The sequence below is a fragment of the Mirounga angustirostris genome, unplaced genomic scaffold, assembly GCF_029215605.1.
Source record: "Mirounga angustirostris isolate CCGP_5_RB_7025 unplaced genomic scaffold, mMirAng1.0.hap1 SCAF_3, whole genome shotgun sequence".
Taxonomy (NCBI): domain Eukaryota; kingdom Metazoa; phylum Chordata; class Mammalia; order Carnivora; family Phocidae; genus Mirounga; species Mirounga angustirostris.
The window spans coordinates 153,030,495-153,174,673 of record NW_026991711.1 but is presented as its reverse complement, the minus strand read 5'-3'; the positions used below and the strand labels follow the sequence as shown (position 1 = coordinate 153,174,673).

Genomic DNA, 144,179 nt, shown 5'->3' with positions numbered 1-144,179 from the left:
AGATGTAATATAGATTGTCAGCAACAAACTGTTCCTCATGGCATGTGTAATTTTGGTTTGTGGTCAATTTTTTTCTCAAGTGATCTTAGTATTTTTGTTGGAACCATCTGGCAACACTATTTCCAAACATGCAATGGAAGTTCCAGTATGGGACTTTGCATGGAGCTATGCAAATAAGGTCAAGGATAGTTAGAGCTATAAACTATAATTGACGAAGATTTTAGTTGAACAGAAGGTCCTCTATTTGCCAAGCACTGTGCTAGATGCTTGAAACAGAAAACTCAGTCAAGTGTGGATTTAAAAAAGCTCAGAGTCTGAGAAGCTTTTAAGCATAGAAGGCATTGATACAAGAGAAAATCAATTCAAAAAGGATGGGAAGAGGACAATAATGAAAATCACAGGCCACAAAGAACTAAGGTGATTACAGAAGACAAAGGCTGGCCAAGAGTTATAAGATTTCTACTGAAGAGATATTGGAGGTTCAGTTAACACCATCACAATGTCTATTCGTTGTAGATTTTCTCTAAAATATTATATTAAATGTTGAGTTGGGGAAGGCCCTCAAAAAAGACATGATGACGGGTCGCCTGTGAGCTGGACCCCAGCACTCAGAGGCTCTCCCCCTGTTCCTGAACTGTGGGTCCCACCAATCTTTCCCGCTCCCAGAGTCTGCTCCAAACACACAGCCTTGAGATAATGATGTGACGCTGAAAACATCTGCACAGTATACATGACTGAACCCAGTTTAGGCTACTTTTTAAATTTCTAAGATTTGGTGGGCCAGTGCGAGGATCCATTTGTCTCGCTGCTGCCCAATACAAGCCTCGTATGTAAGTCCCCTTTGCATATTAAAACTGCCAACTGCCATCCTGGAGTGGCCCGCCACTGTCTTGGGTCTCTCCCTGCCCTCCCTGAACGGGGCAATTTCAGATTATACCAGGAAGCTCCAGACGGGGGGTGAGAGCTGACAAGCAAACGTAACTCTCAATTAACTCTCATTCTGTGGGGTGGGTTCTATTATTCTTGATATTTTTGATAACCACATAAGTCGTACTTGGAAAAGATTTACACAGAAATATCTATGTCACAGTACATTTGAGTTTTTAAAACTTTAAGTTAAAAAGATACTAAAGAACAGTTTAGTAGGTGTGCATATCCTAAACCCAGTAATTCCCCTTCTAAGGAGACATCTTTAAAACCTTACATATATGGGCAAGAATAAATGTAGAGAATACTCTTTGCAGTTGTTTATAATATAAGGCAATATTGGGTAACTAGTGGGAAAAGTAAAGTATGGTTCTTTCATTGCCTTTCATTTTAGGGTTTACCTAGTTGTTCTTGCTTGTTTATTTTTCAAATTATCTTTATATTCAATGTGTCTAGCTCTAGGGGAAATGTTCTTTAGTATTTTTGTTGGTCTTGCCTTAAATTTATATATTAACAAGAGAATTGACATTTCTATGAGGTTAAGCCATTCTATCCAGGAATAAAGAATATCTTTCCACTTGTTTTTCTGTTTTTTTTCTCTCATCTAGTTCACAGAGACATCTCTATCTCACTCTCAGATTACTGATGTTGGTGAGGGAGAGCCTAATCTGACTGAGGGGAAAGAGTGGGCACGTGGCCCCGGTTCTATCCATCAGAGTAAGTGTTAAGTTCAGGAACAGATATATGACCTGACCTGGACCAATGAAACCACTTCAGAATTCTTTCTGGACCTATTAGGAATAAGAGACACTCTGCTGGTATTACTAAGTCAGTACAATGTAAGCCTATGAACAAAATCCAACACCAAGAAAAAGACAATTCAAGTGATGGAGTGAGTCAGGTGCCTGACAACAATCCTTGCACACCAGCATCCAGCCTTGCCTGATTGTGCATGCTGGAGTAAGTACATTTATTTTCTTTAAGGCAATTCAAATTGAATTTTTATTTCTTGCAACTGAAAGAGACAACATGCTGATATAATACTTTATTATTTTGGAATTCCATGTAGAACACGACTCTATTGTTATCAGACCATTTCTGTCTTCTACTTTGGTCACTCATATCTCACTTCATCTGGATCAAAGTCTTGAGATAGGGAAAGGACATTGTGGGAAATTTCTAAACCCCTTTCTCCCCAGAGAGAGCTCAGATCAGCAGCCACACACATCACTTTCTCTGCAAATTCTTTTGTCTCTATAGCTGGACAAGAGGATTTTTACTTAGGGTCATGTAATTAAACTTGTAAACATGTAATTAAACATGTAAAGATTCAGCTCAGGAAGACTGTGCCTCTCTGGACCTGTTCCTTTCCAGCCACTAGGCAGTTTTATGTGCATAATACTCTTGATAACAGTGAGTCTGATATGTCCTTTATTTCTGAACAGAAAGATCAGCCTCCCAGTTACTGCTTTACAAAGCAGAGATATGCTGTGCTACTGATTAAAGACATATCAAGGACAGAAGGTATGAACCTGGAGCAGTTTAAATATGTGCAACCAAAAGCTATGAGATATCTGTAATACACCTGTCCTCTTTTCCCATATTCTGCTGCTGATGTCTTGCACCACAAAACACAAAGAGCCCAGCAATACAAGAAACCCAGCAAATGTGCAGACAGCACTTCCCAGCAGGGGCCTCAGCCTCTCACAGCGCAGGGCTCTGCCTCTCAGGGATGTGAAAAACCAGTCACAGGCTGACTTGCCAGCTGAGGCTGCAGCCTTCTTACATTCTGGATAAGCAATTTCTACACTGTTACTTTCTCACATGAATTTCACAAATGGTTCATATGAATTTGGCACAACCCAGCCATCCAGAATTTCTGAAGAAATGACATTTCTATCCCTGGAAATGAAGAGTAAATTTGTAAATGTATTTGGGGATTTTGCTTTAAATATTGTTACATATTCCCGTTACATTGTATCTATTGGCAATTATAACCTTATTTCTCCTTATCTATTCTCTCTTATAGAACATATACTCTCTAAAGAATGTGTCAGAATCTCTAGAAAACTGTAAGTCATTACTTGCTCCTATCCATTCCTCCTACCTTAAATTAAGGATTTATTACAGGCTTTCTTCATCTTCTTTCCTTTTTCATTCCTTACCTCTTGTCCTTCCCTTTATTGTGCAAGGTCCTTTGCTGGGCTCTGGATTAATGTTCTGTACATATGCATATGTGTATTTTGGTGATAGAGTTAAATTAATCTTTATAGGTACATCAACTTGACCCTAAGCTTTGCTTACTGGAGGATTTAGAATGTATTCATATATCTTGATGAATGGTGGAGCAGGCAAGCCAGGAGTCCATTTGCAGCAGAAAAAAAGAAAAGAGAAAAGCAATTACTGAGAAAGAACTCATTCTAAGAGAAGAGAGAGTCAAGATGCACATTTTAGTCATAGGAGTGAGGGTGGTAAGTCCTAAACAGAAGGGCTATAATAAAAGAGTAAGGAAGCCAGGTGATGTCATCATCATGGTTCAGTAGGAGACCCCAGCCTCTGTGTCTCCCAAAAGATCAACAATTACACAGCCATCCATAAACAAATGTAGCTCTGGAAGAGCTTAGGAGTTCACTTAAAAAAGTTTAGTGACACAGTTGAACAAAAGTTTTCTGAGAATAACAAGCCTGAAAAGGAAGGAAGAATAACTTCATTTTCCCTGCATCATCTCATCCTCCAGGCTGATGTTACACAACAAGAGGGAACATCCTAACTCAAAAGAGTCCCCTTACCAGGAAGGGGTGAACAGGGTGAGCGACTAACTTCTCCAGCCTTTCATGGCACATCACAAAGGACCCGCTTCGGTCTCGTCTTATCCAGAGACCAACAAAAGAGAGACATCTAGAGATGTCTAGGAACAAGGAAGAAGGGCGGGGGCCACGAGTAGCAGCCATACAGTGGGAGTGACAGCAGCTCCCAGGGACCCCAGCAGCTTTCACTGCTGAAGACACCAAGGGCCAGCCCAACTGCCACAGGCCTCTTACAGATCCCACCACTGGTGTTTACACACACACACACACACACACACAGATTTTCCCATTTGTAAACACCAGCTCCCTCTCTGTTTCCTCCCCAACCCTTCCCTCCTTGTACCCCCACCAGAACTTGGATTTACCCTGGGGGCCAGCCCTAGCTCTGTTGTGGTGTAAGTGCGAGATACTGGCCTAAACCCCAGCACCTGACTTCCACCACACGTGCATTCAAGACTAGCCCTCTAGCTGTGCACCTGCAAGACCCACACTCACCTCTGCTTCCACTGCCATGCACATGTCCATGGGGAGACCGTGCAGCCAAAGAGTACATGCTGACAGCCAGGACCTCCAAAGCTGATTGTGGCTACAGATCCAGCCTAGTATCCTATCACTGGCCTGAACTGCTGGTTCACCTGCAGCTAGCCCTTCCAGCTGTGCACCTGCATGCCCCTGACCCAATTCCTGTCACTGACCTTCACTGCCATGTGCACACCCATGGGGAGACCCTGCAGCCATAGTGGTGCACACCAGCAGCCATGGCCCCCACAGCTGCTAATATGGCCATAGTTGGCCCCAACACTTGCTGCTGGCCCTGACCCCCACCACTATATGTGTGTCTGCATTCAGCCCCTGCCACTATACAAACACCTAGAGCCAGCCCCCATAGCCAAGCATATGCACACCACGAGCACTAGCCAGAACTGCTGCCTTGCTTCGTACCTAGAGGTGTGGCTGAGGACCCCAAAAACCCTTGTAACCACTACAGCATCCTCACAGTATTCACTAAGGACCATCCAGTTGTCAATGTCATGGACCCCAGCAGCTTAAACCAACAAGACATCATGCTCAATCCCCAGACCTGGAAATAAGCCCCATATTTGGTGCCCTAAATCCCAGGCAGCACTCAACATGTGTCCACCCTAAGGTGAAGGTCTTTCCATACCAAAGTCAGTCCATAAAATCTGAAAAAGGTTATTGCTTTTTCAAATGTGCAGATACCTACACAAGTCTACAGGAATCATGAATAATTAGGTAAACATGACACCACCAAAGGAATACAGTAAAGTTCTAGTAACTGATTCCAAAGAAATGGAGATATATGAATTGCCTGACAAAGAATTCAAAATAATTGTTTGAAAGATGCTCAGAGAGCTACAAGGGAACAGAAATAAACAGTTTAATGATATCAGGAAAAACAATACAAGATCAAAATGTAAAGTTTAACAATTAGATAGAAAACATAAAAAAGAACCAAACAGAAATTTTGGAGCTGAAGAATACAATGACTAAACTGAAGAATTCAATTTAGAGCTTCAACAACTAACTAGATGAAACAAAAGAAAAGAATCAGTGAATTCAAGGACAGGTCATTTGAAAATATCCAGTCAGAGGGGCAAAAAGGAAAAATAATGAAAAAGAATGAAGAAAGCCTATAGGAACAAAGAGACATAATAAAATAAACAACCTATGGATTACTGGAGTTCAGAAGGAGAAAAGTGGAGGTTGTGGTGCCTGGCTGGCTCAGTTGGTTAAGCATCTGCCTTGGCTCAGGTCATGATCCCAGGGTCCTGGGATGGAGCCCTGCATCAGGCTCCCTGCTCAACGGGGAGTCTGCTTTTCCCTCTCCCTTTGTGCTCTCTTGTGCTCTCTCTCTCTCACGTAAATAAATAGTCTTAAAAAATGAAGAAGAAGAAGGAGAAAAGAGAGAAATGAGCAAAAAGTTTATTTAAAGAAATAATGACTGATAACTTCTTAGAAGCACAAAGGGCAGAGACGTGCCCCGACCTGGAGGCAGGACTGGGAGCGCTGCAGAGGGGCGCACAACCCAGGACGCTGCAGTTTATAGCAGCACAGACAGAAACGGAGACGGTGTGGCCTGGAGAGCTCACTGAAGGACAGACTGCGATCTCTCTGCTCCGAGGCAGAGGGTTGGAAACGGTCTCTTCTGCTCTGACTCGCGGAAGAGACCCGGAAAGCCACCAGGGAAAGCCGCCAGAGAACAAAAGCCCCAAAAACTGATTCCCGCTGAGCCCATCCCCCACCACAGGGGGGTAGGGCAACTCCGCCCAAACAGGGTTGCCTGAGTAACAGCGTGGCAGGCCCCTCCTCCAGAAGACAGGCTGGGAAAACAAGAGGCCAGCAACCTTAAGGTCCCAAGAAAACAGGTGCATCTTGCTTGGGTTCTGGTCAATAATTTGGACTCTATACGTTCCCTCAAACACCCATCAACAGAATGACTAGGAGGAGGAGCCCCCAAAATAGAAAAGACTCAGAGATTATGACTTATGCTGCAGATTTACAAATGGATGCAGATATAACCAAGATGTCAGAGATGGAATTCAGGGTAGCAATTGTGAAGACAATGGCTAGAATGGAGAAATCAATTAATGGCAACATAGAGTCTCTAAGGGCAGAAATGAAACCTGAATTGGCAGAACTTAAAAATGCTATCAATGAGATCCAATCCAATCTAGATAATCTAACAGCTAGGGTAACTGAGGCAGAAGAGCAAATAAGCAACCTGGAAGACAATATAATAGATAAAAAGGGAAAAGAGGAGGCCAGGGAAAAACAATTCAGAATCCATGAAAATAGAATCAGAGAAATAAGTGACACCATGAAGCGTTCCAATGTCAGAATAATTGGAATCCCGGAGGGAGTGGGGAGAGAGAGAGGACTAGAAGATGTATTTGAGCAAATCATAGCTGAGAACTTCCCTAATCTGGGGAATGAAACAAACATTCACATCCTAGAGGCAGAGAGGACCCCTCCCAAGATCAAGGAAAACAGGCCAACACCCCGGCATGTAATAGTAAAACTTGCAAATCCTAAAACCAAGGAAACCATCTTAAGGGCAGTTAGGGGGAAGAGATTCCTTACGTACAGAGGGAGGAACATCAGAATAACGTCAGAACTATCCACAGAGACCTGGCAAGCCAGAAAGGCCTGGCAAGACATATTCAGGGTACTAAATGAGAAGAACATGCAGACAAGAATCCTTTATCAGGCAAGGTTTTCATTTAGAATGGATGGAGAGATGCAGAGTTTCCACGACTGGCAGAAACTGAAAGAATATGTGACCACTAAGCCGGCCCTTCAAGATTTATTAAGGGGGGTTCTATAAAAAGAGAAAGACCCCAAAAGTGATATACAACAGAAATTTATAGGGACAATCTATAAAAACAATGTTTTCACAGGCAACGTGATGACAATTAATTCATATCTTTCAATAATCACTCTCAACGTGAATGGCCTAAACGCTCCCATAAAACGACACAGATTGGATAAACAGACAGGACCCATCCATATGCTGCCTACAAGAGACTCATTTTGAACCTAAAGATACATCCAGACTGAAAGTGAAGGGATGGAGATCCATCTTCCGTGCCAGCGGACCTCAAAAGAAAGCTGGGTAGCAATTCTTATATCAGACAAATTAGATTTTAAACTAAGGTCTGTAGTTAGAGACACAGAAGGACACTATATCATTCTTAAAGGGCCTATCCAACAAGAAGATCTAACAATTGTAAGTATCTATGTCCCCAAAATGGGAGCAGCCATCTACATAAGCCAGCTGTTAACCAAAATAAAGAGTCATATTGATAACAATATGTTAATTGTAGGAGACCTCAACACTCCACTCTCAGCAATGGACAGATCATCTAAGCAGAAAATCAACAAGGAAACAAGAGCTTTGAATGATACATTGGACCAGATGGACCTCATAGATATTTACAGAACATTCCACCCTAAAACTCATTCTTCTCGAGCTCACATGGAACTTTCTCCAGAATAGACCACATACTGGGTCACAAATCAGGTCTCAACCGATACCAAAAGATTGAGATTATTTCCTGCATATTCTCAGACCACAATGCTCTAAAACTGGAACTCAATCACAAGAAAAAATTTGGCAGAAATTCAAACACTTGGAAGCTAAAGCCCACTCTGCTCAAGAATGTTTGGGTCAACCAGGAAATCAAAGAAGAACTTAAACAATTCATGAAAATCAATGAGAATTAAAACACACTGGTCCAAAACCTATGGGATACTGCAAAGGTGGTCCTAAGGGGGAAATACATAGCCATCCAAGCCTCACTCAAAAAAATAGAAAAATCCCGAATTCACCAACTAACTCTACACCTTAAAGAACTAGAGAAAAAACAACAAATGACCCCTAAGCTACGCATTAGAAGAGAAATAATTAAAATTAGAGCAGAAATCAATGAATTAGAAACCAGAAACACAGTAGATCAGATCAACGGAACTAGAAGTTGGTTCTTTGAAAGAATTAATAAGATCGATAAACCACTGGCCAGACTTATCCAAAAGAAAAGAGAAAGGACCCAAATTAATAAAATTATGAATGAAAGGGGAGAGATCACGACTAACACCAAGGAAATAGAAACAATTATTAGAAATTATTATCAACAACTATATGCCAATAAACTGAGCAATCTGGATGAAATGGAGGCCTTCCTTGAAACTATAAGCTGCCAAGACTGAAACAGGAAGAAATTGACAACCTGAATAGGCCAATAACCAGTAATGAGATTGAAGCAGTGATCAAAAACCTCCCAAAAAACAAGAGTCCAGGGCCTGACGGATTCCCTGGGGAATTCTACCAAACATTCAAAGAAGACATAATACCTATTCTACTGAATCTGTTTCAAAAAATAGAAACAGAAGGAAAGCTTCCAAACTCATTCTATGAGGCCAGCATTACCTTAATCCCCAAACCAGGCAAAGACTCCATCAAAAAGCAGAATTTCAGACCAATATCCCTGATGAATATGGATTCCAAAATCCTCAACAAAATCCTAGCTAATAGGATCCAACAATACATTTAAAGGATCATCCACCACGACCAAGTGGGATTTATCCCTGGGATGCAAGGGTGGTTCAACATTCGCAAATCAATCCATGTGATAGAACACATTAATAAGAGGAGGGAGAAGAGCCATATGGTCCTCTCAATTGATGCAGAAAGAGCATTTGACAAAATACAACATCCTTTCCTGATTAAAACTCTCCAGAGTATAGGGATAGAGGGAACATTCCTTAAGTTCATAAAATCTATTTATGAAAAACCCACAGTGAGTATCATCCTCAATGGGGAAGAGCTGAGAGCCTTTCCCTTAAGATCAGGAACACGTCAAGGATGCCCACTCTCGCCACTATTGTACAACATAGTATTAGAAGATATTTCCATATTTCTCCAAAGAAGACATACAAATGGCTAACAGACACATGAAAAAATGTTCATCATCATTAGCCATCAGGGAAATCCAAATCAAAACCACATTGAGATACCACCTTACACCAGTTAGAATAGCAAAAATGGACAGGGAAAGAAACAACAAATGTTGGAGAGGTTGTGGAGAAAGGGGAACCCTCTTACACTGTTGGTGGGAATGCAAGTTGGTACAGCTACTTTGGAAAACAGTGTGGATTTTCCTCAAAAATTTAAAAATAGAGCTACCCTATGACCCAGCAGTTGCACTCCTGGGTATTTACCCCAAAGACACAGATGTAGTGAAAAGAAGGGCCATATGCACCCCAATGCTCATAGCAGCAATGTCCGCAATAGCCAAACTGTGGAAAGAGCCGAGATGCCCTTCAATAGATGAATGGATAAAGAAGACGTGGTCCATATATACAGTGGAATATTACTCAGCCATCAGAAAGGATGAATACCCAACTTTTACATCAACATGGATGGGCCTGGAGGAGATTATGCTAAGTGAAATAAGTCAAGCAGAGAAAGTCAATTATCATATGGTTTCACTTATTTGTGGAACATAAGGAATAGCATGGAGGACATTAGGAGAAGGGAGGGAAAAATGGGGTGGGGGGAATTGGAGGGAGAGATGAACCATGAGAGACTATGGACTCTGAGAAACAAACAGGGTTTTAGAGGGGAGGGGCGAGGGGGGATTGGTTAGCCCGGTGATGGGTATTAAGGAGGGCACGTACTGCATGGAGCACTGGGTGTTATAGGAAAACAATGGATCGTGGTCACCACATCAAAAACCAATGATGTATTGTATGGTGACTAACATAACATAATAAAATTAAAAAAAAAAAACAACACTGAAAAAAAAGGCATAGAGTGGCTAAATGTATAAAAAATAAGACTATGTGCTGCCTACAAGAGACTCACTCATCTTTAAGGATACACATAAACTCAAAGTGAAGGGATGGAAAAGATATTTTATGCAAATAAAAATCAAAAGAGCAAGACTAGCTATACCTATATCACATAAAACAGACTTTCAATTAAAAACTTTAACAAGAGAAAAACAGTCATTATATAATGATAGAAAGGTTAATTTATAATGATTGGGAGTTAATTTATAAAAAATGTATAATAATAAATTGTATAAATATATATGCAACCAACATTGGATAACCTAAATATATTAAGCAAATACTAAAAGATCTTAAGGGAGTAATAGAAAACAATACAATAATAGTAGAGACTTCAATATCTCATGTTCAACAATGGATACATTATCTAGACAGAAAATCAATTAAAAAAATCAGACCTGAGCTATACTTTAAGCCAAATGGGCCTAACAGACATATATAGAACATTCTATCCAACAGCAGCAGAATACACATTCTTCTCAAATGCATACTGAACATTCTCCATCATAGAGAAAATGTTAGGTCACAAACCAAGTCTTCACAAACTTAAAAAGACTGAAATCATACCAAGTACATTTTTTGACCATAATGGTATGAAACTAGAAATCAATAACAAGAGGAAAACTGGAAATTTCACAAACGTGGAAATTACACAACACACTCCTGAAGAACCAATGAGTCAAAGAAGTAATCAAAAGGGAAATAAAAATATATCTTAAACAAAAATGGAAACACAACATACCAAAATTTATAGGATATAGCAAAAGCAGTTCTAGGTGGGAAGTTTATAGCAGTAAGTGCTTATATTTAAAAAAAGAAAGGAAGGAAGGAAGGAAGGAAGGAAGGAAGGAAGGAAGGAAGGAAGGAAGGAAGGAAGAAAGAGAAAGAAAGAAAGAAAGAAAGAAAGAAAGAAAGAAAGAAAGATCTGAAATAAATGACCTAACTTTAAATCTCAAAGAACTAGAAAAAGAAGAGCAAGCTAAGCCCAAAATTATCAGAAGGAAGGAGATAATAAAGATCAGAGCAGAAATAAATAAAATAGAGAATAAAAATAATAGAAAAAATCAACAAAACTAAGAGTTGGTTTTTTGAAAAGATAAATAAAATTGACAAACCTTTAGTTAGACTAACCAAGAAAAAAAGAGAGAGCACTCAAATAAAGTTATAAATGAAAGAAGAGACATTAAAACTGATAGCACTGATAGAAATACACTAAAACTGATAGAAATACAAATGATTGTGAGTGTAGAATGAATAATTATATAACAAAAATTGGACAAACTAAGAGAAACAGATAAATTTCTAGAAACATACAATCTACTAAGACTGAATCATGAAGAAATAGAAAATCTGGACAGACCAATAAGGAGTAAGGAGATTGAATCAGAAATCAAAAATCTTCCAACAAAGAAAAGCCCAGGACCAGATGGCTTCACAGGTGAATTCTACCAAACATTTTTAAAAAAACTAATACCAATTCTTCTCAAAATTCTTCTCAAAAATTGAAGATAAGGAAACACTTTCAAAATCACTTTATACGGCCAGCATTTCTCTGATACCAGTGCCAGATAAGAATACTACAAGAAAAATATAGGCCAATTTCCCTGATGAAAATAGATGCCAAAATTCTCAACAAAATATTAGCAAACCAAATTCAACAGCATATTAAAAAGTTCATACAACATAACCAAGTGGGATTCATCCCTGGGAGGCAAAGACGGTTCTACATACCCAAATTAATAAATGTGATGATGTATCACATTAATAGAATGAAAGATAAAAATTATGATCATCTCAATAGATACAAAAAAGTATTTGACAAAATTCAACATCCTTTAATGATAAAAACTCCCAACAAAGTGATTATAAAAGGAACATACTTCACAATATAAAAGCCGTATATGACAAGCCCACAGCTGACATCATACTCAACAGTGAAAGTTTGAAAGTTTATCCTCTAAGATCAGGAACAAGACTATTATTCCCACTATCACCACTCCTATTCAACAGAATGCTGGAAATCTTAGCCAGAGCAATTAGGAAAGAAAAAAATAAAAGGATCCAAAACTGTAATGAAAAAGTAAAATTGTCTCTGTCTGCTGGTGACATATCTTTGTATATAGAAAATCCTAAAGACTGCGCCTAAAAACTGTTAGAACTAATAAATTCAATAAAGTTTCAGGTTACAAAATCAACATACAAAAATCAGTTGTGTTTCTATACACTAATAATGAACTATCTGAAAGAGAAATAAAGAAAACAATCCCATTCACAATAGCATCAAAAAGAATAAAATACTTAGAAATAAATTTAACCAAGGAAGTGAAAGATCTATACATCAAAAACTATGACATTGAGGAAAAAAATTGAAAAAAAATAAGTAAAATAGAAAGATATCCATATTCATGGATTGGAAGAGTCAATTTTGTTAAAATGTCTATGCTATCCAAAGCGATCTACAAATTCAAAGCAATCCTATTAGAATTCCAATTTTTTTTACAGAAATAGAAAAAATAATCTTTTGCACAGCAAAAGAAACAATCAACATAAGGGCGCCTGGGTGGCTCAGTTGGCTAAATGTCTGCCTTCAGGTCAGGTTATGATCCCAGGGTCATGGGATGGAGTCCAAGCATCAAGCTCCCCACTCAGCGGGGAGCCTGCTTCTCCCTCTCCCCTTGTTCCTCCCCCCCCCCACTCATGCTCTCTCTCTCTCAAATAACTAAAATCTTAAAGAAAAAAAAAAGAAACAATCAACATAATGAAAAGGCAACCTATGGAAGGGGAGAAAATATTTACAAAACATATATCTAATAAAGGGTTAATATGCAAAATATATATGAAACTCATACAATAGCAAAAAATAATAATAATAATAATAATAAATAATCCAATTTGGAAATTGGCAAAGGAATGAATAAACATTTTTTAAAAAATCCAAATGCCGGGCGCCTGGGTGGCTCAGTTGGTTAAGTGACTGCCTTCGGCTCAGGTCATGATCCTGGAGTCCCTGGATCAAGTCCCACATCGGGCTCCCTGCTCAATGGGGAGTCTGCTTCACCCTCTGACCGTCTCCCCTCTCATGCTCTTTCTCACCCTCTCTCTCTAAAATAAATAAGTAAAATCTTAAAAAAAAAAAAATCCAAATGCTAACAGATACACGAAAAGATATTCAACATCGCTCATCACCAGAGAAATGCAAATCAAAACCACAGTGAGGTACCACCTCACACCTGTTAGAATGGCTATTATCAAAAACAAAATAAACAAACAAAAAGCAAGAGATAACGAGTGTTGGTGAGGACTTAGCCAAAAGAGAACACTTGTGCACTACTGGTGGAAATGTAAATTGTATAGCCACTATGGAAAACAGTATGGAAGTCCTTCAGAAAATTAAAAGTAGATCTACCATATGATCCAGCAATCCCATTTCCAGATATATATCGAGGAAATGAAATCACTATCTCAAAGAGTTAACTTCATTCCCATGTCCATTACGGCATTATTTGCAATAGCCAAAACATGGAAACAAACAAAATGTCCATCAATGGAAGAATGGATAAAGAAAATGTGATATATACACGAAAGAGTATTATTCAGCCATAAAAAAAAGGAAATCCTACCATTTGCAACAATATGGATGAATCTTAAGAAAATAACGCTAAGTAAAATATGTCAGACAAAGACAAATACTATATGAGCTCATTTGCATGTGTAATCTTAAGAAGCTGAAATAGAGAGTACAACAGTAGTTTCCAGGGATGGGTGGGGGATGAGAGAAATGAAGAGATGTTGGTCAAAGGGTGCAAACTTCCAGTTATAAGAGGACTTCATTCTGGAGCTCTAATGTACAGTGTGGTAACTATAGTTAACAATGTATTTCAAGTATTGTATACTTGAAAATGGCGACAAGAGTAGATTTGAAATGTTCTCACAATAACAACAACAACAAAATGGTAGTTATATGAGATGAAGGATGTGTTAACTAACATTACTGAGGTAAACATTCCACAACATATATGTCTATCAATCATCACATTAGACACCTTAAACTTACACAATGTTATATGTCAGTTATATCGCAGTAAAGCCGGGTGGTGGAAAGAATGAGAAATGCTAAAACAGACAGAGGTTTAGAAGAGTAGAGTGGTTGACATTGAAGCCATCAGCCTTGGCAGCAGCAGAAGACGGCACTCGCAGTACATATTATGCATTCTTTCTCAGCCCTAGCTGCCCTGAGCCCAGATTTAGGGACAGACTCTCAGCTGCCTCACTACCATATCTGGTAGTCTCTAGTACTGGGCCGTACTCGGCACTAAGGCAGTGGGGCCAGCAACAAGAAAGTACTAGGGCAGTGAAGTCATCAACTAGTAAAACTGACCATCATTGATGGGTATCAGTTGACATGACCAGAGGCATTGGTGTTTCACACTCCAGCAGCAACAGGAAATGTCATCACACCCAGGGTCTAGAGGGAACTATCTCCCAGGACTCATCCTCAGAAGCTGAGATGGGCAAAACTGTGCCTGAATTTCTAATCATTATTATGCCAGCGTCTAACACAGTACCTGATAGTAGATGTACATTGAATATTTATGGTATGAATGAGTGAATAATGGATGAATGAATGAATGCATGAATGAATGAACTAGAAAATATCTACATCACTGGATACATGTTTTCATATATAGGAATAAACTCCAAAGGTTGTCTTTAAAAATGTATGAAGGGAATGTTTGTGAACACTTAAAATTCCAATCAAGGCAACTGAGAACAGTCTTAAGGAGGCAGAATTGGCATTTGATTGTAAGTAGAATCCTAATCAAGTATATTGAACTCACGTTTGAAAGAAAAACCACATGAGATGATCAGCCACATAAGTAGGGGAAGAAGGAGGATCCCAGAGGACGAAAATGTTTACAAATAACTGTGCAAGTGTTATCTACAGAAAAAGAAATTCTGACTGAACACTAACATTTTGAATTTCTTGGCAACATTATCCCTAGAGTACCTCAATCTGTCCCAGCTGGGGGACACTTCTTGAATCAAATCACTCCTAATATTTGGATTCCTTGCTCACCAATCTTCTACCAATCCAGGCACTTTCATCTCTTGACGGTTATAATGCTCTCTAAAATTTGACAAATTTGTCCATAGGAGACAAGTCTTTGAGAGCCTGGTTAATGTTAGGCCCCCTGAAGAGGTGGTTTGATCTCAGTATGCTGGCAAAATAAGATTTCTGAGCCCCAGGGCTGAAGACTAGCCTGTCCTGATGGTGGTAGAACTCCCAGGGTGAATGCTAAGAGGGACTGGCCAGTCTCTTAGTCTTCTCTCCATTGCCCTGTGCCTTTGCCAACATAACCTGTCTCCCAGAGAGCCAGAAGAGGAGAAGACACCACTCGTTAACTAGTGGTTTCTAATCAAACCAAGAAACATCCTGGAATCCTCCAGAAGTATATAAGGAATTTTTAAATCTCTGAATTTTTCTACAGAGAAAATAGAAGCAGAACCAGAGAAAGTCCATTCTGTGTCTGTCACTATGACTCTGTACTTTGTTGGGCCAGTGTCCGCGGTAAACTTTGTTTACCATTTATCCCAAATCTAATAAAATTCAAAGTCACTTACTATTTGTTTCTGGGCATCTCATCAAATCACCAATTACCCCCTAAATTACCAAGTTCATAGTTCACTGATTATCTTGGTGTCTCTGAAACATTTGACATTGTACATCACCAGGTCTTCATGTAAATTTCTTTCTCATTAGACACAGTGATACGAGAGCCTGTTGCCTCTCTCCCTTTCTCTTCAGCGGCTCCTTCACTATTTCTAATTTCTCTTCCTCATGCTAACTGGAGTTTTGGTCTTCCAACCTCTACTCTCTGTCCTTTCTCCTAGGGAGTCCTGACCCATTTTGACTACTCCAAAAACACTCAACCACTATTTATTTATTGAGGACCTCCTGTGTGATATACTACCATCTGCTTACTTGTGGCTCAAGCCCAGCCCTGACTGGTGTCCTGAACTTTAGATCCATGCCCATAACAAGACTTGTGGACATTTATAGGTTGATGGCCTAATTTTACCTCCAACAAAGCACAAGAAAAACATTATTTATATATTGTATCACAAGTAAGAGGATACATAAATCAAAGTGGCCTAAACATACATGAAAATTATTGACTTAAGCCCAGGTATAAAATAAATTTCAGGATTCTGGCTTCTCTCTCTCTCTCTCTCTCTCAGGCTCTTGGCCTTCACAACATCTTAGAAACCTCCTCACCATGACAGCCAAGTGGAGGAAAAAGCAAATGCACAGACTGGAGCACAAAAGAAGAAAGACGAGGTGGAGATCTAAATAAACCACTAGTTTTTTTCCCATAGAGTTCATGTAATCAAAAAATGGAAAGGTGGAGGCCAAAGACACTGGTACAAGTTGTTGATTGCATGCTACCCTCTAGAACTTGTTTCAGTGGCTCTAGAATGTCCATCATTATCGAGTCACCACGATCACCACTAAAAAATCCACCGTGCTTATACCAAATAAGTCCCTTTTGATATTTTGCCCTGGATCTGTAACATTCTGGACTAGTTGTGCTCTCAGTTGTGGCCAAGTATAACACATATAAAATAAATCATCTCTTCTGCCTTAAAAAAAAAAAAAAAATCCTCAGATGAGCTTCTTTATGGTAACAAAATGGCTGCAGCAGTTCCAGGATTCAAACACACATCTCAGATTATGGAAAAAGAGAGCCTACCTTCCATAGCCATTGTACAGAAGTTTAAGGGCTATATTCTGACTAATTAATTGGGGTCAGCACCTACCTCTGTATGGTCCCTGTGGCCAGAAAAATGCTTTGAGCCATTAATTTAAGCCACAGCTCCAGGCTTATTCCTGAATCAGTTACTGGGACAGGGGGATGTGATCATCATGATTAGCTTAGGCTGTGCAGAGCCCTTCTCTGAAGCAAGAGGTGAGGCCAGTCCCACCAAGAACATGGCTGCTACATAATGGGACAGGATGGAATGGATGCCAGAAAGGCAACCAATAGTTTTAGCTATGTCTTGTCTAGGTATTTGGAACCCAGGGAAAAGGAAGAATTCTATTATAGTTAAGTTTGTAAATAGTTAAGGGTTCACTTCACTCCATATGTGTATTAACCAGTTTAAATGATATAGTTCAAAAGTGGATTCCTGATATCTCCAACTTTTAGCAGAAGTATACCAAACATAATTGAAGCATTTAATGATGATTTGAGGTCATCGTGATGCAAATTTATTATGGTACCAATTATAATACAGTAACTGACCCCAGTAGTTACCAAGCTGTGCATGGCCGTGGCCCATTAAATGGCTCCAGAGTGCTATGCACTTTAACAAATTTTATCTACTTTTTATGACTTTTCTTTCTCAGCCCTTTCTCTAAATTGCTATTTCTAATCTACGGTGGAATTAGGAACCACATAATGAAGCTTTCAAAATTGAGTATAAATTAAAAGTAAAAATTAAAGGAGGAAATATGCCAAAATGCAAACTGGTTGCCTTTGAGGAGGGGCATTAATTTGTTTTTATTTATGTCTGGCTTCTCATTATTTTTTTTCTATAATGATTAAGAAACTTTTATGATCTCTCTGACACACACACCAACACACATGGAAAACTAACAAAGTAAATTGGATTTGGATGGTGACTTCACATTCCCCAAGTGGAAAACTACCCCAGTTATTACTTCTTACAGTCTCTGACAGTTCCTCTAGCAGATTCCTCTAGTCTTGTTGATTGCCTATGCCTGATGTGTCCTGAGTCAGGAAGAATACACACTTGAGGAGAAGAGATCATGGAAAGACAGAAACTACCAGGGGGAAGGTCCGCTGCCTACCTACCATGAGGCCTTGACCTGGTAGGTCACAACCAGAGACTGGCTTTCAGCCTTACAGATGAGGAAACCCAGTTTTGCCTGTGCCTTGGGGTTGGACAGATCATGAGGATGGTGACTCAACACTGTGGAAACTCGTAAGTGACATGTGTGCTTCTTACCCAGAATACCAATTTAATGACAGATAATGAAAAGAGATATGCTACTCACAAGGAATTTTTCTTCCAGCATAGAAGCCATATGGGGAGTCAAATTATAATTAGAAGATTGATTTGGTAAGCATAAAATTAGAATAAACTACAAAGCGGAAAGAAGTTAAAATAGCCTGGTTCCTCCACTCATCATCACACTGGGTCATACCTGCCAACCACACCAGCTGTGTAGGAAGGCCCTAGGCCACTCCAAACACTATGTTTTGGGCACTTTCCAACTTTGTTTCCGTGACTCACCATTTTGTTTAGTTCATTACCAACAACACCCTTACTAATGAGCCATCTTTTATTTAAATAACTTCATACATTCACAGGTTATGGAAAAAGATTATTGCTCTTACAATTACTTTACATACTTGTCTTTATAAGTAGAGCTCTGGGAGAGCCATTTTCAAGTTCTAGGGCCACCTCATGGCTAGCTCCCACTCTACATACTACATTCAACTTCTAAAAGAGACTAAATCCAAACAAAAAAGTGTTCAAATAAGTATAAAACCAAAATCTCTTCTCCTCCCTGAAGCTCTTCCACCAAGCCAACTAGTTCCCCAAATTAACATTTTTTTGAAAAATTAATAATATGCTCACCCTACACTCTTCTCCCTCTGCTGCCCCTTATTCTTGGGGTGACCAACTCTTGTTTGCTCCTCCTTCTCAATGCCTTTCTCATCCACTCTTTTCTTTCCACTCCCATTGCCCCACTTTTTTTTTTTATATCAACCTGAGCCACTGCAATAGTCCAGTCATTTCTTCCCTTGCCTCCTGTCTCTTCCTTTCTACTCATCTGCATATTATTACCCTATTAATCTTCTAGAAACTTTCTCATTCAGGATATTTAAGGGCTCCTTATTACACAAAGAATGAAGGGCAAAGTCTTGGACCAGTGCTCAGAGCCCTCCCTAATTTGGCTTTTCTGTTCTCTTTTGTCTTTACTTTCTGTGACTTCTCAACATGAGCCTTCGGTTTCAGGCTTTGTATACTGGCTGTGGATAAAGGAAAAAGTAAAATACAAACAATGCTTATGTTTTGTAATGCAAATCTATAGAGAAGTCTTAGAGATTAACACCAGCAGATACAGTTTGCAAATTTTCATTTTAACAGCTCGTTCAGCTTTTCTTTTCTAATTCCCTGTATTTACCTTCACAGACACATACATACACTCATAGAACCATGGCTACTTATAGGTAATCAAAAGGTATCCATGGTTTCAATCATGCTTTAGAAGGAGACCTAAACCTATTTAAACTGTGTCGTAAACCCATGACACAGACACTGCATAACTCATATTGACTTGTAATATGCCATCATTCAGAAATACCCTGAAACAAAAATATTCTTGACATTTAATGTGATGGAGATTCTACTTATTTCTTATGTAGGATATGACTTTGAGGAATATAATATGAACCATCAATTTGGTCAGCTTTCAATAAGAGCCCAACACAAAGTGATTTGAGCAATAAAGGGAATATATTGACTCGTGGAACTCCAAAGTCCAGACATGGCTACTGCAAGTGTTCAAACATGATCACTGGGACACATCTCCATATCTCAACTCTGCATTTCTCCATGTAGCTTCTTTCTACATAGGAGAAAAGATCATCACCCAGAGCTTCAGGCTTGGTGAGCCCAGCAAAAAGATGGTATCATTTTCCTGATAATTATCAATAAACATCCTAGAGTGGGTTCTTACTGGCCCAGCTCAAGTCATGTGCCCATTACTGAAACAATCACCGTGGCAGAGGAATAAGTTGTTGACTACCCAGGATTATCCCTGCTCCTCACTGAGGCCAGAGGATGCAGTCAACTCCGTTGAACTACATGAATGGAGAAAATGTGATTTTTCTAAAGGAAAATCAGGATGCTGTCATCAGAAGAAAGGAGAACAACTAGGAAAAAACCTGGTGACTGCTAGGACAGGTTCTTACACTTACAAACATGCCTATTTTCACTTATTTCAATATGCTCAATAATGAGTCCCACAACTTTATAATCAAAATTTAAGATGAAGTTGGCAGTTTGTACCAATTTTTTTAAATACACATATCCTTAACCCAGCAATTCCATTTCTAGGAATAATAGCTATGCTAGTAAGTGCTTCTTGTGTGCCCATCACTGGCCTAAGCACATTGCATGTAACCGCACTCTAGGATGAAGTGGTATTGTATCCATTTTTGCCCTCTTGAAGTTGAGCTTTGAAAGGTCAAGTGATTTAAACAAGGTTGCACAGCTAATAAGAAGGAAAGCCAGAATTCAGCCTTCAAAGTCTTCAAAACTATTAGTTACTTCCCTCTTAAGTCTCTGGGGCATATAGTCTCATGAATTTATTCTAAGAAAAAATATGACAGGTGAGAAAAGATGTATGGCCCAGGATGGTATTTATATGTATTTGTCCACAGAACTCAAGTGTGAAATAAAGAATCAATAAATTATGTCAACCTGCATATGTCCCTTCATTATCAGTAAATATATACTAAGTTCCTATTTATAAAATGATAAAAGATTAATGGTTTGTTTTGTTTTGTTTTGTTGGTAAGGCTGTGAAATTACAAGTTTGTTTAAACCAGCTGCCTGAGCTACGAAAGCATCCACAGTCAAGGTTAATCAAACACAATAAGGCCTTGTGCATTGTTTTATATCTATCACTATGTCAGTTTATCATTTAGGAAAAAATTGAGTACTTAATCTGTACAACCACTCAGAATATATCTTTATATGTTGTAGCTATCTGCTGTCCGGCCAAGGGGAGCTTTAGGCTAAATTATTTAACACTGATGATGCTCAGCACTGGAACATTCCATCAGATGGGGAAGTGAGTGGCCTGGGAGCCCACAAGCTGCTGGGTTTAACCACTGAACCCCAGACTGAGAAGCTTCCTTTAACAGTTAGAAAACTTCACTCTGCCCCAGTCCCCAAATCAGGGCAAAAGATGGGTCAGGACAGCAATAGCCCTGAAGCTATTAAAGAGTTTAGACTACTAGTGAGGAAGGCTGGAAGAGTAGATATGCTGGTCTAGGTTTCTGTCATGCTGCCCGGCTGGGTGGAAGCAGGGGGAGCTCAAAGGATGTATGTCACGAATGCACTCTTGCTATTTATTTATTTATTTATTTATTTGAGAAAGAGAGAGAGTGGCGGGGGGTGGGGTGGAGGGACAAGCTGTCACTGTGCTGAGCGTGGAGCCCCACACAGGGCTGGATCCCAGGACCCTGAGATCATGATCTGAGCTGCAACCACGAGTCTGATGCTTAACCGACTGAGCCACCCAGGCGCCCCTGTTGTTACTTTTATATTTTTTATTTATTTTGTTTTTTTTTTTAAGATTTTATCTATTTTTATGAGAGAGAGAGAAAACACATGAGCAGAGGGAGAGGGAGAAGCAAACTCCCTGCTGAGCCCAGAGCTTTGCCCAAGGCTCCATTCCAGGACCCTGAGATCATGACTTGAGCTGAAGTCAGATGCTTAACCAACTGAGTCAAGGTTTATGGACCTCAGATTCTGCTATTTTTTTTTTTAACCTCTTGTAATACCTAGAGAGATCAATTAGTTTATAATCAGTCTCTTTTTCACCATGCCTCTGTTCTCATTATCCCCAAGACTGTATCCTCAGCAAATATAACCCTAAAACACTCCTGAAAAGCACATGAAGGAGAAACTCATTTGCAGGAGAGTAATGATTTAGTCCTGTGAACTTTTAATTTGCATAATCCCCTTGCCTTTCCCCACTTTCTTAAAGTCTTTGATATTTTTTTTCTCCAAATGACGCGGGTTGGGAGAAAGAATTAAGTAAGCATCAAAGTTCTAGCTCTTGTGTTCTCAGCTATTACATTAATCTTTAAGATTTTCTCTCCCATTTATTAAAAATCAGTGACTCGCCCAACTTTACACAGAAATCCACATCAAAGTTAATTAGAATCTTGGGAGTCTAGTGTTTGTCTCTTCCTTTATTAATTCCTAGAAGCTTGAAGCAAGCCTCTGTGTGTGATTGTGGAATAAAGAAAAAGAGAAGCTAGTAGACATGACCGGCCAGTGGCAGGATTCAGAACTGGACTGAAGCTCGCTTAGCGCAAAGAAGGACCAGCCCTCTAGACAGCCCACTTGCTGGTCTGGGTCAACCTCCTGTGGAACTGAGGCGAGCCCTGACCCCAGTCTGAAAGATGGAGGATGGAGGTAAGAATTAAGCAATGGAGAATAGAGCCTTGCTTGCTAATTTCTTTTTCTCTCCCTCCTCTATAATCAGGAAAAGCAGCCAATTATTCTTATGAATTAACTTTCTCTCCTTCCTTCCTGTAAAGTTTAAAAAACCAAAAATACTGTGCAGCTTTGCAAAACTTCTACTGGAAGCGGGGGTTGGGGGTGGGGCAGAGAGCAGGAGACAAGATAGGAGCAAGAGGGAAATGATCGCTCAGCAAGACATTTTTACATTTGGTTTCCTGAAGTGTACCTGGACACAAAATGCAGGGAAAGGACATGAGTAGAACAGGGGATTCGATCTCATACACTTATTAGTGAGTAACTCACAGCAACGGCTGCAGGACCTCACTGCATAATGATTTTGCTTTAGGAGGTTTGTGCGGAAATCACATAAAACAAACTGAGAAAACTAGTTTTCTTCCCAAACTGCTCTTGACAAGTGTAGAGGAACCTTTCAATGTATTTTCTTATTTTAAAAAACTCGTTGCATTAACATTCTAAAGTCTAAAGAAAATACAACAGGAAAGCCAAGAAACTCACGCTCAGGGCTTAGGCCCTACAAGAGGCTTGAATCACCCACAGATGAGACCAGGTATAGTTTTAAAGCATAATTAATGTATTTCATATTAGGACTTTTTATAAAGTCATATACTTCCATGCTATATGTAAGAAGAGAATTCGAAATTGACCAAAAAGTCAATATTGAGTGTAACCTAAGTGCTGACTTGCCTGTGCGGTTGAAAATCCACATATAACTTGATTCCCCAAAACTTAACTACTAATATCCTGTGGTTGACCAGAAGCCTTGCCAACAACATAAGCAGTCAATTAACACACATTTTGTATGCTGTATGTATTATATACTATATTCTTATAATAAAGTAAGCAAGAGAAAAGGAAATAATAGGGAAAAGAAAATGCATTTACAGTATCATACTGTTTTTATTGAAAAAAATCCACAAAAGTGGACCCAAAGTTCAAATCTGTATTGTTCAGGGGTCAACTGTGTATCACTTACAAATGATTCCACTTATTTTTAATTCCACAAGAAAAGAGAGTGAGAAGTTGGTATTCTTCACTGAGTTCTAGATGAGGTCGTGGGTTTGCTTTTAGAGTGTGTGTTCCATTAAAACAAACAAACAAAAAACCAAAACCTGTGTCTTTAAGAGCTAGAATCCCACAAAGCAGCACTCCGAGAATCACACAAGAACTGAGACAAATCCAGGGGAGCACCAGTTGTTGGTGTTATGGTGGATGCACCCTGACAATGAATATTTGTGTCTTTCTCTCACTTCTATCTTGTTTTTATTGTTTTGTAGGCTGTGTGTTTGCTAAGCCAAGCACTTTTAGTTGAATTCTCATAAATTAAATGTGTATGAAATGCAACTCCACTATAAAAGGAAAAAATGGATATCAGGTTGATTATCCAGCAATGCTTGCTTATTTATCTATTTAGCCTACATTGGAAGTCCGACTCCTTTTTGCCAGGGGATTGAATCCTCCTGTTGCCACTGCTGCACACAAACAGATGTGCATACACACATGCACACACACAAACACACCACCAAAGGGACGGTCAATAGTAGGAAGTGCTTACCCATTAATACATACATATATGCATATGCATTTATAGGTTTATCTCATATATAAACATATATATCTCATAAACCTCTCATGTATAAACACATAGCTCTCTCATATATCTCTATTTATATATATATATTTATATATATATATAAACATATACATGACATATGTATATATGAATTAAACATATATAAAAATAAAAGAGTATAATGAACCCTTATATAACTAGTCCTATCCAACAGTTATCAACATGTGAATAATTTTGTTTCATCTAGACCCCAACCCACAGAATATTTTGAAGCAAATCACAGACATCCTATTATTTCACCCATAAATACTTCAGTATGTGTGCCAGTTATCAGTTTAATACTCTTCAGCTCCGAATCCACATTCTTTGCTCCAACGTGTGATACCGGAGCTGGACCCCATGAACATTTCTCTTTCGCCCACAGACAAGCTGTTAAGCCTGGTCTGTAGAGGGCACCAGAGGGACATTGGAAGAGAAGGGGCCCTCTCTTCCAGGTTCCACTGTCCCTGCTTGGCCTGTCCTTGAAAGCAGCTGCAGCTCCTGGGAGGCACAGTGGACAGTGACGCTCAGTGAGTTCTGCTGGCATTGTAGCCAGCTTCCCAGGGGGTCTCACGGTGTCCAGCTGGCATCTTCCCATGGAGTTGGGTGGCCATCCCTAGCCTGAGGCCCCCCAGTGAACTGTTCTGCTATCAGAAGTCCATGAACTCAACCTCTTCAAGGAGATCTGGATCTTATCGCTGGAGTGGGTATGAGAGAGGGAGCCTGGTTCCTCCCTTAGATGTTCGGTCTCTTCTCTGGAAGTAGAGGCTGCTCCTTAGATCTCTTCTTGCTCTATTCTTTAGTGTTTTCTTTACCCCTTTGCAGTTCATCTCCTGTCACCAATATTTCTTTATATTAAACTCTCTCCATTCAAACTACTGTGTGGTTTCCATCTGACTACATCAACTAATACAGAATGTAACTCCAAAAAATAAGGACTCCTATAACACACCCACAAAACCATGTCACACTTAACATCTAATTACTGTTCAGATTTCCCCAACTGTCTAATAAATATTTTTTATTTGGTTGTTTCTTTTCCAATCAGAATTCAAATAATTCATTTGATTGATATTTCTCTTAAGTGCCTTTTCCACAACCACCTGCCCTCCCACCTTGTTTTCCTTATAATTGGTTTGTTGAAGAATCAGGGCTGTTGGTCTTGGAATTTCCCATTGTTCAACTCCATCCTCTGTACCCTGTACATCCTATAAACTAGTAATTAGATCTAGAGACTTGAATAGAGTCAGGGTCAGTTTTTTTTTAAAGAATACTGGTGGTAGTACTTCTTATTGCTTCAAACGAGGATGTACATGATGTCTGGCTGTCTATTTCTTTGTGATTGATCAGGGAGGTCCTGAATTGTCAACTAGATCCATCAAGAAATTTCTCATCATATCAGGGGGCAGAGCAAGATGGCGGAGGAGTAGGAGACCTGGATTTCGCCTGGTCGCAGGAATTCAGCTGGATAGGGATCAAGCCATTCTGAACACCTACTAACTCAAAAGGAGATCGAAGAAAAGAATAGCAACAACTCTCTGAACAGAAAAGTGACCACTTTCTGGAAGGGCATGGTGTCGTTTTCTTTTGAGGAGAACTTTCCAAAAGATGAATAATGCACAGACAGCAGACTACAAGGACCTCAGGCTGAAGTCAATCCAAGGCAAATACATGGGGAGCCCTTATGAGAAGAGATTAAGACATGGATACACAAAATGAAAGTTGATGAAAACACCCAGTAAGAAGACGGGCACATACGAGCCGAAGAGAGAGGCCTCAACCCTGCAGACAGCTTCATCTCAGATTTCTACCTTTCAGATTTGTGAGAAAATAAACACCTGTGGTTTAAAAATAACTAAATAAATAAGTAAATTAAAAAAAAATTCTCACCAATTATTCCAAAACTATTTTAGAAGATGTTGCTTGTTTTAAGGAAATGCCTTTGACTTCATAGCATTATTTCCCATTCAAATTTGTAATTATGTTTAGAATTTATAATTTCACTTAGCATCTTTGATTTTAAATATCTTTTCATGATTCCTGACACCATTAACAAAATTGTGTATTTCATTTATCTTGAATATATATACACATATATATAATAAATTTGAGTAACAATATCACTAAGAATATTTCTTCCTAATTCATTTTTAATTTAGGATATATCCACTAAGTGCATAGACAAAGGACTGTCTTTTTACAATACTTGAAATAATTCTTCTCTGTTGTGGTTATATATAAATGAATAAATGTCATTGATTTCATTTTGCTTTTGCTTTAGATGTGCATTTTATTGTGATTTTATAATATGGGTGTGTTTTATGCATCCATATGCAATCCATTTCCATGATTCTCAAGTTATATCTACAAAACAAGAAGTATTTAGTGAAGTTCAGTTTCCATCCATGTCCCCTTCCTCTTAATAATTTTTATTTGCCAGTTCTTTCATTTTTAAAATTTAAAGCGAAAATAGTCATTCCCTTTTTTTAAAAAAGGTAACACACTCTCTGCACTGTTTTATACCTGCTTTTTTCACTTAATGTATTCTAAAAATCACTTCATGAAAGTACGGAGAGAGGTTTCTATTGCAGCTGCTTAGTATTCCACTGAGTGAATACACGGTAATGTATTCAGCCATTCCTGAATTGGTGGACATGAGTCGTTTCCACTCTTTTGCTATTATAGGCAATGCTTCAATAAATATGTCTTTTTACATTTTTGTCAATGTGTCTTTAGTATGGTATCAGTTAGCTTTTGCTACATACAGCACACCACCTCAAAACTTAGTGGCATAGAGCAACATCATTATTAGTTCAAGATTCTGTAGGTCAGCAATTTTGGCAGGGTTCAGCTATGTCCTTCCTTCTGCGGCTCTCACTCATGTGACTGAAGTCAGCGGTCAGCTCTACCAGAGCTGGATAGTCCAAGATAGACACATTCACCTGTCAGAGGTTGGCAGGCAATCAGCCAAGTTGCCTCAGGTGGCCTCCCACCCTCCAGTAGGTGAGCTAGCATTCATTTATGTTCTCGTGGCATGCTTCGGGGTCCCAGCACGTCAGGAGAGAGCAAGCCCCAAAGCTCATGTACTTTTCAATTTTCTCCTTGCATTAAGTTTGCTCCTGTCCTACGGCACCAGACAAGCCCATTGTCACTGGGAAGAGGAGACGACCCAAAGATGTGCAGACAGACAGGGGTATTCCAGCAGCCATTGCAAACAGTTGACCACAGGGATAGATGCCCCCAGAGGCAGGATGGTTGGGTCACAGGGCATAGTCAAATGTAAAATTGCCAAATCCCACCCCGGACCCTAGAGATTAAACATATTTGCATTCCCTCCAACTATAAATGAAAATGTCTGTTTCTCATAGTGTCACCAAGAGTAGGTTTTCAAACTCTTATATTTTTGCCAATAGAAAAAATAAAATTTTAATTTGCATCTCTCATTATGAGGTTGAACATTCCATTCCTTTCATATGCTTAGGAGCCATTTGAATGTTGTGTGTGTGTGAACTGCTTATATGTTTTGTCCATTTTTCCAGAGTGAGTGGTTGTCTCTACTTTCACAAGTTTTTTTATACATCAGGAATATTAGCCCTTTTTTCAGGATATAAATTACAAATATTTTTCGGAGTTTGTCTTCATACTTTATTTTTTAACTAGGCAAAGGTAGTCAAATTTACCAATCTTTAGTGTTTCTGGATTTTGAGCCGTTGTTAGAAAACTTTTTTCTATTACCAAATATTGGGGGAATTCACCCATGGTTTCCAGTATTTGTGGGTATCGGGGGCAGGTATCCAATTATCCCATTTTCCCCTGTAAAGATTGGGCCTACATCGTAGACTAAATTTCTTTAAGTGGGTCTGTATTCAGTTGACTTTTTTTTTTTTTAAGACTTTTATTTATTCATTTGACAGAAGGAGACACAGCGAGAGAGGGAACACAAGCAGGGGGAGTGGGAGAGGGAGAAGCAGGCTTCCTGCAGAGCAGAGAGCCCGATGTGGGACTCGATCCCAGGACCCTGGGATCATGACCTGAGCCGAAGGCAGACGCTTAACGAGTGAGCCACCCAGGCGCCCCTCAGTTGACGTTTAAAGTATGACTAAACCTAGGTAACAATGTGAATTAGTCAAATTCTGTATATCTATTCTCCGTCTTCCCCTTTGCTATAGCATAGCTGAATCCATACTCCCTTCTAAAACCAAAGTAAACTCCATCTCCTGCCCAGCACTGTCCAGTGAGTCAGCAGCAGCCTCCAAGCTTCCACATCGATAAGTAGTTAAAAGTACAGGCTTTGGGGTGTGCAACTCTGTCATTTCCTGGTAGTGTGATACCAGGCAAATTACTCAATCCTTCTAAATCTTAGTCTCTATCTGTAACATGAAGATAGCAAAACCTCCCCCACAGGTTCACTTAATGAGATAATCTAGGTAACTCACTAGCATAGTACTGAAACATAGTAACTACTCAATAAATTACAGGTAGCCAATGAAAGCAGAGGAGAGGACCCTTAAGCACCAAGTGATGAAAAAAGGAAAATATCTAAGATTGGAAAATATGGAACTTAATGCAGAAATAGCTTTGTTGGCAGTGATTAATCTGTGTCATGTATGGGCACCCATGCATGAATACACAAATAAGCTGGGAAAAAAAACCACAGTTGTATGTTTCATTCAGGGATGCTTTTCTGTAGACTGAGTAGTAGGTCTTTGCTTGACAAGGAATTAGTACACTCATGAGTATGCCGACTTTGAATCCCTAACTATGAAAAGGCAAACCCTAAAGAGCAGAAGGCATTTTCGGACAGCTCATACCTTAAGTAAACTAGAGGTTTTAGAATCAAAACCTGAATACCTGAGCACCTGACCTGAAAACACTGACGTTCCAGTGTTTCCCTTCTACTCCTGGCACTCCGTGTACCTTCTACACCTGCTACTTCTTATCATGTCCGGCCAGAGACTCCCCACCTCCACGAGAGCTGCTCAGGACGAAGTGCTGTGCCCCAGGTAGCCAACTCCTTCCAGCCCCAGTCCTAGCGCTGCAAGTCCTCCTGTTCAGCTGGTCTCGTTCCAGCAGTTTCTGCCTCAAGAGTCTAGGACGCTAAGTGTAAATCTTGAGAGGAAAAAAAAAATAGATATTAAGGGCAGAGCTAGAGCTAAATTGAAATGAGACAGGATAAAAAAATACCAAGGTCTTAGGATTACATGTTTGAGATGTGTGAGGCTGGGTTTGGCAGTAGTCTGGCATAGTTGGGAGTTACTTAACTAGAGCTGACGTTGGTGCGTATGAAACTTTCCCCTTTAGTTAAGAATGGTTTTTTAAATATCAGAAGAGTTTACCGCCCCTGGGCCATGCGGAGGGGGGGTTGACTTGGGAAAGGGGGTGAGAAAAGTCTCTGCAGTGATGGCAATGTTCTGTATATCTCAAGAGCGGTTTGAGTTACATAGGCATGGGCATTCATTAAAACTCACAAATGTACACCTAAGATTTGTGCATTTCTTTGTACGTAATTTCTACACTAAAAACTGCAAAATACTGAACTCTAGTGAATAAGCATGCTGAAATATTTATATGTCTATTTACTTGAAATGTATTAAAAACGGATGAATGAATGCGACAGATAGATGTAATGAAACTAGTCAGATGTTAATGATAAAAGCTAAGTGGTGAATGCACAAATGTTTACTCTAAAACTCATTCAACATCACTGTATGTCTGAAATTTTTCATAATAAAATGTTGGGAAGTTATCCAGTGCTATATCAGAAGCAAACACTGAGTGCACAGCAATTCTGAGGACTGTCACTGGGAGTGTGGAATTCCTTCCAGTGCACCCTCTGCCCTCCCCTTGGCCATTGACCTCCCCTCTGGCACAAACCCTGGCCCACATGTCCTCCCTCTTCCTCTGTGTGCCCTCACCCTCTGGGCAAAGGTGAAAGGAAAAACAAAACAGGGTACTCAGCTAACGAGCAGATCTTCGTGAAGACTCAACCTTACAATGCTGTCACGGCAAACTGTCAGGATACGTACTTTTCTGCACCTTGAGCAAAAGCTTGACTGTTTAAACACACACACACCAAAAGAAACCCAACCTAATTGCAATAACTAATATAAGTTGCTTAATATTTCAGATTTAAAATTATAGGAGAGATCGTCTTCTCAAGGCATGAAAAAAAATGATCAGTATTTGCCTCTTATTTCCATTGCTCATGGAGAAAGAGCTTAATATTGATTGAGCCCTCGGTATGGGTTTTGCATACATTGGCTCCAGAGTCCTCACAGCCCCATTATTCTCTATTTATAACAATGCTCATAGTCATGGAGCCAGTAAACAGTAGATCTAGGACTCAAACCAAGATGATCTCAGCTCAAAACTATTTTTCACCAAAGCACACTGTCATGGACATTTAAAATGGGCTATGTTCTGCAATGCCAACATCACTACAAGAACAGCAGTGGTCATTTGGCTAGGATTCTACAAATAAAGGCAGTTTCATGTTCTACTTCAACTGTTTTTACCCAAACACCACCCACCAAAAGGTATTTTTAAGTTTACACCCCCCACCAGTGTTGTTGACAAAAGTAACAAGAACACAAAATTTCGCAAACTTTTCCATAGCTTTGGGGGAAGTTCAGGGTTTTAATAAATCCGCTTAACGGAAGGGAATTTACTTTTGATGTCACAGTGTTGCTAGTTCATAAATTAGAATTAGATGGCTCAATTACTCCCTAATGATCTTCTACATCGTGCTTAGACCATCAGACAAAAATTCTTACCCAACAGAATAATGGAACCTTTCCTCCACGTGTTAAGCCAGATTCCTAAACTACAGAAAACTGTATAGTCATCACCCAGTAGATGGCACTAGTTGTGCTACTGTTTTTATTCCTTTCCAGTCCTGGGACCTAGGTCAGAGGTCTTCATCTCCTACTAGGGTTATAAATATTTGAAACGAAGACTAGTCCCCATAGCAATCAAATAATGCCTTGCATATTACTTGTGGGAAATATTTAGCTGGCTGTGTACGGAACGAGATTGAGATCTGTAAGTGGTGGGCTCTATTAGGCATTCCTAGTAAAGTTTATCATGCCTCCAACCCACTACTACTTTTCATTTGGGCCAGCCTCTCTCCACATAATAAGGTGGGGGACTGAGGAAAGCTCTGGGGTTAAGAGGAAGGTAGAAGATGCTATAAACATGTATTTGCTGAGATAAGCAATAATAAAATCTATTTTCAACAAAGTTTAATAGAAACCTAGGGTGAAAAAGCTTTTTACTTTGATACAGGCCCAAATGAAGTTAGGTCACTCCATTATAGATGATCTGATTTTAATACTGACATAATTTGAATAATTCTATTTGAACCTAATTCAAAACTCAACAGAGCTCACATCCAGAGGCCATACTCGAGATTACCCTGCTTTACTCAATTCTGCCCTTTGGAGGCATATGCTTCCAACTATTTTTCCATGTTTTGCAAACCAGAACTTTGGTATATTCAAGCCTTACAAAGATAAAAGAAACTATATACGCCTTTCCAAACAGTTATTTCTGTGTTGGGAGAGGTATCAAGGGCAGGACACAAAAATCTTCAAGGCCATTATTTCAAGTGTAGCTCTACCAGACCTACACTTATAAATCCTCCTTCTGATAGAGCAGAGAAGCAACTCATACTTCTAACAAGTTCCTGGGGGATATCTCCTATCAGTGGCTTATAAATATACCACTGTGTCAGTTTCACTCAACATACATTCAATATCTGGATAAGAAACTGAACTCTTCATTCAAAATATTTTGATGTAGAAAAATAGAAAATTTGACTTCTGGTTGGAAATATTAAAAAAAAAAAAAAAAGACTTATTTCTGAAAACATGCCAAGTGCTTCAGTGGAGGTTGTAAGAACATGCCATGGTGAGGACTATGGTGTGAAAGTGGCCTCTCAACACTCCTGAGGTCTATTGCACCCTTGGATTGGCATGGTCCTAAAACCTGGGGAGCCACACTAGTTGTGGGTTACCTACCAAGGCCTTTCAAAAGGCTTAAATGTCTACGAGTCAAACTTGTTAAAATGTTCATTCGGCTGCATCACACTAATTATCTTATAGTGGTAAAGAGCCCTTAGGAACATCTTTGGGTCTAATGTTCTAAAATGAGAAAAGTGCTAAGTAGATGGCTTATTAGGGACAGCCTGTGGACTTGATTTTCTCTAGTCTGTTTCTTAGTTTGTGATCTGTGCTTTGAGAAACATCATTAGACCCTTTTAGCCCAGAAACCTGGAGTAATGTGGTTAGAGTATTTGGACACAAAGTCTGGTATATCCCTAATAAAGCAAAGGAATTGGGAGAAAAGTTGAATATGCCTGGAAAGTAATATGTTTTCCTAAGCTTCTTCCTCAGGAGGTCAACATACCATTCACAACAGCGCTATTTTCCAAAGGTCACAACTGGATTTCCTCAGAAGCATACCGTAACTGTTAATCATTACAACGACTTCATGAAATGTGGGAGTGTTGCATTACCCTAACATTTAATCACTGGCTGAAGCCTGGTTCTCACCACAGCGAAGAACATCTGCCTTTACCCCTCACATAACCCCCTTTTCTACCAGAAATGTGAAGACTCTCCTCAGATGGGAAATTAAACAAAGAAAAGGCAAAACAGATTTTTATAAAAGCCATCATAGGGCAAGTAATCCCCAGGAGCAGCCTAGAGGCAAAACAGACTGACGTTGGGCAAGCACTCCATCTTGATACTGCTTTCCCATGGTTTCCAAGGTTTGTTTTCTGCAGAACCTTTCCAAATACATGAAAGAAAATGATCTTAAGAGTCACGGGAGCCTAAAGTTGCTTGGAGCAAACAGTAATTACTTTCACAACAGAAAAGGGAAGTCATTTCAGTAACTGGAATGCCAGATCTATGTAAACTTAAAATTGCCATTGTGTCTTCAGACTGATGTAGAACACGGCCAGTGTGGACCTCTGAAAACACTTTGTAGGACCAGGTAACCAGCTTCCTCCTTTAAACGTTCTCATAATTACAACTTTTTTTTTTTACTAACCTCACATCTATTTGTTCTCAGCATCATCCCTTTGGCATTATTACTCAACCCAGCAAATGAACATTCTTTTAAAATGTTAAATAATAAAAATACAAGTGGCAAGGATTCAGTACTACAAATATTCAGGGCATCAGGGCATCAAGTTAAACTGTCCTCAAAGTTAAAGCAGATTACTAAAAAAAAAAAAAAAATACAGGAACAAAGCAAAAAAGAGGTGGTATATATAGGAAAACCTGTGTAAATGCCTTTGGGAAAGCACAGTGCAACCCTTCACTATTACACATCATCCTCTGGCCTTATGAGGTTCATCTTCCCAACTCTGTCTTGTAGCCACTACCCAAAAACCCGGCTGCTGAGACTTCAAACCACTTTAGAACTGTTTTGGTGAAATGAAATGGGACCCAATTCTAGTAGGCATGTATTTCTATACTAAATGGTTTTTGTTTTTGGTAGGTGTTTAGACATTTAAAAATTCACAGGTGAAAGCACCAGGAAAGAGGAAGGTAGAAAACTTTCTTCCTCTTCTTGATGAGTACCGTCCAAGCAGACTGGTAGGGCAAATATTCATTATGGACTGTAATTCACTTTGCTTTGGTTTTGGAGGCTTCCCTTAAGAAAAAAGAGATTTGTTAATAAATGATAACACAGAACAACAAGATTAAATTATTGAGGCAAATGTCAATTACAAAAGTAATAGCTTAGATCGTTCTCTATTTAATCTCAGCATGTTAAAGGGTAACAGTATTTCCACACCTAACGCTGCATTTTTTTCTGTTCTTGAGGTATGATTAGACGACAAACATTTGACTGCCTATTATGTGCCAGAAATCATCCTAATCACTTACATGGAAAATCTTCAGTAATTCTCTAAAGGGATATTATTACTTACTTGTTTTTATAGTTGTGGAACTTAAGGCTTATAGAGGTTTTATGCGTAATAATTTGTCCAACATCAGAGGTGAGGAGACAATGGGCCAGGACTGGAAGCTCGGCTCTCCCTACCTGATAGTTTACTTTTCTGAAACTCCAAAATTCTTTCTTTTAAAATCATCTTTAACACCATATTCTCCCACAAATAACTAACAGTATTATTGCTCCTACCTCTACTTAGATTTAAATAAAAATTTATATGCTAATTTTTAGTAATTTTTTTACTCCAAACATCTGTAATTTTGTATCTTAAAAAAATGTTAGTCACAAAGCCAAATCCACTATAATCACGAGTTAAGAATAAAAGAAAAACGTCTTTCTAGAATATATAAACCCCAGTTACCAAAGTACTATGAACCATGCATAAGCTCCTTGAGATTACTCATCACCTACCCCTTAACTCTACACGATGTCTAATATACAGTGTCATGGAAATTTGTTAGATACACTAAACTGGAGCAAACGAATATTCTGGCACCAACCTTCACATTCAAAGGCTTTGGAGTTTTTAGAAAACAGAGTCTACTTAAATTATTTTGTGATTTAAGGTAGGGACAAAAAGCGACAAATACAGAGCTAAGCAGTCGCCGGGCTGAAGTAATCATTACAACTATAGTAAATTTTACTGGCTCTCCATTGTAAAGCATTGAAAGAGCAAAAATAAGGGAGGTCCGTTAATATTAATGCAAGGTTTATTCGAGATAATATTAAGAACTGAATTCTAACAAAGGAAAAATTTACCAGTTATCCACTCTATAGTAAAAAGTGGAACTGGGGACCATTTATAACACATAAATAAATTCTACCTTTACATTTCTGAATAAAGCTGTATTCACTTCTTAGAGCCATTTAACTTTTGCTGATAAGGCTTTGTGAATTGTGTTCAGAAACTTTGACAATACTCACATATACACACTCTTCAAATAAGGTTAAGTACCTAGGATTTTCACTCCAGGATGAGTTTCTGTAATTACCTAGGACATTCTAACTTAAGACTACATATTTCTACATGAATTCAATTTGAATTGCCTTCATCTTTATGTACCACAATTTTTTAAAAAGATCAATGTTTATTATGACTTTTTAACTCCCTCAAATTATACTTTAATATTTGACATGGTAGTTTCAAAAAATAAATATTCAAGGCCTCAGTTTTAAATTTCCCTTCAGTGTAAATGCACAAAGTTGACAACAAATATTAATAGGACTACCCTAAAATAAATGCAGCTTTCTTATAAAAATTACTCGTTATAATACAGTTCCCATTCTATTCCATAATTCTGATGAAGAATATGTTTTTTTGGTAATAAAACAAGAGTTTAGAATGATTCAGTCCTTGGAAAATCTTAATGGCAGTCACTCAATGAAGAAGTCAATCATTCCTGAAGTCACAAACACTCAAAACCTGCTGTTAGCATTGACTGAGTTTTTGTGGGGGTTTTTTGGTGGTTATTGCTTTAGTTGGCAATACCTGAATTTAAGACAAAAGAACATCTCCCACTAAGCCTTATTTTAAATATTACAAAATGTATACAGAAGATAGACTCATAGAGGCTATAATGCTGATGTCTTAAGTAACTCACCCATGAAATGGGTGCGTATTTTTTAGAGGATAACCATAGATCTTTTTGCTCTAAAAATAAATGCCCCTACTTTTCAGAGTGTTCCCATTCTTCAAATTCTTCAACAGGAGACTTGAGCAGCTTAACAGTTTTGCTATAAAAACAAACCACTCTTGTTAACAAACCCAAAACATAAAAGGAAACCGATAAAGGACATAGTTTTCACAGTTAACGATAAATAAAAGTGCAGTAAGTGTTCAAGTAGGGCACGTAGTTTAAAAACTACATGTGAGTATTTGGCATAGGTCATCTTTTAAAGGCTCTCCGAGGGTCCCTGCCATTACTTATTGTGGTCATGACTGTTTGATTATTAGCTGTTCCTTGTAGCTGTAGATTTGTAGGTCCCCGGCCATTGCTTCTACCAGCATATGAAAACTGGCATCCCCTTGATTCTGGGCCAGTTTGAACCCCGTTTCCTAAAAAAGAATATAAAAATTCATCACCATTTTCAGACACTGATCTGTAGGAATACACCTATTTGGAGTTCTAACACATGCTTAAAAGTAGTATTAGAGAAAACAAATGCCTTTATTTTTAAACTACTGGAAAAAACTCAATGTGGGTTCTGCGTTTTTCCAAATGTTATGATTACTGTAAATATATTAACTTGATGCTATATTAATATGGAAAGAGATATAGAACAGTTTGGGCAACAGAATGAGAAATTAGTAAAGAAAAACATAGATAATGCATTGCCTACATTTTAAGGGCGAAAGAAAAAAAGAAAAGGGTAAAATCGTGTATGAACACTGGCATTAGGTTCAAATATGGTTAATAATTCAAAAAGGACAATGTAATTCTAATTTTTCAAAGGAAAAGACAGCAGTTTCCCATAATGTGATCATCACCAGCTGTGCCAAAACATGCAGCCACCAGGTCAAATAAAACTTCAGCCACCCTACTAAACTCCAATCTCAAAGCTTTTCCTCCATTATTTAAGAATAAAAACTTCAAAAGACACAGCTGATAGAACCATTAACATGACATTTGAGAGTATTTGAGGGGTAAAGGCCAATCTTTTAAAGAAGCAGCTATCAGCATGTGAAAATTTAAGGTGAGCTACTAGTCTAAAGATAAAAGGCTTTTGGTGTGCCAAAATAACCAGTTAATTCTGCATCTTTTATAAATAATCACTAGATAACAGAAATTTTGTTAAAAAAAAAAAAAAATCAATGGAAAACCCACTCCACATCACTAAAACAGATTTCTTATTAGCCACTGTTTAAATATAGAATGTGCTCCAGGAGGTGGGTGAGGGAATGGGTGAAATAGGTGATGGGGATTAAGAGTACACTTATCTTGGTGAGCATGGACTAATAGATGGAACTATACCTTATATGTGACACTAATAAAACACTATGTTAACTACACTGGAATTTAAATTAAACAGATAAATACATGTGTATAAAAATGAAAAGAATGTGCTCGATAAGTTAGCTTAAGAGAGTATCTGCTATTTAGAAAATCAGTTACTTGGGAATTCCGTGTTTACTAAGAGCTCCCTTTTAGTGCTAATGTGTGCCTAAAGACAGTTTTCTTCTAAATCTTACATAAGATATATTCACTTAATTCTTAACACCTGATCACAAATATGCAAAAAAAAAAAAAAAGAAAGAAAATCTTACCCACTGGTCCAAATGTACCTGTACCCACATTATTATTCATGGAATTATTCTTCTGTTCATTGTGTGCCTAAAAAATATGTTTTTAATTTAACCAATTGAAGATTTATTAAAAAAAAATTATTATAACATGTTATATCCATTCTTTGTTTTTTTTTAACAAATTTTTAACAGATTTATCCAAGTCCATTCAATGTTACTATTCAGGAATGTTTCCCAAACCTTTCATAGCTTCTGTTATATCTTACTACTGTGTTTTCTTGATATTACTCCCTACTCCTCAAAGTGCTCAATGGCACATATATTTAATATATAACACTAAAGATATATAATAGACTCACAAAATATACAGGATGTAAATGACTTTATATTCTTTTTAAAACTGTTCTCATTATCCTCTGGGTATGAAAGGGTTGGATACCTAGCCAAAGAATTATAGTGCCCACTCAAAATTAGCCTAATCATAAAAATAGACTATACGTTTGGATTAATTACCCCTCTGCTCTGTTGTCCTCGATAATCTGGGTTGGGTTCACTGAAATTTGGCACTTCTGAATAAACCATACAAAATCTGAAAGAAAATAAAGCACAAGTTAAATGACTCCTAAAATAATCAGTCTTTTTTTATATAACATGAGTAACTTATAGGAATGAAGAATTTAGGTGTCAAATGAATTAACTAAAAAGCAACATGCTATTTATACAACAAAAACTTCCTAAATGCTATGTTCCATAAAAACAAAGAATTCTAAGATATTCAACAGCCTACAATCTATAAAACATTCTATTTTTTATTTTAGTTCTTCTGTATTGCAAAAATAAATCATGTCAAAGATCAAGGACACAGAAACACATCTCTGTGCTGTTTTTCCAAATAGGCTGATGCCACTGGACCATGTTTAGGGTTCCAGAGTGGTTTTTCCAGCAGTGGTGATGGATTTGCACTGATCCATTCACACACTCCCATCCAGGCCCTCTTTTGACCAATCACTGTGAATCTGCAAAGATAATCATTCAAGGTTAAGAGTGGATTCCGCAAGTATGTATAAAGACATGTAGCTGTTAAGACAACAGTTTATCCCATGCTTCTTGTAAGTTGACTATGGCATATAGTAACATTACACATAAGCATTTACTTAGCTCCTCACCCCATAAATAAATTAAAATCAGTTTTGGTATATCCTAGACTGACCCTGACAAAGCCAAGTCACTATGAATTGAGTGACCTCCAGTGGTTCTTCACATAACTGACCTCTTTTTCTGTATACATGCAGGTCAGGAAAAAATCCTAAATCTTTTGATATTGATGCTAAGAGCTTTCGTAACATGTTGCTCTACTACTCTAAAAACAAACATAAGTAAATGATTTTCTTCCTAGCAAAAGCAAAGTGTTACCAGTTTCTGATCTTTAAAAGCTAGCAAGATTATCTTTTCCAAAAAAGAATTTTATCCCTGCAGTGTAGAAGAACATTCCCTCCCCCCTTTTTTTTTGTGGTGCCATGTGTGGTTTCTCCCTCTTCAAATATCCTCGAATTTGATGGGCATTAAGTAGATGTCTAAACATTAACCGAACAGAATGGACTAATGATTTGGCTCATTGCCAACACAATACTTTATGAAGACATCCCAAATGTGTAGGCTACTATGGAGGCTGAATTACCTTTACACCCCTAGAGAGGATGGTTCCTCCAAGTCAGGGTGGAGATTACCAGGGTAGTAGTGTATGGAAGCTCTCATTGTGGCTGCCTGTACGGCACCTAGACTGTGGATAAATACAGGACTTCAATGGTCATCGCTGCAAGTCCTTTTACCACGAGTACATATTCACCCATCAACGAAAAAAGAAAATTTAAACTGTTGGCCTGAAACCTGGCTTCTTACCTAGCTTCTTTGGCAATTCACTAGAAGACAGGACCTATTTAAAATGGCACTATGACATCTGAAAGATGCATGTTCCCAAAGCCTACAGAAATGGCCCCACTGGGGCTCATCTCAAGTGCAACTTCATGCTCTTCACCAGGGAAAACTGACATTCTCAACCACAGGAATCAGTATAGATGGCTGTTAAACTGGTATATATGTGTAAAGTTGTTTTTACAGCAAAGCTTTTGAAGGCATTCAGTTTACCAGTCCAGAAAAGCCAAGAAGTTTATAGTTTATACATACCAGTTATTCTGTAGATATTACATGTAATTTATTCAATTACAGGAAATGCACTTTAATACTTACTCCCCAATTTTTTGAAGTTCTCCACCCCTTCCAGTATACAGTGTCAAACACCCTTTCCACATGGATGCATACCTAGAAAGAAAAGAAACATCCGTTCTGTAGAAATACATGTATTTCCTACTTAAGTAAAACTTTATACTGAATTTTTTGTATTGGGATATAGATGGAGATCAAACTCTGTGAATACGGTAGTAAATCAAATACAATTAATCTAATATTGATTAACTTGTTACTTACAAAGGAACAGTACAAAGAAAACTCTACTGCCAAATTTTGACATGATTATCTAAACTATAACTAACCCTAGAAAATAAAGTCTTTTTGCAAAGCAAGCATTGTTATACTCCAAAAATCACATCTTTAGTCAATTAACAAAAGAACTTTCAATGGAAGAGATTCAGGCAGAAAGTATTTTTCAATCATAGAATATATAGAATCAACACCAAGTGTTTACTTTTATACCCATTTACTTAGTCTACTCAGATTATCAATATAAGTTTTCCCTTTGCCTTCATAAAACACATAGGATTCACAAGCTACTGAAAATTTGATAAAATTTAATCAAGGGCCTAAAAAAACAATCACAAATCTCACCTATCTGCCTTTCCAAACCTGCAATTTTTAGCATCAACTTGGTTGAACAGATTATTTACGCTGACCAACTCTGAATGTAGACAGAATCATTAAATATTCCTACACAAAAATCTAATAAAAATGTAAATTAAACATTGTAAAATCAGTCCAAGGTTTGGTTTTCAGTGGTTCTCTATACAACTACTACGGTAACTTTAGACTTAGAATGATAAATTACAGGGATGCCTGGGTGGCTCAGTCGGTTAAACGGCTGCCTTCGGCTCAGGTCATGATCCCAGAGTCCTGGGATCGAGTCCTGAGAGTCCCCCATTGGGCTCCTTGCTCAGTGGGGAGCCTGCTTCTCCCTCCGCCAGTCACTCCCCCTGCTCGTGAGCTCTGACAAATAAAGAAAATCTTAAAAAAAAAACAAAAAACAAGGGGCACCCGGGTGGCTCAGTTGTTGAGCGTCTGCCTTCGGCTCGGGTCATGATCCCGGGATCCTGGGAGCCCCGCATCGGGCTCCCCGCTCCACGGGAAGCCTGCTTCTCCCTCTCCCACTCCCCCAGCTTGTGTTCCTGCTCTCACTGTCTCTCTGTCACATAATATATTTTTTAAAAAATGACAAATCATAACTAAATATTGTTAACTAAGTACAGTTATAGTCCATTTTTTAACATAGGTTAATAAATACTAGTTAGTTCCACATTATACAGTCCTCTTTAGTAAGGGTAATTCATTAAAGACTCCAGCACTCTTACGCTATACGCTAAGCTGAAGAAAAATGGTGCACTAATATTTCACCTTAGTAACGTAAAAGCTAATGCATTTTGGAGAAAAAATTTGAAGTTACAAGTAAACATTTAACTTGCACTTGTTTCGGGAATGAGATCAATAGCAGGGTTTTCTGATAAACATATCAATATTCAAATTACCATTATTTAGATGTACACCTTTCTTCAAAAACTACTTTTCTTAGATGCAACCAGAATTGAAGGGCCTTACAATAGGCCAGACTCCGCTAGATATGTTATTTTAGTAAGGTATAATTATTCCCATTTTACAGAAGAGGAAGTTACAGAAGTATAAAAACCTCAAGGTCACACTGAAGTTACAAAACAGTGGAGTTTCTTTAGTTTTGAATTTTCCTTTAAATTATATTCCTTGAAATTCTATAAATCCTATATGGATCTTGATTTTAGTTTTTCCACAAATTTTTTGATGGACATACCTATGTATTTTCCATTGACTACAAAATATGAAATATTTGAAATGAGATGCTGTTTACACTGTATAAAATACTTTTAATCACTGGATGAGAAATACTTTGGCAGCCAAAAAAACTTTAATTATGCTAATCCTCACCACACCCTCATACGCAGGAATTTTCTTTTGTGTAAGCTACAGATGTGGAAGTTTGAAAGACACAATTAGTGTCATAATGAGTCACTGCATGAGAATAAAATGTCTATGTTCTGACTCTCACTTCCTTCTTTCATGATACTCTCTGCCTCACTTCCTGAAGATGTTGTAAGGCCTGGAAGGTATTATCAAAGGGCTCTAACTAACCTCCTCCATTCAGGGTGATCCAATACTTCTCTGAGATTTTATTTACTATGCCAACATCAATATCCACCCACTTTTCCTATAGTTGTGACCAATAAATTATTACAACTCTATTGACCACAGAACTTCCAAAATCCATCTCAGGACCCTTTTCTGGCCTTTTATCTTCCTAATTTAAACATTTGGTAAAATTTTAAAGGCAGTTGAATTACCAACCAAAAAAAAAGGTTGTGCTAAATTATTTTTAAAAGCCAATCTGCCAACTGACTCTTTTGGATGGAGGTATCTTAGACATCTTCCTGCCAAACATTTTCTGCATATCATTCTGGTTTTTGTACTACACTGACCTTATAGCAGTAGGCCCAGGAATTCATTTTCCAGAATGTGCCTTCCAAATATTCTAAACTTCCCTTCTTAACTTTCACATTCGAGTACAAATTTGACATACCACAAAAACTGCTGAATTGTCCAACTACAATCTTATGTCCTGTCTAAATAAAATACTGGCAGGATTTCAAAAGGGGGAAAGGTTGGAAAAGAACTGACAACTCTATTAAATAATTTATGAAAAAAATAAATAATATGGACTATGCTAATTTTATCAATCTACAAAAAACACTCAGTAATCCCAAAACAGTACAATCTACCTAACCTGTAAACTGAGGGGGAGTGGGTTAGATTCCCCGGTGAAACTGACCGCTTTTTCTGGCAAGGGTGTTCTATCCCAAAGCTGTCCACTGTCCAGTATTAACACCCAAGGGGCTCAAAACTCCCTGGAGGCCCACAAAAAAGATACGGAACTCCAGAACTTGCCAAGGTTCCCCAGCCAATGATTCTGCAGACTGTTACCTAGGAAGCCTTCTCCCTCCTCCCCCTTTGGTGCACACCTACCCTCTGGTCAATCGAATAATGTCCCCTGGCTGTATAAGACCTCCGATTTCATCCCACACGGAAATAGTGATGCTGCCCGTTTTATCTGCTACTTTGCATGATCTCACTTCATGGCCGTCTTTGGTTTTGGTCACGCGTCCTGTGAAGATTTAAAAATCACAAGGGGGGGAAGGGGTGTATTAGATAATGAGGACTTCCAGAAAGGCTCTAACTCCTCCTCCGGGATCATAACGCAGTGGAAAGGTGGAAAGAGGTCGAGCCCCGGGTTTTCGCCGCAGGTTGTATCCGAGCCCCGGCGGGGGCCACCGGGGCCACGTGGGAGGGGGGAGGGGAGGGGGAAACGAAGAGGAGGAGGAGGAGGGGAGCCCCAGGCTAGCAGCGGCGGCGCCCTTCCCTCCTGCCCCAAAACGCAAGGGGGCAGAGGGATGGGCTGCAGACCCCACTTACCTATCTCCAGGACAATAAAGACGACATTTAAGTTTTTCAGTCCGGGCTTAATATCTTTTATAAAAAGAGGTGGGTCGTTGACCCCATTCATATTGAGGCAGGTGCGGCTACAGCTGCGAAGACGCGGGTGGGCAGGGAGTGGGACAAAGCCTCCCACCCTCCCGGGCAAGGGCGAGGGCGCAAGGGAGACTCTGGGCGGGGATGGCGAAGAGAACGGGCAGAAAGCGGTTAGGCAGGGATCAAGGAAACCAGCCCAGACGGCACTGAGTCCAAAAAAAGAAGGAGGGGAAAAAAAAGGCTCACAAGTTTAAAAGGAAAAAAAGACGAACCAGTCCGCACAAAACCCCGCTCCCAACGGGGCGACAGTAAGGCAAGCGTGCGAACTGAACTGCCCCCCTCTTTTGGATAAAAGGAAGGGGAAAAAAAAGGCAGCGAGGGGACGTCTCTGCCCTGAGTCCCCCTCACACAACACACACACACACACACACACACCACACACACACACGCGCGCGGGCGCGCGCCCAGTCTGTCCCAGGCTTCGGGAAGGGACAGACTGTGACAGCAAACCCGGTGCGGAGACCTAGCAACCACGCAGTCTACGTCCCAAACAGCGACTGCTGAACGCGCCCGCGCGCCGGCTGGACCCCACACCCCGGCCGCCCCGCCCCTTATGACGTCACGTGGCGTCGGCACGCCCGTCGCCGGGCTCGCCCGGGTTGTAGGAAGGGAAGCGAGGGGTCCGGAACCGGCCGGCGTCGCCCACGCAGCCTCCCTCCCTCCTCGCCGGCTGTCAGCTCGAGCCCCGCCTCCTTAGCCTTCCAATGGGCTCTCGGCACCGCCCCGCCCGTTCCCCGCTTCCGCCGTCGCTGCGCCGCGTCCCCTTTGCCCTGTAATTTTCCTTTTGCAGGCTTCTAGTGCTCGCTGTGCTGCTTTAGGTTTTTCTTTCTCTTTTCTCGCTCAGAGTTCAGCCCTCCACCCGAGCCCTTTAATCCCTTTGTCCCAGCGGTTCCAAGGAACAGTGGCTGTGTTTAGCGCCCAGTGGGTACGTTAAAAAAAAAGCGTGATGTTGAATACAGGTTTAGGCCAGGGTGGCTGGTGGGGACGGAAGGAAAAAAAGAACAGTCGGGGATGGGTCCTCATTCCTAAAGCTGGAATTTTAGCCCAAGAAGAGAACTGTAGATCAATTTAACCACTTCTTTTTAAGCATATTTAAATTGAGGTCCGGAAGGGTGGGGTAGTTTGCTGAAGGTCAACCAGGAACTTGGAAGCAAGCAGGACTTGAGCACAAATCATCTGACCTGCTCTTGCACTTTTCACTCTAATACGAGGCAGGTAGATAGTAGTTAAATTCCTTTGCAAATTTATTTTTCCTTACCCTTTCCTTCTCACATTATATCCCTTTCCCAATTTTCTCTATGCTTTTTTTTTAATGGGCAAATTTTTAGAGCAGTTTTAGATTCATAGCAAAACTTAAGAGTACAGAGATGTCCGTATATCCCCACTCCAACACATTCCTAGCCTCTTCCATTATCAGTATCCGCCCCCCTCCCTGCCCAGAGTGGTGCATTTGTTACAGCTGATGAACCTACATTAACACATCATTATGGCACACAGTGTATAGTTTACCTTAGGGCCCACTCTTGGTGGTGTACGTTTTATGGGTTTGGACAAATGTGTGATGACTTGTATCTACCATTATAGTGTCACACAGAGTAGTTTCACTGCCCTAAAGATATGTATGCCACCTATTCATCCTTCCCTCTGTCCTAACCCTTCGCAACCACAGATCTTTTCACTGTCTCCATGGTTTTGACTTTTCCAGAATGTGTATAGTTGGCAACAAATACTATGTACCCTTTCAGATTGGCTTCTTGCACTTAGTAATGGGCATTTTAAGTTTCCTCTGTGCCTTTTTATGTGCTGTCAATTTGTTTTTATACATCCAAAAAAATCATGTAACAGTAGTGGGAAACCCTGAAACATTATAATCTGAAAAAAAAAAAAAAGAATAAAAAGTTTCCTTTATCTCTTTACCTCATGTAGTGAGAAGGGGCATGTCCTCTAGAAACAAACCTGGGCTCGGACACCTTACAGTGTGACCTTTAGGACACTTAAACTTTGTAGTCATAATTTAATAATCTGAAAAATAAAAGAATGCTTGCCTCAGAGAATTACATAGGATCAGAGGTAATTGTCTGACTAGTGCCTAGGAAATAGTAAATATTCAATACATATTTCCCTTATTTTTTATTATTAAGGAAGAGAAAAACAATAGTAGCTTAAACTGTGATTACTTAATCCTTTCATCAATCCTATGTGGTGACTGCTAATTTTTATCCCCATTTCACAGATGATGAAACTCACCAGAGACCACATTGCTAGAGAATGGCTAAACTCGGTTTTGAATCTAGGCAATCTTGACAACCACCACCCCCCCAACAAGAACCCTCCAGCTTAAAGGTAATTTTTTTAGACTTAAATTGCAGTGGTAGAATTAAGCATTTTAGCAGTAAAATATATCTGTAGGGCTTTAAAGAATCACCTAATTAACTTCATGATGGTAACAGAAATGTTGAGAAGAGTCAAAGAATTTGCATGGCAGAAGCCTTGATTTTTTCTTGATTCTTAACTGAGTATTTTTAGATCAACCACCACTTCCCAAACATCTGCAAAGAAGTGGCATAGATATAATACAGCCTGAGAAGAGTTGCAGAGATAATCACATTAGCAGGAGAGAGAGACATTCTTAAGGAAGCCGAAGTTTTCATCTCATGGACAAATAAGGCCCAGAGAGCCAAAAACACTGATGTAATGCTGGGAAGTAGTGTAAAATAATATTATAAGTATGATTTCAACATCAAATAAAACAAATGATGAAGCATGGCAGTTAATGGCAGAACCACATCCAACCTCAGGACTCCCAAAGACTCCCACTTAAGATCAGAAGCTCTGATTCTACCAAGTTTATCTAGAAGCACTTGTTGTTTCATTTAGATTTTCCTCAAAGCTATATTCTTCAACACAGGCAAAAACATTCTCACAGAAGCAATATTTAACCAACTGAGCCACTCGGGCATCCCTCACAAAAGAAATATTTAAATCAGACCTTTTTTTTTTATTATTATTTAAAGGTTTGACGAGATCTTAAAAAGATTAGCAAAGATAGGAGACCAGTTAAGAATGTTGAGCACAATCGTGGCCAAGAGTTTCGACAAAGCAAGTTGGCCACTCCTTGTACCCTCAATCATTTGTTCCCAGAAAGGAGATTAGAGAGGGCTGCTCAGACTTATTTTACTGACATTTATAAAGAGGAACCAGGAAACCAAGCCCCACAAAAGCAGAAGCTGATGCTCAGCAGCCCAGCCCTGCCCTAACCCCATAGAAGAGAACTCAGCCAAACATCTACTTCCTCCCCTACTAACTCAGCTGTTCTCAGAAAGGAAATGGCAACCAAGTGCTTTCTCATTCACCAAAACTAAAGACAATCTTGAAAAACAAAATGGTTGGACAGTGCAGGAACTCTTCAATCCAGACCAGTTGGTTTCAACTAACCCCAATCACCCCTCAAGGGTGGTGGTCAATAAAAAGAGAAAGGGGATGTCTAGAAAAGCAACTATTGCCACTCAATCATTCCTAATATACAATTCAGCAAAATAAACAAAGAGATCCCTGCTCACTAGGCCCAGCCAGTTAGGTCATGATGATTATACTGCTGATGCTTTACTACATTCACAAGATTACTTCATGGTCTTCTTCCTTCTAAGACTGTTGTTCTTCAAGCCTTCCTCATTTTCAGAGACCAAACATAAACCTATGAGGTCATGAGAAGATTATGGCCAGAACCTCAACATCACTATCCTGTGTGAAAAAAAAAAAGTTTAGCGAGATCCAGGACAATAAGAAGGGTATCCATTAGAATCCTAGACAGAAGGGTCTGGTTATCTGCGTCCTCACTGGTGAAGGTTTTCCTGTAAATTTTGCCACCACCCAATACCCATGCTCACTGCCACGTTCTGGTTTCTGGGATCACAAAAATCATTTTCACTTTTGTGGCACTATCCATCTATTCAAAACTATTACAACATCAGTAAAATAGCTGACCAAGTTCTTTATGAAACTAGACATCTTGTGTGGTGAAACTAACAATAAAAAATTAACAAGAACTACAGTTGTTCTCACATTACAGAGGTAATCTACTTTGTAACATAATTGGCGAGGTCAAAAAGAAATGGCCTTAATCTTCTTAAAAAGATTTAACCAAAAGACTCATAAGTGATGTTTAGTAGTATTTGCAACATAGCCACACAAATCATCCCTATAATGATAAATGCTAATACACACTGAGCCTTTGCTATGTGCCAGGCATTTTATACTTATAAGCACCCGATACTTATTAATATATTATTTAATAATTAATATTTTGGAAGTGAATTTTCTCATTTTATAATAAGTTACAGACCTGGGATTTAAAACCAAGTGTTACATAAAATAACTTTTTCTATAAAACAGGCCCTTACAAGTGCACTTCTTTCGTTATCTAAGTGGGTAATTGGATTTTTTTGACGGCTTTGTAGTTCACAGTGGTAAGTGCAACACCAGGTTATTTAATCCCTAATGTCTAATTGTGGTGGGGGCAGTGAAGTCCGCTGGTGAGGAATAACTTTGTAGTTTCTCTTGGGAAGAAATGCATCCCTAAGTAGGTTAATTCAGCTCAGCTATTATCTTTTTAATGATAGTGTGAACAGCTTTGGTTTCTGTGTTCTAAAAACTTTCTTTCAAGTGCACCATACATCTAACTAGCTGCCTGAATTTATTGTTTATTCAGCTGAGAAAGCAAATTATTAGTGGCAACTGAACTAACTCAGAATGAATAAAACAAAATTATTTCTTTATTGGCAGATTTATCTCATTGGAGTATGTATCCTAATCATCATACTTAAAGAGGTATTGTAGAGAAGGCTATAAATCACACGTCCAGAGAGCTGACCCAAGTTCCGTAGGGTCAGAAGTCCTTTCCATACTGTGTGTCTAGACGATGAAAAAGAGTTACTTGCACTGTTTGCTGATGTTTCTCATTGTCCTACGTTGCTAGAGAGGGAGTGTTCATGTGCCACCCCAAATTCCTGTGTTGTAATCTAATCCCCAATGTAAAGTGGAGTTTGGAGATAAGGGCCTTTGAAAAGTGATTAGATAAGAAGGTGGAGCCCTCATGCAGGGGATTGGTGCCCTTAGGAAAGAGACCCCAGGAGCTCCCTCACGCCTTCTGCCAAGGGAGGACACAAAGAAAAGACGGACATCAGTGAACCAGGAAGCAGGCCCTCATCAGACACCGAATCTGCCAGTGCCTTGATCTTGGACCTCCCAGTCTCCAAAGAAGTGAGAAATAAATTTCTGTTTTGTTTTGTTTTGTTTTTTTAAGATTTTATTTATTTATCTGACAGAGAGAGAGACAGGAGAGAGGGAACACAAGTAGGGGGAGTGGGAGAGAGAGAAGCAGGCTTCCCGCTGAGCAGGGAGCCCGATGTGGGGCTCGATCCCAGGACCTTGGGATCATGAGCTGAGCCGAAGGTAGCCGCTTAACCAACTGAGCCACCCAGGCGCCCCAAATTTCTGTTGTTGATAAGCCACCCAATCAATGGTATTCTGTTAGAACAGCCCAAGTAGGCTAAGACATATCTAAAAATAAATAAATCAGTGATAATTTTAAAAGCCAATTCTCCTGCTCTCAGAATCCTGTTCCTTAATGTGCTCTATAGCTGGCCCGACAAGAGGCATGTAACAGGTTCCACTAGGGTCACGCCTGCCGTGCTTGGCGGTGGAGGGCTTGGTGACTCTTTGTGGAAGTTCTACTTATTCTCTTGGCTTCTCTGTAGTAAAAATAAATATCTTTTCTTATTTTATAGCACTATACAGCTGACATGCTTTCTCTCCTTTCACACACATGCAAGCACACACATATACCAATAAACCACCTGGAAGAAACAGTCACTGCTTCCATACAAACCCCTAATTAAGAGCATTTTCCATGTGAACATGGAGTGTCCCAGTTGGAAGAATGTTTACAGATAATAGACTCTAACCCCTTCTTTGTGTGTGTGTGTGTGTATATATATATATATATATATATATATATATACACATGCCCAGAAATGTGAACAAGGTACCGCTACAGCCCCTAATGAATTAAGGCTCTCAATAATAATCATTATAGGCTGCTAATATCATGACAAAGGAGACAACAGTCAAAACAATGAAATCAGAATCTCTAAAGGTAGAACTCGGGCATCAGTATATACTAAAACCCCTCAGTGTACCACCAAATCAGAACCACAGCAGGTTAGAAGACACTTTTTTTTTCAGAGTATTTTCTTTATTTTCTGCATACCTATTCTGGAACAGTATTTCCCTTATTCTAGCTTGGGAAATCCTGTACTGAGATAGGCTTCTAGAAGTGAAATTATTGAATGTATAGTTAAGAACTCTGACGGGTATTGTCAATTGACATTTTAGGAATTTTGAGAGACTTATACTCCCTTTTGCTCTTTGTATGTTCATTAAACATAGCTTATTAGTTTATTCAACAAACCTTTATTGAACAACTACAATGTGCCAGCACTGAGACTACATCAGTAAAAAAAATAATAATAATACAAACAAAAATCCCTAACTTCATGGAGCTTGCATCCTAATGGGAGTAGACAGAAACAATAGACAAAATACATAAAATTATATAGTATATTAGAGGGTGATGAATAGTATGTTGAAAAATGAAGCAAGGGATGGGATAGGGATTTAACAGGAACGACTACAGTGGGCAGGGAAAGTGATATTTGAGTAAAGATAAAAAGGAGAGGAGGGACCTATTGAAAAGGCTCAGGCTGCCTGCCTTTTTCCAGGCACAGTAAGCAGGCTGCTGTGACTGAAGCAGAGTGAGCAAGAAGAAGGTGTAAAGGATGAGGATGGAGAGGGGGCATATCATACAGGAGGACACTGAGTTGGACTCTGAGACAGGACTCTGTTGGAACGTTTTGAGCAAAGACCCAACAAGTAATCAGACTTAAAAGGATCACTCTGACTGCAGGGTGAAGAACAAAAGGAGCAAGGGTGGAAGCAGGAAGAACAGTGAAAAGATTATTTTATTAATCCACTTGAGATACGTTGTGGCTTGCACAAGAATGGGAGCAGTGACGGTAAGATGTGATAAATACTCACATCCATTTTGAAGAGAGAGCCAATAGGTTTACTGTCTGGTTATAAGCAGAGTATGGGAAAATGAGATGAATCAAATATGACTACTAGATTTTTGGTCTGAGCAACTGGAAAGAAGGTTATCATTCACTGAAATGGTGAAGACTCCCAAGTGAAACAGCTGGGGGAATGTGGAAAGATCAGGAGGGCCATGTTAGACATGGAAAGCTGTGAGGCAGGAATAACACAGGAAGGAGACTGGTGTCCTGGATGCCAGGTGAACTGAATGTTTCTGGGAAGAAGGGGTGATTGTTGTGTCAAATGCTGCTGATAGATCAGGCAAGATAAAACCCAGGGCTGATCATTAGGCTTAGCAAAAATGAAAGTCATGGCTGACTTTGACAAGAGCAGTTGCACTGGAGTTGGTGGGGGTGAAAGCCTGAATGGATTGAGTCAAGAGATAATGCAAGTCGAGGAATTGGAAATGGTAAAACAAGTATACACAACTCCTTCGAGGGGGATCGCTGCAGAGCAGAGCAGCGCAAAAGGACAATAACTTAAGAGGAAAGTGGGACAAAAGAGTGGTTTTTTCTTTTTAAGATTTTGTTTATTTATGTGACAGAGAGAGCACAAGCAGGGGGAGTGGCAGGCAGAGGGAGAAGCAGGCTCCCCTCTGAGCAGGGAGCCCATTATGGGACTGGATCTCAGGACCCTGGGATCATGACCTGAGCCGAAGGCAGACGCTTAACCGACTGAGCCACCCAGGCATCCCAAAAGAGACTTTTTTTAAGATGTGAAAAATAATGTCATGACTGTGGGCTGAAGAGAATGGTTCAGTAAATAGAGGGAATTTCTGGAGACACATCCTTGTCCTTGAGTAGGTGAAAGGGGGTGGGAGTGAGAGACCCTGTGAAAGTGTTGATGGGAGCATAGAAGATTCTTCTGGAACAGGAGGGGAGATGCTAGTGGGTGGGGTGACATGGTGGTGTGGGTATGTGGAAATCCTCTTCTCGTTGCTTGCTTGCTTGCTTGCTTTCATTTATTTAAATTCAGTTAGCCAACATAGAGTGCATCATTAGTTTTTGATATAGTGTCCAATGATTCATTAGTAGTGTATAACTCCCAGTGGTCATCACATCATGTGCCCCCCTTAATGCTACTACTTTCTGAGTGAAATAAGCAAGATCATCCATTTAGAGTAAAGATGAGGAGAAGATGCTGGAAGCTTGAAGTGTGGAAGGGGGTATGAAATAGTTGTCAGGGAATGTAGGAGAGTGAGTGAACTAGGGAAATGTATTACAGTTTTACAACAGGACTAACTGCTCACTTGAAGGCAATTAACAGTAAATTTAGAGTTAGGCCACTGCACATAGTTTTGTTTTCTATTTTTATTTTTTTTTAAGATTTTTATTTATTTATTTATTTGAGAGAGAGAGAGGGAGAGAAACAGCATGAGAGGGGATAGGGTCAGAGGGAGAAGCAGGCTCCCTGCCGAGCCGGGAGCCCGATGCGGGACTCGATCCAGGGACTCCAGGATCATGACCAGAGCCGAAGGCAGTCGCTTAACCAGCTGAGCCACCCAGGCACCCTAGTTTTGTTTTTTAAATCAGACACATTCATCTGTGAAGGTTTGGGCACAGACTAGGCTGAGATTTGGATTTAACCAGTACTGGAGTTTTGCCAAGTGATAGCAACCCTGTTTTTTGCAGTGTGTGTTGTATATATCTTTCTGGTTTGTGATTTGCCTTCTCCTTTTGTCTCTATATTTCTTTGAACTACAGTAACTTTTATATGGTCAAATCTATTATCTTTTTCCTATGGCTTTTTGTATTGGTTTTTTTTGCTTGAGGGAGCCTTTCATCAGGAAGGGAAGATATAATCTTTCTTTTATACCTTCTCCAATTTTTTATGGTTGAATTTTTAACTCTTTAATCTATCTAATGTATGCTGTGATGCAAAGTTCTAACAAAATAGTCATCAAAATTTCCTTCTTCTCCACATTATTAAAGAAACAATTCCTTATCCTTAAATTTGTAATTTCTTTAAAATATGTTACCTTATTATCTTTCTATATTTTATAAGTTCTCATTCCAGGATATTACTTCTGAGTCACCAATTTATCTGGCTATTCTCAGGACTTACAATGCTAAATACAATGATATCTTTATAATTCTTCAGCATATGATAAGGCAAATGCCAACCTCCAGCCTCTTTTTTATAAGTATTCTTTAACCATTCTTACTTACTTTTCTAGAAATTTTTGTCATGATTCAAAAACAGGCTCCTCTTAGGGTTTGTTTGGAATCATAAGAAGCCCTAAATCTTAATTTGGGAAATATCAATTTCTTTATAATATTTAAGTTCTCTATTCAGGAACCATGCTCTGATCGTCTATTCTGATCTTTTAAATTGTATTGGGTTGATTACTCATTCATGTTTTTATACACTTCAAATCTCCCTGAAATATAGTTTTACTTTGATTTTGATTTTGCTAGAGTGATTCCTCAAGTAAATTCCCTGGAAAGAAAAGCAGAAGGTAACTTTCTGATACTTTACATAACCAAATTTTTTTTTTCTCATAATCATATGATATTTGGGGCAGATACAGAATCTTCAGATTGTTATTCTTTCCTCTTAATATTTATCGCTGGGTCCAATGGATAGAATGTTCCTTGAAACACTACTACTGAAGGGGCAAAAAAAATGGAAAACAACCTAAATGTCAAAGGAGAAGAGAGTTATTAAATAAGTTAGTGACTAATTAGTAGGGAAGTCTATCAGCTATTTTTAAAATGAGGTAAATATATGCACATGATAAAAAAGATTATGTGGGGAAAATGAGCAGCTGCGTAACAATATGTATACTATGATCAGATTTTTGAAAAATAAAACCCTACGTGGATATATATTGGTGTATCTATTTTCATATCTATTTATCTGGAAGAACACACATCAAATATTAACAAATCACAGTGGGTATTAAAATTAATGTGTGTGGGAAGAACTTTCACTTTTTATTTTATATACTCGAAGTTATTTGAAGTTTTAAAATTATGTATTATTCTTAACCAACAGGTGTACGGTTTTATCCAGCCAATGTACACACTTACTTCACCTTTTTCGATACCTAAACTGTTGACCACACTCCCTCCTACAAACGCTGGGTTAGATGCCTCTTCTAAGTGTTCCCATGACACACTACACTTATTTGAATTATAAAACTTTTCATTTTAATTTATAATTGCCAATTTAGGGCGCCTGGGTGGCTCAGATGGTTAAGCGTCTGCCTTCGGCTCAGGTCATGATCTCAGGGTCCTGGGATCGAGTCCCACATCGGGTTCCCTGCTCAGTGCAGAGCCTGCTTCTCTCTCTCCCTCTCTGCCACTCTCTCTGCTTGTGCTCTTCTGTCTATCTCTCTGTCAAATAAATAAATAAAATCTTTAAAAAATAATAATAATTGCCAATTTATTTATCTCTTCTTGCCAAGTAGACTGAAAAGCCAGGTACTTTCCCTATGTCATCATTTTCGGTTGTACCTTATGAAGTAATTGTTCAATAACTATTGGTTGAAAGTGTCTATGATTTGAAAGAGGATGTGTATGATCTAGTTCTCTGGCAAGTAAAAGAGGCAGTGTTCAGAAGATAGAAAGGGGAAGTGATAGAGGCAGGGTGAGGAGTCCTGAGGGAGAGCAGCCAATCCACGGTGGGAATGATTCCCTTAACTGTCATCTAAGTAGTTCGAAGGGAACGAGGTGGAGACTTACGGGAAAAGCTATGTAAGAGTACTAAGAAAGCAACTGGCCTTCTTCACTGGGGGAATTCCACACCAAATAGGAGGATATGATGTCAGTGTCTTTCTCTGGTGACCTAATAGTTCACATTTCCCATGTGGGCAGGATACATAGAAGTAGCAGGAAACTTCTGAAGGGAAAGTTGAAAGCAAATATGCTAAAAGCAAGAGAAAGCAACACTTGCTTATTAGGGCAAAGACTAAGCTGTCCCAAAAATGAAACCAAAAAGTATGCATCTACACGCAGAGGCTTAAATAACCTGGACGTTCATATCCTTCTCATGTTACAAGAAGTTGAGCAATCCAGCTTGGCAGGAAAAAGTCACTCCAGGATCCACCTTCCTTCCATTTATTATTGCTTCACTATTCCCTGAGGTGATCTCTTCATCCACATGGTCAAAGTTAGGTTGTGGGCACATTCAGTCTTCCAACCTATGAAAAAGGGAAAGAGAGGAACTCTGAGGCAAGGGGCTTATCTTTTAAGATAGAGATGACCCAGAAATAACACAGTACTTCAGCTTATATCCCATCGGCTGAAACTTAGCCACATAATCATATCTAGTTGTGAAAAGAGGATAAAGATGTACTCTTTAGCCAAGTAGCCCTGTATCTAGTGTCATCTGTTTCTATGGAAGATGGAAAATATAGACTTCAGAGAAAACCCAGGAGCTTTTGCCATATAAAGAAATCAAATATAGTGCCCATACCTGGCCTGATAAAAGGAGCATTGAAACTCTAGTGGCCATCAAATGCTGGCTAAGACTGCTAATGTATGTGCAGTGCAAAAACTAAGGTCTATGCAGGTAATTTAAAGCTAAAGGGGTTGTTTTTTATTATGAGATAATGTCCTTTCTATTTTTTAGGTTAAAATATCTTTAACGATACAGTAAGAATGGTAGATAGCATTTTAAATATCTTTTTTTTTTTAGTAAAATAGAGTATTGACTAGGTCAGTATTCCCGTTCTCATTTAGTAAAATTTAGTAAAAAATTTAGTAAAATTTAGTAAAAAAATGTTAGTAAAATCTCATTTAGTAAAATAGAGTATGGACTACATCAGTATTCCCACTCTCCAGTTTGTGTATGTGTGTTCATTGAGATTTTACCGACTCTTGACATTTTTATGTGGGACCGATGCTCCATATGACCCCCAAGTACAGAGGCTCAGCAGAGAGGCCAGTAATTAGGAGTGTTATTATCCCCTAATCTTCCTTCAACATGAAGATGGCATCTCGCCCACAGGTGAGGTTTTCTAAGCTCTCTCTGCTGGAGCCACCATTGTCTCCCTCTCCACGGCCAGTGGGGTTCCCCTCCTCTGGACTCCCAGATTATTCTTTACGTGGATCCACCAGAGCATTTATCATACTGCATTGTATTAAAGGTTCATGTTGCTCCTGCTTGAACACGAGCACCTCAAGAGTAGGGACCCTTTATCCATTGAAGGTACTAATTCTTTTTCAATAGGAAAGAGACATCTGTATTAGTTTGTTAGGGCTGCCCCAACAAAATACTATAGTCCAGGTGGTTTAAACAACAGAAATTTTCCTTGTCACGATCTATAAATCTAAGATGGAGGTGTCAGCAGGAATGGTTTCTTCAGAGGCCTCTCTCCTTGGCCTGCAGATGGCCGCCTTTTCACTGTGTCCTCACATAGTCTTTCTTCTGTGCACATGGATCCCCAGTGTCTCTTTATGCACCCAAATTTCCTCTCCTGATAAAGATACCAGTCAGATTGGATTAGGACTCACCCTAAGAGCCTCGTTTTAACTTAATCACCTCTTCAAAGGCCCTATCTTTAAAAACAGGCACATTTTGAAGTACTAGGAATTAGGACTTCAGCATATCAGTTTGGGTACAGACATAGTTTAGCCCATAACAACATCTTTACAATCTTTGCTGATTATAAACTAGTGCATGTTTTTATTTTTTAATCAAATTATACAGAAATGTAGAAGTAGAAAGTCAAAATCTCCTTTCATCCCACTCTTCATGATAGTAGCTCCCAATAGTTAGGGGTAATCAATGATTCTGGAATGAATGAGTGAGCAATGAGGTGGTCCCCATATTACATCTGAGGAAAATGAGACAGACCAAAAGGCTAGGCAACTTTTTTTTTTTTAAGATTTTATTTATTTATTTAGAGAGAGAGTGAGAGTGCATGCAGGGACTGGGGCAGAGGAGGAAGAAAAGAGAGCATCTCAAGCAGACTTGGTGCTGAGCGCAGAGCCCGACATAGGGCTTGATCTCACCATCCTGAGATCATTATCTGAGCCAAGATCAAAAGGAAGATGTTTAACTGACTGAGCCACCCACGTGCCCCAACGCAACTCTTAAGGTCATAAAACCAATTAATGGTAGGAGGACCATAACCCAGTTTTACCAATTGCTCATCTAATATTCCTTCTACTATCCTTTACTACTTCTTTTTTACATTTATTGTAATTATTGAATAAAGACTTGTGTTCCTAATTTTTAATGTCAAAGTGGGTCAGCTAAAGATTTTAGATTTCTCTAGAAGTTACCAAACTCAGTTACTTTAAATGCTTTTAACTTACATTTAGCCTTGTCTTAGGATCTTTTTGAGCAAAAAACAGATATGCGCTCAGATTAATTTTCAGATATCTGTTGCTGCATAACAAATCTTGTCAAAATTTAGTGGCTTTGGAGCACCTGGGTGGCTCAGTTGGTTAAGCATCTGACTCTTCATTTCAGCTCAGGTCATGATCTCAGGGTCCTAGGATCAAGCCCCATGTCGGGCTCCCCACTCAATGGAGAGTCTGCTTGTCTCCCTCTCTGCCCCTCCCCTTGTGCTCTCTCTTTGTCTCTGTGTCTATCTCTGTCTCTCAAATAAATAAATAAATCTTTTTAAAAAACAGTGGCTTAAAACAGCAACTACTTTATTTGTATGATTCTGTAGGCTGGCCATCTGAGAGGGATTTCTGATGACCTCGCCTGCAACCACTCAAGGTCTCTGACGGCTTAGACTCTGGAACTCACACAGTGTTGCTTTTGTCACATTCTATTGGTCAAGGTCAGTCACAAGGCCAACCCAGATGCAAGGGGGTGGAGAGATAGCCTCTGCCTCTTAATGGAAGGAGTGGCAACATGATATTGCAAAGATGCATGTGGATACAGGAAAGTGTGACTCATTGGGGGCCTTATTATAATGCTTTTCCATAGCTGACATTTGCCACAGGATAACATTCTGCTTGCCAGCCTTTCCGTTATGCCCACGGCTTCCTTTAAACAAACTAAATAGTTCATATGGTTTCATGCTTTGTCCTGTGTAACTCTGCCCCCTGGCTTCAAGAAGTCAGACTGGAAATTAGTGTTATATTAGTTAAGATTAGGACCAACTTCAAGTGAGACAAAATCCCACATGGCTGGGTTTAAACAAAATAGGAGTTTATTTCTGACTCTTGTCAAAGTCCAGAAGTAGGTTCTTTAGGACTGGTATTGGCCTTAAATTATCTGGCCTCTTCAATCTTGTTGCTCCATTGAACAACAGTACCTTCCATTCCCAAGGTTGCCTCATGATCCAAAGCTGCCAAAGCTCCGGTTATCACAACCAATTCCACCCAACAGGAAGGGAAAAGGGGAGGAAACTTAGAACCCACTCTAATTAAGGATACTTCCTGGAAGTTGCACACCCATCTTGCTCTTATATCTCATTGTCCTGCACTTAGTCATAGAGCCATACCTGTCAACACAGGAGATTGGGAAAGTGCGCTATTTCTGGTGCCCTGCCAGAAATCAGGGTTCTCTTACTACAAAATAAGGAAAGAGTAGATACTGATGGATGATCAGCAGTCTCTGCCACAGGGCTTGACCTAAAGGCAGACATCTATACACTGTCCAAGGGCATATAATGTAGCCTGGTAAGAGATGCATTATTTATTAACTCATTCCTTCTGCAAACATAATATACATTGTGTCCTTTTTTGTGCTAAGCCCTGTTCTAGCTACTAAAAATAGAGCAGTAAACAAAGCAAAATCCCTGCCTTCATTTAGTTATACTCTAGTTGAGGAAGATAGGCAATAAACAAATACACAATATAATGTAAAATATTGATAAGTGCTATGAGTAATTCATCTAGATAAAGGGATAGATAGTTAAGGCATGTGGGTAGGAAGGGACAGTTATTTTAGATAGGGAACAGATGAGGTAAGGAACAGCCCTGCAGATCTGGGGCGGGGGGGGAGGCACAGGCTGAGGGAACAGTAAGTTCAAAGGCCCCGAAGCCGGAGCATGCTTGGAATGTTTGGAACAGCAAGGAATCTGGTGTGACTAGAACAGGGGGTGGGGGAATGACAAGACATGAGGATAGAGACAGCCAGAGGTCAGATTTATAATAAGTACTATGGAGTGGACTATGAATAAGATATTCCTTCTTTGGGAGTCTGAAAGCAAAGTTGTGTCAGAGGTTTTCAAGATCACACCCTCAACATCTTAAGATCAATAATTTGCTAGGAGGACTCACAGAACTCAGGATACAGTCATACTTATGGCTAAAATAGCAACAGGATACAGAGCAAAATCCACAAAGGGAAAAAGTGCATAAGGCAAAGTCTGGAGGAAACAAGGTACAAGCTTCCAAGAGTCTTCTCCCAGCGGAGTCACACAAGAAGAGCTTCTTTCTTCCAGAAACCAGCTGTGACAGCAGCTATGATATGCTGTCTACCAGGGAGGCTTATGACAGACTCGGTGCCCAGGGTTTTTTTTGAGGGTTGGTCACATGGGTGTCTTCTTCCTTCCTGACTGCCAGAAGGAAAGCATGTACTTAGCATAAGCCATATTGTTTGTACAAACATTTTAGGCAGAGCGAGCTCCTCTTACCATTTAGCAAATAGTCAGAACCCCCCTGAAACCTAAGCTCTCAGATGTTAGGCAAGGGCCAACCTTGCAAGCAGGTCTTTCCAAGAATACCAGTCTTGGGCCTGTTATTAACTCTATTCTGCACAAGAGCACACAGAGATATGCTCCAAGCAAACCAGAATAGGAGCCAGGAAACTAAGCAGAGACCAAGCAGACTCCATGAGCTAATAGAGGCAATAAGTAAATAAAATTCATGAGATAAATAAACTGAGAAGTAGCCAGAGGGCAGTAATAACAGGAGGAAGAAGCACAGGAGAGAGAAACTGAATCACGTGAATGGAAGGGGATCTTGTGCAGAAATAATGAATGCCCTTCTATGTGACAACAAACCCGTATTGCTTTGGGGACTTTGGAAGTGCTCTGTGATCCTGGAGAGCAATGAACGATGCTCTGCTTCTTCCTGAGGCCTGATTGTTCCGTTAAAATGGCTTCCCATTGTTGCCTCCTAATTTCCTTTTGGATCTTTGTAATAAATTCCAATCACCCAGGATCAGAGACATGGCTTGTGCTGTGCTCCTTGAACCCTGAAAGCGCCTCACTAATACACCTGGGTTTTCAGCCACTGGAAATACAGACCTAGAGAGGAAAACTCATATGATGGCCAAGGGATCACTGGCCAAGTGGATGAAGGACCAAGATTCACAGCATAGTGTGAAACTTCCCACCCTCCACCATGAAGCCATGTTCAGTCCTAACAAACTAGATACAACTATACTCAGATGCAAAGTGGACTTTTGTGCTTTTTTAATTTTCATCATGTTTTTCACTCTGTTTAGAATTTCAGGGCTTTTCATCCTCAAAAAATACCGAGCCGCAAATGCTGTTTGCATTATCTCTCTGGCCTCCCTGACTACCTCTCTCCCCACACTCTTCTCCTGCCATGCTGGAGTGACTCCTTCCCTCTACACTGCTCTCTTAGCGATTGGTACATATTCTGTAGGAGCAATTGTAAAGCATATTATAATCAGCTATTTAGACATTTGTCTCTGAAATAAGTTATGTTCCTAGCATAGTACTTCACAAATGGTAATTTTTTAGTAAATGTGTATTTGGTGAATGAATGAACCAAGAAACAAATGCAGTGAGTCACATTTTGAAGCATTCTGATCCCAGAATTTAAGGCCAGAGCTCCTTGACAAGACATCCAGTTCTTAATTTTCATGCTTGGAACAATAATCTCTCTCATTTACTGGGGTACCTATTATTTCTAAAATTGTATTGCTTTTATGTTATTTCTTTGGAGATATTATTATTTTACAGATTTTAAATAGCCATCTTAGCATTGATTCTAATGATTTTCCTAGTGAAAATAAAATTCTTTTCATTTTCTAATTGTGGGAGGACTTAAATATACCCCATCCAAAAAAGTATATGCTAAATATACTCAATTTTGGAGTCTCTGAGTATGTTTATACAGTAAGTAAACACACAGAATGGCTCTCCTGATATGACAGTACTTCCTATCACTAGTGCCTCAGGTATATATGCATATTTTTAATTAATTTTTCAAACGGGAATAATTTCAAGTAGTATTGTTTTCACAATCCACTACTTACAGCACTGAAAGTGAATTGCCTAAGAGATTTTACGTAAAACCAATTCTAAAAAGCATAGTCAGGATCATTGCAAACATTAAATTGAATCTATAAAAATTTGTTACTCTTTCCGCAAGATCTCTTTTGATTAATGACCTTTTGAAATCTGATAGTATATTTTATGGCTTTCCTTTACTTCCTTGAGAGTTATTAGAAGCAAGCCCTTTTTTAAATGCTTTGATGACATACCGTAGCGGGCTGTTGCTGACACGCAAGAGGTTTCAAGATCTAAACAAAATATATTACCAGAAATTGCAGACAGATTTTTTTTTTCAGTAGCATCATCTGAAGTTGAAGCTAATTAGAATTAATTTTGAATTTCCAAGATGAGCCATTGAAAAGAGGGTTTACAAATACATGTGGATGAAGTTGGGGTGTTGTCCAATTCTTGTGTGTATATGCGGAGAGGAAGATGTGGCTGTGGGCCTGGAAAAGGGAAATTACGTTTGGGGAGCATTTTCTTTGATTCAGGCACTTAACACACACTTTCATTTTATATTGCAACACTCCTCTGAAGTAGAACTCTTCTCCACATTCCACGGATGGGACAATGAAGATAGGAGAGAGGCTCCAGGCTACACAACCTCTAGTCAGTGGCAGAGACACAAACTTTGGAGTCAGAGAAACTTGGTTGTTTGTGTCTCTACCACCCAATACACAAGGCCAGGTTATCACGTCACAAGATACAAAAAGCTCCATATCAATGTAACCTATTCTGGATATCATCCCTAAAATGGGGTGACCCACTTAGGGATTGAAGTAAAAAAAAAAAAAAAATTGAAGAAGGGTCAGCCAATTATGGCCCCAAACCTGTTTTTGTAAATAAAAACTTACTGGAAAGGTGCCAAGTGCATGTTTGTCATGTTGCTCATGGCTGCTTGTGGCCACAAGGACAGAATTGAGTAGTTGTGACAGAAATCACATGGTCCACAGAGCCCAAAATATTTACTATCTGACCTGTTACAGAAAAACTGTGCCGACCTCTGGAATAGAATCAATATCCAGTGCTATCCCAGGAAGATGGGTTCAATGTCAGGGGAACCATGGAGAACTGTACTCTTACAGACATGCTGGGGGATCTGCCAACTCTGCCTTGGCCTTGAGGAAGTATTTTATAAAATGAGTCAATTCCTCTTGCCCTAACCTATTGCCATCAAGGAATCTCATTACAAATACTATTCTCTAAGTTCCGCGATAACTGAAAACATGGATGAAGAAAACCACAGATAATATAGTTGCTATGCAAACAGAAACGAACCATAAATTAGAACAGAAATAGAAAACTAATAGATATGCAAAACTTTTCTAGATTGGTACAGGCTGTCCATCCCTGAACCAAGTAAACACTGGTAAGGGAGATGGGATTCATTGATCGGCTTAAATTAATCTCGCCAGCCACTCGCAACTCAACGATGTGACCGCTAACTTTTTTTTTTTAAGATTTTATTTTTATTTTTTTTTTTTAACAGCGAGAGAGGGAACATAAGCAGGGAGAATGGGAGAGGGAGAAGCAGGCTTCCCCCGGAGCAGGGAGCCCGATGTGGGACTCGATCCCAGGACCCTGGGATCATGACCTGAGCTGAAGGCAGACGCTTAACACTGAGCCACCCAGGCGCCTGTGATGGCTAATATTAAAGATGGAGTTGAATGGGTGTTGACAGGTCGGCCACTATATTCACAACAGTGAATGTGATTTTCTGATGAAGACACCGCATGAAAAAATACAGTCTTAATTAAACAATACAGCTTGTCCTTATTATTTTCCCATTTGACACTCACAGATTCAACTGATCATAAATGGCCAGATATGTTCATCACAAATAATTGTTTAAAATTTCTAACGGGTAATTCTGGAAACTTTTGAAAGTTCCAAAATTGACAAAAACAAAAAATTTATATAGTTTCTTGGCTTTCTTCTCATGCCATTGACAGACATGTCATTTCCTATGCATAAACTCACACCCTACAAAGTACTGACTTTTCTTTATTTCCCTCTTAAATAAAAAATTAATCCAATTTATTTTTGAGACGATAACACATTGACATAATTAATCATTCTGAAGGTACTAAAGTGTGTCTCAGGAGTCATCCCTTTCTTATCTCCGTTCCCTAGTCACCCCGTTCTCCTGTCCCGGAAGTTACTGTTTTCTTGTGGACCATCTCATAATCTGTGCCTTTATAAGCAAATATGTAAATATAGTCTTTCCCTCCACCTCTTTTTACAGCATCTTTGCCTTGCTTTTCTACCTTTATAATACATCTTCATGATCTTTCCATAGTGGTACACAACTCACTCCTTCTTTTATAGGTCTTCACGATATTCCACTGATGGGTGTACTATAATTTATTTGATTAATCCACTGTTGATGGACATTTGAGTAGTTTCCAACCTTTTGATATTTAAAACAATGCTGTAATATGTAAGCTGAGACATATGTCATTTCACACAGTTTGGAGCATATCTGTAGAATCAATTACTGCCTTTTCATCTTTCACCAAAATTTCATTTTCACTAGGACAATATTTGTTCTGGATGGGAATACTCACTAAAATACCTTTTTTTTTTTTTAAGATTTATTTATTTAATTTAGAGAAAGAGGTGGGTGCGCAGGCACTGGGGGAGGGGCAGAGGGAGAGGGAGAGAGAGAATCTCAAGCAGACTCCCTGCTGAGCAAGGAGCCCTACAAGGGGCTCAATCTCACAACCCTGAGATCATGACCTGAGCTGAAATCAAGGGTTGGATGCTTAACCGACTGGGCCACCCAGGCGCCCCACACTGAAACACTTTAATCTTTTGTTTGTTTGATAGAAAAGACTCATTCATGTCATAGACTGAAACTATCTCCAAATTACATGGTCCACACACTAATTTACACTAAGACTCGGTTGCCTGGTTAAGAATAATCACTTTCTTAGATATTCACCTGTATTGCCAGAACCAGCAGTTAGGAGACTCACGAGAAATGACACCACTGACGGCCCAGGAAACAAGCTGAGAACAAAACCAGGAAGACAAGAGACACACAAGCCAGGCACCGCTCTGGCCTTGCTCACTAGCATATGTAGCAACTTACGCACTGGCCTCAGAAGCCTTTCAATTCAAATTGACATCTCAGCAGTCTCTAGGTTCGCGGCCCTTCTGGGGAAGCTTGTACGTGTCCAAAACTTTGTAAACATTTCCTGTTAGAGTTCTCAAAGTTGTAATCCCCAGGATATTTCACAGGTCCCCATTAGCAAGGGTCATGAGAGCCAAATGCTTTGTTTTCTAGTTACCAGTCCAGGGCAGAAGCCAATAGATTCTGAGCAAGTTCCAAACAGTTCATTTAATGTGGATGATACCACCCCTTGGGCCTTATCAATGAATGTTCAGACGTTGCCCTCAGAGCTAAGTGATGGAATCCATACCACTTAGCTTCCTTACAATTCCCTCCTCCAAAGTAAACCCTGATTCCAGACTCTTCCTCTGTCCTAAGAGCTGCTGAAATGAAAACAGCCTTGCAAGAGGGAACACTATAAACTCGACCAGTCTTTACACATCGTTTTGATGGATTTTATCATATTGTTTACAGGATGACATTTTAATGGGGGAAGGGGAGAAAGAGCTCTGTGCATGCAGCAGGGTGGGACAGAGTGCTACTGAGAAGGGGACACAGACAGGCTAGACAGATACACAGCAAAATCTCAGTCTGCCTCCGGGTAGTCCCTGAAATAGAATCGCCAACACTGCCCCTCTCCCAGTGTTAAATCTCCCTTATGAAGGTTTGGGAAAACAAATGTCAGGATGGATTATTTGACTCTGCTGTGTTATAACAATTAACTTTATTTAATGGCTCCCTTATTATCGGCATGCTCAAGGACCGGTAACTTCTAATTGCCGCATTAGACAGTCTTCCCAAGTTGCTTATGGGTGCTTCTGAAGGGGGTTTACGATGTTCTTTTAAATACAATCAGCTCTTAGAAGAGTTTTGTAGTGATTTTGTTTTTCAAAAGAATTTTCTCAAGAGTTGATCCTGGGCATTTAAGCATAGACTAAAGGTTCTCTCTCACAGAGGCATAATTTACCAAGGCCTAAAATCACTCAGACTGCAGAAGACCTCTGACTAATCGCTGCGAGGGGTCAGCCAGTGGAGTGGAATGCCTGAAAACATGGACCACACAGTTAATTACACACAGCGTAGCCAAGAGCTGAGCAAAAGGCAATCTCCCTCTATCTCTTTGATTTGTATCCAGTTTGAAACTCTGTCACTGGCAGGAACTTGGTTTTTGTGTCTTCGGAGCCCTGGCAGGGGACTGAGTGAGGCTATATCATTTACGGCCTTTCCTGGCGGCGAGGTGCAGTTTGCTGAGTGAATGTCTGGAACAGAAGGAGAAGAAAATCCTGTGGATGTCCCACTGGATATAAGCCCTAACTGGGAGCTTCCACCTGGGCTGCAACAACCATGCCCTCTCCATTATTTCCAGAGAATTCCCCGGGAACATTACTGGAAGTGAGCTGTCTTGGCCAGTCAGCTCCCATTCTCTCGGGGAGGTTAAAACCCTGTGAATTTCACAACATTTGCAGCTTCTTGGGAAATGCATTATGAGTTTCCAAATCTCTTGCTCCATCTTCATAAGATTCCCAAGTGACTGCAAAAGTGAAAATAAAACCCAAAGCTATTTTGTGCCTCAGTATTTACGAAAAAGATACAGGAAGTGAAAATTGCATGCAAGTAACTTGGACTTCATAATCACATGGACTTTGGGGTCTTAGTGGAATCCACAGTCCCGATGTGGAAGAAATAAATATTGTTAATGACACAGGCTTACTCTTGTCATGCTTCTAAGTCATTCACGCACTGTTAGGGCTGGTAGGAATTCAAAGACCATCTACTCCACATCTTTATATCGTAAATCTGTGATCAGAGAGATTGTCACTTACTGACAGGCACTTAGTTCATATGGTAGAAAGAACACTGAGCTCAGAGTGAAAAAAACTGAACTTGGATCTTAACTTGTCCCTTTCTGGTTGTGGCTTTCAGACAAATCAGTGAACCTCAATTTCTATATTGGCAAATTGGAGTAATTTATGCTCCAAAGAGGCTGTGAATGTTGCTTTGTTGGGCAGGGACAGTGAGGTGCCACTAGGAACTTGGAAATACATTGGCTTTTACAGAGTCGAACTATTAAAGTCACATATAATAGATGAAAAAGTTACCTTTAGGAATAAATTATGAAATTGTACATTTATGACAGAAGAGTTATTTTTAAAATAAGTCTATTTTCTGATTTTATAGAGTACTGTATATCCACTGTACTAAAAAAAAAAAAAGGCAATAAAAATAAGGTGAGGGGCGCCTGGGTGGCTCAGTTGGTTAAGCGACTGCCTTCGGCTCAGGTCATGATCCTGGAGTCCCTGGATCGAGTCCTGCATCGGGCTCCCTGCTCGGCAGGGAGTCTGCTTCTCCCTCTGACCCTCCCCCCTCTCATGTGCTCTCTCTCATTCTCTCTCTCTCAAATAAATAAATAAAATCTTTAAAAAAAAAAAAAAAGAAGGTGAGGATTACTCATAATTTCTGGTATATATATATTTCCAAATAAGTTCTGGAAGAATTCCTCACACACATGTGGATGGGATCATGCTATATATGTCTTTTTGACACTTAATAAAATATTATTGATACAGTCTTTCAATGTATTAGAGAGCACTCAGAATTCTAAGCCTAATGAATTGGGCCTAATATCTGGGAAGCTGATCTGATCTGAAATGTGATGGTAATTTGAGAACCCTGGGAAAGACTGGGTGATGAAAATAAGAAGGTTGGCAAGAAACAAAGCAAAAGGAAGCCCCCAAATGCCAGGATGTGGGCCAAGCATGGTGCTAAGGCTTTATGGGTTTTATGTACTTCATGTACTCCTCTCAACTACCCTACAAAATAGATACCTTTACTATTCCCATTTTTCACATGAAGAAACTGATGCTCAAAGAAATTAAATAACTTAGCCAACCTCACGCAGTTGGTGAACATTAGGAATTGGATCTGTACTCAAGCAGTACATGTTCAGAGCCTGATTTTTTATAATTGATGTTTTTACTGAAGTTATAGATACATATAATTTTAAAAAATCAAATAGTTCTTCGAGGTTTGCTTTGAAAACAACAGTCCCTAACCCCTAACTGTCTACCCCATTTCTTACACCCTAGAGGCAACCACTTTCATTCCCACCTCCCCTCCAACAGCTGATCTGTAAGGTATTTACCTCTCTATTGTTAATATGCTTTGATTGTCACTTTGTGGGTTTTCATCGTAGGCATTCTTTATTGTCATCTCTACCAGGTGAGGATTTAGCTCTGTCTCCCTTGTTCCCCACTCCCACAGGAGCTCTCGCCCCCACTGCCTGTTCTCTCAATATAGTCTGCTATGGTCTGAATGATTGTGCGCCCCCCTCCCCAAATATCTTATAGGAAACCTAATCCCCAAGGCGAAAAATATTGGAAGATGGGATCTTTAGGAGATGAATGGGATTAATGTGCTTAGACTCCAGAGAGGTCCCTGTTGAGGTCACAGCAGGAAGGCACTGTCTATGAATCAGGAAGCTGGCTTTCACCAGACACCGAATCTGCCAGTGCCTTGATCCAGGACTTCCCAGCCTCTAGAACGTGAGAAATAGATCTCTATTGTTTATAAGCCACCCAGTCTATAATAGTTTGTTATAACAGCCCAAATAGACTAAGACAGTCATACTGTGACATTCATTACAGCTAGTATTCCATATCCACGGTATTATGAACAGGCGAATGCTATTTGACCTATTCATGCTGCAGACCACCATGACTACTTTTCCTTTAATACACAACCTCCTATTTGCCCTGGAATTATTGTCATGATTGTTTTACTGTTGCTTATTTAGTGTTCTTTGTACTTACTACGAATTCAAACTCCCCCTCAATGGCATAAATCTCCTTTTAAGACATTCAAATGCACTGGAAACTCTAACCGTTTCTTCTTCTGGAAGAAATTAGACTTGCTTGTGCCAATCTGGGTCAGATGCTCTCTAACATTAGTTCCAGTTAGGAGACTGATTCCCATTTATCCTCTTTCTGGAGATTCTTTTCACCTCTTTCTAGTCTTAGATCCAATTTCCTGCTTTCTATGTCTTTCACTTTCTTGGTTTGTTCCCTTCTTTTAATGAAAGAGCACAAAGAAGTAACATTTTGAGACCTTACATACCTGAAAATATCTTCATTCTACATTTAATACTTTTTCAGGACATAGAAATTTATTCTTCCTCTGAATTTTGAGAGCATTTTCTCCATTTTCTTCCTAGATTTAGGTGTTGCTATTGAGAAGACAGATGGCATTCTGATCCTTGATTTGTTATATTAAAACTTTTTTCACCCTGAAAATTGGAGGTCCTATTTCTTTGTCCTTCTTGTTCTGGATATTTTGTTTATTCTTCGGTACAAATTTATTGAGTGCCTACTATGTGCCAGGCACTATTATAAGTGCTACAAATACATCAGTGGAAGTTTTATTATGATATTCTCAGCTAGGCATCTATTTTTAGTTCTTGTTATGGTTAGCTGGTGGGCCCTTCGATCTGGAAACTGAGATTGTAGGATACATTCGTTAATTTTTTTCTTTGATGATTTCCTATTCTCTGTTCCCTTCTTTTCATAATCCTCTTATGAGATGTTGGGCATCCTGGACTGGTCCTCTAATATTCAAATCTTTTCTCTCCTCTATCTGTATATTATAGTTTTTTTAAAAACTCTACTTCTTGGGAGATTGCCTTAATTTTATCTTGTAGCACTTATATTGAATTTCTCATTTCTAATGTCATATTTTTAATATTTAAGTTCCTTTTGAACTTGCTGAATATTCCTTTTATATAGAAAATGTTGTTGTTTCATACCTTCTCTTATCTCTCTGAGGACAAGATTTTTTTTTCTAAGTTTTCTATTGGCAAAGTTTGTTTCCTTCAAGTTGCTTCCTTCTGTTTATTTTGATCCCTATCTTTCATTAATAGGCTTTCCTCAAATATCTGGTGATTGCTGGCTGTCTAGTTTTATTTTAAGAATGGAACATTGAAGACAGGATGCTCTGTGCATACAGAGACTCTTCATTGAGTCTACTACATAGGTCAACTTGCTGGGCCCATGTCAGTACATTTTCTCTTAGGCTGATAAGGTAACCCAGAGAATTGTTCCAGCCCTCTGCCAAGAAAACATAAGCTGTCTGGCTAACAAGAGCTACGTGGACGAAGAAGATCAAGGAAGTTTCAACACACAGTTTATGGATCTACATATAAGACCCAGTCTTCAGTAGCTCTTATCCCTTCCCAAACACTCCAATCCAGAGTCTCTCTGTTCTTGTCAGGAGAAGAGGCCTTCAGTTTCATTCTGAATGAGGGAGAGGCAGTCTTGTACTTACAGGAAATAGGGGTGGGGAATTGGGGCTCTATCAGCTTCTTACAAAGACTTCCCATGAATCCCCCATGTCATCCCCACCCTCATTCCCACTTCTCAAAGTACCTCTTGCTCTAATACTTAAGGACTCTATGTTGTAAATTGGGTTGGTTATCAAGTGTAAGATTTAGCTTTTGTTTTGTTTACTTGTTTTTTATTTTAATCCCAGTATAATTAACATACAATGTCGTATTAGTTTCAGATGTACAATATAATGATTCAACAATTCTATACATTGCTCAGTGATGATCACAATAAGTGTACTCTTAATCCCCTTCATCTATTTCACACATCCCCCTACCCACTTGCCCTCTGGTAACCATTGGTTTGTTCTCTAGAGCTAAGAGTCCACTTCTTGGTTTGTCTCTTTTTCTTTTTGAGAAACACACTTTATTTGAATCTCTTTTATGTTCCAGACACACAGAACTTTTTTTCATCTTAACAATGCCTCTCTAAGAGAGGACTTACTACTTTCTTGAGTGTCCAAATTTGGTTCCTACTTCTCTATTTTGCTTTCTAGTTTCTAAAATTTCATTGCTGTTGTCTTCCATCCCATCCCCTTTGTCCTTGCACATTTATGTTTGGTTAATGATAATTTTATTGTTCTCTTAGCTGGGTGAAGGAGGGAAGGCAATTGAATGCTTATGTTCAATCTGATGTCTTTAACTGGACTGCCTCAGATCCTAAGCTATTATCAGTATGTTATAGAAAAGTTTGCCAAGTTTGTTCTAACTGTTCTAAAAAGACAAACACTAAATCTAGCAAAGAAACAGTCACTAAAGAAACATGATAACCATAGTTGAACAAAATGTCCATCAGGACTCTCTATCTTTTTTGGTTTTGATTCCATGCTCACCAGAAATATTATAATTATGTGAAACTCAACATGTCCGAGGTAAAATTCATATTCTAACACCCACGCCAAGTTCTCTTATAATGTTCCATGTCTTACTAAGTGGTACCTCATCTTTCATTTACTCATGTTAGAAACTTAGGAGTCATTCTAACACCTTCTCCTTCCTCAGCCCCCACATCTATCCATTACCCAATCCTGCCTATAAAATGTTTGGCATAAGTCCATTTCTTTCCATCTCTACTGTGAAGACCCCAGTTCAAGTTACCAACACATCTCACTTATACTTCTATAGTTGTGTCCTCACTGACCTCTCTGCAACCATTCCCGCCCCTCACCTGTCCATTTCCCACACCGCAGTCATGGTCACCTTTGCAAAACGAAAGTCTGATCTCATTCAACACAATCTGTGTAAAATCTTCAATGACTTCCCACTACTCCTGAGCTAAGGAGGACAATCCCTAGGAGGCCTGTGAGGATCTGCAGGGACTGACCTGGTTCCTCCTCCAGCCTTATCTAGTGGTGCCCATCCCCTCACTCTCAGCTCCCAGCCTTGCTGCCTTTCTTTCTGATCCTTTTTTCCTGGTGCTCTTCCCGCTCTCCTCCACCCCCATCCCTTTGAAGCAGAACCACTCCCTCCCACAGCTGCTCCCCATAGGCCAGCTGCCCCCTTCACTCAGCCCCACATTATTACCTGCTCATTCCTTAGGTCTCTGGTTCTAGCGTCACTTCCTCAGGGAAATCTGGTGAGGTCAGGCTTCTTTATAATATACTCACACAGATGCAAGCTTCATTTCCTTATAGCACTTATCTCACTTGCTAACTAGGCCCATGCTTTTTATGACTATTTTATTGATATCTGCCTCCCCACCAGATTGTAAGCACCATAAGAGCAAAGAGCATGTCTACTACTTTTCACTACTCTATTCTCAGGACCCAGCTAATTTCTGATTGTCTCTTTAAGGACTAATTGGAAAGAAAAAGTAAAAATATTACTTTGTCTTGGCTAACATCTTTCTCAAATTCAGAAGAATTTCAGTGTAATGGATATTATGCAATCTTTCCTTTAAAGATTCAAGGTCATCATTATAAAAAACATGGTGTAATATAGTAAGCTTCCAGTCTTTGAGTCTATAGGGATATCAACCAGTATGTTAAAAAGCCTCAGACTCATTATCCAGAAAAAAAGACAATTTTGAAGTTTTCAAAAGGGAATTTGAATTTTTCTAATGCTCAGTAGAAGACTAAGAGATTGGTTCAATTACCACCTCTCAAGATAGGAAGCATTAAAAATAACAATATTACTATTATTATTATTATTATCATTATTGAATACTTATCATGTACCAGGAGTAAGCAAGAATTTTAAATACATTATCACACTTCATCCTCACAGCTACCCTCTGAGAGAGCTACCTGGTAGAATCGCCGTGTTTACCAATCAGGAAACTCAGGCAGGTTAAGAAAGATGTTAAGAGACTGTGGATCCAGGTGGTTGAGTTAGTGTTCATACCCTAGGCAATTGGCTCTAGAGCCTATGTGTTTTAATGCTTTTAATGAGAAAGATGATGAGTAATTCTTTCCAGAAAGCCAGAAATTCGGCCATGGAAAACTGACCTTAAATTTGTAAGAACCTTCATTTGGTCGCAAGGAAAAACCATTTAGAAGCAACCAAACACTGGAATAAGCTGGCTGGGTTTGTTTTTTTGTTTTGTTTTGTTTTTAAGTTTTTACTTAAATTCCAGTTAGTTAACATACAGTGTAATATTAGTTTCAGGTGTACAATATAGTGATTGAACACTTCCATATGGAATAAGCTATTTTAAAAAAGGTAAGTTGCATGTCTATTCTGATTAACTTTGAAAACCAGAATGGACAGTCTTATAGCCCAGAAGGGTCAGTTAATGATGTGTTTAAGAGCGGGGCTTGGACCTACTGACCTCTTGAGGTCCTCTCCATTTCTTCAGCTCCGAAAGGTTGCTTAGTGCCGAGTTATCATTTGCCTTCAACCTTCTCCCTGGTTGAAAATTTGCCTAATGTAGTCAACTTCCTATTATCCCAGGGTAGCTTATCCAGGGCAAATCTTGCTCTATTGAATTTAGTAGTCCCTTTGCTTAATGACTTGCTGGGTTAACAACTTGGCATAGGCTTCATCCACAGTCAGCACCTACTCCGATGAATTACTTGCTTTGTTGACACTGCACTGTCTTCAGGGAAACACTTTGAAATCCAAAACTTAACCAACTCCTGTAGTACCACTACCCACCCCGCCAAAAGATTATGAAATCACAAATGGTATTATGGAGGAAGAAAAAGGAGAAGAATTTTAAGAAATTGATGTGACTCTCATGAGGATTTTGATGAACTCAAAGAGCATTAAAAAAAGATGAAAGAAAACAATGTGATTCCATAAATCAGAATGGCAGGATTCTATAAGAATAGTGTTAGAGGGCGCCTGGGTGGCTCAGTTGGTTAAGTGACTGCCTTCGGCTCAGGTCATGATCCTGGAGTCCCGGGATCAAGTCCCACATCGGGCTCCCTGCTCGGCGGGGAGCCTGCTTCTCCCTCTGACCCTCCCCGCTCTCATGTGCTCTCTCTCTCTCATTCTCTCTCTCAAATAAATAAATAAAATCTTTAAAAAAAAAAAAAAAGAATAGTGTTAGAAAACTAAATCATTTTTTAGAATTATCTTGAGGCTTACTGAAAATATGCTGATACGTTAAAGAAACAGATTATATTTTTAAACACAAAGAGAGACCAATTTTATAGGGCAAATGGCATATGTGTTGACAGCTGCTGTATAAAGGAAAGCATGCTGGGATTGGGGGCCCCAAATCTCTTCCCTGGACTCTCCATGGAGCTGCCCTGTTCCAAGGAGGCCGTTACTCTCCAATCCCATGCAAAGGTGAGTCCCATTGTCCTCACCATGTGCTGGGCTATAGGACTCAGACAAATCGCTCACACTTGCTTTGGGGGAATACTTATCTAAAGGCCTTAAAACCTTAAAATCTGTGTGCTCATACTTATCTAAAGGCCTTAAAACCTTAAAATCTGTGTGCTCATCTTCACCAAATACCATATGTCTACCTATCTTACCTAAAACAAAAAAACAAAGAAAGAAACAAAAAATTTTCCCCAGTCCTCTACTGCATCATTAAAAGAATATGGAAATAGGGCACCTGGGTGGCTCAGTCGTTAAGCATCTGCCTTCAGCTCAGGTCATGGTCCCAGGGTCCTGGGATCGAGCCCCGCATCGGGCTCCCTGCTCAGCGGGAAGCCTGCTTCTCCATCTCCCACTCCCCCTGCTTGTGTTCCCTCTCTCACTGTGTCTCTCTGTCAAATAAATAAAGTCTTTAAAAAAATAAAATAAAATAAATAAAAGAATATGGAAATAAAAGTTGACTTGTATATCTGTTTGGACTCTAGGCAGATTCTCTGCAAGATTATCTTTTGCTTAGATAATTATAAAAAGTCCCACACTACAGAGTTCAATCTAGTTGGTGGAATTTGAGATCCAAAGGTCAGGTGCATCTCTGTGCAACAACCTACCCATTTGCTTATGTAATGTTTTAATAAAAGAGAACACTTGTTAAATATAACCAGTTAGCAGTTTTGACTATCTTTAGAATAAGACAGTGCCGGTAGCCTAAAATGACCAGAGACTCTCCTGTATGTGAAAATGATTGACATTATCATTCCCCAGATACACTAAAGCTCCAGTTTTATAAGGTTTGTCACATTTGGAATTATTACTTCAGTATCTGTCTCATCCCTAAGGTCATCGCAGGCTTTGTCTGCCCAACAACATTGAATGGTGCCCTAGAAACTATGGACGCAACACCCTGATCCCTTCCCTGGATCATACCCTTTTATGAGACCATGGGGATTATGACTGTCTTGTCTGTGCTGTAGTCTCAGTATTTAGCAGAATCCTTGTCACAAAATAAATGCTCAAGAAATAAGTGGGTGGGGCGCCTGGGTGGCTCAGTTGGTTAAGCGACTGCCTTCGGCTCAGGTCATGATCCTGGAGTCCCGGGATCGGGTCCCGCATCGGGCTCCCTGCTCAGTGGGGGGTCTGCTTCTCCCTCTGACCCTCTTCCCTCTTGTGCTGTCTCTCATTCTCTCTCTCAAATAAATAAATAAAATCTTTAAAAAAAAAAAAGAAATAAGTGGGTGGATGAATGAAAACATTAATGGTTTGTGTATATTTTCTTTCTTTCCTCAGGACCCTGGGAAGATCACTTAATCCCTTTGTTTCCAAATCCAGCTGTACTTCCTGATCACCTTTGGAGTTTTTTAAAAAACACGCATTGGCCCCCCTTCCAGGCACTCCATATAATGGTTTACAAAACTGCCACAAGTGGTCATGAGGTGCTGGGAAGATTGAGAAGCAAAGATTCAACCCATCTGGCCTCGCTTTCCTCATCTGGAAAACAGCTGGCCCTGCTGCCCCACTGGATGTCATTAAGATCCAATATGATCAAGTGCAAAGTAGCCCAGCAGAGAAAGGACTGCCTATGACCGTGCAGGGTCGGATAAGACTTGAAGGTGACCAAATGGACCTGCCAGAGAGAACAAACACAATTTTACAACCCAGGTGCTTCTCTTTGGTACATACATGACTCATCAGATTCTAAGATTTGAAGAGGATCTGAATGTCTTCTGAACAAATGTATTCTTACCTGCTTTGCCCATAATCTCCTACGTCTTCCTTCTGCTAAACTTGACTACAAGGCACCTATTTTATGTAAAAGTATAGGAAGGTTATGGGAAAAACAGAGTAGTTTGGGGAACGACCGTTCATTCATTCCTGGCTTTATTTCTTTACTTGCTCAACTGGTCACAGTTGGTCATTTCAATCTCAGGCAAAATGATACCTCTGGCTCCTAACCCCTCCAACCTGTCATCAACACAATTGCTGCAGACACCATCAGGGCTCCACCTCGTCCCTTTATTGTTTCTGCATGCCCATCCCCCAACTTCTGCACACTTTGTCCTAACATAACTCACTGGCAACCTTCTTCAGAGAACTAGTCCTGGGCTATGGGGCACGGTGGTGTGGGAGGGTGAGGTAGCCACCCCCTGACGGATAGAGGAGTACCAAAGCCCAGCTCACTTCCTAGAGGCAGAACAAACTATGCAGCGTCATTGACACTCCAGAACCCCTGTGGGACCAGGCTGAGAATGAGACCTTACCTGAAACGACATCTTCGCTGGGCTTCTTCCCCTTCCTTATCCTACTTGCCTCACTCCCTTACTGGTATCCCACATAAGACCTTCCTTGGTAATCATTTGCCCACCTCAGAGTCTTCCTCCAAACAGCCTCATCTGGCTCAGCTATGGGTTTTATAATTTAAAAATAACTTTTTATTTGCGCATGTACGATTACTGAGATGGAATATGCATCTTGTGTCCATAAGAGTTAAGTCAGTCCATCTCTTCTTTTGTGACCTCAAGTCCTTTGTTCATCTTATTAATTCATATTAGATCTTTTTTTTGAGGTATAATTCACATACAGGAAAGTAAACCAATCTTAAGTGCTTAGCTCAACAAATTTTTACATGTGTACCCCTGCCGTAATCACCACCCAGTCAAGATGTAGAACATGTCCAGCACCCGGAGGCTCCCCCACATCCCCTCCCAGTCAGCAGTAAACACCTCCAAGTAGCCACTATTTTAACTTCCATCATCATAGATAAGGTTGACCTGTTTTGTACTTCTTATCGATGGAAACACTCTGTGTGTACTATTTGGTGTCAGGCTTCTTCATTCAACATGATGTTTGGGAGACTCGTCCACATTGCATGTACCGTTCACTCATTTTCATTGCTGTGTTGTTTTCCATTGTATGGAAATACCACAATTTATTTACTCATTCTCTTGTTCATGGAAATTTGGGTTGTTTGCAATTTGGAGCTATTATGAATAAGGCTGCCACGAGCATTCTCTACATGCATTTTAGGTATAAGCACTTATTTCTATGTGTATACCCAGAACTGGAATTGGGGTCATAGGTTATATGATGAACTAGCTCTGGTTGGTGCTATAGCAAACATATTACCTCTTTGCCATATTTGGGCACATTTCCCCCTAGTTGATTGCTTGCCTTTTTATATATTCTTTTTCCTCCAGGTTTTATTGTAGTATAATTTTCACACATAAAATTCATTGCTTTTACTTATTTATTTACTTAATTGTTTATTATTTTTAAAAAATTTATCTCTCTTAAGTGTGAAGTTTAAAAAATTTTGGCTAGGATTATAGTCGTGTAACCACGACCACAATCAAGATAGAGAACATTTCCATCACTCTCATTATCTTCTATTTTAACATAAAGATGTTTATATTTCTGCTGCAATCATATATGACTTATCTCCCATTTTTTCTGTACTTCTAAAATAATGAACTCTAGAATGACTCTACAAAGTATGGGAACAAGTGTCATTGCCTTCTTATCTAGAAACAAACACGTAATGAATTTAGAGTCTTAGCTGTTGAGTTGGACAGGGCAGCGTAGGAATCCCATTCACTTACTTGCGGGATGAGGTTAGGCAAGCCACCAGCCTCTGTGCTATCATTTTCTTCTTCTGTAACATGATTCTAATAATGGTGCCTATGGTGCTATGTGCCAGGCACTGTTCTCAGCACTTTATTTGTAGCGCCTTATTAAATCTTACAACAATTCTGTGAGGCACAGATTGGTCCTCTCCCGATTTTATAACTGAATCCCAGAGAAGTTAAGTAAACTGAGGCAGGCTCGAGAGCCATGTGCTGGCTACGACAGGGCTTCTCTGCTTCATAGATAAGGAGGTGACGCAGGGAAAGAGAAAGCACAGCGCCTACACAGAAATGCTAACTTTTATTATTATTATTCATCTTCTTTATATTCTTAATAAATTTATATAATTGTCTTCATATAGGTCATGCATATTTCTTGTTAAGGCTACTCGTAAATATTTTATGCCCTTTCATATTTTGTGCAGGGGATATCTCTTTTTCCTGTATGTTTTCTCATTGGTTATTCTGGAATGTAGTGGAAGCTACTGACTCCTTTCTACTGTGGAGCTAAAAGAACCCTAGCAGCACATCAGCACAACTTAAAATGTACCTCCAAAAAGTAATTTTAATAATGTTTAGTGCCCTTTTAATATCAAATGAAGTTAGTAGATAGGTAATGAAAAAAATGAGAGATTAGAAATAACATTTCAGATGCTTTTTCCTTTGGTTAAAGAGAAAAAACGAGGGGGAAATGTAGAGAAAAATAATACACTCAGGTGAGAATAGTACATAAGAAGCCATAGCACATTATTGCCACCCCTCCAAAAAACCCACTTTGTTCTCAAGCTCCTTTTTAATGTAATACTTCAAAACAATATTTATAGTTTAAATTGACTAAATTTTTGTTCAGTTTTATTGAGATACAATTGACATATAGCACTGTGTAAGTTTAAGGTATACAGCAAAATGATAGTAAATTGTTTAATGTCTTTTCACCATTCAGAGGATTCTGAGAAGAGCAAACACTTCCTCCTTCCTACATGTTGGCATTTTATGGTTCTTGTTAATCTAATCAGAAGGGGGCAGCTATTTCTTCTGAAAAATTTATTTCTCTTGAATATATAGCCAAGCATTGTACTTGTTGGGGGAGGTGTGTGCGAGCATTTCCTCTTGGGCAAAACATTCAAAAGTTTTGACTTTTGTATAGTAAATATATTTAAAAATGACTATGTCAGCCCTTTTGAGAACATTTTAGTGCCAGTGAAGATATTCCTGTGTCAATGTAACATGACTGATTAACTACCAGTCAGGAAGCCAAAGGGTAAAGACACTACAAAGTAGAACAAAAAGAATATTAACCAAAGGACTTTTTGCAAAAGGTGTGAGCAGGTAGAGGAACTTAATAAAGAAAGATAATTTGTGGGGTGCCTGGGTGGCTCAGACATAAGCGTCTGCCTTCGGCTCAGGTCATGATCCCGGGGTCCTGGGTTCGAGCCCCACATCGGGCTCCCTGCTCTGCTGGAGGCCTGCTTCTCCCTTTCCCACTCCCCCTGCCTGTGTTCCCTCTCTCGCTGTGTCTCTCTCTGTCAAATAAATAAATAAAATCTTTAAAAAATAATAATTAAAAAAAATCATTTTTTCTTATTATTACTGGTTGTCAACTTTGGCTATACATTGGAACCACCTGGGGAACACACAATCCCAAGCCAATTAAATCAAAGTTTCTTGGGGTTAGGACCCTGACATCAGCCTTTTTATAGCCCCTGAGGTCCTGCTGATGAGCAGCCAAGGCTGACAAACATCGTATGCAGAGCATTGTTTCTCCGTTGGGGCCAAATAAGAGTGGCATTGATCTGTAGGTAGCTTTACCTTGTTACTCAAAATGGGAAGCCTGCAAGTGGACAGAGGTTCTGGACAGTGACATAGTTTTTTAATCTTTCTGTATTTCTACATAGAAACAGACAGAACAACTAAATAGAAAAACCAAAAGCCCATGAATGATGTATGCAAGCAAACTGCATACAAGGTATTCCCACAGACCACAAAGTAAAAAAAGGTGAAGGCAAACCACAGTGTCTGCATGAAAAGATACAGAGAAGAAGCGACTGGGGATCTGAAAGAGTAAGACAAGGAGATCCACAAAACTGTGGGATAGGGCCCCACCCAGAGAAGTTCCTGGAAGGGGAATCAAATTGAGCAGAACAGGGTCAATAAAAAATGAAGGAAAGATGGGCACCTGGGTGACTCAGTCAGTTAAGCATCTGCCTTCGGCTCAGGTCATGATCCCAGGGTCCTGGAATTAAGCCCCGCATAGGGCTCCTTGCTCAGTGGGGAGTCTGCCTCTCCTACTCCTCCCTGCTGCTCATGATCTCTCTCTCTCATTCTCTCTCTCAAATAAGTAAATAAATAAATAAATTATTAATTTTTTTTTTTAAATGAAGGAAAGAGAAGGTCCCCCCCAGCGTGGGGGAGACAGAGTCAAGAACTCTTCCAAACAAAATAGTAAACTCCAAAACAGGGAAGGCAAAACACTAAACTTTAAAAAAAAATTATATTCGGTGGTAAAACTTCTGAAATTTTGCACTTGAGCTTCCTACGCTTCTAGTTGTTTTTTTTTTTTTAAGATTTATTTATTTTTATTTGAGACAGAGAGAAAGAGGGGTGGGGAGGGTGAGGGGCAGAGTCTTAAGTAGATTCCCCGCTGAGCACGGAGCCCAACATTGGCTTGATCTCAAGACTGAGATCATGACCTGAGCCGAAACCAAGAGTTGCGGCACCCCTGTGCTTCTTTTTATTTAATACTTTTTTCCCCTGAGCATGTACTGCTGGAATAGCAAGCATGTATTTTGTAATGTATATATGTTACCCAGCCATATGTATATATATTTAAATTAATATGGAGAAACAGTACTCTAAAATATAAGCACCTGAACTAGCTTATATATCCCAAAGGCAGTGCAGGTGGGACCCACCTGGAGATCACAAATGAAACCTGGTATCTGGTTCACCTTGTGAACCCAAACTGGGTAATCAAGAATGAAAGCAGGACACTCCAAGATGGACTGTATGAAGACCAGCCTCTGGTGTCATAACTTTCCACAGCAGCCGTGGTATTGCTTGGACATTATGAAAGCAATAAATGCTAACCAAATGAATGACTTTAAAACAAGAATGAATGTAGATGTAAGAAAAGCTTTAAATCCGTTTTTTTTAATGAACTTTAAAAATCAAGTAAGCATTTAAGGAAAATTATTTAATTTATTGAAAAGTATTTAGAATGTTGAATTGGAGAACACTACCATTGGACTCAATTACATTTTGATGACCCTAAAATCACATCTCAGTCTTTTCTCTGCTGTGACAAACACATGAGACACTTCATGAGCATACATAATTTCTCACCATTGTCTGCATATTAACCATGATTCTAGCCTCCTCTCACCTTTAAAGCAACATATTAGAATGCAAGTGAGAGATTCTTAAGTCCCCTTTATTTAAAAAAAAAAAACTAGGGAAAATCTTGGAAAAATTCAGTACAACTACCGTCAATAACTACCTAGTGGCTAGGGCTTTGACACTGGAACAGACTTATATTTGACTGGTATTCCAACCACTGCCTCAGGCTATGTCTCCAGGTAAATGACTTTACAGCTCTAAGCCTCATTTTCTCCACCTGTAAATAGGGTTTAATAATTGTATGCTTGCTGTTGATAATAAAATGAAACCACAAATGTAAAGCATTTAGCACAATCCCAAAATGTTGGCTAATAATAATAATGATGATGATGATAATTTCCAGTAACAATCTCAGTATGAATGGCAATGCAGTAGGAGGAGGGGAAAAAATGCCTCTGGAAACCAATTAATCTAAATAGTCTGTTTTGTTCTTAATAAAATTCTTTCATTCTTTATGTATTTCTCTCACATAGTACTCAGGTTGATAAATCACTTATTATTAATTTTTAAAAATTATGAGTACCTACTCTGTATAAGCTGCATGGATATTTGATGGTAATTAGAAAATGTAGTATTAGGTTTTCTCGACCTTATTTAGCTTATATTTGCATATTATTTAAGTTTCAGGATACTCCTCAAACAAAGGATAATTTTAAAACCCAAGTAACATCCTGAGGGGCAGAGGCTCGTAGAGACAGCACATCTGCTTCGGAGCAGGACAGGGGCAGGCAAGTGGGGAGTGAGGCTAAGCCCACAGCTCCACAGCATGGGGCTCCTCTCCCAGTCCAAGAGGTGGGAGGGGTGTGGGGCCACAGATTCGCCAGATGGTTGCTGAGAAGCCCTGGGCTCATCTTAACACTTGTGTTCTGAGTTGTCCAGGCCCCAGGGAACTGGGGAAACAAGCCACCCTCAATTTTAGACCCTGGAGTCAGAGGAGAATGGCAACCAGCTGGTTTCCCATACACACGGTTGCAAATGACTTATTTTGAGTTATTTCTCACCGAGACAACTAAATCAACTGGTGGGCTTAGCATTTGGGCAGACAAAGACTTAGAACCTGTTTGGCGTGGTGTAATATTAGTGCTTGTGATCTTTCCAGTCATTTTTGTCTACAAGCTGTTGGCCCGGAGAATTATTTACATTTTAATTACAAGTGCTCAACCCCCTCTAGGAGGAGAGTCAAGCAGCTTATTTACTTCCTACTGGCAGGCTTCTGAGGAAACAGCTTAGCCAGGCTCGCTGAGCCATTGAAACAAAATGAAGTTAACTTGCAGGAGAGCAGCACCAGGTCCTTACGGACAAGCTTTGCTTCTCCTCTGCGGGGCTTCTCATGGGGACCCAATGAGCTGTTCTTTGCAGCAATAAAAATCCTGCCCCATTTTTCACCCTCCCTTTTCTCTGGACAAAGCAAACTTCTAACAGATTCTATTTGCATATATGTATAGCACTCATCAGTTGAGCACAGCAAGGGAATGAGTTTGTTCTCTGTGTGCCTTTTCAGATAAGCTTATCCCTTTAATCATTTAACCTTTTCCTTGTTTATGAAGAAATATTTAGGAATATTAATCAGCCTCATCCCCCATCTAAAACAATACACTGAACAGAAAGCAAACTTCCCTTGATGACACGTGGTCATCATTACATTAGTCACTGAGATGTACTCTGACTTCCACCTGAGCTGGGGGGTGGGAGGGCTTGTTTGCCCCAACATTAAATAATCCCACTGCTCCATCCGAGCTTCCGGTTTCTGCCTTTCTGTGTCTTCCTTCCCTGTCTGGCTGCCTGTTTCTAACAGCCCCTTTCTCCACTTCTAATGTGCTATTTCTAATCTGCCATGAACTGGGCAATCAGATGAGCCTGTTTCCTAGAACTGGGAAATCAGATAAGCCTATTTCCTAGAACTAAATGCCCGACATAATGTTCTGTGAACAGAGTGCATAAACTTCAGTGCATACTTGCCTGTTAGTTAGGAGGCTTTTGGTTGCAAATAATTGAAAATCCCGAGTCATCGTGGCTAAAGCAGTAAGGCAATATACTGCGTCATAGAACAAAGAGGTTCCAAGGAGGATAGAGTCCAGGCACAACACTTCAGGCCCGGTTTTACTCCTGGGTAATTCTACCTGATCTGCTTTCTTCCGCACTTGGCTTCATCCTCCAGCTGGTGGCATTGTGGTTGTAATGGTCCCGGAGGCACATCCCAGACACAGCAATGTTCCAAGAAAGAGGAGAGAACATCTCCTTCTGTGTCTCTTTTAGGGAAAGGAAACCTTTTCCACGCCTACCCCACCCCCCACTTCAGCCAACTCCCCCCTCGGGGCCCAGAATTGCCTTGCCCAAACCAACCTCTGACAAGGGGGCTAGAACTCACGGGATTGACGGGCTAACTAGCTCCACCCTCGACCAAATTGGAATTCTCTTAGGAGAAAGAAGAGGAAAAAGTAGACATTAGGAAGGGAACAGACAATGTATGCTAGAAATTGAAATGATTTGTCTGCTTATGATTTTTAAACTTTTTTTTGGTAAATTTGCACCTGGGTCTGTAATTACTTCAGATTTGGAGCAGATCACTTCTAGCAAAGTGAGGTATTGTTTAAGTTAAAGTCAAATGGTAACCAGAGATATCTAGTGAACAACTAACTTTTGGGCTGCATGTACCCAGAAATGAAGACAAAGTTTGGTGATTGCTTCTCTGTGAATATTATAACACTTGAGTGACTCCACCTAGAGAAAAAAGACTACACAGCTTATTACAAGGAAATGTTCAGAGGAAGGAGCTGTTGGGTGAAGGAAGGGGAGCTGCTGTAGAGGTGACTGGCATGGCATGAAGACCAGATACCCCTAAAATGACTGCAGGTAAATAAGTGATAGGAAGATCCTGGGAGCCAACATTTTCTTGGTGAAGCACATTAAGAAGGAAGTCTTCAGATCTAGACCATTCTTTAGGGTGTAAGCAGTCATGGATAAATTAGGCAAATTTATTTATATCTTCTGTTTCTTTTGTTGCAGCTCTAGAAAGCTTCTCCCTATATGAGGAGCTCAAATGAGTAGCTCTTCAATTAACATTAAGAATACCTAGAACTGTTCTTATAGATCGACTAATGGCCCCCTCTCATTTTATAGAGTTCAAGCTTCCAGAAGACATCAGCTCTTCCAAGTGGTCCCCGACCCTCCTCCCCACCTCCAAGTGGGATCTGGTGTTACTTGCCTTTGCTATCTTAGCACTCTCTGCACACTTCCAATGCCATACTTACCACACTGCATTATAACCTTTGATTTTTGTCTTTTTCCCTAAATTCCAAGGATCTTGATAAAGGAACCAGGTTCTACTTATTTTTGTCTCCACAGGGTCCTGGTGCTTAATGATTATCTCTCAGAAGGATGGATGACTAGATGGATAGAGAAAACTAAGGAGCAAAGCAATCAAGGACTTGTCCCATCCTACTCAGGAATTTTGCTGCATAGTTAGGATAGGACCCTAGATTCCAGGACTATTTTCCAATCCACAGATCTGCTAGGTCTACACGGATGGGTTTTGTTTTGTTGTTGTTGTTGATGATGATTTTGTTTTTAAATAGCTCTAAAACTATGCTGGGGCAGGTAGAGTGTTTCGATACTAGAGGCAAAAGGACCTCGAAATCCCAGCATCAGGATGTGCAGGGTTTTAAGAATGGCAGTGTGGCTCAAAAAGACTTTTTATGAACAACAAAAAGACTCTATCTTCTCCAAGTCACCTTTGCATACCAGCCATTTAGGAAACCAAACTCTAAGCCTATCCCTTAACCTCCTTCTCAAAGGCAAGCTGCTGTGAACATGAGCATTACATCCACTAGAAGTCTCCATCATTCATTTAGCTTTGTGACAACTTCCCTGGAAACTCAACATCTTGAAGAATGAAGTCTTTTTTATTGCAAAGTTTTAGTGTCACTTCAGACTTTAGTGAGATCATAGCACACTCTTTTCTTGCATTAGAACCAGGTAAAAAGTCTTAAGTCAGTTATAGCCAGAGCAGCCTCAAGGCTCATTATGGGCTAACTGGTCACCTTAAGTGATGGAAAAGGGGAATAGTTTCTAGTTTCTATTTGTCCAACATTCCATCAGAGCCACATACCTGTTGGAGAATGTATACTCCTCACTACAGAATGTAACTCTTGCTTGTCTCTGAAATATTGGAACAAGCCATTATATTGAGTGGTGGGCATATTCCAGAAGGTAGACTGAACTGGCTTTCAGAACAGACGAAAGCATCCTCTTTGCTTCAGAGTCCAGTGCTTTTGTGAATTATCAGCATATCAAGCCCTGACTGGAAATGCTAAGACGTTTCAATTTTCACAAACTGCAGCGGATAATTTGACCAAAAACAATTTGGCTAAATGAAATTTCACCAAATACAAATTGACCAAATATAAAATGTGCTTAGGCATTTAGTTTCAAAGTAATTTGATCAGTAGGCAAATTGGTAAAATAATATTTATATGAAAATGAGTAAGCCACAATGACTGTTTTCTTTAGGGTTGGGGATCTTGGTGTGTATACCACGAGGTGACTTTGTAGCTCTCTGTGCATCCTAAGCATTTTTATCTGGTTGTTATAAGTGGTTCCTTTTTTTAAAAAAGCTAATTACTTATGTTCTTTACTTCTTACAATACTGAAAAGTTGGGGGGAAAAGATTGTTTGAGAACAATGGAATGATGTAAATGGCCAACAAAAGTAGATTAGATTAAAACAACGAAATTTCTGTTGATAGGAAAATTCACTGAGACAGAATTTTCACACATTTTCTTCTATGCTTTAGTTTACTATTTAAGTTCTTTTGTTAATTTTCTCTCAGTATAAAAGCAATGTTATATTACTCAACACCCACAAAAATTACAAAATATAGACATGCAAAAAGAGACATTATGAACACTCAAATTCACCTGTTCAGTTGAAACTTTGAAACCTGGAGTTATTTCCTTCCAGGACACACACACACACACACACACACACAGATAGGTAGTGATGAGACCAATCTGAAAATTGGTCCACAAGAGATATGTTGCAGGGTTTGACACAATTACTCTACTTGAGCTGTGCCAAAGTGAAAAAGAAATGTGATTGTTATAAGAATCACATTATCATCTATAAAAATGTACTAGTTAAAAAGAAGTAAAAAGATTCCTGTGCTTAGGTCTAAGGGAAATTCTACCGCAGGTTTTTTCAAAGTGCGGATCAAGTGATGTAGGGGTTAACATTCTCAACAACACCGTGACTCTAAATAAAACAGTGTCCTGTAGAAGCAGGACTAGGATCTGGATTGGTAGGGAGGACAAAGCAGTAAGATTTCTTTAACAGTCATTTGAGATATTAGATACAGACTTTAAAGAATTTTTCTTTAATAGAAAAGAAGCCTAATTGTGGGGATGGGTAAAGAATGTTTCAGAAAATATTAGCATACCTGCCTTGCCAGGAAGGTTTAAAAATAAATTAAATCTGAGACAAGACTAACAGGCGTGATGGACAGGTCAAGATTGCACAACTATTAGCCAAGGCTGACTAGTTTGAAGAAGAAATGGGGCAGCACAGTGTTCTCTTAACATACACCCCAGGCTGCCAAATGCCGCGGGCACTGCCTTTTTGTTGCCTTTTTATTTTAGTCTGTTAAAAAGAAGAGGAAGGGCCCAGCCCTTCCTCAGCAAAATCAGAAAGTAGCATAAGTTGTGTCTCCCATTTGCTTCCTTCTTGTAACTCTCTCCTCCTCCAACTTAAAAGAATGTTGCAACTAGACTGAAAGAAAGAAGTGGAAGCATTTAGCCCTGCATTCCTGATGCCCAGCCTTGCTAGAGGGAGTCAGGACATAATCCTGAAGCCTGGAGACCCTGGGAAATGAGCCCAGGAGCAGAGCCAAACCCTCCAGGTGGCAGAATCCCATGGAGCAGAGGTGGGCTTACAGGAGCTCCAGCTGGCAAAGAGAAAGAAGGTCCCATGTGCTTACTTTATTCACAGGATCTTTCTCTGGCAAGCAAAGGGTAGAGAGGGGTCTGTTCGCACTTTAGATTCACAGTGTTCTCATGCCCTTTCACCCCAAGAGATCTAATCCTTGCTTGGTATTTACTTACCCCATAATATAAAGGAGGTTTTAAACCAGAATTGGCCCTTAATGAGGCTGCTAGGAGTCTATCCTGGCATTTATGGATTTGGGGAGGGAGGGTGTTATTGTCTAAGGACCCAAGCCTCCTAGTGACAACTCTAAGACTTGGGGCCCCACCAACCTGAGCACAGCTCTCCCAGCCCAGCTGTTTCCCTCTGTCCTCACCCCCTTGTCTACTCTCTCCCTCTGCCCCAAGATGCTGAGCCTATAGGACCCATTCTCCCTGTGACTTCTCCTGCCTGTGCCCATGTCTCCTCACCTCCTGGCCCCTCTCTGCAGGCCCAAGCCAAGCATGGTATCATAGTCTTCCTGTCAGGGCTGGTTGTCACTCAGCCTCCAGATATTTGATCCTGGTTCTTTTAAAAGTGGTTGGGCACAATTGTAAATGGGATCGACTCCTTAATTTCTCTTTCTTCTGTCTTGTTGTTGGTGTATAGGAATGCCACTGGTTTCTGTGCATTGATCCTAAAATTTGTATGGAACCAGAAAAACCCCGAATAGCCAGAGAAATGCTGAAAAAGAAAAGCAAAGCTGGTGGCATCACAATTCCGGACTTCAAGCTCTATTACAAAGCTGTAATCATCAAGACAGTATGGTACTGGCACAAAAACAGACACATAGATCAGTGGAATAGAATAGAGAGCCCAGAAATGGACCCTCAACTCTATGGTCAACTAACCTTGACAAAGCAGGAAAGAATGTCCAATGGAAAAAAGACAGTCTCTTCAACAAATGGTGTTGGGAAAATTGAACAGCCACATGCAGAAGAATGAAACTGGACCATTTCCTTACACCACACACAAAAATAGACTCAAAATGGTTGAAAGACCTAAATTTGAGACAGGAGTCCATCAAAATCCTACAGGAGAACACAGGCAGCAATGCTTCGACCTCAGCCACAGCAACTTCTTCCTAGAAACACCGCCAAAGGCAAGGGAAGCAAGGGCAAAAATGAACTATTGGGATTTCATCAAGATAAAAACTTTTGCACAGCAAAGGAAACAGTCAACAAAACCGAAAGACAACTGACAGAATGGGAGAAGATATTTGCAAATGACATATCAGATAAAGGGCTAGTATCCAAAATCTATAAAGAACTTATCAAACTCAACACCCAAAGAACAAATGATCCAATCAAGAAATGGGCAGAAGACATGAACAGACATTTTTCCAAAGAAGACATCCAAATGGCCAACAGACACATAAAAAAGTGCTCAACATCACTCAGCATCAGGGAAATCCAAATCAAAACCTCAATGAGATACCACCTCGCACCAGTCAGAATGGCTAAAATTAACAAGTCAGGAAACGACAGATGTTGGTGAGGATGCGGAGAAAGGGGAACCCTCCTGCACTGTTGGTGGGAATGCAAGCTGGTGCAGCCACTCTGGAAAACAGTATAGAGGTTCCTCAAAAAGTTGAAAATAGAGCTACCATATGACCCAGCAATTGCACTACTGGGTATTTACCCCAAAGATACAAATGTAGTGATCCGAAGGGGTACGTGCACACCGATGTTTATGGCAGCAATGTCCACAATAGCCAAACTATGGAAAGAGCCAAGATGTCCATCGACAGATGAATGGATAAAGAAGATGTGGTGTATATATATACAATGGAATATTATGCAGCCATCAGAAGGAATGAAATCTTGCCGTTTACAATGACATGGATGGAACTGGAGGGTATTATGCTGAGTGAAATAAGTCAATCAGAGAAAGACATGTATCATATGATCTCACTGATATGAGGAATTCTTAATCTCAGGAAACAAACTGAAGGTTGCTGGAATGGTGGGGGGTGGGAGGGATGGGGTGGCTGGGGGATGGACATTGGGGAGGGTATGTGCTATGGTGAGCGCTGTGAATTGTGTAAGACTGTTGAATCACAGATCTGTCTGTACCTCTGAAACAAATAATACATTAATTGTTAAAAAAAAAAAAAGAAGATAGTAGGAAGGGAGAAATGAAGGGGGGGAAATCGGTGGGGGAGACAAACCATGAGAGACTATGGACTCTGAGAAACAAACTGAGGGTTCTAGAGGGGAGGGGGGTGGGGGGATGGGTTAGCCTGGTGATGGGTATTAAAGAGGGCACGTACTGAATGGAGCACTGGGTGTTATACGCAAACAATGAATCATGGAACACTACATCAAAAACTAATGCTGTAATGTATGGTGATTAACATAACATAACAAAATAATAAAAAAAAAAAGTGGTTGGGCACAGCGGCATGGAGGGAAAAGAAGGAGCGAGCCAAAGAGCCTCAGCCATGGGCCTTGCAAATGAGGAGGGAACAGGAAATCCTAGGACCTGCTGACAGCAAATCATGATGTCCACTTCCCTCATAATTCAGATTCAGATAAGGAGGCTGATATCTCAAATGACTGTTCCAGATTAATCCTGCCAAAGTCAGGATTAGAATCCAGCTTACACAAATATCCCCCACTTGATGTGGCTGCCTCCCTCATGCCACGTAGAGACAGAAGGAAAACCATGATCTTTCCAGAAATGCTCACACTGATAGAAGTCTGGGCAAATATTGAGACAACCTTACACTGAAACTATTTACAGATACTATGAAACTAACAAAAGTCCAGATGGACATTAGGGAGGGTATGTGCTATGGTGAGCACTGTGAATTGTGTAAGATCGATGAATCACAGACCTGTACCTCTGAAACAAATAATACATTATATGTTTTTCTTTTTTTAAAGATTTTATTTATTTCTTTGAGAGAGAGAGCATGAGAGAGTAGAGGGTCAGAGGGAGAAGCAGACTTGCTGCTGAGTTGGAAGCCTGATGCGGGATTTGATCCTGGAACTCCAGGATCATGACCTGAGCTGAAGGCAGTCGCTTAACCAACTGAGCCACCCAGGCACCCTAATACATTATATGTTAATAAAATAATAATAATAATAATAATAAAAGAAAGTCCAGATTGATTTTTTAAGCTTGCCTTGTTCATATAAAATATTAATTGGGGGTATATCCATACAGGGCAAAACAGTTTATCATTCACTAGTGTGAAATATTGATTCTACATTTTTATAGTAACAATCAAAGAGATGGAACTTCATCCTAGTTCTCACTGCCTTCCTTCCTGAAATTAGGCATTGTTTTGATAAACCTGCTCAACTGAAAATATTCCTTCTATATCTGTCTATATATCTAAGTTGATAAAGGTTATTTTTTTGGGAAAAAATCTTGCTTTTCTGTTTTAAAATTGAACCACAGCAAGTATGCATAGACACCAGTTTCTAGAAATGGAGCTATTTTTAAATAGTACATGGGGTTCATAAGCCACTTTACTGGTGTTCTTCCTTGCCTAAAAAAGTAATCCGATACTAATCAAATGATTTCAGTAGTCAGGCCAATTGAACAAATGTTTTTAGTACTGAAGTGTCAGTTTTTATGTGGGACACTGGGATGCTGCTGTCTCGGAGCTTGCCACAGAGAAGGCCAGATTAGGTAGGAGCAGGGAGCTGTCTAAGGAGACGAAGGTGGAATGGAGTAGGGTGACTGGCAAGAAGAGTGCAAAGTGCTAGGAGGATTCAAAGCAAGGAGGGAACACAAATATTGGTTGGAAAAAAAAATTGTCCTACAATGAGTGAGAGATTTGGGAAAGGCAACCATGGAGGTAGATGCTTGAGATGAGCCTTGAAGGATGGGTGGGATTGGAAAAACAAAACAAAACATTCCTGGGCTTTGCTGGGGAGCACAAACATTCAGAAAATGCGAATATTTAAGATAATGGTTTTTAGAAGATTGTGCAAAATATTTTCATTTAGCTTCTTTTAAAAACAATTTTTTTTTTTTTCCCATTGTGGTGAGCTTCTCTAAGTCCCCAGGTCCCAGCCATTTTTGGCAGCCTTCTAATATGAAACCAGAGGGAATCCCACCAGCCTGGGGACCTTGTGCCTTTGTATCATAGACACAAGTCCCCACTCTCCCCCTTCCTCCTCCACAGCTCACACCGAATCTTCATTTGTGTGTGTCCTGAAGATATGTTACTTACAACTCAATCCACCAATTCGACAAATATTTATTGAACATCTGCTGTGTTCTAGGCATTGCCAGGCACTAGTAATAGAAGAGCAAATACAAATCATTAGGGAAATGCAAATTAAAACCACAGTGAGATATCACCTCACACCTATTAGGATGGCCAGTATCAAGAAAACGGAAGATAACAACTGTTGGCAAGGATATAGGGAAGAGAGAACCCTTGTTCACTGCTCGTGGGAATGTAAAATGGTACAGCTGCTGTGGAAAACAGTATGGAGCTTCCTCAAAAAAATTACAAATAGAATTACCATATGACCCAGCAATCCCACTTGTGGGTATTTGTCCAAAATAAATGAAATCAGGGTCTCAAAGAGATATTTGCCCTCCCATGTTCATTGCAGCATTATTCATAACATCCAAAGATATGGAAACAACCTAAATGTCAATGACAGATGAATGAAGAAAATGTGGCATAAACATATTATGGAATATTATTTCGTCTTTTTTTTTTTTTAAGATTTTATTTATTTATTTGACAGAGAAAGACACAGTGAGAGAGGGAACACAAGCAGGGGGAGTGGGAGAGGGAGAAGCAGGCTTCCCGCTGAGCAGGGAGCCCAATGCGCATCTCGATCCCAGGACCCTGGAATCATGAGCTTAAGACTGAGCCACCAAGTGCCCCTATTTCGTCTTTAAAAACAAGGAAATTCTGCTTCATGTGACAACATGGATAAACTTGGGGGACATCTTGCTAAGTGAAATAAGCCAGACACAGATGGACAAATACTGCATGATTCTATTTCTATGAGGTGTCTAAAATAGTCAAATTTGTAGAAACAGAGAATAGAAAGGTGGTTGCCAGGGTCTGGTGGGGGGCGGGGGAGTTGTTGTTCAACTGATACTAAGTTTCAGTTACATAAGCTGAAAAAATTCTAGAGATCTGCTATAAGACAACATGCCTATAGTTAACAATACTGAATTGTAAATTTAAAAACTTACCAGAAGGGTAGATCCATGTTAAGTGTTCTTATTACAAAAAAAAAAAAAAAAAAAAATTAAAGTGTCCTTATTGTTTTTATTTTATTTATTTATTTTTAAAGATTTTATTTATTCATTTGACAAAGAGATACAGAGCACAAGCAAGGGGAGCACTTGGAGGCAGAGGGACAAGCAGACCTCCCACTGAGCCGGGAGCCTGATGCGGGGCTTGATCCCAGGACCCTGGGATCACGACCTGAGCCAAAGGCAGACGCTTAACCGACTAAGCCACCCAGGAGCCCCTGGTGTTATTTTTAAAGGGCAAATACACCTTTAAAAAATCAGGTACACACAAGAGAATCAAAGGACATGAAAATGAAAAAGTAGCTGGGGCCATGGGGCAGAGGAATGAGCCCACCAGGGCAAAACTTTCCCCTTAGGGGTATGGCTAGAAGCAAAGTAAGCCACCCAGACTATACTCTCAGGCCCATTATTTTCTAAGTACTCCAAACTAGAACACTGTGTACTTCCTCATTTTCTAGTTTACCACTTTGAAAGGCAAAAAATAGTTTATTTTTTTCCCCTGGGGCTGGAACAATATCACAGACTCCTTGCCTAAGTTCCTGCTCTCCCAACTCCTGGCTGGTCTCCTTATGGGATTTGCCACCTTATATTGGGCTGTTTGGGAGCAAGCTCCAGGATATTTCTTGAAAGGCAACATCAAAAGCCCAAGTGAAAACCAGAAGATTCCCAATGGGCTTTCTGCTCTGTGATGGCCTGAAGACAGGACATTTGATAAGAAAGAGATTAGTGGTCAGAGAAACTATCTCATTCTTTAGGTAGACTAGCTCCATTTAACAACGAGTGTTTCTGTTTCCTGGAATCAAGATAGTGCAGTACTCTACTTTCTATAGTTCCCCCAGCACGCAGATGACAACAGAGGCACATACTCTTCCATAGACACGTCACGTCCTCCCACGGCCAACTACATGAAAGGAAGGGTGGTAACTCAATGAACAAGCATGTCCTTCCCTGCAGACTTTGTAACTAGCATGCCTGCCGCCGAAAAAAAAATCTGTCAATGCATCTATGGGTTTGTTGGGCCTGATCCGGCCCCTGCCTCCTCCAGCAGCATATTTATCCACTCTCCTCATCTACTAATAACAAGAAGTGACTGGGTGCCATGTAGCTGCATTGGGATCTGTAAACAGGCTGGGGAAACCAAAAGCTACATAGAATTAGCAGAGACTTTTATTTGTTGTGTTGCTTACATGCCATAAAATTCACCCATTTTAAAGCATACAACTTCATGATTTTTAGAAATTTACAGTTGTACAAAATGTGAAACTTTCTATCACTCCAAAAGGAACCCTTGTGTCAATTTGTAGTCACTCCCGGTTTCCATCCCCTGCCCCCAAACAACCATTGTTCTGCTTTCTGTCTCTCATAAATTGGCCTTTCCCAGAAAATTCACATAAATGTTGTGTCTCGCTTCTTCTGCTTAGCACATCATTGGGGCCTTCAGCCTTGTAGCATATGTCATACCCCTTTACTACTTATCGCTGCAGAATATTTCAGTGTATGGACATACCACATTTTGTGTGTTCAGTCACTGGCTGATAGACATTTAGATTTTTTCCAGTTCGGGACTATTATGAATAAACCTGCTGTGAACATTCTCATACATGTTTTTATATGGACATATCTTTTCCTTTTTCTTGGGTAGGTACCTAAGAGTAGGATTGCGAGGTCATAGGGCAAGTTTATGTCTAATGTTTCAGAAACTGCCCAACTATTTTCCAAAGTGTCTGTACAATTTCACATTCCCATCTACAACTCATGAGGCATCCAGTTTCCCTACATCCTCACTAGTAGTTGTTACTGTCTTTTTTATTATAGTTTCTTTTTTTTTTTTTTAAGATTTTATTTATTTGACAGGGAGAGCGAGAGAGCACAAGCAGGGGGAGCAGTAGAAGGAGAGCGAGAAGCAGGCTCCCCGCTAAGCAGGGAGCCTGATGTGGGGCTTGATCCCACTCGATCCCAGGACTCTGGGATCATGACCTGAGGCAAAGGCAGACACTTAACTGACTGAGCCACCCAGGCACCTGGTTTATTTGTTTTTAAGATTCAGGTTTTTCTCACTCCTTAAGTCCCAGAAACCAGCACAGCTAAGCTAAGATCTGGGCCATAACTGGCGAAGGCTTTAGAATTGTAGCAATTTAGGGAAGAGTTTGATTGTAGGGGATGAACAACCACATGCTCGTGATTATAACAAAGAAGGGCTAGAGTGAGGCCAGACACCTCCTTTGTCCAACCTATATTGTCTAAGCAGGAAAACTAGTTGTTCTCAAGACAAAACCTTTCCTCTATATTAGAAATGCTCTCAACTTGTTTGTTCAAGAATTAATGAACATTTTTATGAGCACCTGTGGTAGGAAAAAATGTACTCCTCACACAGTACATGGAATGAGAGTTAAATATTTTTTGACTGTCTGTTGAGAACAGAACATCGTATTGGGAGATAGAAGAGTAGCTCCAAATTCCTGATTAAAGTTCAAAATCTATTCCCTCTGGTATATGGAAGAGCGAGAAAGGAGGTATGATGGGGAGGGGATAGCACCATGACCTCTCATTGATGAAAACTGCTGAGTCCTGGACACCTTAGCACGTGTCTAATAAGTGTGTGTGCGTAAGGGGATAGGGACTTGAGCAAATGCTTGGAAAAAAAATATTTTGGAGAGTTAATGACTGTAATCCCAAAGTCAGCTTGTGTGTACACATCACTAATTCTGAGAATTCTGAACTGCCTTCATATTAGTGACCCTTAAAACTTCTGAGTAGATCCATTTTATGACTCATTGCTTGTGACTTTAAAGCTATTTCAGGGTTTGTCAAGATCTTGTGCGATTAGTGAGGAAGGGCTGAGAGGAGGCAAAGCTGGAGGTGAGACAGTCTAGTGAGTATGTGCCACAGGCTTGCCTTGTGCAGGTGCAGAAGCCACTTAGCGGGCTTTTCCATTCTTTACAAAACAGCGTAACCTTGAGCTGTGAGCCAGACGGGTGCGGGAACCTTCTGAAGTCTGACTGACTAGTAAGAGCCAACTGTGTGCATCTCCTGATTCTACGTTCAGGGAGGTCTAGAACCCACAAACACGAAGGGCCAGGCATCCCCCCTCACCAACACTGAACACAAGCAGTTGTTCACTATTTGCCAGCACACCATGGCAGTGAGCTGCACAAACTCTCTAGCAAAGCATTCTGGGTGATCTTCCTTTGATCATAAGGAAGTCCTGAGGGTTACCGTGGAAGGCGTGTGCAACAAACACCACAGAGGTCCCAAGCGGTTTAACAAGTAGAAGACAAAGACTAGGCACATTTACCGTGGGAGGGATGGCTGCTGGGAATTAAGCCCACAATCCTGTAAGACAGATGAAACAGCTTCATTAAGAACTATGATAGGAGGTAGAACGTGGCCAGAGACCTAGTACGAACTGGAGGAGACGATTCAGAGAGGGGTGAGGATGAGCACAGAGCACATTTTGGTGCAGGGCCTTTCAGAGCTCAGAAGTACCTGATCCCTCCCACTTTTGAGGCTTCTGGTATACCAAAACATGATGAAATGCCAAAGCAGGGTTATAAAAACTATAGTACAGTTTTAATGTTTCCACTAAATGTATCACTATGTTTAACACACATATACAACAAAATCCAATGCCATGTAATTGCACTATTCATAAAAGCATTATAGAAGTTATTAAAATATTAATCCACTGCACACTTCAGGGGGTATGGCTTAAGTTAAAGTTGTCAGATGAACATCTTCTTTGAAACCTGTTAGTGAATCTCGGTGACTGTTAAGCCTCACTGGGAGGTTAAGTCTCAACCCGAGGACCACTGGGATAGAAAGCCCCCAGAGCTTTTTTTCACACGCCCATGTTCAGGATTATAGCAAAATCTTCATGAATTCCAAGCAGGACCTTGTCTGCCATCTATAGAAAGAAGCATTTACCCAGTAGAACTGGGAAATTTTCATTTCGCATAGGTGAATTATTCTAACAACCAAAGTTCGTCTCCTTCCAATGCCTGATTTTTACTATATTTAATGGGAAAATTTCCATGGGCTTCTACTCTAGGTCTTTGAGAGTCATGTTACCTACTCCTGACAATTCAGAGGCATTGCTATTATCTGCTCTCGGTGCACCGCGTGGCAAGTGACAATACAGTTTTGCCCTTTTAAGGTTCTGCTGCTGCCTCGTCGGGGCTCGAGCCACTTCCTGCTGCGGTTGGCACATCTGCCCCTCGCAGCCTGGCTTTCTTTCTGGTTGGTGGTTACTCTGCTGGTCTGCTGGTGCTTGGGGAATCAGATAAGCAGCTTGTTTACATTTCTTATGGAGAGTCTGTAAAGTCAGAGGGGGCCTGAAGCTTCTGGCCCTCCTGGCGCTCCACAGGCTGACTTTTGCAGACTTTGAGGGTTTGGGGCTATGTTTTGGAGGTCATTGTTGTTGCGGGGAATCTGGCCTCTACCTGAGGGGTTGATAATATACTGGTAGGGGCTGAATTGTATCCCTGCCCCCAAATTTATATACTGAAACCCTAATCTCCAGTATCTCAGAGCTTGATTATATTTGGAGATAGGGTCTTTAGAGAGATCATTAAGTTAACATGACTTACTAGAGTGGGCCCTCATGCAATGACTGGTGTCTTTATAAAAAGAGGTCAGAGCACAGATGAACATAGAGGAGATGGTGTGAAGACACGGGAAGAGGAGAGCCATCTACAAGCTACAGAAAGAGGCCTCGAAAGAAACCAACCCTGGGGCGCCTGGGTGACTCAGTGGGTTAAGCGTCTGCCTTCAGCTCAGGTCATGATCCCAGGGTCCTGGGATCGAGTCCCCCATCGGGCTCCCTGCTCAGTGGGAAGCCTGCTTCCCCCTCTGCCTGCCGCTCCCCCTGCCTGTGCTCTCTCTCTCTCTGACAAATAAATAAAGGAAATCTTTAAAAAGAAAGAAAGAAAGAAACCAACCCTGGTGACAACTTGATCTTGGACTTCTAGGCTCCAGAATTGTTAGGAAATAAATTTCTTTTGTTTAAGCCACCCAGTCAATGGTACTTTGTATGTCAGCCCTAGCAAACTGAGACACTAACCCAGCAGCTTTGTCCCCACAGTGTAGCATCCCGGTGTTAACACCTGGACTGGATAACATTAGAAGCTACCCTTGCCAAGCACATGTCTTAGAACAACACTTTTATTTAAACTGTTGGTAAATTATTCATAACAATGGTTTTCCAGGTAGTACAGTGTCAACTCATGGAAGAGATGATTGGACACTACAAGCAGAAAGCGGAATGAGCTTCCCCGTATACAAGAATAATTAAGAATTTGAGGGGAAAAATAATTTCACCTACAGGAAGATAACTTCTGAGCTATCAGTTAAAATTTAAGAAGAGCACCAGGAGTCATTGTCACCTGTTTCCTAAATCAATGTATTAGACAAAAAAAAAAAAAAAAAAAGCCATAAACTGGGAATTTTTATACACAAAACATTTTTTAAAAAGCATAAAGGTAAATTGTTAGGGTACCCTCCGATAAAAACCGCTTAATCTCAGGAAACGAACTGAGGGTTGCTGGAGTGGTGGGGGGTGGGAGGGATGGGGTGGCTGGGGGATGGACATTGGGGAGGGTATGTGTTGTGGTGAGTGCTGTGAATTTTGTAAGACTGATGAATCACAGACCTGTACCTCTGAAACAAATAATACATTATATGTTAATAAGAAAAAAAGAATATATCGGAACTCATCAAATTAAAAAAAAAAACACAATGAAAGATGAATGTGTATGTGAAATTCTGATTTCAGTAATCTAAGGAAGGCATCAATGAAAGAGAGAAGGCCCAGAGGAAGACAATGAAAATGTAAAGGGAAAAAAGGGACTAAGAAATGAGGAGATATGAGACCAGGCAAAGGCGAGTGAGAAGGAATAGAACTATAGTTTTTGAAACTACACACATGAAGTCTGGGTGGAAGGGGCTGGTTCTCCACACCCCAGAGTTTCAGACCTAATGAAGGCCATTGGATTTTGAAAAGGGTTGTTTTAGGATAAATAAAAGGCAATCACTCCTTGTCTAATAAGACAATATTGTCCCTTCTCCTGATTGTTGGGACAAAATAAATCACATAGATTTGGGGCAGATTTGCATCAACATACGTGTGGATAGATAATATTAATGGAAACTGTGGGTGTTTGGGAAATTAGGTCATCATTAATCCCAGAGCCCCCAGCCTGAGGAAGAACTGCCTCGTCCTCAGGGGGCACAAAAGCACACCAGAAGTCTGAGTGGGGTAGGGAACACACAGGGCAGGGAAGTTCCAAGTCTTCACATATCTTCAAGGAGACTTTATTTCTTTTTCCCTTACCAGCCCTAAAATTTGCGGGTCCTCTTAAAAGTGGTTGTTTCTAAGAATACATAAATAGCAAAAATACATTTTTTAACTGTTTCTAGATATTAAAGTAGAAAAAATTTAAACCAACATGGAGCCATTTGCGGTCAATTATCTCCTACTAAAAAGTACTGTCTTTGTTTGCACATCATGCCTGCCGAGTGCTCACATAGAGCCTACCTGGCTCCAGGACTGTTATCCATGGGCTCAGAGATGTCCCTTACAGACTCACTCCAAAAAAAAAAAGCAAACAGGTCCAGACTTGGCATGGCTGAGCCCTGGGGCAATGAGCTGACATCAACACATTAGCTCCAAACCTGAGTACCTGCAAGCCAGGGAGAGGGCCTGGCAGAGCTGCTAACAAGTCAGATTCCAAAAAACCTGACAGACTGGAAAAGCCATTACAGATGAGGATGACTAGGTGTCCGCAGATCGACCACATAGCCTCACCTAATTTTATTTCTCTGGTGACCAGAATGGCAGGAACTTTAACCATGTAACTCTGAGCTCTAATTAAGGTTTGCTAAGAGCTTTATGACCTGCCCACACAGTTAGCCTGGGAATGCAAAAGCACCTCGGTCACAGTGCCTCTGTTATTATTTTCTTGTTGTTAGTATTATTCCTGCTTTATAATAATGATTCAGAGCATAATTGATTCTGAGGGTTCTGTGTTTGTTTGTGTTCGTTCGAGGGGGGAGTGATGAGTTTATTTGTAACGTGTCCTCCTTCCTTTCTGACAATGATGCAGACAATGGATGCGGCAGGTAAGACGGCCATGCACTAAAACACCCATCTCCTCTCCTCCATCCTCCTCTTCTCAGCAGAACTGGATATGAGGTGACTCGTTGGGGAAGAGGGTCGAGGTGCTATCTCTGGGCCACTCCTGACATGTTCACCACATACACACATTGGTTAGTATGGGATTCAAACCCAGGCATCAATTCAGAAACCTCTTTAGTTCAGATTCTATGGCTTGGGATTTAGGTGCTAGAACAAAACAACTGGCTAGAGGCTGAAGCTAGACATTTAACTTTCAGATGCATTTAATTCAGAACTAAAAAGAAACATACCCACAGGGTGCCTGGGTGGCTCCGACTCAGCGTCAGACTCTTGATTTTGGGCTCAGGTCATGATCTCAGGGTTGTGAGATGGGGCTCCGCACTGGGCATGGAGCCTGCTTAAGGTTCTCTCTCTCCCTCTCACTCTGTCCCCCCAACCCTCTATCCCTCTCAAAAAATGAAACAAAACAAAGAAAAACTGTTAAGAAACATACCCCCACCCATACCCATCCACTCCGTCCAAACATGACACCATTGTTCGGCTGTCAGACAATTCATTCTATAAACAGCTAGGGGGTGAAGACTACAAAAAGTCAAACTCTGACCTATTCACTTCTCAAAGTTAAGAGCCAAATAAACACAAAATCTTTGCATTTGGGGAATCTTTGAGGTGTATCAAGTCCAGATTTCCACACAACATACTGAACTCCCTCAATAACATTACCAATCAGTGGTTATGCACCCTTTGAATAAGGCAGGAGGTAGATTTATTTACCTTGAAATTAATGAAGTGTCAAGTCAGGGCCTCTCAATTGCAAGGACCTCTTCCAAGCCCTGTACTTAACTCAGTATCCAACATTTGTATTATTTGTCTTAAAGAGGGCCCCCCAAAAGTATAAGCTTCAAGCTTCGCAAAATCTAAGGTGGGGACAATAATACTGCAAAGGGCAATCCAAAGTATGTTTATGGCAAAATAAAATCTGTTTCCCTACAGATATCCCCAAAATATCAGAAATGTGTTTTTGGTCACATAGTGGTATTTCTGAGATTGCATGTATTCATTGAGTAAGTAGAGCATTTAAGAGGGTCATCTGGAAGTCCTGCATTTAGATTTAACACCAATTGCTCTTTTTTGCCCCAGTACCTTTGACAAGGCTGTTCCCTCTTTCTGGAAGCTCTCACCCCTTTAGTCAGACTATCTCCTACTTGGCTCTTGGATCTCAACTCATACTCCCTCAAGACTGTCCTCTCTAACTTCCCTGATCAGGTCAATGCTCATCTATACAGTGTCATCGCATCACACTTCTTTGCGGCACACAGAACACTGTAATTTCACCCATATTTGCGCAGTTGCTTATTACATTCCCACTTCTGCCATCAAACTAAAAGATGCATGAGACCAAGATATTATCTTCCTTTTCTCACCCCTGCAAGCCCAAGCTCAGCACAGAGCCTAGCATAAGACATACCTGTAGATTAAATCAAAAATGCACAATGAGGGCTAAAAGGAGTTGATAAGAAAAGGTCCTCTGGATACAGGTTAAACACAAATTCAGTAAAAACTAAAAGTCATTGTTACTAAGAATTACATTTTAGCTCATTATAACATACATTGTCTGACAATTACTTGCTGTCCAACAATGAAATAGGCTATCTTAAAAAGTGGAATGTGTCCTTCAGAAGGATATGTTTACTACTAAGGATGTTGAAGAAGGAAATTCCATAGAGGTCTAGAGTTGGACCCAGATCAGCTAGATCATTTAAGATTTGTCCCAACTAGAAACCTGGTAGGTCTAGGGTCACTGACATACAGCTTTTATTGATGGCTTTATGATGATCTGCATGTGTGTGGATATAGTTCCGTGTTTAAGAATAAAGACATTAACAGAACTAAATAGTTAGAAATTTATATTCAATATAGGTAGAAACCAACCCATAGGAGTAAGTATATGTACGCAAATAAAAACACAAGCACTGATAATAACTTAATTCAAGAATGAATAAAGATTCTTCCCAAGATGGAGTAGCAAAGGCTGAATTTAACCTCCATCTGAATCAGCTAGAAAAGAAAACAATGAAACAATTTCAAGAAATTGAAAAATAAGAAGCACAGCCTGTGATCCCTGAGAGGAGAGGAATAAAGGAGGTGACCCCTGAGATTGAGCCAGCTTATTTCTAGAGGCCATATCCAGGCTGCAACATGGGGAAAGGGAAACCCAGACAGAGCCCAAGGTCTTACTGAGTGGGAAAGAGAGAGATCAGAGGTCAGAGAGGCCATGGTGCCAGGGGTGGGGAAAGAACCAGGAGAATGAGTAAGCAGAAAAGTTTTTGGAACTCATACAGGGCTGGAAATAATTCATGTTCTAGAGTGGAATGCAAAGGCCATTAGATGAGGCAGGGTTGGCAAACTACAGCCCACAGTCCAAATCCAGCCCACAGATGGTTTTTGAAAATTGCAAACTAAGAATTATTATTATATTTTTTTAAAAGTTACAAAATATACACAAAGAAAAATAGGCAACAGAGATTATATACAGCAAATAAACCCTAAAATATTACATATGGCCCCTTACCAAAAGCGTTTGCCAATCTCTGAAATAGTGTGAGAAAGTTACCAGTTTAGTAGCGGGGATAAATTAGCCCTAAGCTAAAGGCTGCTCGGCACTCGCCCTAACAAACTTAAAAACAATCCTCAAAAAGATTCTACAAACTCACAGTAACTTAGCTAACAATGAACTAAATCTAACACTATGTAATGAAATACAACAAAATCCAGTGCCCCGAGACATAAAATTCACATTGGGCATCCAATAGAAGATGGCCAGATTTGTCAGGCTCCCTGCTCAATGGGAAGTCTGCTTTTCCCTCTCCCACTGCCCCTCCCCCTGCTTGTGCTCTGGCTCTCTCTCAAATAAATAAATAAAATCCTTTTTTAAAAATGTCAGATTTGCAAATAAACAAGAAAATATTACCCTGTATTGTTTACCCATTGCTGCATAATGCACTGCTTCCAAAACTTGGTGGCTTCAGACAATAATCATTTATTACTTCTTATCATGTTTGTGAATCGGGAATTCTGCCAGATCACAGTGGGGAATGCTTGTTTCTGCTTCACAGTTTTGGGGGCCCAAGTTAGAAGATTTGAAGTCTAGGGGCTGGAATGTTCTGAAGTCTCATTCGTCTGTGTATTTGGCAGTTGATGCTAACTGGCAGCCACCTCTAGTGAGGAGAGGGTTAATCACAGATCTGGTTGTTTATTCCTTGCCTATCTCCAGAAGAATCTGGAACCATGGATGACCATTGGCCAACCACTAGGAATAGGGCCCTTAGATGTCAGATGATGATTTTGTTTGTGTACACCTGGAACAATGGGCTGGGCTGGACTAGCTTGTCAAGTTGCTTTGCACAAATATCCAAATTAATGATGTGCACCTAGTTTCATTGTTGAGGTCCTGAGTTTCAGTTGCCACGGCTGATAGCAGAGCAAGATATGCTCATGGGACCAGCGCGCCAAAAAAGCCTTGGACCCTAAGACTCCAGCAGGATTCCCTGTGTAGACACATTCCAGACATGTTCTTATCAGTTGCTGTTGGAGAGAAAGCATGTCATGTGTGGCCTCTGTTGAAAGGCTCTGAAGCCTAAACTGAATATGTCTGAACTCTGCCCAGTGAAAATATCTTCCTTGCTGCTTGACTCAGGTATCTCTTACTATAGTCAATGTTAGCTGTGAATATAACCTTCTCTTGAGTCTTGTGAGTCCTTTTGGCCAATCATCAAACTTGGGGTAGTTATTGGGACCCTCAAAAACACCATGGGAATACAAATCAAAGGAAAGCTAAGTGTATAAGTTATCCATTGCTGTGTGACAAATTGCCCCAAATGCACCTGTTTCAAACAACAAACATTTATTATCTCGTAGTTTTGTGTATTAAGAATCTGTGGGTGGCTTAGCTGGGTGTTCTTGTTCATGGTCTCTCCCAGTCTAGGAGTTAGACTCCTTGGCTTGGCTGGGCCTGGAGAATCTGCCTCCAAACCCACTTACCCAGTGGTTGGCAGAAGGCTTCAGCTCCTTGCTGCTTGGATTCTCCATAGGGCTGCTCATGACATGATTTCCCTCAGAGGAAGTGTTCTGAGAGAGAAAGAGAAGTCACAGACTTTTATCATCTAATCCCAGAAGGGAAATAACTTTACTTTTATCATATTTTATTAGCCACACAGGCCCATTTTGGTACAATGGGAGAGAGGACTACACAAGAGGGTCTATACCAGGGGGTGGGGATCATAGGGGACCATCTTGGAGGCTACTAGAACAGCTATTTAACAAGAGACAAGGTAGATTCCACAAGAAGGAATATTATCAGGGATAAAGAGGGACATTTCATCAGAGTAAAGGGGTTAAACCCTCAAGCAAATGAAAAATCCTATACTGAGTTTCATGCCTAATTCAAATAGAGGTTTTCTCCATGTGTGTTTGTTGTTATAAACATCTTCCACAGGGGATATTTAGCACATTTCTAACTCCATCTGCATTCCATCATCACCTTCATTGTAGTTGTCCTCGTTGACATCAAGGGAATCAAAATCCAGTATTTTCTCCTTTAGTAAAATAATTACGGAGATGCTATAAAAAAAAATAAAAATAAAAGCTCATTTGTAAATAGTTCTGCTTTGAATAAAAAAAAGCTCAGTGGGGAAAAACGTCCCCTAGGTGTTAAGAAAGGGTGTGCAGATTTCAAGAAGTCACAGTTCAGCAGAGCAAGCAGGAAATCATAACCGCAAACAAGAAACAAGGCCAAGACATCAGAGGAGATGGATATTTTTAATGATTGATAGGCCAGCCAAATCTTACACGGATGTCTGGGAAGTGGAGAGATGGTACTGGAAATTCATTAACCAGGCCATGAGCATGTGAGGGTCAGACTGTCTTGTTCATTACTGACATCTTGGTGCCTAGCACATGAGTACATTGATGTAAAATGTTTATCTCTTTATGGAAAAAAGAAACAGTCTGTAATGGGAGGGCCTGCCAAAATGCACCAACAGTTTTAAAGACATCGTTTAAATAAATCCTCCAGAATATATACTCTTATGTTTTAAGACTAGTGTATCTGGTCTCTTCCTAAATTCTAATAGCTTGTGATAAGAAGAAAAGAAGAATCTGGAAGTAAATTACATACAAGGTTTCAAATTTCCCCTGGCATTCAAGACTCCCCATGATCTGGTTTCCATTTATTTTTCCAGATTTTTCTATCAGTTTTACCTTCTAGAAATCTGCCATTCCAGTCAAATTAACCAAATACTATATTTTCTTGATTTAATTTGTACATTTATCCCACTTTTTAGTATCTCTGAAATCAGGAAGTGTTTTACAATCAGTGCATCTGGATTATGGCCCTCTTTTACATATATCTTTTACATTTTCTTCTCTCAGAGGTTAGGTGAAAGGTATTTTTTCTGCCTCTTTTACATCAGTTGAAATCCAACCAATCTTTACAGATGCAATTTGAATCCAAAATCTCCTAAAAACCCTTCCTGACCAGCCCTTCCAAAAGTTAATTTACTTTCTTCTGACCGACAGGGTAACCAAAATCCAAATTTACAAATTCTGTACCTTAATATGTAGTTACATGTGTCCCCATCTTATTTCTCCTCCCAGATTATAAGCAGCCAGGGGACCGAAACTGTGTCTCTCAAAACTTGCATTTCACATAGCAGGCAACACATATTTTCCTCATTTCCATGATCAGTAAATATTACTTCAGTGAACGAAGGAATGTGTTAATAACAATACACAATTATATTTAAAAGAATGTAACTTATTACAAATAATGGGAACAGTAACAATAGGAGAGGATGCCCATGGTTAGACAGGAAAAAAAGCAAGCTGCAGAACAGTACGTACAGAAGGTCATTTTTGCCAAATCAACAGCAAATTCCTCCCTGGCATAGAGGATATGAATGTTGTATTTTATACACAGAATGTTGTTTAGAAGAACACAATCCTAATGGTTAGCATCAATTATCCCTGGAAAGTAGGATGGAGTCCTTGAAATTAGGAAAGTTCACAAGAGATTTTCCCCCTTTAGTTGTTTACTTCACACACGCACACACACAACAAAAGTCAACAAAGTATATGAATTGGTTTTGCAGTGAAAATTCAGGGGAAAAAAGAGGAAAGGCTGGCTCTCTCGCAGGTATGTAGCTTTGCGGGGAAGGGGAAAGAGAAAGCCCAAAATTCAATACATAGAAAGTTGTGAGTTATGAGATATGACAACCAAGAAATAAGATTAATTCAGAAAACTATAGAAGAAAAATAAATAGTTTTCTGAACTCAGTTGTAACAGAATTCTGGGGCCTAATACACTGGTTGCTTTAAAACCACGATCACACAAAAGAAAGTGGAAAGGTCAGGGCAGTGGGTCAGAGTAGGGAAGTCAGTTCCTTTAACAACAAAAACCCCCTCTTGCTTATGTTAAAGTATAACTGAAGCAAGATTCCTATTCAAGAAACATCTCTCAAATGTGTTTTTCTCATCAGAGTGGCCCCATCAGAGGTGTACTGCAGGTAGAAAACACTGTGTATTTACATGGAATCCCATGACACAGTTGATGTTAATTAGACACGCTGGATGAGTGAGATATTTCTATCTTTACCTTTAGTAACAAACAGTTAACTTTTTAATTTAATTTAATTTTATTTTATTTTTTATTGCTAACCATGCACCGGGCACTGTGCTAAGTATTTTACAGATTTTATTTGATTGGTGACTCCTAACAACTCTATGACATTATTCTCCCCATTTCACAGATGGGGACAGTAAGACATGGGTTAAGCAAGTAATGGTATCAAGTTTGAACTCAGGACATCTGTTCATTGATGCAGAATTCCTTATTCTTTGCCTCTCCACAAACATGCCTGTCACATAACCATACCTATCATTGCTACACATCCCACTGTTCCCGATTTCACTTTCTTACTGCACGATTGCCCTCCTTTGTGCCAACATAACACAAGACTCACCATCACACAGCTAAGTTCTTCCAACCTCTCAGCTTCCTGTTTTTATTAGAAACATAAAGAACGTTCTGCTGGAAAGCAGATGTTCCTAAATATCACTATTTCCCCTTGCTAACTTGTAGCTCTACCACTCCTTAATTCACCTATTGTCTCTTCCGGACAGTACATGCTTTCTGCTTTACTCCATGTAGAGACAGAGAAGTATGCTAGTCACTGCATAAAACATACAGAGTAACAATCCCTTCCACACCAATTTTGAAGTCCAAAGAGGTTTGATAAATGAAAGACTTTTTATAACTCATTTGATATCAAATCCTGGCCAGACCTAACCTCATTTAGCAACAAAACCTGCCCTGAACTGACTCGAGGCTATTTTTGATCTTTATTGATCACAGTCAGTGTGAATTTTCATACATTTCACTGCTGAAATATCAATTTGCTTTATCACAGGGTGCTGTCCAGATCTCACTCAGGGTTTTATGTATGATATGGTATATTTACCTTTTTACCTACCCAAGAGCCAAAAAATCCTAAATTACAAAATACTTCTGGACCCTGAAGGTTTCAGATACATGATTTCAGATGTGTATTTCCTTTCTCTTAACACCCCACCTTTTTTTAAAGAGGTAAGCTAAGTGTTTTCCCAAGTCTAACAGTTAGATTTGGTGAATATATATAGATTTGTCTATGCCATGTTATACAAATACTTTGTAACTTTAGAAAACTTAGCTGTTACAGAGGAAAACTTTGTTTTCCCCTTCAAACCGTGTCTCATTGTGCGAGACTGCTTTGTTAGACCACTGGTTGGTTGTTTTACTAACTCTTTTGGAATACATAAATCAGTTTATAATTCCATGTGGGGTCAGATTAACCATAAAGTGATTAAAATTAAGGTAATCCAGGGGCGCCTGGGTGGCTCAGTCAGTTAAGCGTCCGACTCTTGATTTCAGCTCAGGTCATGATCTCAGGGTCAGGGATAGAGCCCCACAGTGGGCTCCACACTGAGGTGGAGCCTGCTTAAGATTTTCTCTCTCTCTCCCCCTCTGCCCCTCCCCGCTTTGTCCCCACCCCCCCATGTGTGCCCTCTCCCTCTCTCCTTCTCTCTCTCTCTCTCAAAATAAATTAAATTAAATTAAGGAATCCAGATAAGGCTTAAATTTCTGACTGATCTGGGTTCTTTTTTTAAATCTGAATTTTCTGGATACATTTACATAGACTCACAGGGTTCATTTTCCCATCCCTCTGTCATGATTTTCTGGTATTCTGGTTGGTGTGCTCTCCCAACCTTTAGCGCTAAACCATAGCATCTGAAGATCCATTAAATCTGGCCCTTCAGAAATTTTAAAAAATGCCATAGAATTATCATTCATTAGCTGAAATTTTCCATGATAGATATCTGAGTCACAAAATTTAATTCTAAGAGCCAAGGAAAAATTCCCAAACTAAGGAGACGGAAACACACTTCTGACTTAGGGCACTTTCTTGTTTTTCTGTGGTAAATCAGTTGCTATGACAGTAGACTCACTCAGAGAACATGCAACTAACTGCTTAAAATAGCCAAGGAGCACTTTTCCCTAAGGAAGCAGATTCTGCAAGAAATTACTAAGTCTTACAGAATTTATATGAGCACTGTTTCAGCCGTCAATAACTAGAGTTACAGAGTAGGCTTGAAAACATCTGTTGTTTAGGGTTTTTAAATTTCAGCAGAGAAAAAAGGGAAATTCCTTAGTGTTTAACACAGATAGATATATGCCTGTTGTTGGAAATGCCTTCCATTTGGTTCAAGTTGAAATCACTTTGATTTCAAGCCCACACTTTAAAAGCATTAATTAATCCTTATAACATCTGGGTGGCATAAAGAAATGCCATTGAGCCCGTTTTACAGGGCACTGATTAAAGATGCCAAGTATATTTCCACCTTAAAGTAAACTTTTCATTCAGAAATACAACTGAAGACCTCAGACTCTGCTCCCTGAGTAATTGCTATGTGATAGGACTGCTTTTCTCCATGTACTAAGTTATTCTTGGTGATGCTAACGGTCTGCCCTTTCCCTTCACAGAATATTTGTTGAGCAAGCAATGGGATTGGGGACCTAAGGGATGCAGGAGGAGAGCAATGGGCTCCCCTCCATTTTCTGGGGGAGGGAGCATGCCAGAAGTGTTCCCGTGGCTTAGCAATAGCTCTCTCAGTTGCCATCCTCCTTAGCAAGCATCCAGAGTTCCTGATCCCTTACCTCCTCTTTCACAACGAGGCCAGGCTACTCTTCTCCAAATTCTTCTGTGGAGTTTCCCTCATTGGCCATTCTTGCACACAGACCTCACTCTGCTGCCAAAAGCAATAAATGGCCCGTCAGACTTGATGTGCGTGGGGCTATTACCAAATGGAAACTGAAAGCCAGAGAATTTCATCTCCATGTGGTACCAGGGCTATTTCAGAAAGCAGAAGTGCCAGATTCATCCTTTAGTGATGGTATTCACAGGGTAATTGGAGAGTACAGAGAAAAACCCTCAAGAAAATCTGAAGTAATAAATTGTAGTTGGGGAATTCTGAAAAGACAAAACATGCTACAGACTTTTTTACTTCTCTCTTTTTAAACAGCTACCTACCTTGTTTATGTACTAAGCACATAGTTCCCTAAATGGGGAAATCACTCAGGTTCTCTCATCCTATGATATTTATTTTCTTTATTCTGCTTCCACTTAAAATTTTTCTCTTTCCCTCTTTTTTTTTTTTTTTGGTAAATACACTTCTAAGGATAGAGGAAATCCATTAGCACTTATTATCTGTTGAGCGAGCATGGTGCTTACCCAGCACGAGAAGCCAGTGAACGCAAATGCTCCGGGCTTGGCCTGCCCTCGGGGAGCTTACCTTCTGGGGACCTAAAAGAGCCTGAGGAGCAAAGCTGTCATAAACAAGTCACATGTGTGGTGCTGCTTTGAGGGTTTGGCATTTGTTGGAAACGAAGAGGATACGTCGATCTACATCTGATATTCAGGATCAAGTATCAAAATGAAATCCTGTAGCAGGCTTCGGCATAACACCAAATTTGAATTCCAGGGGATATTCTGGGCATTATACTGGAGTTTGGGTAAGCACCATGCATGACCTAAAATAATACTAAAACCACTGGTTGAAAATTAAAACATTTTAAAGTTTATAATAAAAAGATACATTGGTATATCTCTGTATTCTTTGAATGGAATTTAGCCAAAGATAGGTGTTAAAAATTAGTCATTACAGTCAGGTGATTTTACCAGTTGCTCATTTATGCAGTGAATACATGAGGGTTGCAAGTAGGGATTGCATTTGTCTGTCTTCTGGGGCCTAATTTTTTATTGGTAGTCCTCATCTCCCCCCGCCCCCTTCCTGGAAGCTACAGATCTCACTTCTAGGTCCATCTACATTCACACTGTGTCTGAGGAGATGCCATAGCCTCTCCCGGTTAGCCTCTGCTTGACTAACTTCACCCTTAGGAGATACTGTCCTACTAGGTTTGCTTCGAATATGTAGGTTTTTTTACTCTCTCCTCAGAAGTTACTACTATACACCCTTCGGGCTCCATGACAAAAAACCTCTTTGTCTAGAGCCAGCCCACACTCTGCCATAGAAGGATTCCCTCATTTGGGAAATCAGACCCTCTCAACAAATTGGCTCTGCTCTTAATGCTCCTGTGAGTCCAGGTTAAATGCTTTTGCTAATATAGTTGTCAAGAAATTGTGTTTGGGACCTGGGCTGAGAAACAGATGTCAAGATCTCCAGCTGCAGCCCTGTACCTGCAGACCAAGGTTAGCAGGGCCAAAGAACAGGATGTCCAATCAAGAGTTTGCCAGTCTTCCAGTTCCTAAATGAGGCTGAGAAAGAGAAAGAGATTTGGAAAAGTGCCTGGACACTACTCTTGAATAACCACATCAGGCCCCTTTTAATTATTTATAGCAAATAGACATAAATCTAAATGAATCTCAAGCTAGCAAGGGACATTATCTAAGTTCACTGGAAAGTGCTCAAGCCGTGGAGTTACTGAGGGATGCTGGGCCAGAGATGGACAGCCATGGGATGCCAGTGAGCAGGCCAGGCCAGCAGAGCCATCTGACCCCAGCAGGGCCGTAGACAGACTCTAAGGGGACAGTAAAGAGTTGCCCTCTTTCAGCATATCCTCTTCCAAGGATAATGGCCAAACACATTTGCCTGAGCAGTTCAGTGGAGGATCTCAGTACAAAAAGCAGATCCACAGGGTGCCTGGGTGGCTCAGTTGGTTAAGCATCTGCCTTTGGCTCAGGTCATGATCCCGAGGTCCTGGGATCGAGCCCCACATCGGGTTCCCTGCTCAGTGGGGAGTCTGCTTCTCCCTCTGCCTCTCCCCACTGCTCGCGTGTGCTCTCTTTCTCTTGCGTGCACGCTCTACTCTTTCTTTTTCTCAAATAAAGAAATAAATAAAATCTTTAAATTTAAAAAAAAGCAGATCGCGTAGAGGATCTCTGTACAAAATCTTGTAATCTTTATTAATATACCTCTGTAGCATTTCCTTTTGGACTTGGTATTACTAATATGTTTGCATGTCTCCCTGCTAGCTTCCACCTAGAAGTTATCTTCTAAGTTTTAACCAGTTATTCCAAATGTTATCTCAAATCATAATTATTTATTCTAGCAAAAACCTCAAGATACTTATTCCATTTTTTTTTAACCTAGCCCAATAAATAACACCAGATTTGCATATATGGATATCTACAACAATGACATGCAGCAGGCAGAGCCCAACCCCGGCATAATTCTGGGAGTTTGATCACCTTATGGTCCAGGAGGCATAGAGGCCTTAACAAAAGCATCCACTGGTATGATGTTTTGTATATGTCCTTCCCATGTTCCTCCATGTACATATATTTATATATGCATGGCACCATTACCTATAAAGTAAAAAACTGGAAGCAACCTAAATGTCCAAAACTGGGGAAATTTTTATCGACATTGTATTATATCTAGAACATTCTGCAGCTATTTCAGTGATCTTTATAATATTATGTAGGAATATGGGAAAAGAATTACGGGCCTGTTTAAGTGAAAAGGTCAGGATACAAAATTATTTGGATGGCTTGACATAACCTGTATAAAAATAAATGCGCACAGCAGGATGGGGGAATACTGGAAGGATATGTGCAAACGCGGATAATAGTTGACATTTTGGGGTGTATGATTATATGCCATTTCCTTCTCATTTTTCAAAATTTTCACAATGTTACTACATTGTTTTTACACAAAATTGAGCATATTATACATACATACCTACATATATACATGCATGCCTTGTCCAAGACAGTTTAAGACTGTGCTAGGCCGTGGATTTTAATATTATTAGTTATAAATAGAAGTAATAAAAGGTTTTATTCAAACTGGTTTAACCTAGGGTATTTATTGGAATTTATCATTAAAAAGTTCAGAAGATGGGGCACCTGGGTGGCTCAATTGGTTAAGTGTCTGCCTTCGGCTCAGGTCATGATCCTGGGGTCCTGGGATCGAGCCCCACATCGGGCTCCCTGCTCAGCAGGAGGCCTGCTTCTCCCTCACCCTCTGCTTGCCTCTCTGCCTACTTGTGCTCTCCCTCTCTCTCTCTTTGTAAAAAAAAAAAAAAAAAAAAAAAGTTCAGAAGATGGTCCACCCCCAGGGTGAACTGTTCCAGAGATGCATAGAATCCTTGGTGCTGGGGCCCCGTTACTCTTGACTCTGCCTTCCTGCATGTATCAGCCTTTTTGTCACACTTCCTCCCTTGTGGCAGAAAAATGGCTGCAGCAGCTCCATTTTAGAGAAAGAGGAAGGTCAACTTTTCCCCCAGTTATCCAACAACAGTCTTTGTTTCACTCTGATTGGACCAGTATGGACCAGTTGCTGAGTCCAGGTGACTGCTACACCAGCTTAAGGTTAAATTATGCCAGCCACACACCCGTCTGTGGTAGGCTGATCACTTCATAGATATTTGCTGTCTCTCCGTGTGGGAGGATTATACTTCCCCACCTCACTGACGTCGGGTGGAACCGTAACTGCACTGGCTATTGAAATGCAAAATGCCAATATTCAATACCAAGACGTGACATAGTTGTTGAACTCTACAGTTGGCTTCACTGAAGCCATTTTGTTCCTTCTGTCAGGTAGAAGCGTTTCAGAGTCAGGGTGTGGTTTGCCATACTCCCTTTCCCCTCCGCTGCAATCTCTGGCAATATTCCAAACAGAGGCTTCAATGTCAGCTTAGGTTCAAGAATAAAGATGAAACTGAATCGAGCCACAGACAACCCAGACTGCGCATGTAGCATGAGCACAACTTTTGTTATCATCCGCTGCTGAGATTTGGGGGTTGCTTGTTACTAAACATAACCTAGCCTACCTTGACTTGGCTTGAGTCTTAGCTTAGCCATTTCCCAGCTACATGAAGTTGGATAAGTCATTTCACTTCTCTGCACTTATTCTCTTTATTTGCAAAATAGAGATGATATGTAAAACTCCTCATACATGCAGTAGTCCCCCCTTAACCATGGGGGATGCATTCCAAGGCCCCCAGTGGATACCTGAAATGAAGGATAGTACCAAACCCTATAGATACTAGGTTTTTTCCTATACATACTTACTTATACATACATACTTACGATAAAGTTCAATTTCTAAATGGTACACAGTAAGATATTAACAATAATAACTAATAAAGTAGGACAATTATAACAATATACTGCAATAAAAGTTCTGTGTATGTGGTCTCTCTCTTAAAATATCTTCTTGTACTGTACTCACCCTTCTTGAGATGATGTGAGATGATAAAATGCCTACGTGATGAGATGAAGCGAGGGGAACAACATAGGTGCTGTGACGCTGAGTCAGGCTACCACCGATCTCATGACATGTCAGAAAGAGGACCGTCTGCTTCTGGACTGAGGTTGACTGTGGGGAGCTGAAACCACAGAAAACCTGTGGAGAAGGAGAGACTGCTATACTCAAAAATGACAACTATTATTATTTGTTGATAATAAGAATGATAGTTCGTACTTCCATGGGGGATTTTCTTGGAATTTATCTGAGTGATTTTCAGGGAGGAAGAAAGACCATCTGAAAGAGGAGGTGTATTGTATTCCTTTTTACCAAGACAAAGTTACCTAAAGTTTCAGTATATATACTAATTATCTGTAGATAGAACAAGAAATTCTTCCTCAAGATATAAATGTTAGTTCCTTGGAATGTTCTTTCTTTTTTAAGAAATAAAAAAAGATTAACCCGAAATTTCATATGGGAAAAATGCTTTCTCATGTTCAATACCAAAATGTGATAAAGCTATTCAACAGTACAGTTGGCTTCACTGAAGGAATTTTGTTCCTTCTCTGAGTTATCTATTATTGAAGATAGCCAAGCAATGGATATTGAAATAGATGATTTTTCTATTCCATTGTGAAAACTCTTGTGTTCCCCAAACCCCTTCCCATAAAGTGATGTATTCTTGTGTGTGTGTGTGTGTGTGTGTGTGTGTGTGTGAGAGAGAGAGAGAGAGAGAGAGAGAGAGAGAGATTATAGTCAGAGGAATGCAACTTAAAAGTAAAATTTCCACCTTATTCCTTGAGAATGTAATTATATCTAGACATGAATCTAAGTTGACTTGATTTTGTAATCAATAATTATTTTACATTATGGAACACATTTTCTACCTTAGACATTTATCTCTGACATCTGATTATCTAGCATGTTTTTTCAGATTATGGGTTTTATCTTGCTTAGGTTTCTGGTATCCAGTAATTATGGTATAAGGCAATTATTTATTCCTTTAGATAAAAAAATATGCTTTGAAAAATGTAGTATAAACTAACTCATGGTTTAAATGCAATAGGGCAGTAGGCCTTACACACTGCTATGCAACAGAATTACCTGAAAGCTTACATACACACACACACACACACGAACTTGTGACTTACAGTCTCCGAAAGTAGGGCTCACATTTTTTTTTATTTAAAAAGCTTCTCAGGGAGTGACATCACCAAGAGGCAATGTAGGTTGTTCCTGACTTCTCTCCCCCTCACAAGAACAACTAACTAACTAATATCTGTTCAAGTATTAAGACACCACTGAGAGAATCCTAGAATATGAGGGTGAGGCCAAAGCACCCCCTTGCACCTCAGAGACCAAGACAGACTACATTAGAAAGGAGTTTGTTTCTGAGAGTACTAAGCTAGGAACATCCTTGCACACGTCTCATGGAGCACATTGGAAATAATTTCCCTTGAGTAGATACTTCTCAGTTATATTGCTAGCAAGAAGAATATGAGTAAGTTCATAATTATGAGACCATGTCAAAGTGTTGCATCAAACTTTTTCAAAGTAGATACATCATTTTCATTCCCACTAGGATTGATCCCTGTAGATCCATATCCTCTTCAACAGCTCTTATGGTCAGATTTATTTATTTATTTATTTATTTATTTATTTATTTATTTATTTTAAGATTTTATTTATTTATTTGACAGAGAGAGACACAGCGAGAGAGGGAACACAAGCAGGGGGAGTGGGAGAGGGAGAAGCAGGCTTCCCCGCGGTGCAGGGAGCCCGATGCAGGGCTCGATCCCAGGACCCTGGGATCATGACCTGAGCCGAAGGCAGACGCTTAACGACTGAGCCACCCAGGCACCCTGGTCAGATTTATTTTTCATTATAATTTTTATTTTTTTGCCAATAAAATGGACACACAATATTTAGAAAAATTTCTCAAACACCCAGATTTTGATTTCTAAATATCATTCCCCACTAAGAGGAACCAAGGATCCTTGGTGAAAGGACTGATCCCAGGGCTGGGGTGGGGAAAATATAAGATGAACTCAGAACATTTTCTTGTGCCAGAAAGTAGAAAATTGCCCAAAGAATGATTGCGGTCATGTCAAAGAACGCAGAACTCTGCTTGACAGGTCTCTTGCTGGCCACATCTGGGAAAATTTGAATATGAAAATAAAATAATAATAATAGATTATAATCCATTGAATAAAATAAGTTTATATTGATATATTCAGAAGAGAGAGTAAGGAAGGAGGAAGGAAAAGCTCTTATAAAATAATGTCAACTAATAAATGTGGAAGGGATAATGAAATTAGAAAATCAATAATGAAATTAGAATAATCAATAGATGCTAAACCAATAGGTAAGATTTTGATGAGGAATAGAAAGAATAGTTACATCGTCTCAAAGTATCCCCCCATAAATAACATCCTAATGATAAAGGGATAAGAGTAAATTTACAGTGAAAAGTCTGGCAGGCACGACCTGTACTGGCTTGAGTGGTGCCCCTAAAAGATACATTTATGTCCCAACTCCCAGGATCTGTGAATGTGACCTTATTTGGAAAAAGGGTCTTTGCAGATATCAAGTGCAAGATTTAATGAAATCATCCTGAATTACTTGGGCCTTAATCCAATGACAAGTGTCCTTACAAGAGACAGAAGAGAAGCAGGCAATGGACAGAGAGGAGGAGGAGAAGGCCATGTGAAGCCAGAAGCAGAGAAGCTACGAGAAGTGCCAACAGCTACCAGAAGCCAGAAGATACAAGGAAGGATTATACCTTAGACTTTCCAGAGGGAGTACAGCCCTGACAAACATCTTGATTTTGGACTCTGGCCTCCTCACTGTGAGAGAAAACTTTTTGTTTTGAGTCACACAATTTGCAGGATTTGTTATGGTAGCCCTAGGAAAAAATATACCACCTTAACCAAATGATCAGTGTTAATATCACCAATAAAAGATTTAACCCACATCATGTGGTTCTTGATGAGATGCACTGAGAAGCTCACAGCATCACTCACATAACATTCCTGCCAAAACTGCACAACCTGAATCCAACCATAAAGAAATAGTGGTCACATCCAAATTGAGAGCCATTCTCCAAAAAAAGTCATCTGTACTCTTGAAAAATGTTGGGGTTATAAAAAACCAATGGAAGGCTGAGGAACTGCTCTAGATTAAAGGAGACTAAAGAAATATGACAACAAAATACAATAAGTGTCCTTCACTGGAAACTGGTCTGTGAAAAAATAGTCATTTGGGGGAATAACTGGCAAAGCTTGAATATTAGACTGTGGATTGGCTAATAATATTGTATTAATCTTAAAGTTCCTATTTTTGTTACTCAAACCATGATTATGTGAAAGAATATTCTTGTTTCTAGGAAATAAACACTGAATATTAAGGGGTACAGGGTCATACTGTCTGCAACTTATTCCCAAATGATCCAGAAAAAAAGTACCTATGCATACATGTAGAAAAAGAATGAAAATGTACATCTGGAAAATATTATATTATATTATACTCCATATATAATATTTATATATTATAAATAAATGGTACAAAAGAGTTCTTTGTACTATTACTGAATTTTTCAGTAAATTTTAAAATTATTTCAAAATAAGATATTTTTTAAAAGCTTACTAGATTATTCTAATGTGTAACCAGGTATGAAAACCATTAAAATTCACTTGTTAAGGCAGTGGTTCTCATCTGGATGATTTTGCTTCCCAGAAAACATACAGAAGTGTCGGAAGAGATTTTTGATTGTCAGTGACTGCAGATGGTGGCGGGCAGGGACTCAGGGATCTGGAGTGTTACTCTTGGCTAAGGCCAGGGAGGCCGCCAAAATGGTAAAATACACAGGACAGCTGCCCACAAGTAATCATCTGGCCCAAAACGTCAAAAGTGCCATTGTTAAGAACCTTGCTTTAAGGAAATGATACACCTTCACTAATAGAACCAGATTCTAAGTACTTATGGAAAATGGAACCAAGTGTACAATAGGTGTAGAATACTTACCACAGCAACATTTTACATCAACAAAAGATTCCCATTTTATAGGTAAAAATATATTTGCATTTCAAGACTTGGAAATCACATACAGAAATGCATACAATCACATGTGACACCATACGTCAGACAAGAATAGTAAAGGAAGGGAGAGCATAGAAGTCTGGCTCATTCATTTTAACATCAACCAAGTAGCTTTCACAATATTAGAAATAAGTCCACTGCAAATGTGATTTCAAGGCATTTGAACAGCTCAGTGAGAAAGATAAATAGACTCCTCTCAAACTTATGACTATACTCATAAAGCAGTATAAATATATTATATTTACTGGTTACCTAGGGTAATCCATAGCACTTCTTTCTACATCTAATGAGATTTCCCGTTTCTATATTTTTAGCATAGGAGAGCTACACAAACATCACCGTAACTAATGAGTAATGAATCAGACAGTATTAGTCAGATTTTCACTTCACAAACAATCCACAAACCTCAATGACCCTCAGCAGCAAGCATTCATTTCTTACTCACTGGTCTGTGCACTGGCTGAGTTGACTGCTTCAAGTTCAGTTCTGCTCTTCATGTCCCTCACTCGGGGACTAGTAATCACCTGGACAGATGGCCACTACCTCATGGCACATCACAGACGCTCCAGAAGCCAGGCCAAACTCTGCAAGCACATTTAGAACCTTACTCACATCACATCTGCTAACATCCTGAACGTCTTTCCAGGTCAATATAGTTTTATCTCATTTTAACTGTTACATAGTATTCTGTAGTGTAAGAATGCCATTATTTATTAAGTCTCTTATTAATGTGCCTTTGGATTACTTCCAATTTTCTCCTATTATATGTGATGCTATGACAAACATCCTTGTAGCTAAATTTTTATCTGAATTAACCATTCATTGTTAAGGGAAAAAAAAAAAAACCACCCAAAAGTCGAATTTCTGGGTCAAAGCACAGAAACAATTATTTTCAAAAGGTTTTTCTTCTCAGTGTTAGCTGGCATAAAAAATCAAAGCGTCAGGGTTAGGCGGTTGGTTGGTGATATGAGGATTTGAGATACTGACCACGTATACGTGGGTGGGTAGCCATGAGAGGACACCAGAAGAGAAGAGGGGGAAAGAGAAGAAGGGAGGAGAAATTGAATGTGAGAACCATCCAAATCCAATATAGAATGATACCAAACACTATATAAGAATTACTGGTTGTAGTAGGAAACCCCTCTGAATAGCCAGTTGTATTCTTGTTGATTTGTAAATGAAATAAAAAACCAAACCACTCAAATCAGAACATATGTAAAGGTTGCAAAAATTTAGTGATTTTTATAAAACATACAAATATACAGCTAGTAAATTATTGGATCTAAGAATTTTTAACTACAATCTACTACCTTGATCTCCTTTTCCCAATAAATCATTAAGAGCAGTGGTTCTCAACAGGGGTAGGTGGGTGTTATAGTTATCTATTGCTATGTAGCAAATCACCCAAAAACGTAGTGGCTTAAAACAACAATTTGTTATCATCACTCATGGTTCTGTGGGTCAGCTGGCCTCAGGTGAGCAGCTCTCTCATGGTGCCTCTCCTGTAAGCACCAAGTAACTTTCACAATATTAGACAATAAGTCCACTGCAAATGTGATTTCAAGGCAGTCAAACAGCTCAGTGAGAAAGATAGACTCAGATATTAGCTGAGGCTGAATCATCTGAGAGTTCAACTGGGTTGAGTGTCCAAGATGGCTCCCTCACAGGACCTGCAGTTGGTGCAGTTGTTGGTTATGAGCCCAGCTGAATGTGTCAAACTGAGTGGCCAAATGTGGTCTCTCCTTATAGTTTGTGACCCCCACAGCATGGTGGCTACGCTCACAGATGGAGTGTCCTGAGAGGGTGTGTCCCAAGAGGGAGTGTTCCAAAGTCCCAGATGGTAGCTACAAGGCTCTTATGATCTAATCTCAGAAGTTCCAGAATATTTCTTCTGCATTCTTTTGTTTCAGCAAATCACTCAGGCCTTCCCAGAAGCAAGGGGAGAAGAATTAGATGCTGACCTCTTGATTAGGGAGCAGCAAGTCACACTGCAGAGAAGCACGTGGGATGGAAACTATTATCGTGGCCATCTTTGGAAGATGAAATCTGCCTCTGTGGGGGAGTCAGGGAGAATCCTCTGAAATTGTTGACTAGTTTTTCATATGTTTATGTCTTTCTCTGAAGAGAATCCTAAATATTAAGAAGCTTCTCAAAGGAATCTGCTAACAAAATAAATAAGTAAATAATGGAAACCATCCCTAATCTAGGTAGATTATGGTGTGTTACATAATTAAGTTTATTTTATACCCTAATATTCCTTTTTAAAGATATTTAGTCTCTGCCACTAACTTAGAATTGCTCAGCATCTAGTTATGATTCACTAAGAAATTCGCCCAATTAAAATTGTTAAAAAGATGTCAGATAATTATGTCAGTGTGAGTGACTACAAGTTAAATAAAACCAGATACACATAAACACACACACACACTTATGTACATGTACATAAGCACGTTCTGAATTTTAAACAGAGGAGCCTGATTACATGGGGTTTGTATTTTAGACCACTATTCCGTGAGAGCTACCTATATTTGACCCTTAAGAGAGCTCTAACAGACTATTAATATTCTACACACAGTTCAGGGAACATGTCTTTTTAGCTGCCTGCAGTACCGTCCTGCACAATGCACAATGATTTCTACCATGCAGCCTGAGATTTGGCTACTTTTATCTCAGCATATGTAACTATAGCTGTTATTATTGGTCACAAAATGACCTGGTTTTTATTACAGCATTGGACTCTGCGACCCCCCAGAATCTTTGACTGCCTCAGATACGCTCCATTTTTAGTAAGAACTCTGTCTGTTTATGCCCCTCTACTTGCTATTAGTTTCATGAACTTATGTCATCTGGATTTCAGTGGTGGAGGGAAGAGGAGGGCAGAGAATTTGGGAAGGGATGCAGGAATCCCCAGCCAGCGACATCCTCCACAAGAGGTTGGAAGAAGCCCTCCATCAGTCAACAGGCCAACCACAGTCCTGTGCCAAAATACATGTGAAAATTCAAGATATACAATGAACTAACGGGGGAATTTTGTTGCTGCTGCTGTTGAGATTGATATGTCTCTTATGACTCTTTTTATCTGCATGTTCATCTCCGCTCTCACCCTCTCCTCAAGCATTGCCTTCTTAGGAGACTGGGTCACTTATTCCATAACATTCTGGACTCTGCTGATTTTTTCAACATGGTTCCCATCTCCAGTGTTTCCGTAACCCAGAAGTTAGATATACAGGCTTGATTAGATTCCGGGCTAACGTTTTTGCCACGGATGTCTCACAGGTACTCCTCTGTACTTCTTATGACATCACACCAGGAAATACATGGTATCTATTTGCCCTGCCTTTAATGATGCTGATTGATCAGTAGATCGAGATGATGACTGCCTGATTCCTAGTCGTAAAGTTGCGGAGTGACCTTTTGGTTCCCGTGGAATAATATCCAGTTCCTCATTAATATTTTGCTTCTTAGTTTTAGCTTCCATGAATGTTTATTACTTGAATCGGTTATTTCATTAGATGTAAAATGGTGAATTTTTCTAATTTTATCATTTCTTCTACATTTACTAGCTAGAATACTTGTGTAAGAACACTTTCCCTCACTAACTAGGGCTATATTTTAACATTTTTAAAATAGAGTTTTCACATGAAAAGCAGATCAAGACTTATTTTTCCCATTAATTACTAATTTTCGGAGGACAAGTTAATAGACTACCTCCAATAGTGATAAATGAATTATGTTTGTTACTTCGTCTTTCTCTTTTGAGTATCATTATAAATTCAGGCATATTTATTTAGTTATAGTGTTTCAATAAATTGCCATCACTTTTCCTGTTGATAGTAAAATTGTCCACCTTTAGCCAGCATAACAAAATTATCTCGTTCGGTTGGTCATTTGCCACTCCAAACCTGGAACCAGATCTCTCCAAGAATCCCTGCTTCCTTTAGTGGGGAATGGTAGTCAGAGACCACCGTTTTGGTGCTGACATTCTCATTATTACTGGGTTGGCATTGCTACTGGGGCTCTTCTGTGGTCAGGACTGAGGTATTTTAACATTTTAAATTTTAACAAATTCATATTCACAGTTCAAATATATTTGAATATTAGATATATCAAATTCAAATTTCAAATATTCAAATAGTTTAAACCTAATCAAAATAACCTACTGGTAATTGTCAAATCATTATATCATACACCTAAAACTAATACAACACTGTGTTGATTGTACTTGAATTTAAAAAATAAATAAATAAAATTTTTGGAAATTATGTGTTTTTTTTAAGTTTTATATTGATAGCTTCCTTCTCTTAGTGAAAATGATGGTTCTTACCAACATTATTAACATCATTACAGTGTTAACATACTTATTGTATGTTACTGTATTATACTATAGTATACTATACTATACTTAGTAATATATACTTATAATATAGTATACTATAATAACTTTAAGATATCAATATAATATAGTATAATGAAATATAGTAATATTATTACTAACAATCAGGCACTGAATGAAGGTGATGATTTACTTGTCTTTTTGTGAGACGATATTCCAGTTAACGATAGGGAATATACCTTATGTTCCAAAATACCCAATGGACCTAAGTATAGGCCAAAGCTTCTCATTTGAGGAAGAGGAAAGTTCTAGCTAGGTTAATGGTCAGACCGGCTTCAGTTACCCTGTCTCCCCTCCACCCCTGCCCTGAGAAGAGAGGAGAAAAGGCCCAAGAAGAGTAGAGAGTGGGGATGCATTGCCTGTTGATAGAGCGGAGCCAGGGACCTTCCTTCTGAGCCCCGCTCTTCGGAACTGCTGGGTGACGTCAGCCGGGGAGATGTGCCCCCAGGCGCTCGGAGCCAAGACTGGTGAAATGCGAGGCTCCTGTTTATCTGTGCTCAGGGTCTCGACAGCAACTGCAAGCCTGAGACGGCCGGACACTTCACTGCAGCGATGGGAGGGTTTCGCAGCCGTTTGGCACTTGAAAAAAATAAATCGTATAAATGAAAAGTATATTCTCCCTCCCAGCCCCGAGATCATTCAGAACATTCCATTGGACAGCATGTGGCACCAGCCTGACATTTCTGAGTGCATCACAGGGCTTGTTGCTATTATTTATCTTGTTCTTATCACGTTGGTATTTAAGCAACCTTATTGCTATCCAGGAGGGAAAAGGTCCTCTTTCTTCCGCCTGTGTTTTTCAACCAGTGATTCGGGAGTCCTGATATGCTTGCTCTTCTTTGAGCTATACTCATTTCTGCTGGGAGGCAACCACAAGGAAAACACAGGTGAGGCATGCAGCCCTCAGGGAGGCAGCAGGTGGGAGGAGAATGATCAGGAAAAAGCAAAGAAAGGGCTTTGGTTCTTTAGGTAAACTGAAATCTGTTTTCTCTCCCTTTGAGACACCACAAACTAACAGTCTCGCTTTTTTCCCTTCTCCTTTTCCTCTTATGTTTTGCCCAAATCCGTCCTTTCCGGCTCAGAAAAGGAGAGGTAAGATGCTCCGGTCCAGTTCTCTAGCTCCTGTCTAATTAATTAGGCCTGGCCCCCAGGACTCCTGCTCCTGTCGCCTCACCTGTCTGCAGCCCGTGGTATTCTTGGAAACCTGCTCAGTTCAGTCCATCAACATGAATTACTGGGAACAATTTGGCCACTCTGTTTCATATTCTTCTAGCCCTTTCCTTAACCCCTTATATTCACAGAATATTTGCTTAAAGCAATAATGTCAATCACTAATGTAATCAGCATCCCAGAGCTTGCTAGAAATAATAGGTCCTCTACCCTGTATTTAAATTCGGATCTAATACGGTCAAATGATAGTGGGGCCCTAGTGATACTGATGAAGGAAGTCCAAGGCTTGCACTTCAAGGAGAAATGGCTTCAACGTGGGAGGAGTGGAGGAAATAAAGGCTAATCCTCAGATCCTGTCCGTGATGCCCATGCCCCATACAATGAGTGTCAGGGGCGAATCTCAAAAGCACTGACAGTGCTTGAGTGAAAGAAGCCAGACACCAAAAGCGTGAAGAGACAGAAATCAGATCAGTGATTATTTGTGGGAGGGAGAGGGGTTGATTGGGAAGGCATTTGGGGAGAACTTCTTGGTGATGAAAACGTCTGTAACTTGCTCATCAAGGGTGCGTACAGGAATGTATGCCTCTGTCAAAATCTATACAATTGTACATTTATGATCTGTGCTTTTCATTGTATGCAAATTATATCTTAAAATTTCTAACTCAAATATGCCTACTTTGGGTGATGATAAAAAATATTTTTACCAATTTTTTTTGCCAAATTGTATTTTTTAAAGGTATGCAAAAGGCAAAAAAAAAAAAAAAACCTTTCAAGATAGAAAATGAGGGGCGCCTGGGTGGCTCAGTCGTTAAGCATCTGCCTTCAGCTCAGGTCATGATCTCAGGGTCCTGGAATTAAGCCCCGCATGGGGCTCCCTGCTCAGCGGGAAAGCCTGCTTCTCCCTCTCCCACTCCCCCTGCTTGTGTTCCTGCTCTCACTGTGTCTTTCTCTGTCAAATAATAAAAAAAAAAAAAAAGATAGAAAATGATTTAACAGAGTGCTGAAAATATGGAACGCACTCAATAAAAATGTATCGACACCTAACAGCCATGCAAGGGTACTTCATTGTGTACATTTGTTTACAAGATGCCTCCTTTCAGCCCAACATTATGGTCAAATTCAGCAGTATCTACAAGATTAAAATTTCCCAGCCCTATAAAAATATTTTTAGTAATCCTCCATTCCATCAATCCAGTTATACCGCCTTTTCATGAGAGTATAATAAATAAAATCAATACTTTTTATTACTTCACCACCAGAAACTTACTACGCCCAGATTCAAAGGCATAAGCCTGCCTGCAAGGCTGCTGCATGCTTCGAGGAGTATTTTATGAGGAAAGCATACTGTTATAATTTGGTATGAATAAGGAAAGCTACCTTTAAATCATAAGAAGTATTTCTTAGGTTGAAGAGGTAGATATAAGGGCTATCAATCCCCTATGTCTGATTTCTAGCTGGATAAATACAGAGGGAAAAGTCAGCTTTCTTCTGAAGAAATAAAATTTCCTGAAAAACATATACTGGATGAATTTTATGTTTCTATAATAAAAAGTATACACTGCGAGGTCTCAGTGTATACTTGCAGATTGGGCAAATGGCCCGGTAAGACTTATCTTTCTTAATTGTCTTGTGCTTCTAGTGGGAACTGGTCTCATAATGTGTATGTGACTGTTTTCCTTTATGTTTTCACCCCCTTTGAGGACTACGACCAAAAAAAAAAAAAAAAAAACAAAGAACCAACCAAGCAAAAATGCAAATCAAGCTAAAGTTTCAGGCTAAAAGATAATTTACGGTTAGATTATGTATCCACAATGCTGAAGATACCGGTTTAAAAACATTCTTTACCAGTAGGAACTCCCCTAAATTGTTCAATTGTTTTGTCACTAGAGAATTCACATATAGAGAAGAAATAAACAATAAAACATTATAGGACAGCTATTACTGGAGAAATATGATTTTCTTTTTCAATTTCTAGAGGATAAAAATTTTAAAGGGAAAAAATAGAAATAATGAAAAAAATAAGGACAATTCAAAAACTGGGAAGAGCTTTAAATCCTTGAACCACATATAAAAATTTTCATTTTGTTATAAAAGAATTAGAACTTTAACAATTCAAACCCTATATATTCCAGTGATCTCCAAGTGTGATTCCCCCAACCAGATGCACCAGCTTCATCTGGGGTCTTGTTTTAAATGCACATTCTGAGGCCCAACCCAAGCCTACTGAGTCAGAAACTCTGGGGGCAGAGCTCAGCCATCAGTGTTTTAACAAGCCCTCCAGGTGATTGTGACACAGGGTAGATAGTCTGAGAACCACTGATTTATTCCAAAAACATTTATGGGGTACCCATTGTGTGCCGGGCTCTGAGAGAGCCATCAGGGACACAAAATAAGGAATTAACACAATCCATCATTTAATCAGTCACAAAGAAAAAGAATATTAGCGAGGAAAATCATTTTTTTAATATAGGAAAATAGGAGATATGCCGGCTAGAGCAGGATCAAATAGAACTGCCAAGAACACTGAGGAATTCTTCTGAGGTTGGGCAATCATGCTCAATCAGAATTACCTAGAAGACCTTCTCCAGACCTCTGAGATCACAAGCTCCTGGAATGCGGCTCAGGAAAACTGTATTTTTCACATTTCCTCCCAGTAATTCTGCTGTTTACTGGAGTTTCTAATGATGCTGCTGTCGGGGCAGTCTCAGGCTCTGAGCTCTCACCACCTCCCCCCTGGCCGTCTCTCCAGGTGTGGTCTGTGGATCACCTACCCCCAATACCTCTGGGAAGGGGAGATGTAAGCGCGCTGACATGTAGAATGCAGATCCCCAAACTAAACCACTGAGTCAGAATCTTTGGGGACAGGACTCGGGAATATACACTTTTTACAGATTTTCAAGTGATTTTTAAGCACACAACAAACTGCCCCCAAGGAGCTACTTTTCAACTCTCCACCAGTCTAGTCTCCAAAGGTCTCCTATCAGAAAATGCTCCCCCCCTTCTTCTGTCTCTTGATATGTATGGTGGATAAATAATGGCCCCTCCAAAACATCCACATGCTAATCCCCAGAATCTGTGAATCTTGCATGGCAAGAAGGACTTTACAGATACAAAGAAGATGCTTGAGATAGGTGATTCTCCTGGATTATCTGGATGAGTTCAGGGTAATCACAGAGCTCCTCTCAAGAGGGAGGCTCAGGGATCAGAAAAGAGATGTGACAGAAGAAAGAAAGGATCCGAATCCGAGAGAGCTTTAAAGGTGCTACACTGCTGGCCTTGAAGATGGAGGAGGGAGCCACAAGCCGAGAGAGGCTGTTGGTCGTTAGGAGCTAAAAAAGGCAAGGACACATGGGGCGCCTGGGTGGCTCAGTCGTTAAGCGTCTGCCTTCGGCTCAGGTCATGGTCCCAGGGTCCTGGGATCGAGCCCTGCATCGGGCTCCCTGCTCAGCGGGAAGCCTGCTTTTCCCTCTCCCACTCCCCCTGCTTGTGTTCCCTCTCTCACTGTGTCTCTCTCTGTCAAATAAATAAAATCTTTAAAAAAAAAAAAAAAAAAAGGCAAGGACACAGATTCTCCCCCAGGGTTTCTGACTCAGGAGGTCTGGGGTGGAGCTTCCCTCTCTGCTGCCTGTCAGGATCATACTTTGAAAATGGGTTGCAATATCGCCTACACATTAACATCACATGGGGACTTCGAGTCCCCGTGCCCCACCTCAGGCCACTTACATCTGACTCGCTGGTGATGAGGCCAGCTAACAAAATTTTCAACCTCTGCAGGTGATTCCAATGTGCAGCCAAAGTTTTGAACCTCTGCCCTCAAGGCCAAAATAACAGTGAAGAAGCGGTGTGAGTAAATGCTGGGGAGAAGGGGCAGTAATGGTGATCTGGAGATGTCCAACCCTTTGGCTGCCCCTGGACTCTAGGATCCCCTCGTAAGAAAATGCGTCTCCTGTCTAAAAGGTGAAGCTCAAAAATGGCATCTGATCTAGAGAAATAAGAATATGATGTCACAACATACTGTCCAGTCCAAAGATAGGAAATTCCCATTCGATGTTTGTGCTAGGGGCAAATGGTAACCTGTTGGAAATGATGATACAATTCTAAATACTGTCTGTCTGTTTAAAAATGCATGGTAGTTTCATAGTGAATTGCAAGACAAGCCCTTAATCTTCCTTTTTACAGAAAGATTCAAAGGAATGGTAGTTTCTTATATTAAGTAAAACAAAAGGTTCAGTACCTTCTCTCTCAAGTAGCCCCAGTGTTTTCTGTTTTCAGGCACTTAATGTTCCGTGCTTCATATCCAAATATTTCTCTGTTCCTCACATCTACATACCCTATTTTTATTGTCAGGAATATTCATTGTTTCCACACAATGTCTAATTACTCATCTGTCAGACACTACTCAATTCAGGTTTTATTATTTTAAACCACAGTTTTCTGTTGAGACCTACATGACCAGGAACTTAGATTACCTACTGATACACTATTTTTGTTCCTTTTTGAAATAAACTGCAAAGCACTACTACTTTCTAACACAGCCTTAGCCCTACTGCTTAATGTCAGAGGAGCTCTGAAAATAATTGCCTTGTAAGAGGATGATTTTTTTTTCTGTTCTATGCCCCTGGTAGTGACTTCAATCTGTTCAGAAAACTCTGATACACGACCTGATATATTTACTCATTTTCATGCTAGATTTGATTGATATATGTACAGAAAGATATTTTACTTTGGATCATAGCACCTATCAACAAATATCCTAATCTCTTAAGCAGATGTTTTTGTAACATACTGTAAGAAAGAACTATTCGAGTCACATTTACTTCTTCCAGGCTATTTGATGTAAAAATTCCTCAAATATTTACTTCTGCATATAAAGGAAATGTACACGTTCTTTCTGCCTTTACCTGCTGGTAGGAATCTAACCTCTAAACACTTTCTTTTCAGTTTGTTTTCAGGTAATTGTGAAGGGTAAGAAGAGTGACTGCTACTCCAAACCACATCTGACTATTTTAGCTTATTTCGTTAAAAGACCCTAAGAACTCATATATTGTAACACAGTGTCAAATCTCCTCCAGAACACACACCAGATTTTATTTATGGTATTACTTAGTAATTAAAATCAGTCCACAGAAAAAATTAGATGAAGGTGAATTATAAGATTTACTTCATCAGTGTCGAAGAAATTAAAATATAAAAATGTATGTCAAATGGGTTACTTAAAAGCAAATGAGTTACACACATGAACATAAATTTAACTGTTTTCCAACTGGAGGGGGGATATCTCTGAATTTAATCAAATTAAGGCCACTCATACAAACATATCAAAGACATGAAATTTTAATCTGATTTTTATTTCAATTTAACATGACAGATTATTTCCAAAATGTACATGTCTTTGTTGCTATTGTCTTGATAATATATGGTGGCTGAAAAACATCCACATATTTTAGGAAAAGTGAAAGTTGGTATATTCCACCCTTATACTCCCATGTTTTTGTAAACATAAATGGGCCCATATTTTACCCATAAACACCATACTTTAACTTCATGTTTGTTGTTGTTGGATAGTTTTCCACATAAATACATTAAGATTTCCATGGTAAGATCACACTTGTAGGCCATTTCAATGTTTGGATATAGTCTAATGTATTTAACCAATCCCCTATTGATAGACATTTAAATTATTTCAATCATTCAATATTGTAAGCAACTTTGCAAGAAACAACCTTGTAGCATGTATTCAATTATTTCGTTAGAGTAAATTCCTAGGAGTATAATTGCCGGGTAAGAGAATACAAACACTTGAAACTTTTATATCTGTTACTAGATGTCCCCAAAAGGGTTAAGCAGAATTTCACTCTAAGGTATGACAGTGCTTGTTTTCCTCTGTGTTCACCAGCAGGTTTAAAAACAAACAAGCAAAAAAATTTATTGAAATATATTTACATATCATAAAATTTACTTGTTTTAAGTATGCAATTCTGTTAATTTTTTACTAAATTAACAGAGTTGTATAACCTTCTACCACAATCCAGCTTTAGAATATTTCCAGCACTCCCCAAAGGCCCCTCATGCCCATTCCTCACTCCCAACCCAGTACCAGGCAACCACTGACCTACTTTTTGCCTCAATAGATATGTCTTTTTTCCATTTGTCATATAAATGGAATTATACAGTATGTGGTCTTTTGTCTCTGGCTTCTTTCGCTTAGCATAATGTGTTTATAGTTCATCCATCTTGTTGCATGTATCCATTCTTCATTCCTTTTTGTTGCCAAACAGCATTTTTATAATTACCCCCACACACCAAAAAGCAAAACCAAAAACCAAAAAAAAAACCCCAACTTCTATTCAAAAAAGGGAAGATGCTGGATGAATGAATCATTAGTCTATAGCAGTTGTGCTAGGCAAGAATTCTGAAAACTCCTACCTTTAGGGTGGAGAAGTGCTTTGCCTTGACCTTGATTCTGCTTTCTGTAAGAAGCCTGCATCCATGGTTGTTGGTTTTGCCCTTTGGGAGGTTTTTCCTGGTCCATCTCCATCTTGGTCATATTTACAGTGGGAATGGAGACTTTCTCCAGGGGAACCAAACCGTTTTTTTCAGCTCATTGGTTGCTTGTCCAAGCTGATTTTAAGGCTTAAGCATTCAAAGACATTTTTAGTCCAGAATATGATTTCTTTGGCAATATGTTTTTACTTAGTAGGCTTCTAAACCATTTGCTTCTACTCCGTTCCACATGCCAGGAACCCCACCCAAAATTCTTTCCTAATTAGAGTTATCAATCCTGATTCCTTTCCTTGCTTCCTCACCTTCATGCCTTTCTCGAATACTTACACAACTAAAGGCCAGCATCCTTGAGATCATATGGGAGTCTGGACAAAGAAGACTACGCCCTTAATCTGGTCTTGGGCCATCACTTAAAGGCCTTTTCAATCATAGTTCCTATTGTTTGGGATCTAGAAACAGTTAGCTTTCCAACTTTTTGATGCCCCAAATTTCTTCTCTCCAAATCTCTTTTTATTTCTACCTGAAAATCATCTAGCTATTGACAGACTGATTTTTTCTTCTAACATCCTCCTAGTAGAAACCAGTAAAAACCAACACACTACAAAATTCTGTTTTCCAGTCTCTTCCCCTGGAGCTACAGGTGCAGTGAGTGCTTGATCTACCCTCGAGCTATTGCCAGCAACAGACTTAGTACATATTTTATCGCTATATCACATGGGTCTGTACCATCCCATCTTCTGATACGGGTGCCTCACCCCCCAACGCCAATTCCACATATCTTAGGGCTTTTTTTAGAGAGTTGTACCTTGTACCTCCAATGCCAACATTCCCATCAGTTAAGATTATGCTAACACTAAAATGAATATACCCCCCAAATATTGGTCACTTAACATAAGAGAATTTTATTCTCATATACAGTATCAATTAGAGGCAGTGGAAATCAAGGGTATTCTGTTCCCCAATCCTTCAGAAAGAGTCTGACAGATGCTCTGCTCTCTCAACTGCCTTTCGGACTCACCTTGCATTGACATACAGCTGGGAGATGAGGGGAGAGAGGCTTGAGCCATTGTGTGAGAGGTGATCACAGACCACACCGGGAATGTACATCATTCCATCATTTCTGTCCATATTCCCGTGGAAAGAATTCCTTCTTGAGTTCGCATCTAACTGCAAGAGAGGCTGAGAAATGTATTCTCTCTTTGTGCCCAGGAGGAAAATCAAACAAGTCTGGCAAACAGAGAGCCAATGTTTGCCCTAGCATCACATAAAACATTTAGCTTTAGATTCAGGAATTCCAGTGTTCAAGATCTTTGTTAAGAAAATATCCCAAAATACAAGATGTTTATTCTGAAGTCACTTCACGTCCCCAAATAAATATATAAATAAATAGAACATGAAAGGTACAGCCCATTTATGGAACGGAATATTACACAGCAACTAAAAATGTTTTTATTAAAAAATTTAATCATATAGGAACATTTTTCTGATATGATATTAAGAAAAATAGAACATAAATTTGTACACATGATATGTGTGTATATATATATATATGTTATTTTTTTAAAGAGACAGGCATAATTACTGGAAGTAAATGTGTAAAAATCATAACACCCATAATCTGTATGATAGGATTATAGATTCATCAACTTTTGCTTTTATGATTCTTCTTATCCAAATTGCCCATTATAATCAGAAATAAAATATGCATTTTTCTATAATGTAATAAATTCATAACCATATTTAGGTCTTCTAGTACTCCAAACACCTCAAATGTCACTATCTTTAATAATGAATTCAGGAAAGTAGTATTTTAATAACATAACATATCCTTTTCCTTTATGAAGTGTAAGAAATTAATATTATCATTATTTAATTACATATTCCTGAAAAATACCTTGATACGAATAAGGTGAATAAGGTTAAATAATTTCTTCAGAGATCACCTACTATAGGAATGCAATTTTTTTTTATTCTTATGTTATAGGAATGCAATTTTTAACTTATAACTCCTTACCTACAGTGCCTTCTGTTTTTTGTTTTTTAAATTTCTTTTGCAAAATGTCCACATCCATTTCCAAAAAGAATATCTTCCCTCTCTCTCTGTCTCCATTCCTGCAAAATATACCCATAAAACCACATTCAACTGAGCATTGGCAGATGGTGTCTTATCACTTATCAAGGTTTTCAGTTATTTTCAGCTTATTTTGTGTATGTCCACCTGCTTTTGTGTTGGAGGTAGACAGACAAAAAGGCACCCGAATCACTAGGTTTATCATCACACTGTTGGTTTCTTAGAGTATAGAATGGATGGTGGCCATATTTCATGAACAGTTTCTATCAACACCTGGCCCATTTCAGATTCTTCATAATCAGATATTCCCAAATCTCAGATAGTCGCCTGAAATGAAGCTCTAATTCTCACCTATATGTCCTATATGTAGTACTGCATCTATCGATTATCGTCAAGTTAAGCGCTGTTGATTTTTCTGTTCACATTGAGGGTTATTTTTGTTACAATGAATAATGCCCATCTTTCTCAGCCATTGTGGAGCTGAGACTACTAGTCTGAATTTTTGGTTAATTAACCTACATGATTCACTATCTGTCTTCCCATCCAAAGGTGCTCCCACGGGAATTTGTCAACATATGTACAAGATATTGTGAAAAGAAATCAAGAGGTAGTATAAAACATGGTGTTTTCATGCTTTCTTAATAGAAAAATACTCTGCACTTATTTTTTTTTAACTTAGAACTGAATTCATAGCATTCTGTCTCCTCACTCCCACTCTGGTGTTTCTATGGATTATTTTCTATTTTAAGTTGTAATTTATTTTTTTACTATTTCAGGAAGAGGAAGATAAAACTTTAAAATCCAGATATCTTATTAATACCTTTATGATTATTCCCATCTATGAATATATTTTATCTGTTTTCTGACAATGCTTAATGTACAGTGGGTAACTGTGATTGGTAAAAGTCTTATAGAGGTACTAACACAATTCTGGAATCTAATCTTTAATATTTTTGCCAGGGATTATGCAGAAACTTATAATTATGTTTTACTTTGGATTTACTTCATCTTTACTTTATCTCATATTAAAGTGTAATCAAAATCAGCCTGTTTCCATTTGGTCGCAAATCCCCTTCTTAAAGCACCTATTCAAAAATCTCCCCAATTTTCATTTTCTCTGTCTTTTCTTATTATATTAAATCCTGATATCTGAAAATTGAACCATATAGTAACATTACCATGTTCTTTTAAAAATACAGATCATATCTATTCTTCCTGCATTTTTACATTATAACTGTGTTTTTTTAAATCCTTGGCAGGTTGCAATTAGATTTCTAGTACGCCATTGTATTAGAGCAAATACCATTATTATGGTAGAAATAATTTACCTTGCGTGGTGTACTGTTCAGATAGTCTGCTGAGATGCTACTGATAGCAAATGTCATTCCGATTCTTTAATTATAATTTTTAATCTTTCCTGGTTTACCATTCTTTCAGTAGATTATTTTTATTCCAAAATTCAGAAATCATCTGGGTTTAATAATGTTTATTAACAAGAATTATAATATCCCATTGCGCTTTTTTTTTTCCCTCCCTGTAGAACAGTAGGAGTAATTTTATTTTTCTCAAACTCGCTGACCCATACCATGGAAGACATCTCTGTGGAGCAACAACTCATGTTTATCATTAGTAGTTGGACACATTCGTGAGATTAGCTGTTACTTGGATTCCATCTAGTTAGTGGTCACTGCATTAAGAGTCACACGGTTTAATACAGGGAGACTCCTTTGTCTAGAGCTTGTTTATACACACACTGTGGAATGAGGCCATAATCCTTACACCACAAACAAAACTTGAAGCATGTGTTTAACAAACAAATCTATACTAAGATAAGAGTGTGGACCCTGTGAGGGCAGGGGCAGCACTGATCATGCTTCTCATAAAATCCCCACAATGCACTGGTACATAGCAGATGCTCATTAAACATACACTGAATGAGTGAACATGCACATGAATGACCCTCCCTGGGTCAAGGGTTCAGTTTTTGTCCCTCTGCTGTGCATGGATACAGCTTTAGTTAAGGTTTAATTCAATCTAAGCAAGTCGGTAAGAGCCATGAAATGGGAGAGGAGGATGGACTCTAATCCCCTTCTGTTCCTCCTCTGTGATTTGGCCCAAGTTGTTTTATCTCTTTTGGCTGTGATCGTTTTATCTATACAATGGGAAAAATAAGGCCTAGCTCCAGATTTGTTATGAAAATCAAATGAAGCAATATTTGTAAAGTGCCTACTACCTAATCCAATTTCGACATTCATGATTATTAGGTTTGGGGAGTAAATATGGGTAGCCTCATACCCCAGTCAGCAACTGCCACGTAATAGCCACAGTATCTCAGTGGCACTCAACAATAAACACTTACATCTCTCTGTAGGTCCACTACCATGGCCCTGCTGTTGGCTGGCCGAGTCTGTGTGGCGGGTTGGGTCCAGGTCTGGTCCCTCTTTCTCAGATTCCTTGTCCCAGAGCACCACCTAAGGCATGTTCTTCTCATGGTCTTGGCCAAGATGAGCGAGGGCAAGCCTCCTGCCCAGGCATATTTTAAGCCCCTGCTTTTGTCATGAACATTAATATCACATTGTTACAGGATGTTTTTCTCTGTCGGTGCCCATGGTTCTTGGTCACACCGCTTCAGTAAGTGAAGAGGTAGACCAGACAGAGTAGTGGGCAGCAAAGCAAGGTTTATTGAGTGATAGCAAAGGGATAACACAAAGCTCCCAAGGAGGAAGGGGACCCGAGAGGGGTGCTACTGGAGTTTCCAAGTCTAGGGGTTTTTAAGGGTTTGTGGGCAGGCTGTTTGAATCTGATTAACCCTCCCTGCACCTGTCATCCAATCAGGCTTTTGTCACCTACCTATCATGTGTGAAAGGGTGGAAGGCTCCTTCCAGGGAGATGTAAAATCCTTTTAAGGGTGGTTTCCTCTTAGGGCGGGGGCCCCTTGTCCCTGCCTGCCTGCCTTCCAACTATCCTTCATCAACATTAGCTAAAGCATGTCCTATGACCATCCCAAGGTCAAAGCATGGGGAAGTATACTTCTTATATGAGGGTAGGGGAGGTAGGGGGCAGAGGAGAGAGTGAATGTTCTTGAACAAAATTCCAATCTCACATCTTCAATAACTAGAGCTGGGTGAGGGCCATCTTTTCTCCTACATCCTTCCTACCAGGTAGGATGATAACAATGTAAGTAAGTCTCAGATGGAATTCTGCCACACATGCAGGCAAATGGGCACAAAAGCAGTCAAAGAAACTGTTCTGTAAGCTTGACAAAGTCCCAGATCTCTATCCTTTTAGGTACTCTGAGGGCTCCTTGAATGAAAGGTTTATTTATAGTGGCAGGATTTATCTAACTTTTTAATAGGAGTCAACTGACCAAAATCTTCCAAATCTGAGCCCACTGAGTCAGTCAGAAGTCAGGAGTGCCTTTCTGAAGGCTACAGTTATGGGGATTGCAAGATTCTTCTACCCCGGGGAATGCGAGACCAGGAATGGCTGCACAGCATTTTCAGCAAATCCACATTTCTTTATCATTGCTAGTTTTATCGATACATAAATCATTTCTAATAAGCATAAACATATTTCTAGTATTATCACTATGAAAAAGTCTTTGGTGTTGATTAAAAATTAAGAAGAAAACTAGCTAAAGGCTTAAGTAGCTCGTCTGAGAGTGTAGATCTCTGACTCACATCTCCCCAGTGTTGGATGACTCTTCCCGTAGTGTATTCCTAAACAGTAACTAGCCATCTCTTGCATGTACTCTGAAACTGCTCCTGTACACTGAAACGAAATCACTGTCTATGAGAAAGTGTATTAAAGTACATTACAGACAGCACAGCACTACCAGATGTCCAAAAGAATGTTGATTAGGTGATTTCTCTATCCTCCAGTTTGCATTCAAATTGCAAGTCCCTGTTAGGCTGTGGCTCGGAGATTTAAAAAAAAAAAAAAAAGCACATATAAAATAATCATTTGTCGTTTGGTCTAAGCATTGCCAAAACATCATGTTAATCTTTTTTTTGCACTGAATTCATTCTTTCTGCATCGTAAAACCAAGGACAATAACATTGGGCTAATAATAAATGAAAATAGCAATTTAAAAATTATATCTCAATTCATGACTCCCAGACTTTATTCAGCTTTCACTTAAGAATAAAACATTCAAAATAGCATTAGAATTCTTTTTCTTAAGTCTTGTGACCAAACTGGAGATGAGGACAAATAAATCCATCATAGGGACTCTTCTATAGGTTGTCACATCGCTTCCCCTATAACATCTCCCCAGAATGTCCCTGCCGTCCCAAACCTCAGACATATATAACTGTCCTTGATGATCCATTTACTTTAAGACAAGGCAGGGAGATGGCAGCTGTCTTTCTTTGAGTCTTTGAAGGATTGTCAGGCCAAAGAGGGAGGAGAGTTATTTCCTGTATTCCGGAGGACAGAACCAGAACCCATCAAACCTAAAAAGAGGTAGGGAGTTGGACTCAACATGAGAGAAAGCAGTGTAGCAAAGAGAGCAGTGTGAACTGTAAATACTGCCTTACATGGAGGGGGGCCAGGATGACCACTGTCTGCCATATGATCAAGGGGACAGAATTAGGTGACCTCTAAGGGAGCTCTGCTGCTAAGATCCTATGAGTCCATGATTACAAGAAAAGAATCAAGGTTTCTTACTAGGTCAATATCCTACCTTTCCCTTGTTTCCTTTTCTTTATCTGCCTTCCCCTCCTCTTATCAGAGTAAGATTTCTGGCCAACAGCCTCTCACATTGTTCAGTTTCGGACCTAAGACTTGGGTAGCTATGTGACACTCAATGGCTCTACTTTAAGAGGTGTCTCAATTCCAAATGATTACTCAGGTTTTTGCATATGTTTCTTTAGAAAATAATTCCAATAAAAAGCCTCAGCACGTTTCCTGTTCCTTCCTAGTCTTTAATTCCTTCACCAAAAATAGTGAGAAAATAAAACACCGCTCAAAGTTATAAGTAGCTAGTATTTCACATTCTTCACTTGCATTCTTCCCTAAAACTGACACGAAGCCATTTTCTTTTTCATATGCAAAATTTACTCTCAGAAACATAAAATGTTTTAGGGATTTTTACCCTTAATATACATTTATAATACTTCCATGCTCTCTCTTCAACAAATTCCTTCTGTTGGTTGCCACTTACGGACACTCCTTCAGGAGTATAAACCCGGTGGTGAATTTCTGATATACAGAAACAACAGTATTGTTAAATTACTAGAACTGTTCCTTTTTGTAATTTCTAAATTGTTAACTCCTTCAAATCACATGGGTTTATTGAAATTTTGAAAGCTATTATTTTTCTAGTAATAACTATTATTTGAATCATCAAGAACATTATCCATTTATAGAGGCAAATATCTAATAGCAATCATTCATTTGTTCTCCAGTTTTGAAGCATTAGTTATAAACCATTAGGTTTATAACTATTTGGGTGTGTGTGTGGGGGGTATGTGTATGTAGTAGGTATACATATAGAAGATCTTGCTAAAGCCAAAAAATCCCTGAAATGGGTTCACCACTCTACTGTGAATGCAAGTAGATTAATGCATATATATGTGTATATATGTATACCTATTCATAAAAGTAGAACATATACAAAAATATTACATATATATTATGCATTACATATGTATATATTATATATTACATGTGTATATATTACATATGTGTATATATACACTATACACACACACACACCCAACACTGAGCCTACTGTATGCATAGCACACCACTATTAGTACATTTTTAATTCTGTGAACTCTCAGAGGATCCAAACTCTCTAGTCAGAGAAATCACTGAGTTCCATGTTTTATGCAGTGACTATATAACACCTATTTTCAGACAGACCACTGTCATCAGATTATGAATGAAGAAATCACTATCCCAGCTTTTTATTCAAGTCTATAGGTACCCTTTCTGTTTTTGGACACCTGGAGAGTGTATTGTCAATAGTCCTTGCAGGGCTTTGGGCTCAAAGGCCTAGGGATTCTGTTGCAAAGTTATCCAAGCTAATGTGTTCATTCAACAAATGCTTGAGACTTTTGGTAAATAAAACTTTTAGTCTATAGCCTCTGGGGATTAGAACTAGATGAGTCTACCTCAACTTCCCCATATCCTCCTTAACAAGTGGTGGGCTAGGATGAAAGTTAGTCTTAAGCTAAATTCTGCCAAATTCTCCAACATTTATTAGCAAGTAGACACAAAAATAGTCAACCTCAACTGATAAGTTTGGGGAAGTTCTACTCTTTGTCTTCAGATACACCCACAGACACTTTGCATGAAAGGTTTACTCCAAGGTCAATGCCATGATGTTCTAATGGTAAGAATGGCAATGTTCACCTCTCACATAATACTGATTAGGCAACAGTGCTCTGTGAAGTGGGGGACCCAGGGCTAAGTGAGCTCAACACTTGAGGGCTTCTCCAAAGGTATTGGGTAGCTGGGCTCGCCAGATTCCCATAAATTTTCATGCAAGAGTGGTTGGACTCGAGGGTCAAATATATGTTGAATATTACCCATTTCAGCAGTGAAAAATTATTTCTCATGTTTCTTATGCTAATTAGCAAATCCTCATGTGCAGATTTCCACTGCAATAATTGAAGAGCTTGGTAGTAATGACTGGAGAATGGATTGCTGATCAGGAGACTTCAAATGCTAACTACATACTGCTAGGATATAAATGAAAAATTAATTTCACTCATATGTCATACTACATATCCTGAAGTATTTTTAAAGTAAAGTTTCACAAGGATGATATAATAATCTAATGCCCAATTCTGGAATGCTATAGTCTTTTATCTACTCTCACGACAGCTAATTGAATAACATTGAAATCTCAAGACTGCGCCAATATGAGGCAAAATGGTGAGGTTAAGTGTCCACTTTCTCCATCTCCTACTTTAAACTCAGTGTCCAAAACTAAATGACAAAAAGAGCATCTGTTCTCATGTTTTCTCCCTAGGTATTCAGCACCACGATCTTCCCATCTGTCCAGACCAGGTACTTGGAATTCATCCTCACTGGCACCTTCTCAATCAAACTAACATATTCAGGTGGTCACTGTGGTGTGTTGAAAGGTGACCTCCAAAAAGGTATGTCCATGTCCTAATCCCCAAACATGTGAATGTGACCTTATTTGACAAAAGGGTCTTTGCAGATATAATTAAGTTAAAGAACTTGAGATGAGTTCATCCCGGATTATCTGTGTGGTCCCTAAATTCAACGACAAGTGACCTTATAAGAGAGAGGCAGAAAGAGATGTGACAAGGAAGATTGGGAAAGCGGAGGAGGCCAGAGATTGGAGTGAGAAAGCCACAAGTCAAGGAATGCCTAGAGTCACCAGAAGCTGAGAGGCCAGGAAGGATTCTTGCCTAAAGCCTTTGGAGGGAATGCAGTCTTGCCAACAACTTGATTTCAGACTTCTGGTCTCCAGATCTATGAGAGAATAAATTTCTCTAGTCTTAAGCCACCAAACTCATGGCAGCAGCCCAGGAAACCAATACAGTCACCAACTCCTCTTGAGACTACTTTTTTAATATCCTTGAATCTATCTTTTTACCTCTATCACATGTCACTGATATAATTCAAACTGTCAGTAATTTCCACAAAAATTCTGATTGGTAGGAAAAGAGATTGATAGGTAGTAGCAAAGACAACCTTCTAGTCTGAGTTTAGTGGGGCCTTGTCTTACAAACCCTATGCTGTGTACCCACTATCTGCCCACACTGAGCACTTCTGGATACCTGAATGCCATCATCAACAAACTTCCTTAACACACCTGGCAGTCAGTTAAGCTGTGCAACAGAAACATACCTAGTCCGACTTTACCTGAGTTTGAGAAACAACGCAGATTTCTCATCTATCCGCTGAAGAAGGAAAACAATTTGTTTCCTTTTTTTCATATATGTCTGATACTGCTTCAGTACGCTGGAAAACACAGACCTCTCGTGAATCTAAACATTTCCCCTTTCACCTTGGACGGAGGAAAAGCTACAGCAGGAAAGGGACTCCAGTGCTCAGCGGTATTAACCGGATTAGAGCGTGAGCTGACTGATGGGAAGGAGACTTCAGCAAAAGCTTCGGGGCAGGGAGAGCAATGAGTCCAACTGTAATATTGATAAATGGTTGCTGGGCACCTGGAGAGCTGTTTTCTGAATTCTTCAGAGCTCTAAAGCCTGCAAAAAAAAAAAAAAAAAAAAAGATCTCTCCACTAAGGTGGATGCCCATGGGCATATGTTCTAGCAACTGTACTGCTCTACTAAGTCTAGAAAACCCAGTCTCCTGAGGCTAATTAGGTTATTGATTTCCAAGAACCATTTCGCTTCAGGCAAGCTACCTACTCCAGAGACGGAAATCTGTTCTAGGTTGAATATTGCAGTATGTTTTCCCACTGGTTTAATGCAACTTCCATAGTCTTTATCTATAATGTAGGTATTTAACTAATACCATTTCAATAGGTTGCTAATTTCTGATTATAGGCAATAGCACCAAGAACGAATTCTTGAAACCTCCCCATGCTTTAGGACACTTCTTCAAGATTTCTCCTGTTGACAGCTGTTTACTCATTTTTAGATTCCAGCACTTCATCTCTTCTTTCTCAACATCTCCACCCAGACACTGTAATAAATAAGACCAAAAACATCACAGCATATCAAATTTGGAGGGAGGCAGTGAGAAAATCTGGGGGAAATTTCCACCTCAAGCCTCTTCTGTTAATGTCTATCACAGCTTCTCATTACCCAAGAACAGAAATCACAGTGAATTCTTCTGTCATAACACATGTAAGAAATAACTAACTGGATTGTAAAGAGACAGTTTTTATTGTATTTATTTTGGGTTGGATATAGAAATAAGCCATCGAGGAGCATGCTATGTGCATAAACACAGATATACATTTTGGCAAAATAGAATTGTACCATCAGAAAAGTGTGACCATAAAGTAACGAGATTTATTTCTTTGTCAGACTCGTGGCAATCACTTGTCATCCTGTATATACATGTATTCATAATCGTGTTTCAAATACAGCAACACTGAAATAGCTAAGCTCACAAGTATGCTGGAGTCCCTTCTCCATTCAACACTCACCCAGTCAGCTTTACGACTCTCACAACTTCTCTAAAGACTCAAGCTCCATGATTACAATGACCATGTAGACAGATTAGGTGGATATACAGCGGGAGTAGTACATAGAGCCACCCTGAGTAAGTGACTGTCGCTCTCCATTCTGGTAATCCAGTTTCAGTTGTTCTTAAAAGGTCGACTTGTCAAGAGAAAAAGAAAAGTCCAAAAGTTCTCATGCCCTGCATGGCTGACACTTGTATGTCTGATATTCCTTTAATTACCATTTATGGACCAGGCATTATATATATTATCTCTAATCCCTACAGCCACTCACAAATGGGCAGATTATGATCATCATTACCATTTTACAGATAAGGAAACAGGCTTATAAAGGTTAAATGACCTGCCTAGAGGCTTGCAAGTGATAGATGAGCACATATTAGAACTTCTAATTACCCATCTTCTATCTCATTACCAAGCCTTGTGGCTCAAAGACAGAGCCCTTTATGCCCACAAATAATATTAAAAGGTAAATGTAGATAGCACAGATACTGAAGATGGGGTATAGCTCACACTAAGGATCAATAAGGAAAACAATGGAATACCTGTACCTGGCAAAGATGGGGCAAGAAAAGATTCTAGAAGAGGAGCAAGGGCCTCCGGGGGGCCTAGGAACACTGTGTGCCTTCTCACAAGTCTGCCCCAGGAAGCGTCTGAGTTCTCAAAGCCCTTTCTTATTTCATCTCATTGACTCAGGATAAAGCCCGCTCTCACTCCAGGCCTTCAAAAGTAGCAAGCACATTGGAATTACCCAATTCATCATGAAAGTATTGTTAGGAAAATGCCAACGCTAGTGAATTAAATTTTTCTGACAGATTGAGTACGACTTGTGCTCCCCTTTTCTTTCAACTGATATATTATTGCTTGGCTTTTCACAATCTTGATACCTTTGCTTCGCCAGCTTTGTGCTATAGAAGCAACATTTCTGGCCACCAGAGATCAAGTCAGGGTTCAGGCTTTTCGGTCTGAGTTCAAATTTTCAGAGTTTGGAGGAAGGCTGCTCAAAAGTCACTGAAATTAGAATAACCCAAGTGAAAAATACACCAAGGGAGACTTTATGGCTTATTCCCTAACATGACCAAGAGAAAGAGGTAGGGAATAAGATTGCTTCCATGACATTTTTTGTTGTGGTGGTTGTTTCTAAGGTCAAAGTTTCTTCAGCTCTGGTTAAATTTTCAGCATCTTTGACCCTGCAGGTGCTACTCAGCCCCATGTATCGCTATGGCTTGGGGACTGTCACTCAGAAAAAGTGCTGAGTCAGAAAACGAGACACCAGAAGCAAATAAGTAAAAACACCTATGGGCAAAGTTGTATTCAAACATAATGAAGTCCAGAAATTTCTCTAGGGGCCTTGACTTTTTATTGAAGTAAAATAATTTTCCATAACACAGTTGTCCCTCTTCATTGCTTCTTATATTTGCATATTTGATGACAAGGAAAAAAAAAGGAAGAAAGGAAGGGGGAGGGAGACAGAGTCAGAAAGAAAAAGAAAGAAAGAGAGAAAGAGAAAGAGAAAGAAAGGGGAGGGAGGGAGGGAGGGAGGGAGGGAGGAAGGAAGGAAGGAAGGAAGGAAGGAAGGAAGGAAGGAAGGAAGGAAGGAAGGAAGAAAAGAAAGAAAAAAGAAAAGAAAGAAAGAGGGAGGGAGGAATAATAGAAAGGATTTGTTATCCATGTCCTCTTCTGGAAATAGATGAGAATAGCTCAGAATCCCAGGGCTGTGGCATTCTCTTTCATTAGAAAGCAAAATGATTCATGCTAACAGTGTCAGGCTTCTGAGTGTCAGATGTTATTTGGTGTTGGCATGGTATAGTGGGAAGAGGCTGGAACTTAAAAAACTAAACACTGTGAATTTAAATCTAGGCTTTGGTCCTAACCTTCTATGACCTTGAACAAATTATTTAAATCATTTGGTTCAGTGTCTTAAGTATACTAGACCACACATTTGGATTAGAATCACCAGAGGATACTGTTAAAAAAAGTATAGAATCTTGGGTCCAACCCACCACTGGAATTGAATGGCAGGAAGAGGCATGAATCTGAATTTTAAATGATCTCCAAGAAAATCCTTAAGTAGTGTTCTGGCTTCAGTGATCTAATCTGTATGATGATTTTCTTAGATTAGGTGAACTGTAAAGCCCTTCACAGCTCTAACACTTTACGATTTTATAAAACAAAAGGGATGATTGCCCAATAGATTAACAAATTGTGATATGCCCATACAATGGATTACTACTCAGCAATAAAAAGAAATGAATTATTGACACATGCAACAACATGGAAGAATCTCAAAAAAATTATGAAAAGAAATAAACTAGACAAAAAATAATAATAATAATTCCACATACCTAAAATCCAAAAATGCAAAGTAGTCTATAGTCACAGTGATTGTCTAGAAATGGGGACAAAAAAGGGATTACCAAGGAGTACTATGAAACTTTTAGGGCAAAGTATATGTTCATTATCTTGATTAAGGTGACAGCATCCCAGGTAAATACACATGTAAACATTTATGAAATTGTATACTTTAAATTTGACATCTGTGCCTCAATAGGTTGTTTAAAAAAAAGAAAAAAGAAAGAAAGGAAAGAAAGAAAGAAAGAAAGAAAGAGAGAGAGAAAGAAAGAAAGAAAGAAAGAAAGAAAGAAAGAAAGAAAGAAAGAGAAAGAAAAAGGAAGGAAGGAAGGAAGGAAGGAAGGAAGGAAGGAAGGAAGGAAGGAAGGAAGGAAGGAAGGAAAGAAAGGAACGGAACAGACCAGGAGCTTTGGGAAGCTTTAATATCCCCGAAGATTTCCTGTCCAGGTGTAGAAGATGACTGTCAGAGGGCAGGAAGAGGGAGTGTCCCTGGACAGAGAGCAAGGGGCATTCATTAAACACAGAGGGATTCACAGGCCTCCTAAATTAATCCACTTCAAAGGCCAGCGGAGTCATCTGGAAGCTATAAAAGCCGATGCTGTGGGTTGCACAGGTTGGGTACCAGGGGACTGCCTGCTGCCGATCCACTGCCAATGATCCGCCTGCCATGGAGCCCAGCTGCAGAGGCCACTATGGATACTCCCCACGTGCCTCCTGGTCCTGCCGCAGGGTGGGTAGTGCCTGGCCCTGTCCACAGGATCAGGGCTTCTGAGACTCTTAGCACTGGGGAAGGGAGCGTGCGTTTAGAATGACCTCGCTAGCACAAAGGAGGCTCAAACTAGAGTCATGTTGAGCACTTGCTCCAGGCTCTTCCAAAAGAAGGTTCCCGGCTCCCACTGTCACTAGACTGACAGCAGTATCACAGTCTGTGTCTACACATTCCCTTCTCTTACCTTCCCAACTAACTGCCCCCACCCCTCCCACAAGGGGGATTCTAAAAACAAATGGCCTCACTCAGAGAAGGACGAACACTGGCATAGGGAATGCAAGAGGACTGCCTACGCCCTGAGCTCTGAGCTCTGAGCTCTGCTTTCTGCAGGCTTGAAAGAACTTTACTGGAAGCTCTGGCAGAAAGTTAAATTGAATAAAGATCAAAGTTGATAAAATGCCTGGCAAACCCACAGATGGTCCGCTTTAAAGGCAACAGTCCTATTCACTTCTGATTAAAATGGAAATTGTCTGTAAGGCACCTCCTTGGAACAAAGTTGAATGATGGGACTAGATTAAGAGAGAAGTTCATTACCCTTAAGTGAAAAATGCACAAAGCCATCATTCAGAGGCAGTAATGGAGTAGTGATGGCAAAGAGATAATTAAAAGGACAACTTAAACTTAGCTGAACAACTTTGTGGAGATCCTCAGGGCACCGAAAATAGAACAAAGTCCCCCCAAATACATACGATCCTGGCTACCGAGATGATCAGATTGGTGCCACATCTTCTATGTCGGTCCAATTACCTTTGAGCATTACAGCACAGATACTAGAAACGAGTTCCGCCCCTGGCCTCTAGTCTGTTTTTTCTGGTTTGCCGGAGGGCATTTACTTCATTTCCTCCATTTCCTCAGCACCTATATTTATCCCAAGGAGTCCGTGCCTGTGGTACCTGACCAATCATGGGGAGGCACACCTTTGCGTAATCCCTTTTCTTCCCCACCCCCATTACCGCCACAACCCATGTCCCAGCTCCAGGAGCAATCAACGTGGTAGAATCTTACCACCTTTACTAAAAAATAGGAATTTGCTGCCAATTACACAGAAATCAGTGGCAACACTAGACTCTAGATCAGCACGGTCCCTCCCCTTCCCTCCCCCTTCCATTTCGATAGTGTATGGAGCCTCATTTACAGCAGACTCTTAGGAAAAGTAGAAACAATAACATTCTAAATTCTAAATGTTAGCTGCAGATTGTTCTACAAATCTTGGTGGGTCCTGTTGTTTAGCAAAGAGCATGAGAATCTCAAAGAATGATTGGAAGTTTGTGGACCAATTATGGGTCCAGCTCTCCTGTACTCTCTGCATTTTCCAGATAAGAAGTACTAACTGTGGGGTGGAGTATTTCCTATATTTATACGGACACACACTGTATGTACACAGAGAATTTCCCACTCATGGAGGCCCGGGCCAGTTGAACCTATATGATGTCAGGTGATAGGTTTAGATTTAGATGTCATGGTCAAAGTTCATTTTAACTAAGCAACCAGGCCACTCAAACCTCCAAATGCAAATCCCAACTGCTGGTGACTCAGAATGACCTGGAGATGAGTTACCTAACTATTTTCTTCTAACACTCATCACCAAATTCCTCTAGGGATACTGAAAAATTATTAACAAGAAACACTTTGGCTTCCCCAGATGAAAAGGAATCCAGATGAAAACAAAGTATTCTGATCCTTAATCATTGAGATTTCTCATGGCTGGCAGGTGTAATGCAATAGTCATCAGCAAACACTGGAGGGTGGGACGGGTCACCTGAGGAATGAAACTAGTTGACACTCAAGCTTTAAAGTGCCTCCTAAGAATCAGGCAGTAATTACAAAATAGGATTCATGAAGAGCACTTTTAAATCACAGGGAAGAGCTCATTTCTGAAACCACTGG

General features: G+C 39.7%; 1 protein-coding gene and 2 long non-coding RNA genes across 3 annotated transcripts; 1 reads left to right on the top strand and 2 right to left on the bottom strand.

Annotated features, from left to right (window-relative positions):
* Window positions 1-33,742: 33,742 nt before the first annotated feature.
* NABP1 (nucleic acid binding protein 1) lies at window positions 33,743-43,575 on the bottom strand. The gene is made up of 6 exons (XM_045868322.3): window positions 42,962-43,575; window positions 42,515-42,653; window positions 39,488-39,559; window positions 37,754-37,829; window positions 37,262-37,328; window positions 33,743-36,052 (listed from the first exon to the last, which is right to left on the bottom strand). Exons 1-6 carry the CDS (start codon window positions 43,050-43,052, stop codon window positions 35,883-35,885), a joined length of 615 nt encoding a protein of 204 aa, XP_045724278.1. The 5' UTR covers window positions 43,053-43,575; the 3' UTR covers window positions 33,743-35,882.
* Window positions 43,576-43,602: 27 nt separating this feature from the next.
* On the top strand, window positions 43,603-76,845 carry LOC123839001 (uncharacterized). The gene is made up of 3 exons (XR_006789547.3): window positions 43,603-44,003; window positions 45,312-45,421; window positions 73,934-76,845. It is a non-coding gene; the product is annotated as an uncharacterized LOC123839001 (long non-coding RNA).
* LOC123839002 (uncharacterized) lies at window positions 49,468-107,569 on the bottom strand. Its single transcript, XR_006789548.3, has 4 exons — window positions 107,241-107,569; window positions 102,531-102,610; window positions 102,032-102,118; window positions 49,468-54,371 (listed from the first exon to the last, which is right to left on the bottom strand). It is a non-coding gene; the product is annotated as an uncharacterized LOC123839002 (long non-coding RNA).
* Window positions 107,570-144,179: the final 36,610 nt, after the last annotated feature.

Bases quoted from the DNA above. Each gene is read 5' to 3' on its own strand.
- NABP1 (XM_045868322.3), bottom strand. From the start codon at position 43,052: ATGAATGGGGTCAACGACCCACCTCTTTTTATAAAAGATATTAAGCCC. The intron at 39,560-42,514 runs GTAGGTGTGCAC...TTTTCTTTCTAG, and splicing joins ATTATTCGATTGACCAGAGG to GTATGCATCCATGTGGAAAG. The intron at 36,053-37,261 runs GTAAGATTTTCT...ATTCTTTTTTAG, and splicing joins AGGTACATTTGGACCAGTGG to GAAACGGGGTTCAAACTGGC.